We start from the raw sequence: 144,179 nt of genomic DNA on the forward strand, positions 1-144,179 counted from the left end.
GAGGTGATCTGCTGTATTTTTAAATTTGTTTGTTTACAGTTTGATTTTAATACAGGCACACTATTACATACGATGTAAACAGGCAGGTGGTCACTAATAGCATAATTAATAACCCCGGTTGAGAGCACATTTGTCGCGTTATTTGTAATCAGCAAATCAAGAAGTGTTGCTGTAGTGGGTGTTATGCGTGTAGGCAATGCCACAACGTTTACAAGACAATATGATTCCATTAGTAATGATAGTCGTGACCTTCTGGGTGTATTTTCATGCATATCGACATTGAAATCACCGCCTATATATACAGTGTAATTATATTCAGTGGCAAATTGAAAAACATGCTCCATATAGTGAAAAAAGTTCTCAACACAACCATTCGGGGGGCGATACACAACAGTGAAGAGGTTCTTATTGCTACAAACTGAGAGCACCTCATAATCAGGTGTAACCGAAGTAATCTCATCAACCCTTTCACACTGAACACTATCAAGCACAAACAAAGAAACGCCTCCGCCTCTTCTGCTTGTTCTGTTTAGGAAGTAAGACTGATAGTTGAGCAGCTCAGGACAATCAACTTTGTCTTTGACCCATGTCTCAGTAAGCATTACCACAGAGAACATGAATTTAAACTGTTCAAGGAATGCACGTAAAATGTCATGTTTATCACGAACAGACTGAATATTCAAACATAGCACTGAAAAATGGTTAGTCTGGCCCTGAACCTCATTGTTAATATCATTAGGAGAGTGGTAAGTATCACCCATATAGAAGGAACTAATTGCAACCAAGAGCAGTGACTCACTGCAACAACTTCCTCAAATCGTCATCGCATCGAATCACGTGTGCCAGTTCCCCGTTCGCCTTTCGTACAAGCACTTTGTTGTTCCGGTGCCAGGCATACTTGTAGGCATTCGCATCAGCCCATTTCTTCGCAGAATCGAGAAGCGTTCTGTTCAACCGAGTCAGGTTTTCTACGATTGAGACCTCAGAGTCAGACGTTCTGAGTGATTTGCCTTTCAAAAACCATTGATCTCTGAGCTTCTGGGAAGTGAAACGAACTAGCACACCTGGAACTTTGCCTTGTTTCGCGGGAAGCCTGTGTACGGCATCTACATCGCCTTCGCACAGCTCAGGAAGCTCAATTGAGTGGGCCACATCATTCACTTTTTCAAGCAAATTCTCACCATCTGACTCCGAAATGCCGTGGAATACCAAATTTTGCCGTCTACTCCTCCACTCCAAATCGTTCACAGTGACCTTCAGATGATTCACTTCCTCACTGTTACTACAACTTTCAAGGACAACAACTCGCTTTCGAAGTTCCTTAATCTCTGCCTCTTGTCTAGCCATTGTTTTTAACACTTCATCATATTTCTCTGACATCATATTGATAGACTTGTCAATATTGTCAACTTTTTCTGGAAGATGTTCAAGTTTCTGAAGTCTCGCAAGGATAGCACTGAGAATGACAGGTATATTGACTTCGTCTCCCTCCTTGCCGCCTCCCGCCCCTCTGAGGCGTGACGAATAGCATGTGCCACATTTCCAGACCTCGAAAAAAGCCTCAGCCTTTCCCTTCGCAGCAGCTTCAGACACCCCAGAGCATTTTCCTAGGTGGAACAAGTTGCTACATTCAGAGCATTCCATTACACGGCCTTTGGCTGGAATTGCTTTCGAACATGCCGCACATATTTTATCGCGGCCAGCCATGTCTTATCTAACACGGGCCAACAAGTCAAAGAGGCACAGCACAAATCAAGACACTTTCGGCAGCGGTGGCAGCAGGGTAAGACCAAGACTGAAAATGTAAAGGCGAAAGCACCAACCTGCAACCAGTTGTACGGAGCAATTAGGCTGCGAACCGCTGTCTGCCATCACCGCAGCCGAAGTGACGAGCAGTGGGCGTGACAGGAGCGGCACAAATCATTCCGGTGATAGCAGCCTGGTGACGCTAGCAGCGGTAGTTGCTTCAGGAAACGAAATGCCGTGCATCCACAGCCGGTCAGTTCAAAGAAGGTTACTGCAGGTCCCACAGTCTTGGGAATTCCAGGCGAAGGAGAAATCCGTCGCGCAGTCTGCAACCTGCAACCAGTTGTACGGAGCAATTAGGCTGCGAACCGCTGTCTGCCACCACCGCAGCCGAAGTCGAGCCCTTAGCCCTGCTATTATAATTACAACAGCGATTCAAGTGCCGGAATTGTCATTATTTTTTAGGACGCTCGATACATCATATTGGCAATGAAAATGCTTGTCCTCATTATCATCATGTGTACTCCAGTCATGAGCTTGAAAAGCTAGGCCCGCCTTTACTGTGAGGTGCCGGCTAGACGGCGAGTACCGCTATACTAATCTGCTAAAGTGTTTGCACGTTACCTTCAGAAGAACGGTAAAACGAGCTCTGCCTTTGTTCGCCAGCCTCCTTTTCTCACTCCCTGCCTTCCCTGTTGAGGTGTCCTCATGTGTTCATCTGTAGCTTTTGCCTTGTTGCGTGTTGGCAACCTACTGAACTCAGTTCTATGCGACTAACATGGTGCGCCCCCTTGCCAAGGGTATATAAGCCGCTTACCGCAAATAAACGCCGTCTTTCCTTTTTCGCCGTTACTGGAGGTTGCGCTCAGTGCCCGGTGTGTTCTCTTATTTTCTCGGGCAGCGATACAATATAAATGGCAACAAGGTTGAACTGCCAGTGGTGTACGGCACTCACCTGCCAGCATCGGCCCGAAGCTTCATCAACCTTAAGCATACGAGCTCGAATTGCGTTGGCCGCTCCAGCGGTCTCCGTCGCTCGCCACGGTGCGCCGGCAAGTTAGGCCACGTGCGCAGCCAGTGTCGCCCTCCGCTTCGTTGACACCTGCGCCTCGCTCTGCGCCGGTAAGCCATGGCTGCCATATTCAACTACAACCCGCCGCCGCCTCCGCTTCTTGCTACGCCTAGTCCTGCATCAGTGCCGTGGAAACAGTGGAAGTTTGCGTTCCTCAACTACTTCGATGCAATCGGTGGTGAGGACTGCACGCATCGACGCAGGAAACCTATCCTACTGAATGCACTAGGCTTGGAGGGGCAGCGCATATATTACAGTTTTGCGCCACTTACCGCGTGGGAGCTCATCAACGTAAATGTTAAGACCGAGCCTGACACGGAATTTTCGACGAGGCACTTGCACTTCTTGACAAGCATTTCGCTACAAGAGTCAACGAGCTGATGGAACAACACCGCTTTCGGCAGTGTCGCCAGCTGCCGCGTGAGCCTTTCGAAGCGCATGCCTCTGCACTGCGCGAGCTCGCTACAAGCTGCGACTTCGGTGACCAAATTGAGAAGGCTGTACGAATCCAGCTACTTGAAGGTGCAACATCAAAACAAATACGCGAGCGTGATTTTCGATGGAACAAACCTTACGCTGAGCCGAGCTGTGGAACTTGGCGAACACATCGAACAGACACGATATGAACTCAAGGAGCTCTGAGCTGATTCAGTCGTGCAGAGACTAGTTGACAAGCCCGCACATGGGAGCGCTAGTGGCTTTTCGGCGTGCTACCGTTGCGGGTCTACCGACCACCCTGCCAGTGCAAGAGAATGCCGAGCTAAAAAGGCGACATGTCGAAACTGCGTCAAAGTCGGACACTTTGCATCTGTTTGCCAGTCAAGAGGCAAGTGCGAGTCTCCGGTCAACCAGGAGAGCCAGACCACGTCTGAAGCGCTTCTGGGAGTTGATACCATATAGAATCTACAAGTTTGCATTGAAGGGGGTTCACTTTCTTGTCTGCAAGCAGAGTCACAGTCTTTATCGCTGCCTCCAGCCCACTTGCGCGGTGAATGTTCACACCTGTTTTCCGGTGAACTTGGCCTAACTAAAGGTTTCGTACACCAAGTCAAAGTTCGTTCTTCAGTAAAGCCTGCAGCTGCCAAGCTACGAAGATTGCCGCTTACACTACGTGAACGTGTGTCTGATGAGTTGCGCTGACCGTAACTGTCAGGCATCATAGAAAGAGTGGATGCTGCCGATGGGTGTCTGCGACCGTCGTCGTGCAGAAGCCTAATGGGACTAATGCCTTTGTGTCGACCTACGAGAGGTGAACAAGGCCATAATAGTGAATGGGTTCCCCCTCCCCCACACAGAAGAACTGCTGCATCAGCTGGTAGATGGAACCAGATTTTCGAAACTGGATTAGAAAGCAGCATACCATCAGGTGGAACTGACAACTGAGAGCCATGAGCTCAGAAAACGTTTGGCGCACGAAGGCCTATTCAGGTATAGGATAGCGCGCTTTGTATTTGAGTCTGCTCCTCCAGCATTTCTGAAGTTGATGTCAGCGATACCGAACGGGTGCCAAGGGGTACTTTGTTACATCGATTATGTCATAGTCTGGGGCAAGACTGCTCGCGAGCATGACAAGAGTTTCCGTGTTCTGAGACGGATCTCTAACGCAGACCTCTCATTGAATGAGATATGTGTTTTTGACGTAGACAAAATATCCTTTTTGGGACATGAAGGCAGCAGTAAGGGCACTGCACCTATGCATTCGAAGGTGGAAGCAGTCACTCGAGCAGTGGAGCCCAAAGATGAGCCAGCGTTACGATCGTTCTTGAGGCTCGCCCGCTATCATTCAGTGTGGAGCCAATGAGAAAACTCTTGCGCAGCGAACAAGCATTTTTCTGGGGCGAAGCCGCACCGCAAAGTTTTGATGCAGTCAGAGCAGGGTTTTCATCACGCAGTGTCATCAACATGTTTGATCCAGACTTGCCAGTGGTTGTGTCTACCTACGCATCCGACACAGTACTCGGAGCTGTGCTTCAACAGCAGGGCGGACACGAGCTGCGAACGGTAACCTTTGCATCCCGATCATTAACATCTGCCAAGCGCAAGTATCAAAGAGGCTGTCGGTGATAGGCACCATTGTCTTCAGAGAGGGGAGAATTGTTTTGCCCGTAACCTTGACTTCCCAGTTAGTATTTTTTTGCACATGACACTCAGCACGGCATAAGAAGAGCAAAACAACGGCTTCGAGGGGAATTCTGGTGGCCAAAAATGGACAGGGAGGTGGAACATGCAGTGAGAAGCTGCCATGTTTATCAAGCAGCTGACAAGTCGGCAAAACCAGTTCATGCACCCCCGCAGCCCGTTGCGTTTCCGGAACTTCCAAGGCAAAGGTTGGCTCTTTCATTGCAGGCATCCTGAACTTGAAGCAGGCCAACCCGAATTCGTAATAACTCTCATAGGTTATCATTCCAAGTGGCCAGAAGTTTACTTCACCAATACAGTCACGTCTGAAGTCGTCAGGGACTTTTTGTGTGGTGTCTTCAGCAGTGAGGGCTAACCGAAAGAACGTGTCTTTGACAATAAACCCTAGTTTAGGTCCCAAGTGTTTGAAAATTTCCTGAAGTAGGGGGGCACAAAACACTGCGTCTCTTCAGTGTATTATTCTTAAGCTAATAGATTTGTTGAGAGGTTTTATAGAAACCTGAAGGACTTCATTCAACTTTCTGCCTTGGAAGGTGGATACATCCAGATACCTGTAGTTGAGCATTTGGGCGTGTACCGGCCGACCCCGCTTGCTAATACGAGAGTCTCGCCGGCAATGCTACTTCATCGCCGCCAACCCAGAACCTGTCTCGATATTGTGGGCATACCTTCGAGGGAATTATTTCAACAGCCTGTCTTAGCTATGCGCCGGCTACGTGCCTGTGTTCGGGCAAAGTAGTCATCAATGAAGACTTACACCGACGAGAGGCGAGCGGCGAAGGCACAGATGTTCTGGGTGGGAAATTATATGCGAGTCTGTAACCCAGCGCGTACGGGAAAGGCGGGGCTATCCTATTCTAAGCCCTTGCGAAGAAGAAATGAGCTAGGTCAAAGCTCTTTCCGACTGGAGGTTGGTAGGACATGGAATGCATCCAAGCGGGTGTTTGTTCCAAAGAAATGTCTGGCCGAGAGTAACCAACAGCCGTCATGCCTGCTTCCTGCTGGGGAGGTTGGGCTCAGTACCCGATATCTTCTCTTATTTTCGCGCCCTTCTCCCTCGGGCTGCGATACAACCCCTGTCGAATGAATACTCTGGTTTTCCTGTTCAACTTTGCCTCTTCATTTCTGCCGCACCTGCTGCTCCGGCACCAGTGTCGCAAAGTCGAGTTCAAATAATGAGCCAAGTGCGCGGTGTAATTCGACAGTTTCCGGTACGACGCGGCACCAGTAAGGCCTGAAGCGCAGTCAATGAGCATCGCATACGGAGCCCCCCTACATGCTGCCGATGCCACACGCCGTATCAATGGCTCGGAGGGATGCACTAGCTACAGCCCAACCTAAAGCATGGGCTTCTCCTCCCCCGGAGAAAATTAGTTTTGCGTCGGGCTTTGGCCACGGGCCGCTGAAGCCGCGGGCTGGAGCTAGATTCGGCCCATTGTAGGGATATGTCTACACGTCAATGTTGGCTGATGTACATTTAGGTAATTTCGGTATCAAATCTAGAAATGAGGAGGATAAGCAATGTTCCAGGCAGACAAATAATTTCTTTGCTTGTATTTTATTGCTTATCTAGCTGGGCGTATAAAGTTATCGTGTTAAACGTGCTTGGAGAGTGCGTGAGTTGCTACGGCTTCGATGTTAATGAGTGCCGTGCTACGAAGAAGCCAAGTAAAACTTTCTATCACATACAGTCATCATTCCGTCGCTGTGTTGATTACAGCGAGCTCTCTTTTGTTCAGCGGGGGGAAGGTCTCCCTGGCCTTTCGACTTAACGTTTTGGGTAATAAAATGAAGTCACTGCTGGCTATGATTGCTGGAAGATGCACAGTCCAATGCACATTTGGTTATTAAGAACCGCAGTCCCCCTCTGGCATGAAAAGTAAATCTGAGTTTCTTAGTTTTCCACCAAGCTCCGTTAAATTTATGTCATCACTGAGCGCTGTTTCTTAGGATACTGCGAATTTCCGCACCAGCTGGTCGCTTTAATCTGCCGCATAGTTAAGCATATAGCTGCCACTGAACTAGGCGGCTCATTTTTGAGTCTGTCGCTGACCGCAAATGATATTGCGGACAAGATGGCGCTGATAGTAGAACTGACACCAAACACCTGGCTGGCACCATTGTGGTTCGCTTGTATCTTGTAGCTTATGGCTCCGGCTTCGTGAGTGCACACATCGTTATTTTAGCCCGGTTATGGGATCTCGTCATCGGGAACCCTTGCTTATTAGTGAAGTTCTTGTACGCAATGTTTCGTGCTATCCATGTTTCATATATGATCTCAGAAACTCCAGCAGGCCACTGAGCCAGGCACCGCGGAATGTTAAAATATAAAAGCTCACAACTTCATAGTGCGATATACCGACTGAGCCCCACTACAGGTAACTCTGTTATTATCAAAGCGCTCGATGTTTATGGCAAACTTCCTGGGAGCGTCCGAGCAGGAGGAGGAAAGGTATTCAAGAGAGCAGAAGCCTGTGCTTTGCGTGCGCGTTTCCGTCATCGATGGGTGACAGCCTTTTGTCAAAGATTTTGTTACTCTGAGGTCATATTGCACGCTTTGGTGATCTGTAGTCTATGTCGTACTGTAGTCAGAGTAGTTAGAATGGTTATGCACGATTCAATTTTCTTCCGCAGAAAGCACTTTGCTGGTTCCTGCCGTCATATTTAAACGCACTTGAAAAAGGTAGGTAGGCAGCCATAAACAGGTACGCAGCGGATGTGAAAGGTGACGGATGCATCATGCCCTCGTAGAGTATGGAACGTCCCGTGGTGCTTCATTATGCCTTCGACTCCATTGCAAGCGTTTTTTCCCATATTAATCTGCCGATAACATCCTCACAATAGACGTGCAGTTGTTGACCTGGGGTTGGTAAATTTGACAGCTGCTCTTAAAGTAATTAGATGTGTCGTCGCAGACATAGGACACGTAAATATACAAAGATGCCTAATGTCTATCTACTAGTGCGCCTTAATAAGAGCATAATACGCATGGGCAGAATAGCGGACCGTGTCAGCACTTATGAACGTAAAAACATGGGCTATTTGCCTTTTCGTGACGACCAAGGTTATTGCAGAAACTTGGAATTTTTTTCAATGGTACTCCTGCGTTTCTATAGGCACTTAGTAGACAGGGACACGGACTTGAGAAGTTCGTTGTGCAACACATCTCAAGAAAAAGAAGACTCACCGAAACCAAGGAAAGCATAATTTTGGGATGTTCATGTTGGTAGTGTAATCGTATTTACATGAGAAATGATTAATTAGCAAGTGTAGGAATAACACAGTCTCATTCAGGCAGTGTCATAATACCCACGACATCCGCTTGTCGCGTACGGTCCTCTACACACTCAGCTCTCGGAGTGGCAGTCCAGCCTTCTATTTTTGAGTGCATTCGTTTTGAGTGTAACCCAATATTAAAACATTCCACAGCGCAGCCCTCGTCCGTTTGCAACGAGCGTAGAGCATTCTGTAGTACCGCAAGTGCTATGTGCAACGTGATCGAGCGGTGAGGGCGACGGTTGCGAAAGAACCTTCTTTTGCGATCAATGTGTCAAGAGTGCCAGAACCAAGGCTCTCATCAATGTCAGTTAAGAAGCAAGAAAACGTCATTGTTAAGTTGCATGCTACACGAATACATTCCAAAACAAAACCTTGGACAGCCGCTGCCATAGCTGAGTTGGTTGAACACCGTTCGCAACATAAAAGTGCAGTCTGTTCGGAACCTACTCGCAGCATATGGTCCCTTTTTCTGACGCTTTCTAATAAGTTATATGGAAGGAAGAAACGATTTCACTACTACTTTCGGAATCATCTAACCCTAAATCATAATAAAATTGCCCCTATGCCTTCCTTGGTGTTGGGGAATGTTTGCTTTCTACAAATTTGTTCAGGGTAGACAAGTGAGCAATGTTCTGTTTATTCGAAGTGGACGGCAATTTCCTGACTAATGCCTTTCCACTAAAGGCGCTTAGAATAGTCATCAGTTTTCTACCTTCTGACACACTCTTGAAGGAAATGGAGTAACCAGTTCGGGTTCGTTTCCTTTTTGTTCCGATCACTTCTTCCGCGCGTTGCTTGCTCTTCCTGAAAAAAATAGAACGCTCCCGGCGCTGCCTTCCGCGCCCTCTTCCACATCTTACTAGCCGCGAGTATACTTTAGTTAATCGAGCGCAAATCCCCCTACCATTACAACTCTACCTTCGCCAAATATTGAGGAGCTCTGGACACCGCCGCTGTCAGATATATGTCGCCTACCGTGACAACACACACACGTAGTACCTGCCTACTCGCCGCACTGTCAACAAACTACTTCCAATGCGGATTCCTACCCAGCTAGATACCCTATTCTTAACATAGTTTAGCAACAAAAAGTGTTTTTGTGTTGCAGCTAGTTGCCCCGATGTTATTATGCATACTTGAAAAAATAGGTAGTGAACTACGCAGGCATTTGAGCTGTAAATTTCAGTTATACGTTTGCGAGTTTAAGCCCTTCGCCCTGGCAGCGACGGTAACATTGAAGCAGCCTGAGGGACGCCATGACTCGGTTGCGCCGCCGTCTGCTGCAAAACTGCCGTGAGCACGGTCGCTGCGTTGCAGAGCGCGCGCCTACGAGGCCGGCCGTGGCACACTGTGGTGAAGTCTGCAAGACTGGACATATTGGACTCAAAAAAGGAAAGGACACAGGCCTTTGTCCCCTTCTCGTGACTTCCCTCTTCCTATCACTGCATCCCTGGCGTGAACAACGAACTTCGCACTCCCCTACGCTCCTACTAGTAGTGCGCAATTCAATCGTTCAGTCACGAGCAAGTATTTTACCGTTGGCTTATTTCGTAGTGGATCCCGAGTGCGCCAGTGTTGTGAGACAGCCACATGGTTCAAGAAATCTTTAAATATTTCATTACAAATTACTTGCTGCACAAAATGAGCTCATGTTTCACGCACTTGTTCTGAGATGCATAGCCAACAAAATGCTGCAGCATACAGCTAGAGTTTGAAAAATGGTGGGATGGCCCTTTTACTAGATCTCGACCACTCCTTTCATAACACTCCGCCCAATACTGTGACCACTTCTCGCGGCCCGTATATCCAATGCGTTGGGCGATATGGGCTCCGATTTTCCGACTTGAGCCGTCGACCGCTACCGTGGTTTGGAAGCAATTGTTTTCTTTCTCCATTTAGGTGACGTTGATAACTGACGTGCATTTCACTTCTTCGCCAACCTGCTAGGAGGAAAAAGAAGACCATTCATCCGTTCAGATCGCTTCTTGCCCCTTTCACAGGGCCTCTCTGCCGAAAACGCCATGAACCAGTAAGCCTTTTCAGGTTGCATTATAGGAAATTCTTCCCCTTACCACCGCACGCTTCAATTCTAAGGACGTGCTGTAAAGTGAGCTCCTTCTATTCAATAATTCCTTCGGATGTATCCTTTATTCGAACCCCTAAATTCTTTGTCCAACCTTTTTGTGTTTGTCGAGGTAGCAATAGTTATTTACGTGGATCGCAAAGCTATGAACCGTAGCCTAACGTTTCTTTGATAGGGCGCACAGGCACTGCCATACCTTCACATGCTCTGAAGCCATTCAACCCTCGATGTATTGAAGCACTTAGACGACAAGTCCCCTTGTGAATGACAGTCTAGTCTTGACTAGAGTCGCGGGTGAGTGGATTTGCGCCGCCTAAAACCACCACTCGATGTTTTCGTAACTGCAATTGAAACCAGCATTGCCGGTTTGGAAATCCCAGAAGTGAGTTCGACGACTTCTTGCTCCGGCCCATAGGGTGTCACCGTATGAGCACCGCTGTTCTCATGGCGTTTATGGTGGGCGGCTACTGCCTTGTAAAATTTCACGCTGTGTGCAACTACCAGGTCGTATAGGCCTGGCAGACCCAGAACCAGATCCATATCGCGAGCGATATTATCATCTGTGACGCGACACAGTCATCGTGTTCGGAAGCTTCAATGTGAGCTTACTTTTCGCTGCCTTACTTGCAAAGAATGTAGATAAATCGGTGCCACACTGACTGAAAGATTGTAGCTCCGTTGGTGTCCCTTGTTAATTACATGTGCCCGAAATGTTGCTTTGTCTGAATGCCTAGGTACTTGCCTAAGGCCGCAGACCATGCTTTGTGCTTTTGCTGATCGCTTTTAGCAAATAGTTCTCGGATAGCTGGTGGAGACAGCTCTAACCAGTGGCAGACAGCATGTCCATAAGGCAATGAGAATGGAGAAAACAAGACGTCTCAGTAAAGCTAGTGTGTCGCAGTCAATTACTATATCAAGTAGCAGTCGTAATTGCATGCAGTGTTGTCGATTTGTCGTTTGGCGCGCCGTCACCGTGTGCTCTTTCTAGACCACATTAGCGCCTTCCACGCACACCCCCGTCGTTTAAGCTATGAAAGCCTAAATGTTTCGGAAACAGCTCGCCAATATCATTTGTAAAAAAGTTTCTCGCCTGAGCACAGCTACACATGCATAAACTCAGTGAACGCGCTAAACACGTTCACTGCGTCGTGGGTCACCGGTGGGTAATGTGGTATACGCCTTATGAGTGCCACGCATACTGAGTCGCGCAATGAAGGGGCGGTACAACTCAGATTTTTTACGAACACTGCAAAATGCACACATGCCAGACCGTTACTGTCCTCTACTTACGGTTCCGAGAGGTGGGCTTCACCGGTCAGTCACTTGTGGGTCACGCCGTACCCGAGAAAATTTAACGATGACCAACAGTGGTCCGCGATGTACAGTGATTAGCGCGGCGCAATTTGCTTTCTTTGCACGTTAGATAGCCCTAGGTGGTCGAGATTTCCGGAGCCCTTCACTACGGAGTCTCTCATAGCACGGCCGCTCAATGGAGGCGCACATCCATTGAGCGGCCGTGCTCATAGCCTCAGTCGCTTTGGGCCGTGAAGCCCCAATAAGCTAATAAACCAACCCTAATTGCTTTCACAGCCAACGTGTTATGCAATACAATTTGGTTTTGAATCCCGAAACGACGACACCTAAATTTGTGCACCCATGTTCGAAAGCCCTATCATCACAGTAGCTGGATACTGTAACGAAAGCTCCAGGGGCCGTGAAGTCACTATCTTTTCGGAGATAGACAGGCTGCTATGAACCAAAAATAGAGTTCTGGTATTTCGGGCCGTGAGAAAAATCAGTCTACATGGTTATATCGAAAACGGCAGGGTGTCAAACTCATTACAGATCAAAAAAATGGGAAGGGGGGGGGGGGGCACTTTGCTTTCACTAAAGTGTGATAAGGGGAAAGCCACTTCCACCTCTGTGGCTGCCCCTCTTAAAGTGGCAAGGACGTCAAGGGTGACGTCACGCGCATGCGCCGGCAGCTTCCAGGGTGGAGTCGAGTCAGCGTGAGTGTGTGTGTGAGTGAATGACTATGGTGCGTCATTAGAAGCGCAAAATGGGAAGGCAAGAACTTGTCTACTGGTGGCTAATGACCACGGCCATTGCCGGCGTGGCGATAGAAGCACGGAGGGGAGGGCGATGGAGTCGGAGCGGCAGTCGGCGCACCATATATAGACTGTGATGATCATGTCATAGGTGACGTCACGTGTACGCGTAGTACATTTCCGGTTACGACCTACTACGCCGTTTGATGACGCCCTTAATTTTTGTTAATTGTATTTATTATTGTTTATGAAATTTATTATAATTTTAATTTATTTCTCGTTTCTTTTCTTTTTTCAATTTTTTAATTCTCATGTTTTTCATTTGTAGGTTTTAATATATTTCTCTTATTTTATTTCGTTTTATTTTTATTTTATGTTAATTTTAGTGACTTTTGGCTACGATGTATTACACCAATAATGACGTCTTCAGGATAATTGACAGCAATAGTGTGACAGCTTTCGCGGACGGATGGACAGTGATACGCCATTAAAGGCTTTCGCCTTAATATCATTGACCGCCACTTTCTAGAGAGCATAAGGAAACATCGTAGCTATAAAGGCTGTTTAGCTCGTTTTATCTATAGGAAACACTCAGACATGTAGCTTCCTCTCAGAGAAAGCTGTCAGCTCGCCACAGACGTAGCAATGCAGCAAGTGGGCTAGTTGGTGACTGTTCATGATTGAAAGAAGGTTACTGCGCTACAAGGCGTTTACACAACACGAAAGGAACAGCACACAGGAAGGACATGCGAAGACCAGAACATGCCCTGTTTTTGTTACGCGTTCCGTAACAGTACCGATCTTTCACTAATTTCTGACCCCGTGGTGCGAACTGTGCCATCAATGGTTAAGTGGCACATAGCGCCAAATGTTTTTATACGTTTCCGATAATTTGGCGCGTTTCTAGCTCAGGCCAGTGTGGCACGTAAATGGCCGCAGCAGGCGCCCTTCCTACACAGGCCCAAAGCCGTGCGGGAGGCTTCGGAACACGACACACGTGCTGCCCCTCCTTCACCCGCCATCACCGCTGCTTCGCCTGGCATAATTTCCGAAGCCCAAAACGAGCCGGAACATGCTGCGGCTTCATCGAAACCACCTCCAGCAGACGGCCGCAGACACGGACACAGCCCCCTATTTTGGAGCGGTGCTCTCGTGGCAGCGGCAGGGGTTATCGTCTTCATTGTGAAGCTCCTAAGCCTCGAGTCTCGCATTGACCGCGACCGAAACCTGCCCAATAACAGGCTTCCGCACATCGTATTTATCCTGGCTGACGACTTGGTGAGGGGTTCATTCTTTAATCTTTATTTCTTTCTTTCTTTCTAGGTTTCTTTCTCTACGCGTTGTTGTGCTAGTTCTTCACTTTATTTTCTCTTGCTTGTTGGCTTTCTTTCTTTCTTATCTCTCCTTCTTTCTTTCCTTCTTTATTTCTCTGTCTCTCCCTCTTTCTCTCTTTAATAATGGACAATTAAGGAATGCTTCCCAAAAACTGGGTCTCTTTCCCCTCTTTAACGAATGGGCAAAGACTTTACAGCCTCCGTAATAGAGCCCAGTAATAATATTTCGTTAAGCAGGTCTTCTGAAGCTGTGGGCAATTAACCGCATAAAGAATTTTGCAACATGGTGCTCTATGTCACTAGTCCATTTCTTCCTCGCTGCTCGTTTGCATTTCTGGGTGCAATTTCTTATCAAAGGCGATTTTCACTCGGACCTGGCATTGCTGCTGTCGCTGCTGCTGCTAAAATCTTTCTGTATGACAGAAAACTTCACGTAACAGTAAAGTTTCAAGTTGCTTAAATATATTTCGTTATCGGTATAGCCGCTGTGATACGTCTTAACAATATATTTCAACCTGCTGCTCGCTTAATCATTCGCAAAAATTCGCTCCCTATCCTTCTATTCTTTTTTTAGCATGAAATTAAAACTCTCTTCCGCTGTAAAGGTTTAACCCGTTTTGCTACGCTTCATTGCTACACCAAACAGGAATCAATCAGAACTAGCAGGAATATGGGAACATATTGAGTTTAATATCGCATTATATTTCTTAGACGCCCCTCCCCTAGTTGGATTTAATAGTTTCGCAGAACAATGTGGAGGACAACAAGAACAAAAACTCGGGGGACGCTCAAGCACCGCCTTAAGTGTGCGAGGTAATCGCTTTGAAGCCCATATATGCGGAAATGGTCATTCTCGGGTTTACATTCATAGATCCTTGGGAGCCCTCACACCACTACTGGCGCGGTGGCCCTGCGATGGCAGGTGCTTCCACCGGTGGGGCTTGTGCCACCCATTTTGTTTCCTGAGCAATTTCTCGCGGTTAACCTATTATTTATTTTCCACTTGCGATGGTCGTTAATTTGCTCATAACCCAGTGCGCAGGTTGTGATGGCGCCATGGGGTCACGTGACCTTTGTAGCCAACTAGGTTGCTTCTGCGAGGATTTGTCGCTCACAACGCTGACTACGACGACAACAGATATTCTTCACAACAGCTGCCTTAACGATAACTCGTTGAACGTTCAAGAAACAGGATACCAAATCTGAAACCTAGCTTAAAACCCTGTATTTTGGCGCAATTGGCAAAGGGCAGGGTATAATTGGAGAGAGATGGGAGAGGCATTTGCCGTGCAGTGAACGTAGTCAGGTTGATGATGGTGATGATGATGACGTCCTGGCGTTCGAACAAATTACGTCAGTAATGTTCTCGCAATAACTCGTTCTAATGCGTTTAATGGCTAAAATAGCGTCTGTAAGTGGCTGTTTTGTCTGAAATGACCCAAAACAACCCCGAACAACTTTCGTTCGGCGCAAACTTTGAATAAGAACGGGCGTCCCGCTCGTGACGACCCATATGCAAGGTTATGTTCTATTAAGGCCACAAAAAGAGAGAGAGAAAAGAAAAGGGAAACTTCGTTTACGCCGCACCACCACACAGTTGCGAAATTCGATGCCCAGGGTATCAGAAGGCTCTGGAGATAGTACCGTGTAAGTTATGATGAGCTGCGTACACGTAAAAAAAAACGGTGGGGTCAACGTGGCTTGAACCTATTTATACAAGCGAAAGGTCTGCTAAGCATGGTCTCCACTGTCTGAAATCAAATCACGGTCAAGGTCAAAGGTATAGGCATGGTACCCAAAGGTCATACTCTCATGATCACTAGGTCATACTTGTCCTAGCTAGGGCCATACCGCCGCGTAGTCAAGTTCGGTTTTACTTTGCTAGGCTTTGAAGGCAATTGTCTCATTCTCATCGAAATGGAAAGTTGTATCCCGAGGAATAGAGCTCTTGCTCTAAAAGAGTAAAAAGAAAACCCGAAGTAGCTCTTTTAGGCTCCTGGGATCTCGCTCCGGTTAAGACGTCAGTGCAGTGAACGACTTAAGGCCGTCGTTTGATCTTTTTTTTTTTTGCGGATTCCGCAAGCATGCGGACCGCTCGATTTCAGCCGCCGCCCAGGCGTGGGGCGGAAATGCGTTGCACGATCAATTTGTTGCTTGGGGGCGAGCCGGATTATTCGAGCGTTCTGATTGGCGCTCCCGGCACTGCCTGCCGTCTAATCGCGTGTGGCTGCTCAGGCAGTTGTTTATAGAAAAAGAGGCAGATATCTCACGGTAGAAATTACGCGTAATAATTGCGGCGTATTCGAGACATATCAGTTGCGTCAACGTTTCCTTTCCTGCGAAATTTTCGTCGGAGCTACAATTGTGCACGGCTGTTATGACACGGATCTTAGTCCAGTCAAACATGACGGCCGCGAACCAATTCTCGACAGAACTTTGCAACATAGAAGTCGAGTCTGATAATATGAAGCGATATCGTCGGAAACGATACGTATTTACACCATTGCTACCCAAGAGACAGAAAAATGCGCCACATCGCAATCGAGTACTCCTCCTAATTTCGACGATACGTTCTCACAATGGTCTGTGATTTCTGCCTCAAAACAAAAGAATGCTGCCTGCTCTCAAACTTAAGCTTCCCCGACAGTTGCAGACCGACGATGCGATTCGCCGTAACAACCCTCCGTAACTGCAACCGGCATAATCGCATCAGCACCAGCAGCTTCCAGATCCTGCAGTGCGGTGTCTGTCGAGGTAGCGACGTTTCCACATTGTACTACAGTCATCTAAGACAGTCTAATCTCCGACACTGAAGTGTTTACAGCACTTTTTAAATATTCTAGATACGACAGAAACGTGCATGCAGATAAAATCCTTTCACACTAAGCTATAAGGTAAGGGTCCCTAGTAATCAAGAGCCGGAAAATTGGAGCAAATCAACCCAGAAAAGATGCTATCTCCACTGAAACGCACTAAGCTTGGACAAACACTTAGCAGGACTCGATTCAATTATTCTTGTGACTGAAAACTCATTCCCTCATTTTCTGTCTATGCCGATGTTCATCAGCAAGAAAATCAATTTGTTACTGACAAAAATAGATTGAAAACTATTTCCTCACCAGGTTTCAAATTCGTGTGGTCCTGACTTAAAAAGACATATAGCCACCAATCTAGCCTGATGGCTGTGTAGCTTGCAGCCAGGTACACTCTTCAAAATTCGGTGTCGACACATGCATTTTACTTTTCATATCTGCCAGTGCTGGCGACACTGGTATTTTTCCTCTTTTCGCCATGTCTAGCTGGTTATTCTGTGCCAAACATCCCAAGCTTCGAGATCGAACCTCGCGATTTCTCTCAAAAAATAACAGGCTTTTGATCCTTCTGTCGAAAGCAATTTGATCAAATATTTATGTGGCAAAAACGTCCCGCCATTTCTGGTTCAGTTTTCCACGAGAGTGCAAAGCTAGTTTGCGTTAAAATATGAAGAAAGCTGACTGCTTCTTTATCTGCGCACGAAAGTTTTCATAAACAATGTGAAATCATTGCACTTTGGTATCAGCCACGAATTAACTTCTAGCACAAAATGCTTTTGTTTTTAATATCTTAGGCCTTTATTTTAACCCAAGAAGTAAAATGCTCATCTTTTTTAGAAAACGCATGCTACAGCCTTGAGCAATACGAAGCGCTTAGTGAGCTATATGCGACGTATAAAATTGGTGAAAATGTGTTACCACGAATAGAAGAGAGTAACTTACCAGAAAAAAAGTATCAGGTTTAAACATATGTGATATGCTTCGTAGTCCTTCCTTTTTCTTTCTTTCTTCCTTTCTTCCTTCCTTTCTTTCTTTCCTTCTTTCTTTCTTTTTTTCCTTCTTTCTCTCTTTCTTCCTTTCTTTCTTTCTTCCTTCCTTCCTTCCTTTCTTGATTTCTTTCTTTCTCTCTTCATTTCTTTCTTTCTTTCTTTCTTTCCTTCTTTCTTACTTCCTTTCGTTCTTGTTTCTTACTTCCTTTCGTTCTTTCTTTCTTCCTTTCTCTCTATTTCTTTCTTTCTTTCCTTCCTTCTTTCTCTCTTACTTTCTTTGTTTCTTTCTTTCATCTTTATTTCTTTTCCTCTCGAAAGGTAGGAGCCGAGGCTAAAAGCTGTAAAAACAGCTTGACAAGGGCCCTAGCCCCCTACATAGTGGCACTGCAGCGTGTCAGACAAGCACCACCATAACCAAGAAAAAATAAATACAGATAAAAATTACAGAGGGAATATAATTAAAGCGCAAAAAATAAACACAAGTTCAACATCGCAAGAAAAAAAAACGGCGTAGGTATAACGTGTTCGACGTTCTGGACTCAGTATATGACAAACTGAAGCAACAGTAAATTTCTACAGGCGACATTTGTACAACAATTACAGCACAGGAAACATCTCACATTACACGATCTAAGAAACCCAGCCTGATCCTGAGGAAACCTGATCCTACATTACGATGTTTGCAGTTAAGAACTCAAATTGCGGCTGATTGCATATATGACATGACCGTTACGCTCAACGGTTTCTAGAGAGCCAATCTTCATTCTGGGAAGAAAACAATTGGGAATTTCACCTCTCCCAGTCTTTTTGATTCGGCTGTTCAATGAGCAACTGGCACCGTTCCATATTATAATTATTTTTCTTTTAGCTTCATATTTTATTTTCTTCTTAGTCTTGCTCTTACTTGTGAACGTGCGCAAAAGTTCTTTAAAAAATTGGTGGCAGTTGAAATAATGTTCAATTAATCACATTTTTGGCGTAATTGCTGCCGTTACACCTCCGCTCAAATGAGAGCTATTAACACCAACCTGCTTTCCTCTTCAGGGTTGGGGTGACCTCAGCTACAACGGGAACCCACAAATTCGGACTCCTAATATTGACGCACTTGCATGGAATGGAGTCCGACTCACCAGGCTCTACCACCAGCCGTTGTGCACGCCTTCCAGATCTGCCATCATGACTGGCCGCTACCCTATACACACAGGTGCGCTGCTTTTCTCGCTCTTTCGTCACTTTGCAAGAGCTTAAGCTACCAGCTTCACACGACTGCAGTGTAGCTGCATGATGGAAACTATAAACCGATGATGCTCATTACTTGAATTATCACTGTCGCTGCGCGGTAAAAAAACTGAATGTTAACTGCTTTGATAGGGTGAATTTCCACTGTTTTCTTAACTACGGAAAACAAACACTTTCAAGTGGTATGGCAAAATTGCTATTCAGTCAAAAAAATCAAAAGTTTGCTTTATTGCAGCACAACTTCACCTATCTTATATTTTAGAATGGCGTAAGAAACGAGAAAAGAGGACATTTCGTGCTAACAAGAAAAGAATGTTTGATAAGAAGAATTTGAAGTACTTGCAGGAAAGTCACAGAAATATAAAACATATTTTGTCGGAAAATGGTACAATACAATATCAAGAAAAGTTCTGCAATATGCGTTTTATGGGGTAATATGCCAGAAAAGAGTATTCATAGTTAGTCTCTTTCTGCTAAACTTTCTGATCGATATCAAGAAATGTAAGTTTCTCGAGCGTGGCGCTTTGGGCGACCGCAGTGCAGTTCCCAGGTAACCCCGGCCCGACATGCAGAAAACTCGATCCGCTGCACTGCGGCTGGCACGGAGCCGTTCCGAGCATATCCGATGCCTTGAGAGAGGCTCGCAAATAGAATAGGCCGAGCGGAGCAGTAACGTCTGTCCGAACTGAAATCGGACCAACTTGCGTCATCTTCTCGCACGAAAGAGAAAGAACGCCACCATTAGCGAGCTGCGTCAGTGCGAGATGAGGACGCCACCTTCGTAGACATGCTCGCCGCAATCGCTGTGCGTTGACGTGTTTCGCCAGAAGTTTAATAAAGAACTTTAAGACAGAAAAGGCAATAGCGCTACAGAGAGACGTACTCAAGAAATACTGACGAGGACATGCGCGGAGAACGTGACGGGTAGTCACAAAAAAGGACCCTGGGGTTTCGATAGATGGTTTAAAAGAACGTAAGTTTGGGCTAGGTGGTGCATTATTGGAGACTGAAAAGGCAGTATCGCTACAGCTAACCATGCACAAGAATCCATGGTAGAAAGAGGGTGTGGTTGATGGTCCTTTGCGATCACAAAAATGAACAAGGGAGGGGAAAACCTCAGGTTGCTTGAGCCAACGTTTCGACAAGGGGACTTGTCTTCGTCTGGGCAAAGCGTTCATCATTGGCAGGGATTAAATAGGGCCTTCGCTCCGAGGAGGAAGGCCCCGGGGGTGGGGAAGGAAAGTGGTGTGAGAGGGGATATGTGTCAGGAAGGGGAGGGAGGTGAATCTTGATTCTTTAAGCTGCAATAGTGGAAAAACTTATATCCAGGGGCTGTGTAATGAACAAAGGCTTTGAAGGGGCTGCGACGGGGGGTTGGCGCTGGATGGACCTGAAAAACTCAGATAAGAGGATTAGTGAGCGTGTTACAGGGAAATGAGAACAAGGCCAACAAAATTGGCTGACCCTGGAAGGAGAAAGAAAAGGGGGGGGTGGGCATTTCCAAGGAAGGAAAAGGCAGGGGGGGGGGGAATGGCCCGAGTTCAGAGAAAGCCAAAAGGTGGGGGCGGAGGGGGTAACAGGAATGTCATGGTTTCCGAGAACTGGTAGTAGGGGATTAGAAGAAAAAAAAAAGTGAACAAAGGGGGAGGGTGAGAAGGCCGGAAATGTGGTGGAAGATATGACGTGGGAAGGGTGCAAAGAGCGATAGTATACTCAGAAGTACTTGTATTTGGGCGTGTTGGTTCATAACTTTTCAGGAGGACACAGGGGCGCAACAAAAGACCCGGACATAGAAGCAGACAGGGACAAGCCATTGTCCCTGTCTACTTCCACGCCCGTGACCCCCATCCCGCCCCTATGTCCTCCTGAAAAGATAATATACTGATGCGAGGTTCTAGGAAATGGTCTGAGCACGTGCAAGACATTTGTTAATTTAAAATTATGCTAACCCTGGAATGTACCTGAAAGATTCCTGGTTTCCTCTAGACATGTTAATCCCTGTTGGTTGCAGTGTTTTAAATTTGTGGATTAGGAATGGTTCTCTGTATTTTCTGTCCCTAGTCGATTTGAAGCCTGACTGAAGAATGAACAATTTGAGTTCGTCGAATTTGTGATGGCGTTGATTAAAATGGGTCGACACTGCCTTCTGTTCATTCCGTGTTGTGTCAGCCCGGTGCCCGTTTAATCTGGCACTCATTGTTTGTCCGGTTTCCCCGATATATTGTTTCTGGCAGAAGGAGCACTGGAGCATGTAGATAATATTGGACGATGTGCAGTCAAAACTAGTCTTTATATCGAAACTGAAATCGTTTGCCGTACTTTTAACCGTAGTGTCCCATTGTAAATGTTTGCATGTCTTGCATCTAGGTCGAGAGCATGAAGTTACTGTCGGTGGTGGTTTTTTACCGAGCCTAGCATGCACCAGGATGTCCTTCAGGTTTGTGTTGCGTCTGTATGTTACCCTTGTTGCGTCGGGAAATATTTTCTTGAGACGGTCGTTACCAGTTAAAATGGGGTGGTATTTCCGCAGGATATTGTTTATGTTTGGAAGCGCGTTTGAGTATTTCGTTTTAAGTGCAGGAGGTCGTTGACTGTTAGCTTTTGTTCGTTTTTTAAGAACTACATCTCGTTTCAAAGTGGTTGCTCCTTGGAACGCATTATTGAGGGTTTCCTGTGGATGGTTTCTGGTGATTAGTGTGTTTTTTAGCGAGTGTAGGTGTTTCAGGTAGTCGTGGTCGTCGCGACATATAATTCTTAGTCTCGTTGCCTGTCCTACGAATATACCTTGTTTGCAGTGTCTAGGATGATGGCTAGTGAAATCTAAGTGTTGTTGTCGGTCAGTGGGCTTCCTGTAAAGTGTGGTTTTGAGCTTGCTATTTTCTAAACGGACAGTGGTGTCAAGGAAATTGACTTGCGTTTTCGAGGAGTTGAAGGTGAACTTAATGCTAGAGTGGCATGCATTGAAATGTGTGACGAATGTCTTTAGGGTCTCAGCCCCATGCTCCCATATCATGAAAATGTCGTCTATGTAACGCAGGTATATAAGTGGTTTTTTTAGAAATGAATTTAGAAGTTGAGATTCTAGTAGCCCCATAAAAATGTTCGCGTAAGTGGGTGCGAAGGGAGTGCCCATGTTTGTTCCAAATACTTGAAGGTAGTAAGAAGAATCGAATTCAAAGTAGTTGAGTGTTAGTACCAATTCAAGTAGCGTGAGGTACACTTCAGTTTCGTGCGGGTGAGGACTTTGAGTTAGAATTTTGGAGACTGCGTCGATACCTTCATTTATGGGAATATTTGTGTACAAAGCGGCGACGTCAAGTGTGACAAGTATGTTATCTGCTCGGATAATGGAAGCGTCATTCAGATACTCTATTATGCGGAGAAAGTGCGGTGTATCCTCGACAAAGGAAGGGAGGTGGGTAGGAATATCTGCAAGATAGTTGTTCAGGAAAATTGATAAGTTCTCTGTGGGCATGTTATTGTTTGAAACGATAGGTCTGCCGGGGATATCTGCGGTAAACAAGTCTTCTGCGGAAACCTTATGGATTTTGGGAAGTAGGTAAAAGCGTCCTGCCTGTTTGTTTAGCGGATTTAAGAAGTGGTAGTCGGACTGCGTCATTAGTTCCCGTGATAATAAGTTTCCCAGTTTGTTCAAAATCAATTTGCAGAACTCTGAAGTGGGATCTGAATCTAATTTCCTATAATGACAAGGGTTGTTGAGTTGCCTAAAAGCTTCTTTTTTGTATTTTTCGGCCGGCAGGATAACTATGCTACCTCCTTTGTCTGCAGGCTTAATGACTATGCCGGTTCTAGAAGCTATGTGGTTCAGAGTAGCCTGTCCTGTTGGGGTGACGTTTCTGCGTTTTCGAGCTTGCTTTGTTTGGTCTATAATTTCTTTCGAGACAGATTTAATGTACAAGTCTAATTCGGGACTCTGCTGCGCTTCCGGCGTCCATGTGCTTTCGGCTTTAAGAGGGATGGGATTAAGGCTGGTTACTTCAGTAGGGTGAGCACGTGTTGACCACGTGTTACAGGAAAGAGCTAGGTTAGTAATCGGGGTGTTCGTTTTTTCGGCAAAGAATTCCTTAATTCGCAATCTTCGCGCAAATTCTGTGATATCTCTGTGAAGTTCATACTCGTTAAAATTATTGTTAGTTGGACAAAATGTAAGGCCATGCTTCAGAATCCGTTTGTCGCTATCACTTAAGGATTTGGAAATATCGACAATGTTGCTGTCATTGTCCTGCGGCGGAAAAGGCGTATCTTTTGTCTGTATCGAAATTGGCGGGCGGCTGTTAAACTGTCCAGATGTATTCGTATATAGCGGAAATTTATCTCTAATTTGTTTACGCTGTTGTTTATCGTGCAGCTTTCGTTCCTTTCTGGCTACAAAATCTGCTAGTGCCTGGCTTTCGTCCGAATTTAGTTCTATATTACTAAGTTGATCATCGAGGGAATTTAACTGCTCTTGACAATGTTCTTTTAAAATAGCTATGAATGAAAGGGATGCGTCCTTTGAAACCTTTTCCCATCGAGCGATGAGTTCAGGCCTGAGCGCACCGAGGGAGCACCTAACATTAACTCGAAGTCCTTTGGGTATTGTCCTGTGCTGCGAGTAGGATTTGTAAGTGTGTAGGTGGAATCGGTAGTTAGTTTGTTTAGTGGCTAGTTTTCTGGCGACCAGGAAAATTCGTCTTTTGGGTTCGGGGCGATTGGTGCTGCCAGATGTAAGTCATCTGTGCTTGCGCCGAGTGGACCTCCTGACCGGTGTTGTGTGTTTGGGGGTGGTATCGGTGTCGAGGTCCGCATCGGTGACAATCTGGGTGCTAGTGTGCGTCACTAAACGCGTAGGTGTCTGTGTGAAGTGGTGGCTTTGTTGTTTAGTGGCTACTTTCGGTGGGATTCCTACGTGCTGTTCCGCTGGTGTGGGATCCACGGTTACCGTCTGTGTGCCAGCGTCGCGAGTCTCTGGAGTGAACTGTGTGGAGGTGTCCTGGGTCCTAGCGGGGGTAGGCGGTGTTCGTTCCTGGGTGTTGTCGCTTTTGTGGGTGGTCTGTTGTTGAGTGTTGGCCAGAGTGGGAGAGGGAGCATGAGTGGGCTGTAGCGTCCACTTAAATGTATTTCTCAGCCGGTACTTTATGTTGTCTGCCATTACTTGGACGCCAAAAAAATTAGGGTGAAGTCCATCTCTGGCCAGGAGTGCCTCAGGGTCATGATGGATCTGAGCGTGGTGGATGATTTCAACGTCTTTTTGGTAATGTTCCATGTCCAGCAAAAAATTGTTGAGCTTAAACGAGTCCTGTGCGTGAGCTGCGAGTTGGCGGGATTGTGGCATGTGTCTGTGGTGCAAGTTGACTACCCTAGGAAGCACGGTTGTCAGGTACAGTTTCGTGTTTGGTCTGTTGGCATGGACCTCGTGTACTAGTGTATTCATGGCCTCAATGGTCTGTTCCGCACTGCTGTGTTTCAGGTCATTAGTCCCGCAGTGAATGACGAAGTGCGTGATGTTCTGTGGTGCTGCGGCTATCAGTTTCCTTATGTCATTGGTTTTGGCGCCGCTCTCAAACCTAATGTATGGTGCATGTTCTCCGGGAGGAAAGTGATTGTGGATGTGCTTGTATTGACTATCACCTATCAACGCTACATGTGCCAATGAAAGAAGGGGGAGAGGCTTACCTTGTTCCGTCATCTTCCGTCGACTGGAGTCCATGGTAGAGAGAGGGTGTGGTTGATGGTCCTTTGCGATCACAAAAATGAACAAGGAACTCAAATTGTTCATTCTTCAGTCAGGCTTCAAATCGACTAGGGACAGAAAGTACAGAGAAGCATTCCTAATCCACAAATTTAAAACACTGCAACCAACAGGGATTAACATGTCTAGAGGAAACCTGGAATCTCTCAGGTACATTCCATGGTTAGCATAATTTTAAATTAACAAATGTCTTGCACGTGCTCAGACCATTTCCTAGAACCTCGCAAAAGTATATTATCTTTTCAGGAGGACACAGGGGCGGGATGGGGGGCACGGGCGTGGAAGTAGACAGAGACAAGGGCTTGTCCCTGTCTGCTTCTATATCCGGGTCTTTTGTTGCGCCTCTGTGTCCCCCTGAAAGGTTATGAACCAACACGCCCAAATACAAGTACTTCTGAGTATACTATCGCTCTTTGCACCCTTCCCACGTCATATCTTCCACCACATTTCCGGCCTTCTCACCCTCCCCCTTTCTTCACTTTTTTTTTTCTTCTAATCCCCTACTACCAGTTCTCGGAAACCATGACATTCCTGTTACCCCCTCCGCCCCCCCCCCTTTTGGCCTTCTCTGAACTCGGGCCATTCCCCCCCCCCCCCCCTGCCTTTTCCTTCCTTGGAAATGCTCACCCCCCCTTTTCTTTCTCCTTCCAGGGTCAGCCTATTTTGTTGGCCTTGTTCTCATTTCCCTGTACCACACTGACTAATCCTCTTATCTGAGTTTTTCAGGTCCATCCAGCGCCAACCCCCCGTCGGAGCCCCTTCAAAGCCTTTGTTCATTACACACCCCCTGGATATAAGTTTTTCCACTATTGCAGCTTAAAGAATCAAGATTCACCTCCCTCCCCTTCCTGACACATATCCCCTCTCACACCACTTTCCTTCCCCACCCCCGGGGCCTTCCTCCTCGGAGCGAAGGCCCTATTTAATCCCTGCCAATGATGAACGCTTAGCCCAGACGAAGACAAGTCCCCTTGTCGAAACGTTGGCTCAAGCAGCCTGAGGTTTTCCCCTCCCTTGTTCATTTTTGTGATCATACACAAGAATGACTGACGCAGGCATGCCCTAACTGCACAGGACATGCGCATAATTGGTTAGTGCATGTCTTGCATCAGTCTTTCTTGTGTATGTCTCGCTGTAGCGCTGTTGCCTTTTCAGTCTCAAATAATGCACTATCTAGCCCAAATTGACGATCTTTTAATAAAGAACTCGCTCAAATGGCTGACATAATCCATTGGCGTGCAACTTGAGCTCCGCCTTGAGGGCATGAGGCGATATCTTTAATGGGTCAATGGCCGTATATGCACATTTGGTCGTTCTGTAGTTAACAGTCATAGATCTCTGGGCGTCCTCATATCATTCCTGCCGTAGTGGTCTAACAGTTAAATATTGCGCCAATTCCCTCCGACGGCAAGTGCTGCCGCCGGTGGCAGATATTACTCAGTTTAATATTTAAAGCTAAGTAATGTTTATTTTTACGTGCCAGATATTACACAAAGAAACTGGTTTAGTCCAGGCGTGATTGATGTTACTTCTCGTATTTCGCTCGTAACATTGTTACGGGCTGTTCCTTGCGTAGGCTGCGGTTTTGTTGCCTTCACACTCGACAAGTTTAGGTTTAATTATTGCGTAGCTGTTCTGGCGTTCAAGAAACTTCATTGTTACCGTTTACTATCACAAGCAGCCGGGTGTACGTTTAAAGTAAAGAATGTGTTCTTTACGCGAGGGAAAAAGAAGTGTACTCTTGTGCAGCCAAGGTTATGGATGCGTTCATTATTCGATCGCGTGCATTTTGCGAGTAAATATGATAGTTGGATATATACACAAGATTTGCTTCTATATCACTCGTAATGGTTTATAAGTATAAATTAAGATCACTATTACGGCACGCGTTTTATGCACCAATAAAGCAGAATGTAATTTTTTTATCGCCACTTCGTCACACATCAAAGAACGCTTACGATTGTAAATTTCAACTACAATATTTCTTTTTCTACGGCGTACAATGGTAAAAAAGATGTAATAATTATTCTCATGGAACCTTAGAACACTTTATTATCCCCGTTATAGCATGTCTCGCTGTGTGCCGACTTAGCGTCCCCTCGTAGTGGCAGGTTTTTGCTTACGCTTACACACGTGGTGTTTTTATTATGAGGATCGCTTCCCCCGGCCCTGTCCTCTGCTTTTCTGAGCTGAAATGCTTGGCAAATAGGTATTTAAAATTTTCGTAGACAACACGTGGCCGCGCTGGTTTTTCCTTTTAAAAAAAGCGCTCCTTTTCAACAGCTAGGTGATTGTCGGAAAGACGCTAGGACCAGCAAACACTAGGATTACATCAGAGCCTTGGAAGGAATTTAAGGCCTACAAACAGAAAATGCAGTGCTAGAAAGAGCGATCCCCAAATTTTCACACAACAGCAGAGTCAGCGAGTTTAGCTGAAAACGTCCGACATAAAATTTTAATTACTTAATTGATGGGCGCGGAACGCAACTGATCACGCTTGTTATGCCAGATATTTCACGGAATATTTCAAGAAATTTTCAAAATAAGCTTTATGGGGTAAAAGCATCGCTTTTGCGGCACAAGAAAGCAGCTGAATTCTCTTAAGCTGAGTGACTAATTTCGGATAATTAACTTTTTAACTATAACACTTAGGTAACTGCTTGTGTTTAGAGATTTGCAGCCGGTCATCAGTAATAGCCATATCAGCTTTTAGAATTTTGGAAACACGATTATCCTTAGCGCTGTGGCTCGACAAAATTTGGCTACATCGTTACAAAGTACATGCGTTTTCGAAAAGCATACAGGCAAAGCAACCTTACCACTGCGTGTAAGTAGTCATAGAAGCAAAATTTTGTCGAGCCCCAGTGCCAAAGGTAATCGCGTTTTCGAAATTCTAAAAACTGTATTGGCTATTAGTAATAACTGGCTACAAATCTCTATATGCATCTCAGCGCCCAACTCTACTAGTTACAAAGTTAATTATTAAAGAAAGTGCTAACCGGCTCACTACTTAAGACGATTCACTGGTTTTGCGCCAACACTGGTAACGCTATGATGAAAAAGCTATGTTCTTTTCGTAAAAATCCCGTCTTTCAGAATTATTTCAATCCTTCCCTGAAACACCTCGTATTAAGATTTCGAAATGAAGGATTTTGTTCTGAAACCTGATAGATATAAATGAAATCGAGAGTGGCAACTAACGATTAATTTAGATAAAGCTAGCCTCGTAGTCGTTTTTAGTTTTCCGGTATTTCTGCCAACGTTTGTAGCATTTACGTAAAAATGAAATCACTTTTGCTTAGCATCTTATGTATACCATCCAAATCCGACTCACCAATTCATGTGGGAAATCATGCCATGTTTACGTACTGTCTTCAAGTGTTCTTCGTGGAGCGTAAGAGACGCAATGCCACGTGGTGTAAATTGTGAAGTGAGGTGGAACTACAACGTTCTAATTTCAGAAAGGTTTTGTTCAGAGAATGTTGAAAAATATACACAACTCGCGCATAGAACTGGCTGCTGGATTTGAAACAGATATGCTTACTGAACATTATTTTGTGCGTTTCTGTATTCATTCCGTCGAGCTATGGAAGCAGTGATCCGATAATATCTGCCCTATATTGCGGAAACATGATACGGGGGTTCAGCTCACATACATGGGCCTCAATCAGTCCTCAAATTACCCGTCACTTTGGCGTCGGGCAGCGGCACTGTAACGAAGCGAATCACGGCATCTGCCGCTGCCTTTCTACACAGACGAAATACAGAGCGCCTGTGTGCTGTGGAATGTCAAGGCACGGTAAATAACCCTTGTGGTCGAAATCAGTCGTGCCTCCTCCACCAGAGCGTCTTCGTGTCCCACTAAAACGCCACGCCATACCTGTCGTTCATGGTTTTCTATACAATGGCCCTATATATTTCTTCCTAGGGATGCAGCACTATGTGCTCCTGTTGGAAGAAGCCAGAGGGCTGCCCCTGGACCTGAAGCTTCTTCCTCAGTGGCTCAACGATCTAGGCTATACATCGTACATGGTCGGAAAGGTATGTTTTTGTTTCTAAAGGTTTCTTTCGTGCATGCCTACTCTACGTTCAGTAAGCAGCACTACGGCCACAGGGCGCCATCACATTCTCTTATGAGGCCTATATGAAAAGCACTCTCTTTGGTCATTACACTAACTATTCTCACGTACTGGCGACTGCAGTCCAGCGAGCAGGAAAACAGCGAGAATGGCTTCCAAACGAAACTGTGTATTTGGGCTGACTTGCGCCCGAAAGAACTGAATGACTAGTCGGCGGGGTAGCAACAGGCGTGCTCGGCTGTCCTCGAACAGAATGCCCGCCACTCTCGGCCATGCTCAATGTAAAGTTGATAGCGAACTTTCGAGGTAAAGCGTGGAAAGTTACCAGAACATTCTGGATGCGATCAATCGAGACAAATCTGGTCGCGTTTTGCATCACAAACACAGCGATAAAGCAGCGTGCCGGCAGCTCTGAAGAATGAAGAAACAAGTAGCAGTACTAGTAAAAGACATTTATCCCACCATAATTTATAGGCCGAGCATGTCGACCGCCTGGGCGACCAGAAGTCGCTGTTCTTCTTCCTCTTCAGCGCCAAGCCCATGCTTTTATGGTATGCTTTTATGGCAGCTTCAGACCATGCTTTTATGGTAGTAAATGCGAAAGCAGTGTGCCTCGCGATTAGACAAACTGTAGTTATCACTGCTGGCGTGCGATGTAAAATTAAAAATTTTTTTAAGGTGAAAAACAGGTAATTTTTCATCTGTTTACAGCTTTTTGTGGCATAAACTACTATGTTTCAAGACTGACAACTAGTTTTCTGTTTGTATCGGCACTTAAAATTTTCTTTCCACAGAAGTAACCTTATCCCTTAACTCGATTTGCTATAAAAGGCATTCCATGAACACAGCTCCACGAACGGGACATAGAAGAAGGGAACGAAACACAAGGAATACCGTCCGGGACACAACACAAGGGCCAAATGCCGGGACACAACGCATGAAATACCCCGACCAACTGGTCCAACAACTTACTTATAGATGTGGACGCCAAGGAGGTCACTTTACACTGAGTTAGCGTGATTGTTTCATCATCGGTGCCTTTGGCGCAAGAACACCTTGGAGTTTTGTATGAAATGGCTATGCCTCCGTACTGTGCAAAACAAATTCAAACATACCCTTACTTAAGTACGAACTTTATGCCAAAGTTAAGCAATTCAGCTCACACTCATACATTTCCTTCAACGACTCATATACGACATAATAAAGGATTTTTGGCGCAACAAGGAAACATAACACAAGAAAGACGACAACGCGGGCGCTTACTCCAACTGTTTAATCAGGCGACAGCATACGAAATATATAGCCCTCCCAGCGCATGCGCACGCGTACAAGGCACCCAGCTACACCATGCGTCAATCTTATCACAGTAGGCGCGACCAAAAAAAAAAACGAAAATAGCATAGCCTATATCTTTGTCGGCCGTAACCAAAACCCTGATATGTTTTGCAGGCATGGTGCAGCGCATTCCAAGGTGGCGTATACGCTTCGAGCTGCGCGCGTTTCTCCGCTTGTTGGTGGCGTCGAGCGGAAATGGTTCTGTGTAGACTCTTGTGTGGTAGTGTTTTTTCGAACCCACACAAATACATCTACGCCACGGACTATCAAAGAGGCGAAGTGCTCGTTTATAGACTTGCCGCCTCTCTCGTTATTCAATACCAAGTTGGAGCGTGTTGGATCAATTTATTTATAGAAGGATGTGGTTAAGTGCTACACCACGTTGGCGAAATCCTGGTCTGTTGAGGGAGTACGTTGTAGGTTCTGGTCGCCGAGATCAAGCCGCACCACAGTCCTGGTTATGAAATTTCATCGACACGCGGATTCTTTGTTAAAATCTCGGTGGAGAATTGCGTGGCACCGGGATTCGAATCTCGGTCCTCTTGCAAACGAGGTGGATGCTGTTCGTCTACGCCGTCACTGCACCACTGGAACCTGACAACGTTTAACGCTAGAAACTTATCCAGTGAATCTAGCCTAGCAGTGTTGTTCGAGGAATTAGCGGGCATAAATGGGATGTCATATGGCTTAGTGAGGATAGGAGGGCTGATGAGGCGTACACAGCACTGAGGGGTGGGCACGTGTTGTGCTGTCGTGGATCAGCGGATATACAAGAACTAGGTGTGGGACTATTCATCAATCGAGATATAGCTGGGAACATAGTCGAGTTCTAAAGTAAAGACGAGAGGGTGGCAGCTATCGTAATTAGGTCTAATAAGAGGTACAAGCTGAAGGTGGCGCAGGCCTACGCGCCTGCATCCATGTGTGTAGACCATTCGCTGAGAGCTTCCAAGAAGACGCCGAATCGGCAATGAACAAATTACAAATCACAGCACACTGTACTAAAGGGCGTCTTCAATGCGAAAGTAGGTAAGCAACAGACCGAATACCAGGCCCTTTGCGACTATAGCCTAGGCTCCAGAAATAGCAGGCGAGAATTATTAGTAGAGTTTGCAGGGAGAAATAATTTACAGATACTGAATACCTTGTTTCGGAAACAAAAGAAGAGGAAGCGGATGTAGAAGAGCGCCAATGGTGAGAGTAAAAATAAAATCGACGTCATACTACGCGCTCTAACTGGTATCGTGCAGGATATAGAGGTCCGCGGAAAGGTGCGTTGTAGCGACCACAGAATGGAGAGATCTCGAATCAGCTTACATCTGAAGAAAGAACGGAAGAAATCAGTGAAGCAGAAGCCCACTAACGAGTTGGCGGTAGGAGGGAAAGTAGAGTAGATAGAGGATATCGCAGAAGACCAGATATTTGGCTTTAAATGACGAAGGCCGCATTAAAGCTCAAACAATGAGCGATAATCTCAGCTATAATTACTGAGCGCCCGGTAGAATTAGGTGGCAGGAAGGATCGACAGGATGCAGGCAATCAATCTCGGGAGGCGAAAAATCTGATTAGTATACGCCAAAGCCTGAAAGTGTCTAACCCTACTGAGAGAAGAGGAATGGTAGAGCTATCCATGTTAATAAATATGCTTAAGGCTGCTGATATAAAGATGTTTAGCACAGAGAAAATCTAGCAGGATCAAAAGAAAGGAGGAAGCCTCAAAACAATGAAGAGAAAACTAGGCATAGGCAAAAATCACATGTATGCGCAAAGTGGCAGAGAGGGCATTGTCATTAAGATATGGATAAGATAGAATAGCCGAAGAGTTCTACACAAATCTCTACAGTAGTCACTGTAATCAGATCGTTAATGAGAGGCATTAGCGCACAGCAATGGGCATCTGGCCAGCAATGAAAGAATAGGTAAAGAGGGCGTAGGAGCAATGCGAAGGGGAAAGCACCTGGTGAGGATCAGGTAACAGAGATCTCTTGAAGAACGGAGGAGAGATTATGCTAGAAACGATAGCCACCCTGTATACGCAATGCCTTATCGCGTCGGGCGCACCAGAAGCTTGGAAGAACGCTAATATTACCTTGATTCTTTTGGAAGGACATGTCAAGAAGCTGAACAATTATAGACCGATTCTTACTGCCTGTTGCTTGCAAGGTATTTACTAAAGTAATCGCAAACATAATCAGGACACCCTTGGACTTTAATCAACCAGATCAATAAGGCAGGCTTTCGTTAAGTATATTCAACAACAGGCCGTATTCACACTACCAATCAGGAGATAGAGAAATGCGCAAAAAAGAACCAACCTCTATATATAGCGTTCATTGAGTACCAGAAAGCCTTTCACTTAGTCGAAACCTCACCAGTAATTTAGGCATTGCTGAATGAGGGTGTAGAAGAGCCTTATCTGAAAATACCGGAAGGTATCTATCACTACTGTACAGAAATGTTATCCGCCGCCTGTTTACAGTAGAGTTAATGGAGTTAATGGAGAATACCTAGATACGTTTCTATTCGCAGATGACACTGCCTTGTAAAATCATTCAGCAGGTGAACTGCAAAGCATAATAAATGAGCTGGACAGGCAGAGCAGAAGGGTAGGTCTTAAAATTAACACGCAGAAAAAGAAATCAGTGTTTAGCAGGCTCGCAAGAGAACAGAGTTCACAATTGGTAGCCAGGTGCTTGACGGGGTTAGGGAATACATCTATTTAGGGCAGGTAGTGGGTACTGATCGTGATCATAAGGGGAAATAACTAGAAGAATAAGATTGGGGTGGAGCGCATATGCCAGATTCTCTCAAATAATGAATGGCAGCTTAGCAATATCCTTCACGAGAAAAGTATACAACTGCTGTACCTTACCGGCACTCCCCTACGAGAGAGAAACGTGGAGGCTAACGTGGAGGACAACAGAGCGAGCTATGGACAGAAAAATGTTAGGGGAGGCTTAGCGTTACGAGAGCGGAAGCGGGGCAGAGCAGGTGAGGAAACAAACGCGGTTAATGACATCGTAGTCGCAATCAATAGGAAGAAATGGGCTTGGGCACGTCATGTAATGCGAAGGCAAGCTAACCGGTGGTATATTATGGGTAAAGGAGTGGATTCCACAAGACGGCAAGTGTAGCAGAGGGCGACAGAAAGTTAGGCGGGCGGATGAGATTAGGAAGCTTGTTGGGATACGGTGGTCGCAGGATGTAAAATAACGGGTTAATTGGAGAGACATGGGAGAAGGTTTTGCCCTGCAGTGGGTGTAGTCACGCTTATGACAATGATGACAATGATGACAGCGTATTTCTTCTCGCCGTTCCGTCGTCACGCGCGTATTCATGCATTCGAACGGCGAACCTCAATTCCAAGCTGCGCCAGGGACCTGAGGAATGTCCCGTTCGCCAACTTTCGTGCCCGCATGGCGCGCTTCCAGTGGCGGCATCCCGATTTCTTAGGTCAGGGTGGAAACTGTCCGGAAGGAATGTTTCGTCAAGATAGGATCAGATTGGGCGTTACATTATTCATTCCTCCTGATTGGTATGACGTTCTTCGTCAGGCTCGTAACGATCGCGGATGATATTAACCTGAGTATTCCAAAGAGGCAAGAGAGAAGCGTTTCATGCCTTCAGAATTTTAAAGCGCCGTCAGCTCTACAGAATCACGACAGGGGAATGCAGTAGCTTGCGTGAGTTACACTTTAGACCGCTCGCGTGTCGCAGCAAGGATGACGAAAAATTCTAGCAGATATTTCCACTCATGAAACGCACTCGGTAGCGGTTAAGTTGCTGCACTAGATGGTGCTGACTACCCCGTCAACATCATCATCATCACCACCAGCAGGCGTACTGCTTACACGGCATGCTGATGTAGTGTAAACGCTCCGATGGTGACTGTATGACAGAAAAGGTGGCGATGGTTCCAACCCACAGCGAAAGATGAAGGCGTCACTGTAATCAAGATCGGACACCCTTCATACCCGGGCTACCATATTATAGGTGACGGCTGCAAATTAGGTGGGCGATTGGTTTAAAAGCTTGCGGGGATATGGTGGCCGCAGCTGAAAAAGGACGGTGTTAATTGGCGAGACATGGGAGAGGCCTTTGCCCTGCAGTGGGCGCAGTGACGCTGATGATGATGGTGATCAAGAGATTGCACTAAATGTTTTATGTTCTTGCACAAGTTCTTGCACAAAGCCAACACCGAGGCCTTCGTTAAGCGGTTGAGCCGACAAGGGTTAGGACATGGAGAACTCGTTGTGACATACATGAAGGAAGGCGGCTGTCAATAAAACCAGCAAACGCAGTTTTGCTGCCATTGGCAGCGTAACATGGCTCTGGTACAGCTGTTGCCTTCACCGTTGAATGGCGTCCGATGTGGCACTTCTGGTATGGCAGTTCTCTCGTCGCTCAAGGGCGTGATGGCGCTCGAAAGCTCTGTGAAGGTTAGGTTACAGGTAAGACGAATACACTCGATAGTAGAAGGTTGGACAGCCGTCGTCATAGCTCTGTTAGCCGAGCTACAACCGGACATAGTGGAATCAGACCCCACTGTTAGCATGGAGTTTATTTGCCCCATTTTCAGTTCACTAATCTGTGAGGTAAGAAATGATTGCGCTGCTAAACTCGCGCTAAACAATAAAGCACAGAAATCATTTTCTTATGCGTTTCTTGCTTTCGGTTACGTTTGCCTTCTTTCAAGCATTACGTGAAGGTATATAAAGCAAGCAAAAACGACCCGAACCGGTGCTTGTTCATTGTGAGCCATTACATCTCGTTGTGCAGGCTTGCAAGATAGCGCGAATTAATTAATACAGCAAAGAAATCATCCTAGTACAGATTTTATATAACTTACGTGACCTCGTGTTCTCTTATACTGTCTTTTCCAGAAGTAAGGAGGCAGTTATTTTGATTACTTCTGATATACAGAGTCTTAATCACGCAGAGGGAGAGAGACATGGCGCACGTTGATGTGGCGTAGTTTTTTCCCGTTTCCGCCGAATGCTGGCGAGTCCAGCGTAACCACGCTCCGCATTAGTCACTGCAACCTGGCAACTTTTGGTAATGGGATGTAGGCCACTGTCGCCGTCGGTGTGTTGAAAATGCCTGTCTAAGCAAATTAATAAACGTAGTTTAACTATGATACTTATTGAATACTTATCGGCAGCAGGGGAATAGCACATGGGGATCTGTGTTCATAATTTTTTTAACTCCACCCGGCACCCGTGGATTTCGGCAAGTCGACGCCCAGCTTCCGTATTTTTCGGGCGTTTTACTCCAACCACTTGGCGGAGAGAGCTAGTCCTCACGCCTAGGCCTCGCCCAGTGTTGCGTCCGGGGCTCCGCGCTCGCTCAGCCAAGCCGCCCCCAGACCTGCGCAACCGCGAAGATAGATTACGCCGTCAAAGGGGAGGACATAACTCCAGAAAACGGAGAATGGGAAACCATCCTCCGCCCTCAAGACCGCGCCAGGCGCTCGAAACAGAGCGCAGACAGCCACGTCGATGGAGCTAGGCCTAAGCCGGGTCAGGCCGACGGAAAGTCACACACCAGCCAAGAAGAAGCGAGGACCGCCCGCCACGAAGTGAGCACCGTCCCCGAGACTACCGCAAGACGACTACAAAATCGTCTGCCGGCCGAGAAACTGGGACCTGAGCAGCGTCGCCTCGCGCGTGCTCGAGCTTTCCATATGGGAAGCAGCAAAAGTGTCGCAGTTGGCGGCGCAAGACGGGGACACATCGCGTGTGAACCCCGTGAACAACACGCTAACTGTGAGAACCCCGCACCGACAAATAGCATCGGCGTACGCGGGAATGAAAGTCCTCAAGCTTGGAGGGCAAGACAAGGAGGTGGCGTCGTACGACAGGGCGCCGGACGACTCGGTTAGAGGAGTAATGTACAGGGCATACGATGGATCCTCGCCGGATGAGGTCCGAGAGGGCTTCATGAGGAGAAACAAGGACGACGAAATTGTCGACGCAAGACTACTGGGCAAGTCCAGAACAATCCAGATTACTTTCAAAGGAAACACGATTCTAAGAAACGTTTACAACTGCAGCACAGTCTTCTGCGTCTTCCTGTACAGAGAGCAAGTGGAAGCTTGCTACAATTGTCGCAAGGTCGGGCACAGGGCTGACGTCTGTTACCAACCCAAGACAAACTTAGGCCGCCGCTGCGGTAACGACTACCCGGCCCCTCCAGCAGGGGAACCACTAACATGCATCCCAGACTTCATAATGTGCCACGGGGCGCATCATACTGGGAGCTTCAACTGCAAGCATCGCCTTGTAGTCCGGAAACAAGCGAGCAAGCAGAACGAGAACAAGGGGCAGCGCCACGCGGAACATCAACCAAGGACTCCGCGGCGAGAGGCGAGACGCGGGGCGAGACGCGAGAGCAAACTGCGAGACCGATCCAGTTCCTTTCTGCCATTATCGGGGAAGGAAGGAGGGAGCAGCACAAGCAAAGAAAGAAGCTTGAGCCAGGGAAGAGGCGCAGACATACCGGATAAAAAGGCGAGTTGGCCGGGTGCGGCCTCCCAAGTTAACAGTGATCAAGAGAAGGAACTAAGAAAGCAGAAACAGGCACGCGATGATAAAATTGCGAGGCTAGAAAAGGAGATGGCAGAGCTCCGCCCATTTATTACAAATGCTAAGAGACAAGAACCGAAGTCCCCCGCACCAGCTAAGGAGACGCGAGCCCCGCCACCGGCGTCACATGCAGGGGTGGAACCGATGAAAACGGAGGCTAGGACCCCAATCAAAAGACAACCTTCCCAGAGCGAACAGGAGAACAGTAAACGAGTAGCAGAAGCCTCGAAGTCTGATACGCCGCAGCAGATTAGAGCCCCGAGTAAACTCAGGACTGACCTTAATGCAGTCATAGAAAGGGTGACATCTTGAAGGATAAGGTGGACACCCTAACGAGCAGAATAGAGCACTCACTAATAGGGTGGACGCCTTATTCAACGAATTCAGGGCGTTCCAAAATCAGGTAACCATGTGATTCCAAGGAGTGATGGAAAAACTAAGCGAAATGGAGGCGTGTCTTCCACAGTTGCCTGGTCACCAGCCAGTACAGATAATCGCGGCGCAACATCATGGCCCCTTGCCAACAAATTGAAGTGTGGCAGTGGAACTGCAGAGGCTTCCGCCGTAAGCGGGGGAACTTGCAGCTCCACATACAAAACATAAAGCGTCCGCCAGAAGTTATTGCCCTACAAGAAGCTAGCGGCGCAGTAAAACTTCCGGGCTGTAAAGCGTTCCTACGTTCGGGTTTTTTACGCCAGTACCGTCGCGAGCGCGTTCACCGTCACGCTGGTGCAGCGTAATGCCACGGCAATACAGCACAACATCGACAGCTCCAAGGAGGACTATGTCCTATTGGAGATAGTGCCAAAGCATCGAGATGATGAAAATCTCTTTATTCTAAATCTATACAGCCCGCCGAGAGACAGAGGGACGGGTATTCCGGAACTACTGATTCGAAGGCTAAGGTTGGCAGCCAAAGCGCAGTTACTAGTGGTCGGAGACTTCTATGCCCCGCATCCGGAATGGGGATACGTTTACGCCAGCCCAAAAGGCAACTTAGTATGGCAAGCGACCCAAAACGTGGACGTTTCTGTATTAGACAGCCCGCAGGAATGCACGAGGCTAGGCAATAGTGTCAGTGTAGACACGTCACCAGACCTAAACCTCGCTAGGAACATACTGGGAGCCGAATGGTTCAAACGGGATACACACTAGGTAGTGATCAATACATTTTACCCACAACCTTCAAAACGGCTAAGCACAAAAAAGCAAAGAAGACAAATATCACGGATTGGGATAAATTCAGGAACTTAAAAGAGCAGACAGCCGAAACAGAAATCCCGAATCTCGATGACTGGATAGAATAACTTAGGAAGGACATTACGAAAACCACAGCGGAGGTGCCGAGAGAAGAGCAGGGCCAAATCTCAGACTCGAGGCGGCTCCATATGTGGGAAGCACATCGCAGCCTGCAAAACAGACTGAGGAAACACAAACACCTAAGACCGCTAAGGAAACGTATAGCGAAACTAGAAAGCCATATAGAAGCCTACACCCTGGAGCTTCAGGACAAGCAGTGGGGTCGCATATGTGACCGCATCAATGAACAGCTATGATGCAAAAAGACCTGGCAACTGCTCAGACATCTACTAGATCCGACACAAACAAAAACGACGCAGAGAAGTCAGCTCGCTCGACTGATCCGCAAATACGAAGGCACCACAGAGGATTCTTTGCTAGAACTACAGGACAGATATCTCAGCAAGGCTCCTTGCTCTGAACTTCCAGAACACACAGGGCTCCCGGATCCATATCTAGATGCAGAAATCGCGGAGGCAGAGGTTCGCTTCGCCATGGGAAAACTACGCACCACGTCCACTGCAGGGCCGGACGTGGTCACAAACAAAGCGTTAAGGAACTCAGACGCAAAATCGGTCACGGAAATCACGGGCCTCATGAATAAATACTGGGACGAGGGCGAAATCCCGCCAGCCAGGAGACATGCAAATATTGTCCTTGTCTTCCTTCTCTCTTCTTGTTTCAAGTCGCAGCGCTGGTGAAAGTTTGAAGATGCAAATATTACTTTTATTCCGAAACTAGGGAAGAAACTAGACATAGCCCACCTGCGCCCCATCTCGCTCACCTCCTGCGTAGGCAAGCTCATGGACTGTGTAATCCTAAAAAAAAAGGCTGCAGGAGTGCAAAGATGACAACGAGATCATACCTCCAACCATGCTAGGCTTAAGAGGGAATTTATCCACACAGGATGTCCTGCTGCAGCTGAAGGCAGACGTGATAGACCTAGGGAGGGGCACGGGCACCAAATCAGTACTCGGCCTTGACCTCAACAAAGCCTTCAGCTCATTTTTCAGCCATAGGTCCGCGATAATAACGGTAGGCGAGATAGGGTCATTGCCTTTTCGGCTGGGGGGCAGAGGGACGCCGCAAGGATCGGTACTGTCCCCGTTTCTCTTCATTCTATCTCTCATAAAACTTCCGCCCAGACTAGAAGCCATACACGGGCTGCGACACACATTTTACGCAGATGACATCACCCTCCGGACCACCAGCGGGAGCAACGGTCAGATATAGGGAAACGTTGCAACGCGCGGTAGATACTATCGCGGAGCTGGCAGATCAAGCAGGTCTAACATGCTCACACTCAAAATCGGAGCTACTGGTCACCAGAGACAAACCCAGAGGTCCCGGTGCCAGGCGACAAGCGCTCCCACTCCCGCATAACGTGTGCGGGGGGGGGGGGGACTTCTCATTAAGGCAGTGCAGTCAATAAGGATCTTAGGGCTGTATCTACAATCCAACAGGAAAAACAAAAAACCCGGAAAAGGCTGAAAATATCAGTTAACATGTCAGTTAGGTTAATCAGAAGGATCGCCAACCGCAAAAGGGGAGTCAAAGAAAGAGACCTCAGTAGGATAGTGCAGGCATTTGGTCTGAGCAGGATGGTGTATGCACTACCATACCTTAAGCCAGATGCCGCGGAGAAAGGCAAAGCCGAGGCGATAATTAGGCAAGCGTACAAGGCAGCCTGGGACTGCCGTACTTCACGTCGACAGAACGACTCCTGGGATTAGGAATATATTACATTGGAGGAGCTCAAGGAGGCCCACCTCACGATGCAAACAGAAAGACTTAAGCGCACCAAGGCAGGCAGAACCATACTAGAGCTCCTAGGCATAGGCGTGGAACCTCCACCAGCGGACACGAAAACACAGATACCCAAACTCGTTAGGAAGGGACTGAGCATCAAACCTCTACCAAAGAATATGCACCCTTCCCACGACGAAGGAAGGCGGAAAGCTAGGGCACTCGCTCTGCACAAAAAAATACGATACGGACGCAGGAGCTGTCTACGTAGACGCGGCACAATACACATCAAGCGGAGCGTTCGCACTGGCGCTGGTAGACGCGCGCGCGCGGGCGGGCCCCGGGGTCGGTACTTAAAAAATGTTCGCTAACAGCGGAAGAGGCGGCTGTGGCGCTAGTCATAGCTAGCACTGACGCGGAAACGATCTTCTCGGATTCCAAATTGGCCGTCCGTAGTTTTGCAGGGGGCAGAATCTCGAATGCGGCACAGCGAATACTGAAACTGACCAGGTAACCTTACAAAGAAATTGATGTGATATGAGTGCCGGCTCACTCGGGGAATCCGGGATACGAGGCGGTCCACAGCATGGCTCGAGGTTTCGTCAACCGAGTCGGTGGGTCGTCCGTATCCATAGATTACTCCAAGGAGGCGCTGGCATCTTTTCATGATATTACAACTCATTACAAATTGGAAAGAAACAAATTTCCACCACCTGACAAAACGTTGGATAAGGCACAAGAGACCACCTGGAGGAGGCTCCAAACGAGGTCCTTTCTTAACCCCTATCTATTATCAAAAATGTACCCGGATGGCTATATCCCCGAGTGCAGGTTCTGTGGCGAAACTGCCACGTATGACCACATACTATGGCAATTTAAGGAAGAACCTACACCGGAGGATCTAGTACGAATTCCTTCTGTTGAGCGATTGGAGGCCGTGCTGTTCAGCTAGGACCCGGGCATTCAAGCCCTGGCCACCGAGTGTGCCGCTCAGGTCGCCGCCAGCCATGGTTTGGCGGCCATCTAGCGCGGACCGTTTGCATCAGTATTTTTGACGGAATAAATGTTTTTCCAATCCAACGCGTACCATTGATGGAGCTGAACAACATAACCCATAATTGCAGATAAACGACTAAAACAAGAAAACAAAACAGCAGCTCCGTCTTCGACAAATTAGCAGAAAAGAATAGAAAACAGTCAAGCAGTACACATGTATGTGTAGAAATAATGGTAAATGAAAGCGCAACAGTGCACTTCTCCCTCCAAAAAAAGCACTTTAAAGCAATAACAAAACATCAGAGCAGTGCGCATGTAAAGGCAGAAGTAATGCTACATAAAAATTGAAAATGTGTATTTCGCGCAAATATACGCAAGATAATATCCGCCTGTCGCAACGCTCTGTTGTTACTCCGGTAATAATGGATTATTAACTCTCAGTGTGGTGCGTTATATTCTGTGTTCTTAAGTGATCATCCTTGTATTTCCAGTGGTACCTTGGCTTTTAGAAGTCAGTACACACGCCCACGAAAAGGGGCTTTGTGAGCCATGTCGGCAACTGGGGTGGCGCCATCGATTATTACACTCATGAAAGAGCTCCGGTGAGCGATCTCGTTGTTCCACGTGGCTTTAATGAAGACCGCTTTCATTGCTTCAAAAGCTGCGGTCTACAGACACATAGGATTATAACGTAGACGTGCTTTATTTCGAAGGAAAGGCTGCGAGATTTTTGAATTGTGTGGCTGAAATGAATGCTTGAAGGTATTCTGAAATCAAGGCCCGAGCCATGTGGAAGGCGAGGGGAAGGCATTAGCTGTTTTAGAGAGTAGGTTTTGCTAGTTTATAATATTGGGTCGTTCAGGTAAAAAGGTAGAGCTGCCGCTCAAAGGCGAAGTGCCACAGGGACTTGAAGGTGTTCCCAGGGTGGTTGGTTGGGAGTACGTACTCCTCATTTGATCGAAGGTGTGGTGGATTTGGGTGGTTTCATTACGTGTCGAAGCCCATCACTGCCACACCACATGTGCTATGTTTAGGGGTGTCTTGTAAGTAGCGTGCGCGAGATCGACGTCGAAAAGTCTTCCTGTTTTTCTCTTGAGGTAATGTTGTTGTTGAAATAAGTTGTGTTTCATTAGTTCGCTGTACGCGGTCATGTTTGGCGGGCGTGATGCCACCACGATTGTAATTAGAACAGTTATATTTCTGGACGATGTCCTCACTTAGGGGGTGTTTTTTATCTAGTTTGACTGACAGAACTACATATCTAACTGCAATCTGCAGGCCACAAAAAAAAAAGCGCGTCCTGAGGAAAAAGCTAGGAGATGAGGAAAACTGAAACAGTTGTAAAGCAGCGTTTGAAAATTGAAAGAAAAATGGCGAAAACATGAACAGAAAAGAAATTGGTTTAGGTACTTAAGACACATATTCGTATTAATAAGATGTCTTTCAGATCTCAGAGTAAATTGCGTCGCGTTGTGATTTCTGTTGGAAATAACATTCGACGGTATGACCACAAAATAAGGTAGGAGCGTAATTTGATTTCGCTCAGCTTCTACCTACTGCAGTAACGTTGATGTTTACAGTATCGCGTTCAGGGTAAGTACGAAAAGTGCGTTTGAGAAGTTAGCGGTGGAAACGCGGTATTGACCGGATATCTAATGCATCGTTTTATGTGGCGGCACCCAGAAAAAAACAACTCTTGAGGTATCCACGGTGTTTCGTTTGAATGCAGGTTGTGCTATAGCTCTGCCTTATCAGTACGACGCGATGGTGTAAAAGGGTTAATGCCCATATATGCGGACTCGTTCATTCCCTGCTTTACACTCGTAGATGCATGCCAGTCTTCATATTACTCCTAGTGCTGTAGAGAATACGCCACTGCATTGGCAGGTGTCGGTTTCGAGGACTGTCATCGGTGGTGTTTGTGAGACCAAAGTTTGTGCGCTTGCCGAGGAGCCTCTCACGACCGGCCAATTTATATTCCACTTGCTAGGGTGGGTAGGTTGTGATTATATCACAAGGTAGCTTCACAAAACTCCACGCGTGTCGGTGGTCGATTTTTCCGCTTGGATATACCCTTCAGTTGGTAACACAATAACTGCATCCTACAGCAAAGCTCTTCTGAGCTTTTAATGGCAGCTGGGATGTTGAATAAATGTTTTTTTTTATGTTCAGTGCCTCAAAAACGAAAGCCCAACGGTGTGAGAAAAATTAACATAAAGAAAAGTGAAATTCTCGTCGAACAGTCTGCGAAGAGAAAACCTCACTGAGCATTTTTTTTTTCAAAAATAAGGTCCGTGGTGGGAGGGAATTAACACCAGAAATCGGTACAAACATGCCCAAAACGCAGCTTTAGTTAACGTAAGTCAGCTATAAATCATGTGCTTGAAAATAACTATACATAATTCCATTTGCTCTTTATTTTTGAGCTCAAATACCCCGTTATTAGCGCTATATATTTGACGGACGTTATGCAATATTTTTCATTTGTATTTTCCTGCACAATACACATAGCACAAGTTGCTCTAACAACCTGAGTGCAAACTAAGACATTTCCTTAAAATTCATTTCTAACAGTTATTACGTCGTGTACCTTATCATCAGGTACCAGCCTTTATATCGCCTTGTTTATGTGACGTAGAATCATTTAATCAACATCAAAACTACCATTTGAGGCATAGATTCTTTAATCACAGATTAGCCTTGTAATTGGATGTTATTGGTATCTGTAGCGTTACATAAAACTATGCAGTAGACGTTTGGTCGATAACCGTGTTTTGACCTATGGCTTCGGAAACGTACTTTTCGTACAAATCCTCAAGAAAAAAAAAGGCGCCTCATGAATACCAATGCTTAAGAGATTATAATCTTCACTTTAACGAATATATCTATCTAAAGTAAGCACAAGACATCCGGTATTTTTCTGCCATGTCCATAGCTCTGTGAACTGGAAAACAACGTTATCTAAATAGGCCCATTTTAGAGTAGAAGTCGAGAGCTAAATGATTTTTCGGACATGTACTGGGGCTGGGTGGAGCACGCCAAATATCGGTTAAAACCGGGCCGGCACCAGTAACCTCCAGTTAGCCTTCATCCTTCAGTAGGCCCGCGATGAATGAAATATGCTACCCGGTCATATTTCGTGAGCCGTGATGAACGTTTCATCACTTACTGTGATTAATTGCGTTCGCAATTGATGTTTCTTTTCATTGCCATGATTGCATAATTGCATTTTGTTTCATAAAAAATCCATCATTCTTTGCTATACTTGGGTATGCTTCAGTGCTTGGCTTTTTTTTACTGAAAAAGGCTGCTTCGTTATACTGCTTGGAAATATCGATATCGCCTGGATGGTGAGCTGACGTCTTCTTTTATCTCTTTTCTTTTCCGCAGAAAAACTCCAGCGATTTGGGCTTGGACTTCAGAAGAAACCTGACTGTGGCAAGGAATGATACAGGAAGATATTACACTGATATAATAAATGAAGAAACGTTGTCTATCATTCGGAATCATCCACTTGACAAGGTGGGTCGCGGTGAAGTGTACTGGCTAAAAGATATCTCCGGACGTGCGGTCGTGCCTTTTCGCGGAATAGAATTGTTGTTTAGTATGGAACGACATTGCTGATCAGTGCGGCTCCTCTTCGCTGTGACAGAAATTTTACATTACAAAGCAATACAGTTCGTTATGAGGTGAAAACTACTCGACGTTTTATGATAAATTATGATCGTAATGATCTGCTTGACGATGACACGACGGACAGCTATTTAGCGCCGAGCTTGACACAGAGTTGTTGAAACATGACAACATCAGGCTGCTTTTTACATAGGAGGGTTGGTAGATAAAAAAAAAATGCTACATTTTCTCCCACTTTGTCACAACAAGTCTACAACGACACGAAGCTCTTCCAAACTGTTTTCTCTGCGTCACTGCCAGCTCAATTTTCTTTTCAGCTTCGAGACAGCGCGTCTGCTGTCCTGAATGAATGTCTATTCTGTGTTAGAAAGCTGGAAATGAATTAACTTGCTGATCTAATAGCTTGCCCAGTTCTACACCGCTCCGCGGAACAGGAGACGAACACTTTACGGCTAGGAATTTTGTTTACCCGCCAGGCGATTTCTCTAGTCCCCGTGCACATGTGGCTGCTCGATAATGTGCTGCAAGAACACGCTTGACTTACGCGCTGGGAAAGTTGGTTTACAGTCGTACTATATATTATAGCGAAATATTATCTACTGCCTGTAGTCTGTGGGAATGGGGAGCCACCTTAGAGAAGACTGCTCACCTTGGCCATTGGCTTCAAGTCGTAGCAAAAAAATCTTCAAAAGTAATTTAAAATGGCGAAGCGCTCTTAATCCTCGTATTCGTTATCTCTCATACTCTAGTAGCACGCTCCCAAAAACTCTGCAGTAGCAGTTTGCAGCACTTGCTAACAGCAAAACGGTTGTTTTCATCTTTCAGGGACTTGTCCGATGGACACTGCACTTTCCATGTAGAATAATATATAATCTTGTGCTTTTCCAAAAATATTTCCTAACACACGATGGTGCAAGGTAATTGGTATTTGCGTTGCCGATATTTTCGAATGCTGCAGGAGATTCCCCGTTTTAGGCCGGAGTTGCAGACGGTATTTTTTTTTTTTATGGCGGGTCGATTGTGGGCTCTGTTTTTCTTCATTTGTTTGTGTTTTTCTCACAGTCAGCTCTTATTCCCTAGTGGTTGTTGTTTCACAGTCGCTAAACAATTTTAACATTTCTTAGAAAAAAGTGATAGGGTTATAGAGTAGCTAAACCGAGTAGACTTGCGAAAGCCTGTGTTTACCCTCTTCAGAACGTCTGGCGACGCTATAAGAAAGGTTAAGCTCTGGTCGACGCTAGGCCGACCGGAACTGTTCGCGCCGCAGAAGGGAGGCAATGACGACAACGATGAGCAATTCACAGCGCGAGAGTGTGTTGCAATTTAACACGATGCGTTTTCGGCTGAGGCGATAGCGTAGTTCCCTCCTGCAGTGGCCAGTGAAACTGATTTTTGGGCGCCGCCGCTGGTTCGAAAGGCAGTCGCGGCAATATTTATTTCATTTCCGTATGGGTTGTTGCTACGCTTGGTTTTGACAAGGTTATTTTCCAGGCCAATCTTTACACACTCTATGTTAGCAGGTTAGACCTAAAATAATTCGATATTTTTGGAGAGCTACTGATTATGTGTACATAATGAAACTGTAAACTTACACTTGTATCGGCTTGGGAACGCTGCCGACGTACCCGTTTCAAACTGTCAAGACTATCTTCGGTGGAAACATTGTATTTTCGAAGTTTTCATGCACTTGTAAAGCTAAAAATCTCAGTACCTTCTGTGTACTTCGTCTAATATAACCCTCGAAGAACGCCACCTTTTTAGCAAAAGGATTAGCCCTTATTTCCTTCCGGAGCATCTTGTTCCGAATACGGAAGAGCAAAGTAGCCGGTATAACGCTCGAGAACGCTGAAGCCGTTATAACACTCAGAGCTGAAAGAAATAAGCGTTTAACTGGCGCGTGCCAAGAAACACGCATGAGGCAGCGCTTTCTTTTTTCTCGCAGCCTATGTTCCTGTACCTCGCACACTTCGCACCGCACTACGGCAGCGAGAAAATTCCCTTCCAGCCGCCCTCTCGGCCTGTCGAAGGCTACGATTTCATTGGCAACAAAAATCGCACAATGTATGCAGGTGAGTACTGGCGTTACGACGGAAACTCTGTCATCTGAAGACGTTCAATATAAGACATGTCAGTGGTTTTCATGTGGTTTTCTAAGCATGAATGCCGCGTATGTCAAGGAGTGACTTCGATCACTCCGTGACGAAGCTGCGATAAGGGGCAGTTTTCAGTGACCAGATCGTCCCTGTCAGCTACGAATATAGTAGTTCTCAAGACGTGAGTAACTGATAATCGCGAAGGCTGGATATCGGTGAGCACATGCCCGGTGCGTCAGAGTCAGTCATCTTCGTATCATCAGTCAATTCCTCTTAAGACAAACCCGCTCATCCGGGATCAGAGTATAAACAGCCGATAGTGACAGGCTAGCAGCCACTGTGACTTTAAAGTAAGGGCTTTGATCAGGAACTGGCAACTCGACCAAGCATTCACCGCAGCAACTTCTTTTGGCGCTGGGACTTAAGTAAGGAGCAGTCACCAAACACCAGCGGGTTCACTGACACAGTCACTTTCATAGATTCGGTGAAAATAATGGCTACGTTTACATTCTGTTGCGATTGGTAGTCCCGTTCGAAGAAGCCCCTTATCATAAGCGTCTTTACTGCATTCATGCATACATTTTAATCTTTAAGGCGAAAGTGTCACTAGTCCCATTGCGATGAAAGCAGGCGGCATGTGTTAGTGTGTTAGCTTGTGTTGTCACAGATATCATGGAATCGCAGCGCTTGCAGACGACGACACAGAGTACACAACTGCGCTGTTGTGTGCGTGTCCTGTCTGTGTCCTCGTCTGTAAGCGCTGCGATTCCATGATGTCTGACAAGAACCAACTAGCGCAGCAATTCATACCAGGCATAAATTCTTGCAGATGGTAAAGAAAACCCCAGCGACAGCAGCAAAAACAAAATGATGTAATCAAGCGACCTTAGGACGCAAACAGGAATCCAAGTACCGCACTTTAAATCACCAAGCGGCGCAGAACGCTAGCAGTTGTCCAAGCACCGTCACTGATATATAATGCCACACTTATTTTAGACACCACTCTGCGCGCGCCCCCTGCGGTCTGTCTTCGTCCTTTGTCGCGCGCCGAACTTCGGTCGTCTTCTGCTCGGTTCTAGGGTCGGCCGCTGAGCTCTTTCCAGTGTGCTTGCCAAGTATTGTTCTGCCAGGGAGAACGTTCTACCGGCATCTGGTGACATTTTGGTGGAAGTGCGGGTGATGATCTATGTACGAAGAGGTCCCAGGAACCTCCAGCGCTCAGCCACACCCCCTGGACACGAGACCTGTCCACAAGTCAAGCCGCCGCTTGAGAGGCTTAGCCCCCGAATACAATCCCCTCACCGCGCCACCCCGCACGATGACCTCTACGCTGGCCAGCCAGACCTTCCAGCAATCTGTGAGTTCGCCACCGCTACTTCTTCATACGGCTCGTACGCCCGCGTCGTTTCATGGCGACAAGTTTCACAATGTGGAGGACGGGTTGGACGGCTATGACAGGGTCGCGGAATTTAATCTGTGGGACGAGGACCGCAAGCTTCGGCACGTCTACTTTGCCCTCCAGGACGCCGCCAAGACGTGGTTCGAAAACCACGAGTCCGCCATCCACACCGGCAAGACTTCCGGCGGCAGTTGCTGGATACGTTCAGCAGCAACGAACGGAGGGAGCGTGGTGAATTGGTCCTGCAATCCAGAGCGCAGCAGCCAAACGAGAGCGTGCCGATGTTCGTGGAGGACATGACCCGGCTCTTCAGCCACGCTGATCCTTCGATGTAGGAAGCCAAGAAGGTGCGCCATTTGATGCGGGGAGTGAAGGATCAGTTGTTCGTCGGGCTTGTGCGCGATCCTCCGGCTACAGTCGCCGATTTTGCAAAGGAAGCGGCAGGCATGGAGCGCGCCTTGCAACAGCGGTTTGCGCACTCCAGCCGTCCATCAAACATCACTGCAGTGGAATGCCATATGCCGAAGCCCGGGGATGAGAACACCACCCTCCGAGAGCTCATCAGGAGCACCGTCCGCGAAGAGCTGCAGAACCTTCACTCTGTGGAGCAGCCTCCTAGTGTCACCGCCATCTCGAGTGCTGTCCGTGACGAGAAACGCCGCACGGTGCAGCACATTCCACCACCCCAACCACCAGCACCCTATGTGATGACATAAAGCGAGGCATTGCCCAGCCCTGCGCCACCACCGCCGGCGTTCTACTCTCCTGCCACTACCGCGCCGTCCCATCGATTCCCGTATACGACAGCGCTGCCAGACTACCGCCCACCCGTTATGAAGGCAAACATGTGGCGCGGGCCGAACAACAGGCCCCTGTGCTTTCACCATAGAGTAACATAAAAGTAAAGAGCGGACACCCTGGCCCTTTCGCGGCCGAGTTCGGCGCTTCCCCGTTTCCGCCAGATGGCACTGAACGTGCAAATAAAAAAGAAGAAAAAGAGTATGGTCTTGGCATGTCTTGGCTTCCTTCTGCGGAGTGACTGATGCGCTCATTGTCACCCTGATAGAATGCACGTAGCAGGTTCACTGCCGCTTGCCAAGCGCACGCGATGCGTGGCATAACGCCTTTCCGGCTTGTGGGTGACGTGTTTTGCCGCGGCGTCCAGGCAAGCGATCAAAGCCAAACGCTTTTGACGAGCGTCGAAACCTGGATAATCGTTGCGTGCTCCGTAATCGTCACGCTGGTGGCCGGCTGCTCAGCTGGGCAATGTGACACCGCCTCCTCCGCGCGAGTGGAGAACGCACAAGACGCAATGAAAGTAGAGCCTCGAAGATTACTGTTAAGCCTATCATCTCTGAGGCCAGTGCGTTTCCCCGGGTCCGCTAGGTGCGCTGTGCACAAAAGTTGGCCGCTGGGGCCTACGGGAGTGTCCGCTCTTTACTTCTATATTACTCTATGCTTTCACTGCGCGAAGCAGGCCACATCCGTTGTCACTGCCCGTACCGCCGGATTGGCCTCCGTGGCTTTTCGCCAGACGCACCCCCGCCTCTCTATGGTGAACGACCCCGCGAGATCGATCAGTACCTAGCGGCCAACGTCCCACCTGCACCCACTGCGAGCTACGAATAACATCTCAAACGCTTGAGTGCAGTATTGACGGCGATCCGATCAGCTGGTCTGTCTCTAAAACCCGAAAAATGCCACTTCGCGTACCAACAGCTGAAGTTTATGGGCCATGTTGGGACACCTGAGGGCGTCAGCCATGACCCCTACAAGACGGCCGCTGTAGCTGCGTTCCCGAGCCCCACTCATAAGCAAGCTGTTCGCCGAATTCTTGGCCTCTGCACATATTACAGACCCTTCGTGCAAGACTTCTCCAGGCTGGCTGAGCCTCTCACTCGGCTGACAATAGACGATCAGCCTTTTGTCTGGGCACAGGAACAGCAGGACGCCTTCGAAAAGCTCCGCAAACGCCTACAAACAACGCCCATTCTTGCCCATTTTGAGGATGGTGGTAAAAACGTTTATTTCCTCTGAAAAGATGGAGTTACATGGAGGTTGCTCTGGAGTCAGGCTTAGTGCCCTTCCCCTCACAAGCACTAGGTGGAGTCCCTAGTACGGGACCCCAGTGGCTTCCGCTGCCGCCATAGCTCGTTCGACCATCGCCTTTTGGGCTTTCAGGTCGCAACAGGCGAGTAGGGTCGCCTCCCAGTCCTCCCGGGTGGGGTTTGGGTTTGGAGTAAAAGCAGGGTTGGAGGGGCACGCCCACACCATGTGGTAGAGGTCCGAGGACCTCTCCCCACAGTGCGGGCACTCCCCGGAGAAGGCAGGGTCAAAGTGCTTTAGCGAGGCCGGGCACATCATGGTGTTCGTGACAAGGCGGAGGAAAAGGCGTTCTTCCGCTCTCGTTAATCCTTTACACGGGTGGGAGTACAGTTTGTCTATCTTGGTATAACTGCGTTATTTCCCTGTAAGTGTAGGTCGGCGTGGCTTCCGCTACTTCTTCAGAGGAGGCGGGGGACGAGGTTGCCCGGTTAGAGAGCGCGCGGGCGGCTGCATCTGCTGCCTCGTTTCCTCCTAGCCCCGAGTGGGCCGGAGCCCAGACTATGAAGCGGTGGGATGGACCTCCTACGTACGAGCTGTTTTGCAGTAGCCGGTAGGCCAGGTACGGGACCCAGCCCTGTTGGACGTTCCGACACGCCCCTCGCGAGTCGGTTATGATTGTCTTGGAATCGGAGTGTGTTGCCGCTAATGCGATGGCGACTTCCTCTGCTTGAGTTACGTTTCGGGCTTTGAAGGTGAGCCCGTTCACCGTTTTGGACTCGTGGATCACCGCCGCCGTGTACCACCCGCCTTGGTGCGGGCCGGATGCGTCCACGTAGTATACCCCGGGTTTCCTTCCGTAGTGGTGAGCTAAGGCCTCTGCCCTGGCCCTGAGTCTACCCTCGTGGTCGTCCCTGGACATCTTAATTAGGAGTGGTCTTACGTGCAGGGCGTAACGCTACTCCTGAGGGAGTCGTGCTCTCTCCTCGGTTAGAGTCGTGTGTTCTATGTGCAGACGGGCCAAAAGGCGGCGTCCCGACGGCGTCTGCGATAATCGCGTGTATTGACCTGTGAGGTGGGCTTCTCTAAGTTCATCGAAGGAGTTCGTCATACCCAGACCTTGGAGTCTCAGGTTAGATGTGGTTATCGGGAGGTCGAGGGCCTTCTTCGCCATTTTGCGTATTATCACCTCGATGATGTTCTGGTCGTGTTTGTTGAGGCGGAGATAGGGGGTCGAGTACAGGATTCTGCTTGTTACAAAGGCATTGGCCAGCCGCAAGGCGTCTTTGCTTCGCAATCCCCCTTTCTTGTTCGAGACTCTGCGGACCATTCGGCCCACCTGATCTCCCACCTTCTTTAGTTTGTCGAGCGTGGTCGTCGCCAGCCTACGCTGGTGGATAAAATGACCTAGGACTCTAATTTCTTTTCTTTCGGGTATCGGTTCCGATCCAAGTCTCAATTCTATCTTGTTTGTGCATTTTTTGTTGGGGCGAATGTGCACGAATTCGGATTTTTGAGGGGAGCAATGAAGGCCACATCTTTTCGCGTACTCGTTCACCGCGGTGGCCGCCTCCTGCAGGCTGGCCTCCATTTCTCCGAGAGAGCCCTGCGTGGTCCAAATGGAGATGTCGTCCGCGTAGAGCGCGTGCTGCACACCCGGGACTTTCTCCAGGTGGACCGGCAGGTTCTTCATTGCCAAGTTTAAAAGCAGGGGGGATAGCACCGCTCCCTGTGGCGTCCCTCTCGTGCCTAATAGAAAGGGGCCGTGTTCCGCGTTCTAGATCCTCACGTAGGCCTGTCTGTCCGTGAGGAAGCGTTTTATGTACTCGAAAGCGTTCTTGCCGCATCCCGTCTCTGATAGGTGTGTGAGGATCGCCTCGTGTGTCACATTATCGAAGGCTCCCTTCAGATCTAGGGCCAACACTATCTTATCCCCGTTCGGATGTTCGATCGAGTTTAGTACCTCCCTGCTGAGCTGCAGCAGTATGTCCTGAGCCGATTTATTTGGTCTGAAGCCGTACATCGAGTCGGCGAAGACTCGCTTGTTTTCTAGGTACTCAGATAGTTATCTCTGACCATAGCTTCCATCAGTTTGCCTACGCACGAGGTGAGAGAAATAGGTCTGAGGTTATCCGTATCTATGGCCTTGCCCGCCTTGGGGATGAAAGTTATCAGCGCCGTCTTCCACTCCGTGGGGAGTGGAGCTGCGCCCATCCAAACCGAATTAAAGTGTTCTAGGAGGGATTCGTATGCGCGGTCCGGCAGATTGGCTAGGAGTTTTACCGAGATCCCGTCCCTTCCTGGCGCGGTCCCGCGTTTCATCCTCGCTAGAGCGGCCTTGAGTTCCTATATTTTGAAAGGTTCGTCCAGCTCAGCATTTTGGGCTCCACTGTATCTGTAAGCTTCTCCCCTTGGATCTTGGGTCATGCTCAGGTACTGGTCCCGAAGCTTCAGTGCGAGCTGGGCCGTATTTCCTTGAAATGCATGTACCGCTCTCTGCAGATGCTTCTGCGTCTCGGTGCGCGTCTGGTTTGGATCTATGAGCGCCCGGAAGAGGCGCCACGTGTTTTTGCTAGACATCTGCCTAGCGGCCGCGTTGCAGCTATCTACCCAGTTCGCGTCCGCGAGTTGCGCCGCGTAGTCCGCCGCTTCTTTAGTGATTGCAGCTACCCGAGCTCTTAGCTTTCGGTTATGCTTCTGTCTACGCCATCTTTTGACCATGCTGCGTCTGGCTGCCCAGAGGTGGAGGAGGTGGGTGTCCACGTCCGTCACCGCCTCTGAGAGCTTTACCTGCGTCTGCGTCGAACGCAGGTTGATCAGCAGCTGTTTTGTCCAGGCTTGATATCCCTGCTCCTGGATGGAGCATACCTCGTATTCCTTTCTAAATTTCGTCCAGTCCGGCAGCATAGTGTGCCCCGTAGGCCTGGTAAGGGGTTTCCTACGGATTGTTATGGTGATCAGGCAGTGGTCACTACCGAGAGTTTCCTCCGTATTCGTCCACTCCACTCGCCTCACGTTTTTCGTGAAGGTTAAGTCGGGACACGTGTCCCTCTGCACCGAGTTCCCTATCCGCGTGGGGCACGCCGGGTCAGTGTATAGGGTTAGACCTAACGCGGACGCCGCCTCCGCTAGCTTCCGTCCTCGTATGTCTTCTCGATGATAGCCCCACGAGGGACTCTGCGCGTTGAAATCTCCCATTACTAGTAGCGGGTCTCGTCCCGCTTCCCTGATAGCTCTGCTCAGGAGTGTGGAGAAGGTTACGTTTTTTGCTTTAGGTGGGCAGTACACGTTCAGGATGTGTAGCGGTGAATCCTCCTTCTTCAGTGGCAGAAGAGTCACCATCACGTGCGAAAAGCTGGTTTGTAATTCCAGATCTACCAAATTTGCAGTGAAATTTTTGTGCACAAAGATGCACGTTAGGGGGTCGAGTTGGAACGTTTTGTAGTTTGTGAGGCTCACGTTCCCGCCAGGTTCCTGTACGGCCACTACTGCCGGAGTATGCTCGTACGTAGACAGGTGCATCCTAAGATCCGCTCTCTTAGTCCTCGATTTCAAGCCTCGACTATTCCACTGGGTTAATGTTATGGGACACTCTTTAGTTTGTCTCGCCATGTTGTATCTGGAGATTGTTGTTATTCTGGAGGGGAAATTGCTCCTGGTGGTCTTCCTCCTCGTCCTCGCTCAGCACCCTACGCATCCTGTAGGCTCGGGGATTCTGGAGTCTCCTCGTGTTAGCTTATTTGCGAACCGTCATCGCTTTCGCTATCTGTTGTGAGACTATGGTGGGAATGGATTCCTGGACCCTTCTCATAATAGCTTCTAGTTTATTTTCAAGACTAGGTTCCGCGTCGCTTTCCATCGCCTCCTCTTGCTGAGGTGGCTGGGGTTTAGCTAGCGCACTTTCTAGTTTGCTCGTTAGCACCTCGATCTGCGCTTTTAGGGCTGCTATCTGGTTTCGTAACTCGGTTTCTACTGGGTTGGGTGTGGGTGGAGAGGAAGGTTTGGGAGGAGGAGGAGGACGAGAGGTGGTCCCACTCACCTGCTGCTTCCCGTTCTGGACTATGCTGGCCCAGGTCCCCTTTTGCTTGGGTTGATCAGAAGTCGACTCCCTGTTAGGTGGAGGGGGCGGCAGATTTCCGCTTCCTCCCTTTTTCTTCTTGTTTTTTTTCCTCTTTTCCCTCTTTTTCTCCTGATTGCTGGGTTGTTGCTGCGCGTTCGTGCGGAATTTCGCCGTGCAGTCTCTTGAGTTCGTGGCGTGTTCGCCGCCACACACCGCACATTTTGGTTTGCACACGTGAGGGGACCGCACCCCCTCCACAAACGGGGCTTGCGTTCCGCAGAGTCCGCAGTTTCCTTGTCTCGGTGTCGGACAGGTATCTGGCCTATGTCCCACCGTGCCGCACAGGTTACACGCTTGTATGGTGCGGCGTTACGTTGCTACCGGTATCACTTGCGCATTGTACAGTACAGATCTGGGCTTGTACTTGCCTTCGAAGGTTATTCTGGCTTTGTTCGAAGTTCCGAACTTTCGGATCTCCAGGATGGTGCTCTCTCCGTGAAAGCTTTTCACCTTCCCTCGCAGGGACTCGGTGGTTTCCAGATTGGCCACTGTGATGACTCCGTGAACCACGTTGTCTTCGCTCTGTTTTACGTGCCCGTGCAAACGGAGGTCTGCTCCTTCTTGGAGTTGTATCGCAAAGTCCCCGACCAGTTTGTCTGCCGCGTGGATGCTCGACATGCCCACGATGATCAGGTTTTGGTCCGGGGATATTGTGAAGTAAAAGTTGTCCGCTTGGGCCTCCCCGACTCGCTGTCGTAGGGCTAGGCCTAGCTCACCGTGTTGTAAGTTCTTCAAGCTTGTCGCCGTTAATGGCTTGATGATTAGCACCACATCGTCTGGTCTAAATCTGCAGAGAAACTTCGGTTTCCATGCAGCTTTGACTTGCCTTGGGCCTCCGGCTGCGCGCTCATCGGATGCCTTGTCGGGTTGCGCATGGTGGCCTCCGTGGGCTGACGTGGCCTTCCCTTGCGCGCAGGCTTGGAGTTTCTGGGCTCTTTTTTCAAAAGCCCGGATCACATTAGTGTTGCAGGCTTGGTCCCGACTGGTCTGCGGCACAGTTGACCATGCCATGCCTTCCGGGTCGTAGCCGCGTTGCTGGTTTGCGCTTGCCATGTTGGCTTGGAGCGGCCTCCCCGCCGCCGAACGCCGGCGTTCAGCCGTGAAGCTGCGTCGCGGCGCTATGGAGGATGGGAGGAAAAAGGCTAAAAAAAAGTCAACAAATCGGCCCACCGGGTTGGGAGTGGTCTCCCTGCGTGCCGGCTGACCTGCTAGTCTTGTCAAGTCCAATATTGTCGGGATCCAACGCGTTGGTTGGGATCAAAATGGGGATCCAACGCGTTGGTCCGACCGTGGCGGCGGACCAACGCGTTGGATCCCCATTTTGAGGAGGCGGAGACGGAACTTCACACCGATGCCACCAACATTGGCCTCGGTGCAGTCCTCGTCCAGTGGCAAGATGGTGTTGAGCGCGTGATTGCCTACGGCAGCCGCATGCTGTCACGGTCCGAGGCGAATTACTCAACCACTGAAAAGGAATGCCTAGCTGTTGTGTGGGCGATAATGAAGTTTTGACCCTAATTCTATGGTCGCCCGTTTCGGGTCGTGGGTGACCACCACTCACTGTGTTGGCTCGCAAAACTTAAAGACCCCTCGGGCCGGCTAGCTCGTTGGAGCCTTAGCTTGCAGGAATTTGATGTTACAGTTGTCTACAAGTCGGACAGCAAACGCAGCGATGCAAACTGCTTGTCCCGTGCTCCTATGCCGTCCAGCTCTGATGACCTCGAAGATGACCCTCTATTTATTGGTGTCTGACCACGTCCGCCCTCACCAAACAACACAGGGACGACACGGAATTGCGGCCACTCATCGATTATCTCGAGGGTGCCGCCTCGTTACCACCTCGTCTATTCGCGCATGGCTTGTCGTCGTTTTGCTTGCGGGATGGCGTCCTTTAGAAACGAAATCACGGCCCCACGGACTATGGATATGTGCTCGTGGTTCCAAAGGCGCTCCGCACTGACGTTTTGCAGGCATGCCACGACGAGCTTCCTTCCGGCCACCTCGGATTTTCTCGAACGATGGCACGAGTTCGTCACCGTTATTACTGGTCCAGGCTTTCTGCGGCTGTCAAGCGTTATGTACGCACTTGCCGCGAGTGTCAACGTCGCACGAAACCACCTTTCAAGCCGGCTGGCTTGCTCCAACCCACTGCTCCGCGGAGAATCTCTTTCCACCAAGTCGGCATGGACTTACTTGGCCCATTTCCCACGACATCATTGGGTAACCGGTATATTGTGGTTGCCACCGACTACCTCACCCGGTATTGCGGGATGAAAGCCCTTCCCCGCGGCACTGCTGCTGAAATTGCTTACTTTTTTCATCACCAGCATAGTCCTCCGCCATGGCGCCCCTTATGTTGTTTTAACTGACTGAGGCACAGCATTCACGTCCAGGAAGTTATGCGGCTCAGTGGCACAAGTCATCGTAAGACCACAGCTTACCATCGTCAAACCAACGGCCTAACAGAGCGCCTCAATAAGACTATCGCTGATATGATTTGTATGTAGGTCGACGATGACCATAAGAACTGGAACGAAATACTTCCGTACGTCACGTTTGCCTACAATACTGCCCTTCAAGAGACGGCGGGGTTCACGCCATTTCGTTTGGTACACAGTCGTGAAGTCGCGACTATGTTGGACACGATGTTGTTGCCCCATATTGGGCACCCATCCGTTGCCGACGCTGATGCATTCGTTCGCCATGCAGAGGCTGCCCGCAGGCTGGTTCGGCAACGAACCTGCGTGCGGCAAGAAGTCTATGCTCACCGCTACAACCTTCGTCATCGCGAAGTCATTTTCCACGCTGGCGATCAAGTGTGGGTTTGGAGCCCCACCCGTCTCCGCGGGCGCTCCGAGAAGCTTTTGCGCCGTTACTTCGGTCCCTACAAGGTACCCCGCAAACTCAGCGACGTTACGTACGAAGAGCACCCGCGAGGGAGTAGTGTTCGCTGTTCAAGACACCCGCCGACATCCGAAATTGTGCACGTCGCAAGACTCAAGCCATACCATGCCCGCTAGGAGAACTCTGGCCACGTTCAGTGCCTGGCACTCTGTTCATGCCCACACGTGGCTCCTCCCTCATTTTCAGGCATCGAGTCGATGCCTTTCCAGAGGGGAGCAGTAATAACACGCTTATTTTAGACACCACTCTACCGGCGCCCCCGTGCGGTCTGTCTTCGTCCTTTGGCGCGCGCCAGACTTCGTCCTCTTCAGCTCGGTTCTAAAGTCGGCCGGCTGCGCTCTGCCCAGTGTGCTTGCCAAGTACTGTTCTGTCAGAGAGAACGTCCTACCGGCGTCCGGTGACAATATGTATATATACCGGGCGTCCCACCTAAATGTAACCAAACTTTTTAAAAAGGCGAAGTGTCCTAGTCCAGTGAAACCAACTGAAGGTTGTTGAGAGTCGCGTGGCCTAGTCTTGAGTATTTTTTCGCTCTTCAAAGTTCATTAATTAGTTAAGATTAATTAGTTAACTTTTAATTATTGACTTCAGGAAGAAAGTGTCAATGAAAAAGTTTTAGATCGCCTCGAAAAACCGCTAGTAGTGCCGTTTCTGTCAAGTTACGATTTACGTAGCTTCATTTATTGGCCTTAAAATAAAGTTGTCACGTGACCAGCTGCTCGCTCATTTCTCTGCCCCAATGTGCACCCAAAGTCTCATCGAAGAGAGGACTTGTGACCGATGGTGGCGTTGATATTAGGTGGGCTGGAGATGAAGGAACGGTGCCTTTACGGAAGTCTGTATTCTACTTGAAAGTCGGTACAGATGATGGTGTGGTCTGTGAGCAGGGTGTAGATGAGTGCTATAGGCATAGATATGGCCACGCATTCTGCCTCTGTCATTTTGTGGTTTTAAGGGTTGCTGCTCCTCTGGTATTGCCTGTGTCCAGAAAAGCAACTGTTTGGATGCCTGGAAATTGTGGGCGCCGTGTTTCGTCCGTATATAGGATGCCCTGCCTTGCGTTGTACAGGTCTGTGACGTGCGGAGCTCGTGCTTTCCCACGACTTTGTCGTGGTGTGAGTGCATATTTCGGGGAAGTGGTTTCAGCTTTAGGGGTCCCCATGCGGACACCACCGCCATGCATCTCAAAGCGCGGTTGATGTCAGCCAGTTATGCGCATTGAGTTTCCTCAAATCCAAGAAAGTCTAAATCTTCTGCTGGTTTTCAGAAGCGGAAGGGCGCATGAATGCCTCAACTTATAGGTGGATACCATGGCCACACCATGGCCACCCCGCAGCGCAATTGAGGTGTTCACTGAGCATGTGCGCCCTTCCTTTCGTTGAAACTAATGAAGTGCTTATTCACGAATAAGACAACACTGGGAACTAGACTATTTGGTTCTTGCAAGTGGCTCCTGGAGTCCGTAAAATGTGCCGGGAACGTGATCAAAGTGAGGACCGCAAGCAGAAGAAGGCCGAGTATGCACGTGAGCGTAGAGACTCCAAAATGGGCCTGCGAGACGTCCAACTGGGCAGTCGTCAGTGAAACCTCAAAATGTGCCTGTCACGCAGACCTCTTGGCCGCTAGTGCCACTCAGCGTTCTCTGAATAATGCGCTAAGCCGGTAAGCTTAGGTGTAATAATTTTTTAGACACAACACTTGTTTCACAAAGCTGGGATGTATCCTAAAGGGTGAGATGCTATTTTTCCTCAAAGTAGTTCACCATGCTGAGAATGATATAGAAAATGGCATTTTGTAGCCATACACCGCAGTCAAGACCACTGATTTTAGCTTCTTTTCGCGATGTTTATTCTTGAAGCGAATATGGCTATATTGCGCAGCTAGTCTGAAACGTCTGTGCTCAGTAATGGTTAATGGTTGAGCAGAAGCGGCTCTCGTTGCCCTCATGATTACAGGTATGTTGTCCGCTCTTGACGACGCCATCGGGCAAACTTTTGCCGCCCTTCAAGAAAGAGGCATTCTGGACGACACGTTTCTGATCTTCTGCTCGGACAACGGCGCTGCAGCTGCTTTTTGGGGTATAAATGGTGCTTCGGCGTGGCCGCTGAGAGGTGAAAAGGCTACACTGTGGGAAGGCGGCGTGCGAGTTCCAGGATTCATATGGACCGCCAAGTCCCTCTGGAACGGACCCGGTTCCGACTACGATCGCTTATTCCACGCTACAGACTGGCTGCCTACACTCTACGAGATAGCTGGTGAGCACATGGGAATGACTACAGTTGATCTGCTTGGCAGAGCATGTAATAGTGTTATTCTCTAAGCAGCGAGAACTGCAGCTATATTCTAATTTACTGTGGGTACTTTCGTTAGAGCTTGTAAGAAATCCTAAGACACGGTTTGCAGTGTAAACCGCCTTCTTTGCTCCCCTAGAAAAAGGCTGGTGTGTTTTTAGCGTCGCCGCTAGAATAAGTGGTTGTATGAATGGATGCACTTTACGATTATAAACACAGAAAATAACACTTTTGGAGCTAAAATATGGTTGAGCTAAGCGTAAACTAATATTTTTCTCTTTGGATTTTGGCTTATTTTGGAGCACATATTTACTCATCTTTTCAAGATATAAGAGAGATTACTTCCTCCATAGTGCACTCCTTAATGCTCACGCTTGCAAGTTTTGTGAGGCACAACCAAACGCGTTGGTAATAACAATGTACGTGCTCTATGTGAATGCCCTAATTTCAAAACCACCGATTACAAACCCTGTTTCTCTTAAAATAGCTATTTTTTTCATACTTTTCTTTCAGAGAGCCGTATTGTCGAGAATGCATGAATGCATGTGTTTGTGAGAAATTTTAAAGGCATGAATACTGCGTTTTTTTTTGTGTGGAAATCAAATTTATTTTCTTCATGCACCTAAACTTACTTCTCGCCTCCTTTATGGGGGGCCATCACTTGCGTCAAGAACTAGCTGTCGGAAAACACTTTGGCTTTGAAATAGATAGATGCTGTTCATGGTTGAAAAACAGCGCACAAAAGACTAGACACAAGAGTAAAGGTGACGACAGGACAAGCGCTGAACTCACAACTAAGGCTTTATTGCGAAAACCTGGGTATATAAGGAAGGCATAATCATAAAAACAAAATTGAACAAACATGAACCTATACCAACTCGCCCAACTTAACGTTCTACTAAGTCATAGATGCTGTTGTTTACTGGAGGTAAGAGCTATGAGGCCTCAAACATACTTAAATGGTTTTATTTGTGTACAATTCATGTTTTGCGATACAGAATTCTTATTGCTTCTAAATCCTTAATTATGCCAGCCTGAGATCGAGTGTAAAGCACCATAGTGCTACTAACTGGTTTGGTTTGGTTTATGGGGTTTAACGTCCCAAAGCGACTAAGGCTATGAGAGACGCCGTAGTGGAGGGCTCCGGAAATTTCGACCACCTGGGGTTCTTTAACGTGCACTGACATCGCACAGTACACGGGCCTCTAGAATTTCTCCTCCAAAGAAATTCAACCACCGCGGCTGGGATCGAACCCGCGTCTTTCGGGTCAGCAGCCGAGCACCAGTGCTACTAGCTGTGCGAGGTACTGGAAGAGCGGCCGAGTTTATTTTGGCAGTCATCTTCATGGGCACTATCGCTAAGAAACTTTTCGTTGCGACTATCGCAGTTTTCTGCCAGACATAACGTTGTTTGTTTCCTTCACTAACAACTGCGGTTCCACTTTTTTTTCTGAACCAGGCTTGTTAGAAGCTTCCGAATTAGATAAGCATTTAATAACTGAGCAGTAAAGTTCGTAACTTGATTAGTTTAGCTTAGTTAAGGGGGTTTAACGTCCCAAAGCGACTCAGGCTAAGCGGGACGTTGTAGTGAAGGGCTCCGGAAGATTAGACCACCTGGAGTCCTTTACAGTGCATACATTTCGCACACTGCACCACCCTGTAGAATTCGGCCTTCATCGATATTCGACCGACGCGGCTGGGATTAAACCTGCGGCTTTCGTGGTCACTTGACTATTATCTTTTGCTTTTTTAGCCTTATCATTTAAACGATTTTGAAACAATTTCGTTCTTGAAACGTAGCCACGGCATTTGCTACTCACATTAGAGCTTTCTTGTTTAAATCGGGCTAGAAACGCTTGTTGCGTTACAAGCATATATTTAAGCTCTCTACTCAAGCAAAATTATTTCGGTCACTGCCTTTATCGACTGATACAGCCTGTCTAGAATTTACATTATCTTTTCTCAAAGAGACCGCCTGAATTGGGCGCGTGAATATCAGCAGGACAAGTGTCTGAAGGAGCATGCCAGTTAGTGTTCCGATTATAGCTGTATCTCTAAATCTGGCATGCGGATGAAATGTACAACAGTGCTCAATATGACTCTTAACCTGCGGCCTATGGCCGCGCCGCTTCTCGGAAACACCTTTGCGCCAAGTGGCGTTTTAGAAAACCATTAGAAAGGATGCTGCCACTCCAGCAATGAGGAGTCTCGCTCACGTCTCCAGTTCTTCATGCTCCCAACTGGCTTCTCTTGAGATCTGAGCGACGACCCATGCTTTCTGGCACAAACGTGGCACGTTTTTGGGATATATCTTGTTGCACAGGAAATTTGAAGCTTGCGGCGTCATCGGGCTTCAGTAGGTGCACAAAGGCGCGAGTTACACATCGAAGAACCTGCCTCAGAGAGAATAGAGCTCATTATATGAAGGTAAGGCCTTCGAAGTGCAGACCGCTACTTGTCCAGCTCTTTTGTGGTAGTATGGAACACATCTGGAGCTGACAGAATCTACGTTGAAGCTCTGGACGCATTGTTCGATTTGAGGATACAGGTCTTCGCAGCCCATGGAGGCATGGTGGTGGTGGAAACATTTATTTACAGATAAACTTCGGGAGGTGAAGTATGAGCTGACCCAAAGGGGGCCAGCCCTCACAAGTACTAGGTGGAGGTCCCTAGTTCGGGACCCCAGTGGCGTCGGCCGCTGCCCGGGCTCGCGCGACCAGGGCCCGTTGGGCCTGCAGGTCAGAGCAGCCGAGCAGGGTCGCCTCCCAATCCTCCCGGGTTGGGTTGGGGTGAGGGGGGATAGCAGGGTTGGAGGGGCAGGCCCACACCATGTGGTAGATGTCCGAAGACTTCTCTGCACAGTGCGGACAGCTGCCAGAGAAAGAAGGGTCAAAGTGTTTTAGAGCTGCCGGGCACAGCAAAGTATTTGTATATAGGCGAAGCAGAAGCCGCTCCTCCGCCTTTGAGAGACCTTTACACGGGCGGGGATAAAGACTATGGCCAGATTGATAAAGTAAAGAAATGTCTTTAAACGAGTAAGCTGGAGTGAATTCGAGTTCCTGATCGTCGGGGTCGGAGGGGAATGTCCGGTGAGAGAGCGCGCGGGCGGCGGCGTCAGCTGCCTCATTTCCCTCAAGGCCCATGTGAGCAGGAGCCCAAACGATACGCCGGTGAGCGGGGTCCCCGGTATAGACGCTGTTTTGGAGAATGCGGTAGGCTAGATACGGTACCCAGCCCTGCTCGACGTTCCGACATGCCCCTCGCGAGTCGGAATTAATTGTTTTTGAATTGGAATGCGATGCAGCCAAAGCAATGGCGACCTCCTCCGCGTGTGTTATGTCACGGGCTCGGAAAGTAAGGCCGTTCACTGTTTTGGATTCGTGGACGACTGCGGCAGTGAACCATCCCCCATGGTGGGGGCCGGAGGCATCCACGTAGAATACGCCGGGTTTCGATCCATAGTGGCGGGCCAGGGCTTCCGCCCGCGCCAGGCGCCGGCCATTATGGTCCTCACGGTTCATGTTCGCGGGAAGAGGGCGCACGTCGCGTTATTGAGCGACTCTGGCTTTGCGCTTCTGATTTATTTTTCAAAACAGTGATGTAACATTCGAGCCTATTTCGTAACGTCACCTTGCAAGAAATGAGAGCAGTTCACGACGCACTAGTGTGCGTGGGATGTAGCTAAATTATTGCACCTGCTGCTGAATGGTGCGCATTCCTGTTACGTTTTTTTCTACATTTGTGCTAGCACCTAGGGCCTAAGTCGGAAAGACTGCCTATGACAAAAATAGCGCGTGGGAGCCTTCGAACGATAAGTCTTCCCTTTTGCGCAGAACAGACGACGCTTGGAAGACGGCTGGTTGTATGATTGGCAGGAGAGGCATTTCGCCTTCGTTTTCGTACGTGCCGCTTCTCGGCCCACCGTGCTTCGTGGAAGCGTTGTACACACTTCTACAATTAGTAGTCACATTGAGCGAGCGACTTTACTAAATTTTGCCTCTTAAAAAAACACAGTGCTTACAAAATGAATTTTGAGCTCACTGTGATTGTTGAAAGATAAACACGAAAGGCAAGGGTATAAATAACAGAATAACAAGCGTTTTACGCTCGTTTGCGATGGGCTAGCTGTCATAATTTTTCTTGCTCAGATTGCTGCCCTACAATGCTAGCAATAGCCCACCGCATTTATCACGAACCTTCGTTCATGCAGGAGGAGATGTGTCCCAGCTGGCTGGCATCGACGGTATCAGCCACTTCCAGTCTCTGTACAAGCCTACGGCCGCTGCACCTCGAAGCGAGATTCTTCTGAACATAGATCCCACTGATGGGAATGCGGCGATAATCCAGGATCGATATAAAATGATCGTAGGGCGCTTTCCCAAGGCTACGTCAGAATGGCTTAATGTACCCGGCGCGAGAGAACCGCCGGCGAACGAGACCGAGCTCGCTCGTCAAAGCTGCCAGAATTCACAGGCTTACCAGGTTCGTCGTGGCTGACTATTTCCAATTACGTCTGCGACAAGAAGTGCAAGCGGTTCTAAAGTGTAACTTACGAGCATTTATTTCTGAGTTAGTTAGAGCTGCGTTGCAGCAAGAATTGCGCGAAGAATATAACACGAAGTGTTGGATAGGAAACGCATGACAAAGTTGCTCAGTGAGCCAGAAAGCATAATGTGGCACACTGAGGAGAAACTGAAGTCGACCTGTATCCGTAGAGTACCGCTTCTTAAGGACGCAGGTGGTTGAGATGGTCAGGAAATAAAATAGAGGTACACCAGTTGCAGCCTTTATGATGACAAACATTGATGCGTCCTAGACCTTTGCAATGCGGATACCTCATGCTTGGCTGCATCGCTAGTGACCTTCAAACAGTGATCGCGGAGTCTTGATGTAACGCTTCAGGAAAGGGGCGGGGAATGGTTAAAACTCTATTTTCTGAGCACTAAAGAAGGCTTCTGCGGCAGCACAAACATCTATATAGCCAGAATGCTGCATAAATCACGTTTAAGTAAGTATAAATTTGGAGAAAATGGTCCTTAGTGTCCTCCGGGGAGAAGTAGCCATGGCTGGAGATATGAGAGAGAAGCCTAGTTTTCCCCCCTTTTCGCTAGAGAATAAATTGGGAAGACTTGGGGGTAAAAGGTAGAGGAGAATACCTTAGCAATATTCGATTTGCTGATCACGCTGCCTTGCCAAGTAACTCACGCGACGAATTGCAAAGCATGATGTTGGACGTCGACAGGTAAAGCAGAACTGGGACTGTAAGCAGTATTATGCAGAAAATATAGTAATTCTCAACAGTCTGGAAAGCATCAGCAGTTTACTTAAAACAGCTAAGTGTTGTAAGTGGTAAGGAAATGCGTCTAGTCTGGTCAGGTGCCGAGTGCAGACCCGCACCACGAGAGTGAAGTAACTAGGAGAATGTGGATAGGGTGGAGTGCATTTGGAGGAATTCTAGTATTATGAGTATCAGTTTACCAGTATCCCTCAAGAGAAAAGTATAAAGCTGCTGTACTGTACCGGCACTCAGCTATAGTGCAGAAACGTATGAGCTAACGAATAGGGTTCAATTTAAATTCAGGACGACGAAGGCAGATATGGAAAGTGAAATGACAAGTGTAACTTTAAGAGACATGAAAAGAGCAGAGTTGATCAGGCAAAAAACACTAGTTAATGGCATTGCATTCGAAATCAAGATCAAGAAATGGGCATGGACAGGGCATGCAGTGGGAAGGCAAGGCAACCGGATAGTACATTAAGGTAATGAGATTGATTTGAAGAAAGGGAAAGCGTGGAAGGGAGTAGCAGAAAGTCAGGAGAGCAGTTGAGATGTGAAAGTTAATACCTATAACATGACCTCATCTGGCTTGGGAGAGAATTATACGGAGTGAATTGAAAAATTCTTCTGCCCTGCAGTGGGCGTAGTCATGCTGTTAATGATGATAGTTAGATTGTCGCTTTCCGCAAAAAGACTTTTTTTATATCGCGTTTTAAGCGTGAAGGGCTGTGACAATTTTCTATACCTCAAATCAGCCTGACGTCCCCTGTAAGCGAGGTGGCTGCTGACCCCAGGCAATGTTATACGTATGTTCCGCGTAAATGGTATCGTTTTTCTCGCACCAAAAAGGTTCTCGTCGCCCGTGGCGCCAACCCCAGCTGTGGTTCGGGAGACGACGTGTACTCAGTGCCTGTCGACTGCGGGGAGAGAAAATCCACCATAAAACCCTGCAGCCCTGATCCGGGGCCTTGCCTGTATGACATCATCGCAGACCCGTGCGAGTACCACGACGTAGCAAGTGAAAATCCTCAGGTGACAAATGTGCTATCATATTGGTTCTCTTCATGTAGCTGAGTACTGTACCATGCAAGATTCTTTTTCATATTACGGGAAGAAGTGCAGATTTGTTGATTGCTGGAAAGGAAAGGATTCGAAAGGATTGTTGAAAGGAACAATGTCTCTATCGCGCGAAAAAGTGCTTGAAATCAATGCGTTTGTCGTCTCAACTAAAACAAAATGTTGTCAATAGATACCCCAAGCATAGAGCTTATGTCTGCTCGCTATTTTCTGAATGTTATGCGACACCTGGTGAATATACGGAGCAGACATAATGTTAATGTTGTATTCTCCGCGAGCTTTCAAGACTTTGCGCCATGAACAACGGAGAAAAGCGGCCGGCTTTCACCATAAAACACAAAAAAAGTTCACGCAATGCAGGACACAAGTGGTTTATGAGATACCGCTTAGCTGTGGCTTCGTTTACATCGGGCAAACAGGTCGTTGTTTTAATGAGCGTGCAAGTGAACATTGCCGAAACTTGCGCAACAACGAAAGGAGCTTCCTCATTGACCACTGCAAAAGCTGTTCTAATTGCCGTCCCGAATTCGAGAAAACTAGATTTTGAAGCGTGGAAATGATAAAACTCAGAGAGAGATTGTTGAAGATTTATTTCATCGAGAAAGCTGGAAACAAATGCGTTAGCAGGCCTTCCATTTTTCTTAGCAGCGCCGAGACTTCTTTTATAGAAGGTTTTTTGTAGATCGCAGATTTCCCTAGGTTTTGTGCTCTTATTTCGTCCTTTCTTTCGGTGTTTTACAATTTTTAGATTCTTAGACGCTAAGACGACTGTTCGTCAGGAATAATCTTCAGTTTTTATCACTTGACGCTAAGCGCTGTACCTTCAGACTTCATCCCTCCTTATTGTTATTGTTGGACATGTTTTTCCGGGTTATTTTTTTATTTATTTATTTTTTATTTATTTCATACTGCAGAGTCGCTCGACTCCAAGCAGGCATGAGCACGGGCATGGGCACAGATACAAATAAAAAAACACAAGATATGCACAAACTTCATGCAAGAGCAAACCATAATGCGAAAAAAAGAAACCAAAAAAACATGGGTTTCACATAGAAAAGGCTCTGAAATTATCGACAAAGGTTTCCACATTTGGGCTGTTCACTACACACTTCGGCAATTCATTCCACTCTGCTATTGATTTGAAAAAAAATGAGTGTTTTACTGTGTTAGAGTATGCACGAAATTCTTGCAGCATTTTTCCATGGTTATAACGCGTACTTGCTCGTGAAACAGGAGTAATATAATCATGGGTGTTTATTCTAATCAGATTATTATATATTAGGAACAAAAATTTCAATCTTGCTTCAGTGCGCCTTGTCTGAAGAGATTCTAGGCCAATAGAATTGATCATAGCTGATACACTATCTGTTCGTTTGTATCGATTGCAAATGAAACGGGCCGCTGTCCTCTGCACTCTTTCTAATTTGGAGATATTCTTGGCCGTAAATGGGTTCCATAAGCAACAAGCATATTCCAGACGAGGCCGCACCAAAGCCTTATACGCTGCCAGTTTGACATGTTTTGGGGCCTTTGACAGTTTACGCCTCAAACACCACAGAGTCTTCAGAGCTTTCCCGCATGTAATATTGATGTGAGCATCCCAGTTTAGGCAATTAGTTATCTGAACTCCAAGGTATTTCACAGACGAGGTTTCTGGAAGTGGTACGCCAGCTATACAATATGGATGTATCAGAACAGTTTTCTTTTTACAAATTCTAAGTACGGAACATTTATTAACGTTAAGAAACATACCCCATTGGTTACACCAGTTTGAGATCTTCTGCAGGTTACTGTTAAGCTTAATTTGGTCCGGTGTGGAGTTAACTAAGGAATATAAAACGCAGTCATCTGCAAATAGTTTAACTTTAACTTCGGAATCAACCACGTTAATTATGTCATTTACGTAAACTAAAAACAGGATAGGCCCCAGAACTGATCCTTGCGGAACACCAGATGAAACCGGAAGTTCATCAGAGTACTCATCGTTAACACGAACATATTGAAATCTATCTTCTAAGTAGGCTCTAATAAGGTCAATAATATTAGGATTGATTCCGGCAGTGTAAAGCTTTTGAATGAGTTTAGTGTGCGGAACCTTATCAAAGGCTTTGGCGAAGTCAAGAAAAACAGCGTCTATTTGTTGTTTGTTATTAACTGCAATAAAAAAATCATGGCAAGTGGTTATCAGTTGTGAGACCGTAGATAAACCACGCCTAAATCCATGCTGCTCATCACATAAAAAATGGGTCGATTCCAAAAATTCCGTCAGAGCTCGGCAGATCACATGCTCGAACATTTTGCAGCTGGTCGAGATCAAAGATATTGGGCGATAATTAGATACGCGAGATGGGTCACTGCCTTTAAAAACAGGTACGACACGTGCGGTTTTCCATTCCGATGGGACTGCGCACTGAGACAGACAAGCGTTGAAAATAATATGTAAGTAATGTGATAACCATTCTGCGTAACGGCGGAGAAAAGCTGGAGGGATGTTGTCAGGCCCACTAGACTTTTTTACGTCAAGTTTCAGAAGAAGATTCAAAATACCTTCGCGGGAGATAGTAACATCTGGCATTAAAGAAATGTAGTCGTCTGGCTGAGAAGGAAAACTCGAGGTTTTATCGGTATACACTGATTGGAAGTACTCATTAAACACACCAGCAGTATCTTTTGACCCTGTGACAGGTGAACCATCAACTATTAGTGACACATTGCGTTGTTTGTCGCCATTAATGTATCGCCAGAACTTCTCCGGTGCTTCACTCAGAAAGCGCCCAAGCGTAATATTAAAAAAGGAATCCCTAGCTTGCTTGATCTTGTTTCTTAATAGACTGCCTAGCATGCTCTCATTAGACTCATTTCGATTACGTGAACGCCGCATTCGCTTTAGCCGACGTTTAGTGTGAATAATATCCCGCGTAATCCATGGGTTATGTTTTTTTTTCTTAATAACACTAGGGACATACATTGTCAAGCAGTCGAGGCATATCTTTCTAAACATACACCATAACACATTCACATTCTCCTCAGCTCTAAAGCTGTCAAGGTGGGTCTCTAGAAAATCCAAAATTCCTACATCTTAAACCTGGAAAGCGCATAAAAACAACGGACAACAGAAAGAGACAGACACACGAGCGCTTACTTCCAACTGATTTTTATTTTCATGCGAGAGCAGAATATATGTACACTTCAGATCACCTGCGCATGTGAAGAAAACTCAAACAAGATAAAATATTATCTGGCTGCACATGCAAAAGAAGAAAGATATGCAATCTCTTTCTCAGACAGCAAAATCGACGCACCACTTACACATTCATCCGTTTCTGTTGTCCGTTGTTTTTATGCGCTTTCCAGGTTTAACATGTCTAACCAACTCGCCCAAACGCAGCCATTATTATTCCTACATCATCAGCTCTGTTAAAATTTTTCACAACAATGAGACGCTTTTTGCTGTCAACGTAAACTGATAAGGAAAAAATACAGGAAACAAGATTATGATCAGATACACCCTTCAAAACATCAACAGAAATACACTTAACGGCAGAACTAATGAACACTAAGTCAAGAATGTGGGATGCAGAGGCACAGATCCTGGTTGGTCTGTCAACAATCTGGGTCAGATTACACGTGAAGGCAGTGTCCAAAAGGAGCTCAGAATGACCAGAATTGGAACCCATAGTACACATGTGGATCCAATCTATATCAGGCAAGTTGAAATCGCCACCTAAAATCAACTTCACTCGGTCGCCCCGGAAGCGTTGAACATAGTCACACAGCTCTTCAAGAAAGGCGACATCCGCGTTAGGAGGTCGATATACTACACCTAGTACAATAGTGTGGCCACAGAAATCGATCTTACAGAAAAGACTTTCATGGCTTGGAATACCCGGTAGCATCACAGCAGATATACTTTCCTTAAGTACTATCGCGACTCCTCCGCCACGTGTCGGTCTGTCGCATCGCAATATTCTGTAGGCGGGGGGAACAATTAAGCTATCAGGGATTTCAGAATGAAGCCATGTTTCTGTCAGAAACGTAATGTGCGGGTCCAGGTCGTAAAGAAGTCCTTCGAATTCGGCTGTCTTATTTCCGATGCTTTGAGCGTTGAAGCAAACGAGTCGCAACGGTCTGACATTATCAGCTGGTCATTTATAAGTATTTCGCTTCTGATTCCGTGTGACAACACGAGTCGGTGATGTGGCAGCATTCGCACTGGCAGAATCTTCGCCTTCGGAATCATCTTTGCGCTCATTTAAAACGGCAAGTTTCCGTCTTTCATTCCTTTCTTCGTCCCAGATGTATGTTTCACCGTTGAAAACTAGCTTATCAAACTTTAGGTATACCTTATCCTCAGGTTTGCAATTATCTTTAACAGTGGACCACAGCAGTTTCCGCACTCTTTGAATTCTAAGCGGGTAGTCCTCAGATAATGACATTCCTGAACCTTTCAGCTTCTTCGCATTCCTAAGAAGGTTCATTTTTTCATTACAATCGAAGAACCGCATTATCACTGGTCGATTCTTTTCTTCTACTTGCCTGCCAAAGCGGTGTATGCGTTCAACGCTCCCCACCGTAATACCTAGTTTTTTTTCAAACACTTCTGTTAACACAGCATCCCTCAGGCTCCTCGGAGTTTCCGTGCTATCTTCTTTGACCCCAAAGATAATCAAGTTATTACGCCGAGAGCGGTACTCTAGGTCATCAACCTTGCTACTCAGTGAAGCAATCTGTTCTCGTAGCTCCAGAACTGAACTCTCGCATTCCTCTACCTTCTTTAATGTCTGCGTGATAGATTCTATTTTTCCTTCAATTGAAGCCAGCCTTCGGTTTGATTCTGATATATGACCATCCAACTTCTCCCTGATAGATTTCAGCTCAGTTGCAGACACTTTCTGATTTTCAATGATGGTTTCCAACTGATCAGACATTGACAAGGTGGGGCCTGGATTGGTTTCAACATCGCCACTCAACAAGAGCACCAGTAGACAAAATGAGTCAAAGCAACCCGCAACACACTCACATAGCACTTCTGAGCAAGGGAGCACGACCAAACATAAAGAATCACTTTTAAATTCAGGGTGTTGCTTGTTACTGACCTGCACAAAAAAGACGAGCCAGTTTAGATGCGTCTGCATCTTGCAGCTGCTCCCTTGCTCACTGACGAAGAACGCCTGAGGGGCGTTTCCGGACGCATCCAACGTTGTCGATGTCACTCTGCCTTGTCCATGAGGCGCACGGAAAAGTTCTGATAAGTTCGCATCGCTCGAATTCAACGCTGAACTGTGACGTGTGATGATGGTCAAGACAGGTGCACGCGAACTGGGGGGGCAGGTACACGGTGATTCCGGTGGAGCAACATCTTCGTAGAAGGGACCGCCGCATGTAGCAAAAGCCTGCACAAAAAAAATTAGGAGTCACTTTGGCGACTAAAGTGGTGCAAGGCGAAAGCCTTAGTACAGCATTCTGTCACGAATGTGGTTGTGAATGATGATTCAAGTGCTGCCAGCGAATGACGCGTCCATTGGTTGTCTGCGTGTGTTACTGATGTGTGGTTAACATGTTAAGCTTCGCCTGTAAGAGTGGAACGCGACAGCGTCTTGCAACGCTGCCAGGGAGTCCACAGAACGCCATCGCCAATTCGGCTGTACGCCTTGCTGGACGGTAAATTTATTTTTTGAGGAAAGGAAATGTATCTCTCTCGCATATCTGGGTGGACACCTGCACCTCGCCGTAAGGGAAAGGGGGAAGATGGGAGTGAACGAAGACGCCGTATTAGCTAGACGCGCCTTTGTTCATTCCAAACCATTCAGCTGGCATTACGGAGTGGCTAGCGTGCTCGTATCGCACTCCGGAGACCCTGGTTCGATTCCCCAACTCGAACAATTTCGTTCTCGGTTTTATTGATTTATGCGGTCTAACTAGAAAGGTTAATTAGGCTATTTCATATTTATATTATTGTATTTCTATCCATCGTGTTCTGTCATTCACCTGTCAATTGTTGGAACTGTCTAGGATGTTCGACACAACGTATATGAAACGAGCAACGTCGAACTGAGTGGGGAAGTGCGTGGTGGTGGAGCGAACGCGGCTTCGTACTTATGTTTTTTTTAGCAGCGTCTCCTTCCGCGGACGCTGTTGTCGCTGCGGCGCGCGTCTCTTTTCTTTTCATCTTTCTTTTGACCTCTTCATTCTCCTCTATCTTAATTAGGCTAATTGATTAATTAAGTAATTAACTAAACTCAGTCCAACTTAGTTGGAGCATCACTATACGATCCCTTTGATTGGTTGCATGGTTACTAGCCAAAGTACAATTGGCCCCATTTGAAATTCGCGCACTGTGACGTCACGAGCATTTCGACCAATTGAAAAGCGTGACATTTTCTGTCGACAACTCCTGCTTACAACGATGAGGCATTAAAGGCTTCCGCCTTAAAAGACGAGCCAGTTTAGATGCGTCTGCATCTTGCAGCTGCTCCCTTGCTCACTGACGAAGAACGCCTGAGGGGCGTTTCCGGACGCATCCAACGATGTCGATGTCACTCTGCCTTGTCCATGAGGCGCACGGAAAAGTTCCGATAAGTTCGCATCGCTCGAATTCAACGCTGAACTGTGACGTGTGATGATGGTCAAGACAGGTGCACGCGAACTGGGGGGGCAGGTACACGGTGATTCCGGTGGAGCAACATCTTCGTAGAAGGGACCGCCGCATGTAGCAAAAGCCTGCACAAAAAAGACGAGCCAGTTTAGATGCGTCTGCATCTTGCAGCTGCTCCCTTGCTCACTGATTGTTGCTCATCTTTTTTTCTCAAGTGGTTTTATCTCATAGTCGTTCGATTCTTGCTCTTTTTCGCCTTCATCACGCGTTTCATAATTTGTTAATGTGGACTTGTCATGCCCCAGTGCCTTGTTTCTTTTTTTTTTCTTGTTGCCTTGGTTGATGTCGTTATTGTTTCTGCTGGCCAGAAAACAAGTTGGCTTCCCAAGCTCTGTTTAGATTAGATTCTGTAGTGAGCAGCGATGCTTTGTTACCAGTGTTCGCATGAATTGCCGTTTGATATGTAGAACGTTTACGCATTTGTTGATATGGCTTGGTTGTGGTACAAAAGGCAGGCTTGGTGCAATAAACCCCAGTTGCAAGTTGGCGTCAGTCCTGTCTTTTGTGTGCTTTCTGTGTCCCCGTTTCTTGCGCCATTACCAGTTTTTCTTTCGACACTAAGAAGCAGTCGAAATAAAATATTTTCTAATATATACTTCGACATTCCACTTTGCCCACTTTGTAGGTGGTACAGCGGCTGCAGGAACGTCTCGAAGATTACAAGAAGAGAGCCGTGAAGCCCAGCAACCTCCCGCAAGACGCAGAGTCATTTCCCTCTCGCCATGGAGGCGCATGGGTCACCTGGAAGGACGATGTGCCTTCATGAGCTGGCATATGGAGCGTATAGTCGAGGCGGGCAAGCGATCCCCACCGTGTAACAGCGTCTGTCGCCGTATATGTCTTGCGTACATATGAAAATACTTGTCGCCGCATATGCCGATTCTCGTCTCGTCACTGGTTCGTTCTGCAGGTGGCGATTCTCGTCTTCATTCACGACGTAGAAACTAGAACGAAATCATATCGCCGGAGACTTCAGTGCAATGAAATCGAACATGATGTCGACTAGTGAAGGCGCAATATTAAAAGTGAAATGCTTAAAGGCCCACTGAAACAGGTTTGCTAACCCACTTCATCAGAGCTTCCCGGCGTATTTCGTATTGGTTCTTGCAAACACGGTTCTGTACACGTATTTGCCTTATACATATTGTCTTGCAGATTTTAGCAAGATAGACTTAGAGGTCTCATTCTCCAGAAAATCTGGTGTCGACGTTATCGTTGTCCGCGTTGTGCGCGAAAAATCACGAGAATGGCTCTGGCAGGTGGTTCCATGAGCAACCTAGGAGGCAGGTGGGCCATAAGGTCACGTGACATTGTGGCGTCATTGCGGGCTGCCCATCGGACATGAAAAAATTGCCCACCATGGCAGGTAGAAGTTAAATTAAACATTGGTCGCTTGGGTAGAGCAACTTAGGTCGCACAAGGCCAGCCGCTGGGACCACCTTCGATTGGATTCGTTTTTCCACAGTTTCTCACATTTGGAAACCGTTACTACTGAAGGAGTGTCATGAGTGATTTCAGATAGGCTATAAGCTGAATAAAGATAGAGACAGTGTGTAATATCTATTCAAAAGTTTTTTTTTACTGACTGTCTTCGGGTTAGGGGTCCCTAAGACGTGATTTAAAAGATATTTCGAGCTGCTTGGGAGGCCACGATCAAGGACTAGTGCCATCTGAAACTGTTTGTTTGGAAAGTTTTGCGATTCCATTTGACACTCGGCTGTAAGTAGCCCCCTTTTCCCAAATTTTTCTTTTGCTTAATGTGCACTCAGATCCAATGTTTAGACCTGAAGAAGCACTGAATACAGCACATAGGTGGTGGTCGTGTAAAACATTTATTTGTACTATTTACAAGAGTGGTATTGCTTGGACCGGGTCTGAAGGGCCCGGCCATCACAATCACTAGGAGGGATCCTTAGTCCGGGACCCCTGTGGCCCCAGCGGTGGCCCGGGCTCTTGTCACCAGGGATCGTGTGTCCTGTAGAGTGGAACAGCAGAGCAGGGCAACCTGCCAGTCCTCCCGGGTGGGGTGGGAAAGCACGATTGGCAGTGCATGCCCACACCATGTGATACGTGTCCACAAAGACTTCCCCACAGTGTGGACACTCGCCTGAAGAGGCCGAATTAAAATGTTTAAGCATTGCGGGGCACAGTAACGTGTTGGTGCAGAGGCGAAGAAGCCAACGCTCCTCCGCCTTCTTGAAGCCTTTACAGGAAGGGGGGGGGGGTGGAGTATCGGCCGTGAGCGGTTTGATTTGATACAGGAGAGAGATCTGCCGAAAAGTAATAGCCGGATTGAAATCAGTTGCCGGATCAGGCAGCGAGAGAGGCGATGCCCGGTGGTTAAGCGCGCGGGCGGTAGCGTCCGCTACCTTATTTCCCTCTATCCCCGCATATGCTGGGGCCCAGATGGTGCGCCGGGTTGGGAAACCCCGGTACTCACATCTATGTAATATTTGGAAGGCACGATCTCGAATTTGTCTCTGATCCAAACTGCGGCAAGCTGAGTCGGTAATAATGACTCGGGAGGCTGGGTCCGCGGCTGCAAGTGCGATAACAGCCTCCTCCGCGAATGTAATGTTGGGGGCACGGAAGGTGAGGCCCTGAACTGGGTTGTTTTGGTGGACGACCGCAGCTGCGTACCAACCCCCATGGTGTGGACCGGCCGCGTCCGTGTAAAATACCGCTGGTTGAGCACCATACTGCTCGGAAATGGCCTGCTCTCGCGCGAGGCGCCGGCCATCATGGGCATCCTTTGTCATGTCATTGGGGAGGGAGCGAAACTGCAGGGCGAAGCGCCGGACCTGGGGCAGGGATACAACACTTAGCGCGAGGAAGAAATACACTATAGATCGTTCTGTAGTGCGAGCGGCATACAGCCAGGGAATCTGCACAGCAATGTTCATGGAACGATTGAGGGGCATTTCCGAGACATGAGCAAGACCGTCCTTTATCAACCTTCTGCTCGAACTCGAAACAATGACGAAGAGTACAGAAAATTCTATAAAAAAAAGCTACAAATATGTCAGAAGTCTAGATAAAACCTTCACGGTGTCGTGATGCTCGGCTTTATAAAGGCCGGGCACACAAAACGGTGTTCTGCCTTGCTGAACAGAAATGTGCTACTTTCTTTCCCTGCCCCTTAGTTAAAAAAAGGCTCTCCCGACGGGTCTCGAAAATGAAAGTGCAGTGAAATGAGCACGTCTGGTTCCGCTAAGCAAGTAATTACGCAAAGCCCGCTATACTAAAACTCTCTGTGTCTTGACTTAGCCGTATGCACTAATTTGATGTTTGTAAACAAATTGACTTATGACGATGGTAGTAATGTTGCCGTAGGCTGCAGTGCCCACTGAAGAATTCACGGTCTCTTATGCGGTCTGCCTCAAATTTGGGTCCCTGCAGAGCTCACCAGATTGTACACGTTACTTTTTGCCCAAGGGGTGCCTACTTGCCCAACGGGTTGTGGTCAAGATGCCAGGTGGCTATGTTTATAACATATAAAATAAAGGCTAGTTGGTATTGGATTGCCCTGTTGCTTGAATGGGCTGAATTGTGACAAGAATGTACGGAGGCAACACCCAAACACGCACAAACACTCACACACACACGCACACACACACACACACACGCACACGCACACGCACGCACGCACACACACACACGCACGCACACACGCAGGCGCACACACACGCACGTACACACACACGCACACACACGAACCCACGCACGCACGCACACACGCGCGCGCGCACACACGCACGCACGCACACACACACGCGCATGCACACACACAATCACGCACACACACTCACACACACACGCACGCACACACACACACACACACACACACACGCGCACGCACACACCTTTAAGACAGCGCGATGAAATGCCTCTTGCTCGTTGTTGTATGCAGGAAGTAACACTGTTTTTCGTACTGTGCTTAAAGGTGCACTGAAGAGGAATCTTAACTCGTCTTTTTGCCGCGGGAACTCGATCTACACGTTCCTAGCATTCTTAGCAACTTGGACTTATTGCCCTGTGTGGCCGATTTCCCTAATTAAATCGAATTAATGCCCGGCTCCAGCCTTTTTTTTTAATTCTCCCTCGTACGGTGGGCGGAGTCGACCAACGCGGGGAGTGCCTTTCAGCTAGCTCCGTGGAGGCTTTGCTTTCGCTTCATTTTGTTTTTTAGGTTTCCGCGAATAAATAGTTTCATTTGCAGATAATATAACCCTAAAATAAGCCCGCAGAGACTATTTGCTTCTACGGACTACTACGTATTACTCCGCCGATGGCAGAGCGGCAAGCCGCCACGGGACTGGGTGAAAGGCGTTGGTCGACTCCGCCCACCGTACGAGGCAGAATTAAAAAAAAGGCGGGAGCCGGGCGTTAATTCGATTTAATTAGGGAAATCGGCCACACAGGGCAATAAATCGAAGTTTCTAAGAATGCTCGGAACGTGTAGATTGAGTTCCCGCGGCAAAAAGACGAGTTCAGATTCCTCTTCAGTGCACCTTTAATAGTCGAGATTAACCAACTTCGCAAGGAACGAAGATAGGAGAAATATTCTAACGAAGAAGTTGTGGAACTATTCAATAAAGATCCGATTGAACAGTTTCTAACTTTCATCTATTACGCATTAGTTTTTCACGCTCACTAGAGATGCCCGAGAAATACAAAAAGAAAAAAAACACCACGTGGCAAGCCCGCTTACGTACCGTTATTTCAGTGCTCTCAAACGTTTCTCGTAGGAACGGAGAGATCGTTTAGCCCGGTGTACTGCCGCTTAAAAGGCAACATGGCAGTGACGCAGCTCCCTCGGGCAAGATTTACTCTATCGATACGCTTCCCTCGCTGTATGCTTCCATCGCGCGTGCTGGATGAAATCTCACTGCCCGCGCCTGCGTTGCTGCCCTGCAACTTTTTAAGTGGCTGCACACGCGACGAAATGAGCTCTTGGTTTCCACGGGGAGCGTTTGAGAGCGTACAAGCAGGCATGTCACGTGTAAATTTTTTGTATTTCGCGGGCATCAGCAGTGAGCGCTAGAAAAAGCTAATAAGATTGAAAGACAGAAACTGTTCAAAAAGATGTTTTGTGGATCTTTGTAAAACTTTGTCATTAGGATTTTTAGCCTATCTTTGTTGCTTGCGAAGTTGGTGAAATAATACCGACTTATTATGCAATTAGGCACAGTACAAAAACATTGCATGCCTTGCTCCACATAACAGCCAGCAACATGTATTTGGTCGTGACGTCTTAGAGTGCTGCTTCACACTCAAACCCTGGCGTCAGTCAGCTAGAGCACACCTTATATATAGAGTATATGCACGTGCTGAGGAAGGGCGGGACCAGTGCATGATGTAAAAATAACGTCAGGGAACACAAGGGACGAAAAGGAAACGATCCTGTGCGCTATTTTTACATCATGAACGTTATCCAACTTGCTCAACTTTCGGCTTTGCGAGACCAGTGCCATGGATGTTTTCTTAGCGAGAGTTTTAGAGACTTCACGCATGGAATCTTGCTTCACGCGTAAGCTAACGCGAATGTCGGTTTCTTCAAGCAGCGTCACGCTCGAGTAGAAGAAAAAAAACCGCATTGCCAGTCACTTGGTGCTGAAATCAAAGTTAACAGCACTAAGAATTTCACACTTAAAACCTACCAGTGGCATGAAAATATGCGCGAAAATATTTACAGTGTAGTTTTCAGCCATTACATATTTCCCTCTTGGGGAGGACTGTTAAAATAACTTAAGGGTACCTGCCGCAAAATTTCTATTCTATTGAAGCGAAAAGCTTCACTACGAGGGTCGGAGCCGAGCTTCGCGTACGCCGTGACACGGAATGGCGAGTTGTGCGCATTCGAAACCGAGTGACGTCGCGCGTGGTGCAGGTGGCCGCCAACTCGTCACTACTTAAAAAGAAACTGCGTCGAGGCTGGGAATCATACCAAGGCCTTTGGCATCTGAAGCGGAGACGCTACCACTCCGCCACGAATGCTCAAGGTTTGAGCATGAATGAAGGCGCATCTAGTGAATGCATGGGTTTCATAAATAAAATAAAATAAATAAAAAATAAGAAAAAATAAAAACTATAAAGAAAAAAAAGAAACAGAAACAGAAAGAATGAAAAAATGTAAAAAAAAGCAGTACAACTGTGAAAAGAAAGGAAAACGAAGAAATGAACAAAAAATAGAATACAAAAAAATAAAGATAAAAGAAACAACAAGTAATAAGAAAACAAAAATTAACAAAATAAATACAAGAAAATAAACAAAATTTAAAATGCGATGAAAGAAATAAGATATGAACAATAAAAAGAATAAAACAGAAACAGTGCGCCAGGAAACGCTTTCCCCTTGCAGCACTTTAGAGACCCAAAGTGCCCTCTGAATTTTAACAGCGCCGATTTCCATCTCCTCGTCCGCCTCCGCACAGGCAGTGGGTGGGCGGCCGAACGCCTCCACCGTTATCGGGGTACTCCCAGTGCATTGTGCGCGAACTGTGACCGCCATGACGTCAAACCAAGCCTAACTGAACCTTTTCGCTTGTATATCCAGGCTTAACCAGAGCTAAGCCACTCCCTAATTTTTTCAAGGAATTTTTATTGAATTATCGCGCAGCGGTGCGAATGAGTCAATAACGATAGCTAACTAAGCAGCGCACAGTTTGTCCATACACGAGGTTTCTCGCAGTGGCCACTATTGCATTTCCACAAGCGTAGCGGTCTAATGCGAATTTAGGAATGCCAAAATATATTACCAGGCGTTATTTTGTGCCCCGAAAGCCTCCAGATTTCAGCCGCATGAAAAAAAAACTGTTCATTTTTTCGAACACTCTTATAAGGATATCCTTCTCCTCAGTTTTATTGCCACGGTTGCCTACGCGACCGGAAAGGTAAACACAAGCGCCTTCTTCGTGGCCCGATTTCCAAATGTGCGTTGCGAGGGTCGTGTGAACGCACTTCAAGCGCTGACACGAAATCGACATCGGGTTTCCAAAATCGTTCACGTCGTTCCCCTTGCAGCCTATTGCCGATGTTTTAGGATGTCGCGTCGCCGGATATAAAAAAAGATAGCAAACCAATTTTGTGCCGCGCGTCCTTAGGCAGCAAACAGAAAAACTCCTGATGCGATTTATTGATCAAAATGCCGGGGCTACTGCTTCGGCTGCTGTATTCCGAGCTGTTGCGCCAGGGCCTTTGTGGGCGGACAGCTTCGGTTTCAAGAGCGCACGAAGCCGAACCGGAAAAAAATAGGAAGAAGAAAATACTAGCCGCCAAAAAACGCACTTCTTTCGTTCTCCTCATCCGCTGACCAATGAACGCTTTGTGTACAGTACACGTTGTGCTCTCCTTAATGCGAAGGAGGACATGCAATTACGGAAGCCCCGTGCAAGACCCCTCTCAAGAACGAGAGCGGTAACTTCTGTCGTACAGGTTGAATCGTCGATTTGAGGGCATTTATTTTTCTTCCGCTGTAGAGCATTTCACGGCCCTCGAAAGATCTGGTTTTTCAGGCCGCGGGGAGAGAGCGGGGTATTTTAATACTAAACTCTTTCAGGTCCTACGAGCACAGCCAAATTTCCAATATAGCGGCGCCCTCCGAACTTTATTTTTAAAGGTCAGTAGGTTTTTCTGTGTGAATTAAACCTCATATTCCGCGATCTCCGACCGAGTGGCCACAGAGCTATGAGAGAAACATTTTCTCGCACGGAGCCACTTTCGGTTTTTTTGACGCTGTTTCATACCGTGAAGACAGCCGCAAAAAAAAAATGAAAAGAAGTGAAGTGCTTAGTACAGTTCCCATAAACCTGGCGACAAATGCACTCATTAGAGCATGAATAGCCCGCATAGAGAATTATCCCCGGAAAACAGTATATACCGAGAAAAGTATTTCGTTCCCTAGAGACTACTTTCAAAGCGCATTTTATTCTACGAATTAAAGAGTGTTGACGAGATGTCTTCAGGAAGTTGTCTGTTTCTCCACCTGCCAACTGCAAATCGTCCTCTCTTCATTTGTAAGAGGAGAGGGATGCCAGACTAAGAATGGCTTAGCAAAAACGATAATGTTTAAGAATGACTGCTCAGTATGAATACAAGAATGATGTATGGTTAGAAATGGATTAAGAGTGCATTAGCGAGTGGCAGGAAACTGTTATCGAATTTCCTGCGCATCAATCTGATCGATCACCCCTAATTTTTTTTTTCGTGCCGTATTTGTGCTGTGGGGCTGCTGATGACCTCAGGTTCTAATTGGACACGTGTGGTGGTTCGGGCGGCATCGAGCGCACTCTGCACTGCGGCCCCTTTCAGCGGAACAGAGAAAAACAGCAACTTCTGGGAATATTTCGCGGGCAATGCCATAAGCGATTAAAGGTTTTACAAGAAAGAAAGCTGTGGTGAGGTGGGACTCTTTGTCGCGGTTGTTACTTCTGGTCCCCGCCATAATATGAAATACGATTAATTGAGACACACCCTTTGGCCCCAGGAAATGTAGAATTAACGATGTATTAGTGAATATGTTTAATAACTCTGCCATAGAGATTTGTGGGGCACGCGTCATGTAGCAACTTAGTTCAGAATTTACACATACCGTAGAATCGAAACTCTGCCTTCGACAATAATATATGGATGAAGCGATTATCAGCCAAGCAAAAACCATGCATCGTTCAGGGGGCAGTTCCGCGGATCTACTTCAGCCAAAGCTGAAGAAATACTGCAACATGATTTTCCAGAACTCGAAACACGCGGAGCGAGTATCCACGCCGCTAGAGCGGTTGGGCGAAGATGCCGAGCCGCGGCGCACGTCGGTGAAGCGTCAGATTATGGTAGTAGAGTTGAGATCTGGGTTAGTTGGTACACATTCATAAAAAAACAGCAGTCAAAAGACGGAGCACAGCGAAGAGACGAGGCACACACACGACAATTGATTATGTCTCTGGTGAAGTGAACCAAGCAGCTGCCCACAAGGATAGATATTTAGGCTAGTTGGTTGTACCCAAGGACGCTTGCTTTTCTTTTTCTAAACCGCAATTTCTTAGTATATCACTCGTTCGTTGGGGCTCTAAGGTCTCCTCTCTTCGCTCGTCCGTTGTCGTTTGCCGCGTTGCAAATTTATTTATCCTCCCTAGACTGAGTGGAACGCGGTTGAACACAGTAGCCTTTAGAATAGAGGCGAGCTAGTACTTCAGATAAGCGAACTTGAAACCTTGTCCTAGGGGTAAATATTTTCGAATGTATGGCATATTGCTGCTGCGCACGCACCTCTCTATGACTATTTCGAACGTTCTCTCACTTACTTTATTAATAAGCATATCAAAAACCCTCCTTTGCTAAATAAGAGACTGTTTCCAAAAAATCTGCGCTTAAGGTTGGTTTAATATCCGGAAGCTATGTGGATGAATCCCAGCCAGTTAAGAACGTCAGCAACTGTCGCAAGGCACGGTAATTTGTCTAATCCTACTAGCGTCAATGCATCTTGGTGTCACTTTTAGATACGACAGTTATCACAGCTTGAGCATAGAAAAGCCTTAGAACGGAGGTGCTAGTTGCTGTCTTACCAGTGATTTGAAAATATATCTGATTGTTATTTTTACTCCGCGTCTGTTTTGTACTGTTATGTACGCAAGTTATCGTCCGAGAAACTGAAGGGAGCATCGGGGAACGTCAGCGGTCGTTGGGATTTCTCTCTGACCCAACACAAGCGAATACTTTTCCTCAGCAGCATAAAAAACGTAAAGCGGGCATGTCTTTTGTCAAAGTTTGGTGTAGAGGTCTTCAAACGTATCAAGATAATAGGCGCTGCAACATGCAATCTTCTTTTCCATACCTTGGCGGGATTCCTTTGAGTTTAAGAAGCGGTCGTGCGAGGAGCTGGGCCTACGGAAATGCTATTTTCTTCTAAATCCCAGTGTCGCAACCGTAACATGCCGCTGGAAAAAACTTATTTTGCGGCTGGCCGCTTAATGCTGTTTCCTAAAAGCAGGTACATACGTTACTTTTTTGTATTCCATAGTACAGTAGGCAAATCCAGTCAGACTATCGGCTGTCACGCATGATGACTAAAAGCACTCCCTCGTTTTCCTATCTTGAAGACTGTTGGCTTGTTTTCAAATATTTGTCCTTTTTAGCTGGGATATCTTATATAGACACGCATCCACGTCTGTGTGCTCTTCGGAATGTCATTAAATCTAGGCTTTTAACTAAACCTATATAATATGCCGAACTGCATGCGTTCATATAGTATTCTGGCATGTGAAAAGGATCTGTTTTGCACAGCGGCATAGAATAACGGAGATGTTTTCTTGAAAAGCAGGGAACAGGTTGAAGATAGTGTTCCCAGCTTATCACCACATGATTATCCGTTCTTAAACAAGCGCCGAGGAGAAACTGAACATGTTCTTTATAGGTGGGGTACCGTGTTATAACCCATACCCAACAATTCTGGACAAAACCATTTTTGAGTGGGAAACCGCTTATGAACGCTATTTTTTCAGGTGATGTAAAATTTCATTATAGCAATCAATAACCGTAGGTCGCCTGACGGCAGTCTCGCAGTTTTTTTCTGTTAACGTTTTCGCTATCATCTAAAACATTCCCCATTTGTTTTTTATGGTAGTGTTAACTTTACGATGACATCGATGGAAACACTTTAAAGCAAACATTTTCCTTCATACCAAAAGAATGGACCATTATCCTCCACGATTTCTTAACAGTCTCTTACAATTTTACAATTTTCAAAATTTCTGTCCGAGAATGTTGGACATGAGAAAGGCACCACTGCCACCTTCAACGGAACTTCTGTAGAGCAGGAAAGGTTGGTTGGTTTTATGGGGTTTAACGTCCCAAAGCGACTAAGGCTATGAGAGACGCCGTAGTGAAGTGCTCCGGAAATTTTGACCACCTGGGGTTCTTTAAAGTGCACTGACATCGCACAGTACACGGGCCTCTAGAATTTCTCCTCCAAAGAAATTCAACCGCCGCGGCCGGGATCGAACCCACGTCTTTCGGGTGAGCAGCCGAGCACCATAACCACTGAGCCACCGCTGCGGCAAAAACCAAAAAAAAAATGCAGCCAAAAATATTTCTCGAGGGTGGTTACGTGCTGCCGATTAAAAAAAAAGAGAGCCTACGCCCAATGGAGAATATAAGGTTGGTTTGATTCTATGGGGTTTAACGTCCCAAAGCGACAAAGGCTATGAAAGACGCCGTAGTGGAGGGCTCCGGAAATTTCGACCACCTGGAGTTCTTTAACGTGCACTGACATCGCACACTACACGGGCCTCTAGAATTTCTCCTCCAAAGAAATTCTACCGCCGCGGCCGGGATTGAACCCGCGTCTTTGGGGTCAGCAGCCGAGCACGATAACCACTGAGTAACATTGAATAGCATCATTTCAACGAAGGGATTCGTATTTAAGGCGACAAGCTATTCCTCCATTGAGAAAGGTCCGTTTTCAGATGCCCTATGTGACTTAGGGCCCACAAAAGAAGGAGGCGGCACACGTGTTGACCTAGTGTTCACGAACGCACATGCAGCGCCATTTCATAATTTTTCATGCATTAGTTCGGTTTCCGTGCTCGACCACTATGCTATATTAGTTTGTCTCGAATTAGCTAGCAAAAACTTCTTGCCACTGAAGGCAATATCTTACACTCTCTCAGGGGTACAATACGGCGAAATGAAAACTCCAGACATCCTATCCTCTTCTTACCTGAATTTCTATTTGTAGCAAAAAATTGGGTTCAGGGTTACAACTATTTGTGATCTGCGAAAATGAAAAAAAAATCTCAGGTCATCTGCTGTCGTAGTGTGCTTTACTTATGTCTGTGGTGAACAAGCGACAAGAGGCGTCGAGTGTAAAAAACTTTGTGTTCAGTGACTTTCGCATGCTGCAGTGGTTCCTTTTGGTTGGACAAGATTGGTATCACAATTGTGTGGAAACTTTCGAAGCAGTTATGAATACAAAGATGGCGCTTCATTTTGCACGAAGGGACCCTGGCTGACCTTTGTTTGCATCTACCATTCCTTATTTATGGCTGTCCAGTGGGATACGCTGTGCAGACCTCAGCACTGGAACCCTGGACTAAGGGGCCTATTGGTCTTCGGCAGTTTTTTTCCATCGTTCTCAATAATTCTTTTCACCACCGAAACTTCAGTGAAATTGCATAATAAGCCATCAGTACACCATCTGTCCATGAGTTGCACGTAGTGACAAAGGCTGGCTGAAGCACAACCCCGATTTCCTTTTTCTTCCCTTCATTCCTTTTGCACTTTATTATCTGCACAGCGACATCGCCTGTGATGGCCAGTGTTATTCCTCAGTTGTCATTTCATTTTCCGGCCGTCACATCTACTTCATCAGCAAGGCCTTCTTTCTCTGCGTAACTCGGCCTTCTCTTTTTCCTAGGAGGAATTCGATCTCACGTGCTCCCGATATGAGATTTGCTCTATCAGGGGCAGCCTCTTCCTGATCAGGATTGTGGTCTGCACTGCAGTTTCTAACCATAGGAGAGCTGTTCTCGCTGTCGTCTGCTCCCAGCGCACTTATTCTATAAAAGTCTTCGGGTCCATCTGTAAGCTTTAAGAAGTTACCTTTTAGCTAATAAACGCAGTATCTTGATGTTGAATGGTAAATCAGGTAAGAAACAAACTCCCTCTAAATGATCCCTCATGGCCTGTTGATGCGAAGATGCGCCATACTTTTCCAAAAGTAATTTAGCCCCGAATGTTACTGGAGCGTTCTTTTTTTTAATATAGAATTGTTATATACGGGCGAGTGAAGTGAAATACATTTTTTTTTATCATCAGCATGCCACATTTCTGTAATGACGGTGAAAGTGAAAAAAAAAAACTAGCGGGACGGCAGCGGTCTTTCCTCCGGTGTATAGAACGTTGCATAGAACTTCATTTATAAGGCATGAGATGAATTTTACTGTTATATGGTTCAGGTACACACTAAAATATTGCCCAAAACCATGGTTTGTGCCTTCCAGCTTGATGGAGGAGCGCACAGACACATTGTCACCAATTCGTGACACTCGGCTACTTGAGGATGGAACCTTATCTCTCAACCCGTTAAATACCAGCCACATGACTCACTGTTTTCATGGAAGAAAATGCGATAAACGTGCCTCGGGTCGGCCGCTGCAGTGTCGACAGAGCCAACTTGGGTGGGACCGAAATACATCGCAACCTTAAACATTCACGGCTCTCTCTTCTGCTAAACCGTTTATAAAACGGCAGCAATGAACTCGGAAGTGACAATAAGTTGTCCGGTTAGTGTAAGGGCACCTCCTTTAAGGAAAACTTTATGAATTGTACGAGTTCGCCTGGCGCTATGCGTTGATGACTGGATCATTAAATCTCGAAGTATTTAATGTTTCGAGTGTTTTCACTTATTTTAGGGGTGGGAGGCCAAGGAATCGCTTCGAGCGGCCTGCCAACTGGTGTCTCGTCCCGACGATCGGCGCCTATTCAGCCGCCGCATGCGGCCAGGCAGAAGCAGTCGCATTCTGGAGTAACACACAACTCACACTCTGAGTGGCACACCACTAGGGTAGGCACCGCTGCAAATCAGACCTCCGCCTCTTGTCGTTTTGTACTCTGTACCAACCTTCTGAGGCCGCTGCAACACGGAGTTTCTTGCTTTTTTACAGACAATCCATGGACTTCTATCTACACTTGAGAAGGAGACAGTCCCGGCGCGCAGGTGAAGTAAGCTCAAGTGATCGCTAGGCTGATGCCAGAATGTGCTTCAGGACCATCCTCCGATGACATGAGCCTGAAGGCTTTGAAAATGAAGCGTTATAAAATGGCGGCAAGCCTGTAATATCGAGAAATTATTAAGCAACTTACATATCCATTTGTAATCCTAACATAACCGCCTGTTTACAGAAAGCATTCAGAAGCCTCGACTGGTAATAGAAAAGACTAAGAATGAATGGATAATACCTTAGCAATCTGTGATTCGCTGATGACATTGCCTTGCTAGGTCACTGAGGAGATGAATTGCAAAGCATGATCTATGACTTTGGTAGAGCAGAACGATGGGACTAAAAATTGAAATGCAGAGCACCAAATAATGTCCAACAGCCTCGCAAGGAAACAACTGTTTGCAATTAGTAGCTAAGCTCTGGAAGTGGTAACACAGTACGTGCACATAGAGCGGGTAGTGGTCGCAGATCTGAATCATAAGAGGGAAATAACTAGAATAGTAAGAATGGGGTCGAAAGCATTTGTCAGGTTCTCTCGTACAATAAATTGAAGTTTAACAATATTCGTCAAGAGGAATGCATATAGCAGTTGTACGTTACCGGCACACACCTATGCGGCAGAAACCTGTCGGCTGACAAAATGGATTCAGCTTAATTTGAGAGCAACGCAGCCAGCTATGGAAAGGAAAATGACTAGTGTATTGTCAACGGACAGGAAGACGGCAGAGTGTGCCAGGAAACAAACATGGGTTCCCAACATCCTTTTCGAAATATAGAAGAAGGAATGGGCTTGGGCAGATCATGTAATGCGGATTCGAGATAACCGATGGTCGATAAATGTAAAGGCAGAGAATATAAATACAAGGCAAGCATAGAAGGGGGTGGCCAAATGTGAGGTGCGCGAATGAGTTTATACATGCACTTCGCTGCCCAGCAGGACTAAGGCCTCTCCCATATCTGTATAATTAACACTGTCCTGTGCCAGCTGTGGCCATCCTTTCCTCGGAAACTTCTTGAATTCATCCGCCGTAACGACTCTGCTGTTTTACGGAATTTGTGCCATTACCAGGGAGGCGCCGCTCTCTTTTTGCCACGGTGATGGAAGTGAAAGCTGCTGGGCCTTTAGTAGGGCCCGGTGAATCGGCAGCGGCCGCCCAGAGAAAGCACCTCTACCACCTGAGTGTCTCAACCATCAAGAATACTGTAGTGTACTCGGCGCCAAGTGATGACTCCTCGACCGATGACGGCTTCGTTCTGGTCGTTAGCAAGAGGCCTAAAAAACTGTAAATTGGTTTTACGGAAAGGAAATGACGCAGTGACTGTCTCACATATCTCGGTGGACACCCGAACCATGCCATAAGGGAAGGGATAAAGGAGGGGGTGAAAAAAGAAAGGAAGAAAGTGGGGCCGTAGGGGAGGTCTCAGGAATAATTTGGACCACTTTCTTGACGCGCACTGGCATCGCGCAGCCCACGGGCGCATTTTAAGTTAGGCGAAGCGCAGACTGAGCAAACACGCCGTGTCGTTTTAATTAAGCCCGTTAACGATCATCAGGGTTCGGAGTGGCCTGGCGCACTGTCTTTTTTTGGCCCAGGAACCATCCGACATCCTGAACCTCCTTAACCGGCAAGCCATTTCTATTTATCTGGAAATCCTCGTACCTGGAGGGATTAAAGACGTAATAGTAAACCCCTATAAAAACGTAATTCCCATCGGTGTCAACGAGAGGAGCGCACTGGAAAGTTTGACTGCCATAACCAGACTTGTAAATCTGCGTACATCCACTTTTCCTCAAGGGCAGCTGGTCAACGGCTAGCGTAATTTACAACGTTGACATCGAAATATGTGTCGCCGGTTTAGCCATATTAATCAAGTCCGCGGCCCACATCATTTCAATAATCCCAGTCCAGTGCATCGGAAGGTATAAATGTATCAAGCTGACCTTCAAGGCGGATGGTTACCATCATACGTGAAGTTTGGGAATTTTCAACACCCACTTCGAACTTTCCTTCCTAAGCCACTGGTGCAGGAAGGGCATGAGAATAGGTTACGTGAGCGGCGTCTGGAAAAACTTTGGAATCATTGCGTCGACCCGCATTGGAGAAATTGGAAAGCAAAATGTCCACATACTATATCGGCGTCCGTGGATTTTCTCACGCCCATGTGCTGTATCGACGCCCATCGCAAATTTGATATCTAATTGCATTTTCTTGCGTTTAATAAATGACTAATTACATCTCACCCATCAAATTTTTTCCCGTGGCAGCATTTTATCACACATCATCTGTCACAATCAAACTTTTACACAATATCGAGCCGCCGCGGTTGTTCAGTGACTATGGCACTCGGCTGCTGACCGGAAGACGCGGGTTCGACCTCGGCCACGGCGGTGGAATTTCGATGGAGGCGAAATTCTAAAGGCCCGTGTACTGTGTGATGTCAGCGCAGGTTAAAGAGTCCCAGGTGGTCGAAATTTCAGGAGAGCTTCATTACGGCGTCCCTTATAGCCTGAGTCGCTTTGGGACGTCAAACCCCCATAAACCAAACTTTCACACATTTATCTTAAGAGAACGATGTAATCATGTGGACAAAACTGCAGACTCTTCTCGCTGACGCGACAGAGCCATATAATGCTCACCCATTAAAAACTCCATCGTGTGTCTGACATGCCGCGAGCCACACAGCGGCGACATTTGACTCGCGATTGCTTGAACTGCTCCAACTGTCGAGGCCCTCACGACTCTTCCTCTAAAGACTGCCCCGTCTCAAGACTGAAGGGGCGGGACTAAAGCAAATGGTGCTATCTAATTCTGCGCACAGAGAGGCCGCTGTAAAGGTGCGCAGACGTCGTTCACATTGCCGAAAGCACTCACAGAAGGCGGCGTTCTTTGAAGGGAAGGCACCAGGCTCCAGTGCAGCTTGTCCGGTTCTTCCAACAACAGCACTAAATCAAGGGAGCCCAGAATCTGGTGAAGCTGGGCCCACTGCCTCAGATTTTACTTCGCCACCGCTAACGAAGGCCAGTACGCCTTCTGAGTCATAGACATTGCCGCACTCCGATTGTCCAATCCCTACGACTGCTCCGGACAAAAGCCACGATCAGAACTGCGACCAAGATCTGTAAATGATTAAAAATGCTGATTTCTTTGCTGAATGTCATGCGTGCTTTGTTTTCCAGCTTGCGCACGCCAGCAGCACGCAAAGCACTGCAACTTCTACATCCAGTTACTCCAGCAGAAGTGAACTGTAGCTGAGCTTTGCAGCCAAGAACCTCTGCATGAATGATTGGGATGGCCGACAGCTTTTTTGCTATCGGAAGGCTTACGCTGCATTGCGCTTGGAATACCTCGATACTCGCCTTTGAACAGACGCTAAGATCCTAGGACAGTGGACAAGCAATCATCATCATCATCATCATCAGAGCAATAGGATTAAGTACCCAGCTGTAACTTTCCCTTTTCATTCCCGTGATCCCTCCTCCCCATTGCCAGGTAGCCAACCGGAACCCACTTGTGGTTAAAATTCCTGCCTTCCGTCTTCCCCTTCATCTTTATCTCTCTCTTCTGTCATGAAAAAAGTCCTACTTTGTTAAGGTGATCAGTGCGTGATGAACTTCATGATGGTCGTGTTGGTAGCTGTTCTCTTAGATGTAGATTACGCATAAAGATTGCATGGCATAAAAATAGAAAAAATAATTTTCGACGGTGGGATAAAGGAGGCAAACAAAGACTAACTTTCATCGCTGTTACGCTAGAAGTGCGATGATATTTGAACAAGGTAAAGCGAGATGTACAATTTTTGCCCTTTTTTTTCAATTTGCTCCTTGGTTTTCAATTTGCTCCTAGACGCGGGCCGCAATTTCTAGTTTTGGACGAACAGAGGTTTGTCCAACATACTCTTCATTACAGGCTCGTTGCGCGTGAAATGCAATTTTTCAGAAATTAGGAAGCGGGTCCACTGATAGTAACTAGTTATTGATGCCACTGCAATCCGGTTGCACGTTGGTTTTGACAAGCAGCGCCAGCTTTCTTCTTGAATGAGGTTTGGCTTCTCTCTGGTGATATTATTAAAAAATTGGTATTGACACCGCCTTTTAGGGAAGAAACTTTCTCCAACGGGGGCCTTTAGCCAAGCTGCTGCAATGTCTCTAAAATTAAATAATATTCTGTGGGGAAATGACACTGAAAGTAGATACTGCATTAGATCTATGTGGTCGTAGTCACGTATTGACGTAGTTTTTTTTTTTTTTGGGGGGGGGGTGGAAAAAACAGCGCGAAAGGGACGGAAGACAAAGACGAAGGAAATCACTCGGACGAGCGCTGACTCACAACTATTTTTTATTCAGAAAAACAGACATTTATAGTTAAAAAAGTCGCATGACCTGACGTCCAACCAAAATGAACGTATACCAACTCACCCAACTTTCCATTCTACTACAGTGTTTTCACGTAGTAAGTAAATAACTATAGTGGATGGTCCCTTTTCAGGCATTACGTAAACACCTCAGCGCGTACTAAGCCAACGTTCCCTTCCTAGTTAATTCTTAAGCCTCTTCGGCATTTATCAGCTGCGCATTTCTTACCGCTGCCGGCGTAGAAATTTCTCCTCAGCTTTCAATCCTGTGAGTGCAAGCAGTGGCTGTCAAAAATAATGAAAGAAAACCTAAATAGCATTGTTTCAGAATAAAAGCCTTCGTTTCAGAGTAATACCGATGCCTGCATCCTCAGTTTATTCGTCCTACATGTAATTCAAATGCAATATATTACCCTTCCTCCTAGTCGGCAAAAAGTGCGGCAATAAAACTGACTTATCATTACTTTGATAGAGCAGCACACGTAGTATACCAATATTCAAATATTCAAATATTCAAATATTTATTCCAACATTACACCATACAGATATAATGTCGAGGATGGCAGGCAAAAAGCCTCCTGGAGGCTTGACCGGTCCTGCATCCTGGTGTACACTTGGCAGAGCGGCGGTGGCAGTCAGCTCATCAGAACACAAGAAGTGAATAAAGAAAGCCCAAAACAAAACATAGAAACATTCACAAATATGTATGAAGGAGAGGCAGATGTAATAAAGAAATAATAAAGACAAAATATATTACATTTTATGCAGTATAGGAACGCATGAAGGCTTTAAAGTTTGACGGGTTCATGCTTAGAATGTCGATACCCATTTCAATTAGGGAATTTAACAACCTTGGTAAATTATTCTCAAGCATCTGTTTGCTATAATTAGTTCTGTATCTCGAAACATTCCATATTTCCGTGCGGCGTGTAGTGTAGGCAGGTACATTCTGATGCAGGTTCGCGATTTTCACTAACGTAAAATTATGCTTCCTGCTGCTATAGTAAAAATCCCGCAGAAGTCTGTATGTGTAAATCTCGTGAATCTTTCTTATGTTATACTTCTCGAAGAGTGGTTCAGTGTGTTCCGTAAAGGATACATTGGCAATAATACGTAGAGCCCTTTTCTGCATGATTAATATATTATTAAGATTTGATTGTGTCGTTGTACCCCATACTAAGTGACCATAATTAATGTGCGAGGCAAACAAGGCATTATACAAAAGTATTTTAACAAAAGTAGGAAAAATGTGTCGATTGCGACTTAGCATTCCAACCGTACTGCTTAGCTTCTTGAGGACTGAATCTGCATGCTCGTCCCATTGTAGGCTGCTGGAGAAGGTTACACCAAGAATTTTAATTGAGTTAACAACCTCAATTTGCATGGACTCGAACAGTATATTATGGTACTGTGGGATTTCTTTTCCTTGAGTTCGGAAAATTACTGCTTTTGTTTTACTGCAATTAACCTGTAGGCAATTTTTTTTCGACCAAATCGAAAGTCTCCCGAGAAGTTCATTTGCCATTCTTATTAATTCTGTGTAATTGCGGGACGATAAAAAAATACTCGTGTCATCTGCGTACATTATAAATTTTGCTTCTTGATAAATCGATACTATATCATTAACATAAATGTTAAAAAGTAGCGGCCCGAGAATACTTCCCTGTGGTACACCTGAGATTATGCCCTGGGTTTGCGATTTGAATTCGCTTAATGAGACAAATTGGTGCCTGTTTTTGACGTAGGAAGATAATAAAGCGAGAGGTGTGCCCCTTACGCCGTACCATTCTAGTTTATTGAGGAGAATATTGTGGTTGATATGGTCAAACGCCTGAGTGTAATCAACAAATATACCGAGAGTTAAAAGCTTGTTTTCAAAGTTTCTTAGTATGTGCTCTTTCTGATCTAAAAGCGCTAGTTCTGTGGACTTCTCTTTCTGAAATCCATACTGTGCTTCGGTTATAAGCTGGTGTTTACTGCAAAATGAAGACAGCCTATTGAGGATAATTTTCTCAAAACCTTTAGAAAAAATGGGGAGAATCGATATTGGACGGTAGTTTTTTATATTCTGTTTGTCGCCTTTTTTAAAAATAGGAATTACTCTTGCGGTTTTCATTCTGTCGGGAAAAACCCCGCAAGAGATACACATGTTATAAATGTACACCAGTATAGGGGCGAGTTCATGTATGGCATATTTAACAGGCCGTATCTGTAGGTTGTCCATGTCGCAGCTGCGTGAATTTTTGAGGTGTAGATAAATGGAACACACCTCTTCACTGTCAGTAGGCGCGAAAAAAATGGAATTATTGTTTCTAGGTGCAGTGAGGTCATTGCTAGGACGACCATTCTGGTCAGTATCTTTTGTTACAAAGTACTGATTAAATGCATCAGCAAGCTCCTGGTCCCTCACTAAGCGTCCATTTAACGAAATCTCTTGTGGTTGTTCCCCCTTCTGTTTCCGTCCTGTAAGAGCATTTACCTTGTTCCACAGTTTAGCCGTTTGTCCGGTACAGGATACAAGTTCCTGAATATAATACGCGTCTCTTGCTATTCTTAACTGTTTAGTTAACTTATTTCTGAAGGTCTTAAACAATTTGAGATTTGAGGGTTCTCGAGTTTTTAGAAATTTCGCATACAACCTGTCTCGTTTTCTAATTTTCCTTAAAAGCTCATTGGTTACCCAAGGCTTCCGAATCTTTTTATTTATTTTTTGCTCTTTAGAGACAAAGTGTTTCCTGTATACTGTCACAAAGTGACTTATGAAGGTATCATAAGCCTCCTGTGCTGTATGTTGTAAAAACACGGTATCCCAGCAAGTACCTTGTATGTCGATGCGGAAAGCCTCTAGAGAGTTTTCAGTGATGCTTTGCAAGTTTATACATGCTTTCTTCGTATTCGGTGCTCTTTCGGGTGCTTGATTGATTCCGTAATGCTTTTTGTGAGTGGCACTCTTGCCTTTAGGCAAAGATATACCCATGACCCCAGGGCCTAGCGCATGAGAAACGAAAACGTCGAATCCTATGCAACGCACAAAGAACATTTCAACTGGAGTTTGGATAAGGAAGGGAAAGCGGCGCAGTTCTGTCTGTGATTGGTTTGTAACACAAAACACAAACATTCTCATAATCGCATGCTTTCCGTTCTCTCCAGTTTGTACTTTTCTGTTCTTTAATTCGCAGTCACCGAAACCACACATAAAAAAAATTGCCTACAATTACCTCAAGTGACCTGATAAAAGAAATCAGATTGGAAAAGTGTTCAACAATTTTAGAGAGCGGTAAACTAAGAAAAATAATAATTGCGGGTGTGATAAAAATGGATTACGTGTCCTGTTATGGGAGCTAGGAGCTCCCCCCCCCCCACCCCCAGGCGAAACAGTCGCAGATACGTTGGTCGGCCACACTTTTACCGTCAGCACTGGCTGGTGGGGAGGGCCAGCGCAGCAGTAGCAGCCAATGGACTACGGGACCAGGCGGCCCACCCACATGTTCTGAGAATTCTGAACAAATAAAGATGTTTTAGAGCGCAGCTCTTTGGCGTCCGTTCCTGGGTTTCGCGTCGTCGTCGGCGTCGGCGTTGTCGTCGGCCTCGTAACCAGCTCCGCCCCCCTTTCATCCCCCCAGCGCTATCGGCGTCAGCGGCATCAGTCAGTCGCTGCTATCTCTTCCCTCCTCCCTTTATCGTGTTGTCCGCTTGCTGCGCGCGCTTCTGCCCCCATCGTTTGCCGCTGGGTGTACACGCCGCCCCCCTCCCCCCTCTTCCTGCGAGTCTCCGGTTGTCAAAGCGCCGGCTCGAACTTAATTCCTTTCTTCGCTCCTCCTCCAATGCAACCCCTGTGCGGTGGCAATCAGAGAGCCAGATCAGTGGCGGCGGATATGTATATGTGCACCGCCCGAGCCGAAATTGCGAATACGTGTGAAAAATAAAAGAAAAATTCTGTGATAGCGCATGCATGTGTTGCTCGATTTCTTTGCCTCAATCTATCGAAAAGGTGAAACAGCTTATTTGCTGCGCTCAAATTTCGCATTAGGAAGTAACGTAATCGTCGGTAATTTTTTTAATCAATCAATCATCGATCGACTTCGTGCGCGATAGAAATGCTCGGATTGGAACAACTGGTTCGTGACTATTTGGCAACTCATTACAAGCAAGGAAGTACATTTCTTTGCAGCTATGCTATTATATGTAGCTGATGCCGTCAATATATTAGAGAAAAGCCATAACCACCGCTTGTCTACATGGTAATGTTACATGCAACTTTAGATGCATGCATTGAACATTCAGCTTTACATAATTATTTTAGGCATACTTTAGAAAGCTTACCCTATGGTTCAGCTTATATTTAATGCATTACTCCCAACATCTCAACGGTACATAAGAGACCTGAAGAGAAATACGATTTTTTGTCATTTTTTGATCTCGTGCGTTATGAGAATTATAACACTACCTAAGTAAGTGATTGGAACTGAGTTTATCCTGCCGTGCTTGTTTTCTCCAAAGATATATCAGGCAACAAAGAAATTGATATCTCGCTTCCTTTCGGTTCTATCTGAAAAAAAGAAACAAACAGGTATTCATCCTCTAAATAATATTTTTTTTTCAGAGTGTCTTTTCCTGAAATCGTGATCATGTGCGTTCGTGAATACAGTAGTTCTACTGCGAGATATTTTCAATGTTTTTTTGTCGTCGGATCAGGCTTTCGTATCAAAACACTTGCATTCTTTTCTGCGATCACACGAATTCTTACGAGGAAGGCTTTTTGAAGTTTATTTTCCTTCGAACACAGAACAAAGGTGCTGAGACAAAATGCCAATTGTCCTGACTAGGTTCCGGTACCCATAACAGGGGCAGCGGTTCAAAACAGATGTTAAGGTTTAAAGGGAATGATGAGATTAGTTACACAAAAGCAAGGGAACAAGCACTGCACTATAAACGCTGAGAGCAGACTACAGCAAACGCAATAATATAATGAAGTGATGGCAGCATTTATATAACACTAATGGGCAAATATTCCATTAGAAATAGAAAATGAACATAGGACAATGATTCTGCCTACACAGTTGCAACGCAATAGATGAAAACTAAGGTAAAATTACAATAATGTATAATGATAAATATTCTCAAAAGACGACAAATCGTCAAGAAGTGGTGATGGTAGATGAAGATCAGCATCAATCAAATACCTCTTGATTTTGCCTTACAAGAATCCACCGGGAGGTTGCATCCAGTTTCAAAACTAAATTCATTCCGAATGACTGGTGCGTGATACTTCAAAGTCTGTTTACCGTAGTTCGTATAAATTCTTGGAACTGATTTCTTCTTTTTGTTGAAGAGGCATCTCATTGTCTAAATATTTTTGGGGGTGTCATATAACCGTTTTCCTTTTTGTCATAAGCGAAGTATCATAAATCTGTTTCATTTGCAGCAAACTATGTTTTAGTGAAAACTGGAAAGGTTGGCCAATTTATCGGTACCTCGTGTTGTCCTTCAACTGCCTGCAGAGATCTTTTTTGAACAAAGGGACATTTTTTCAATGTTGCTACTTGTCGTGGTTCCCCATACTACGATGTGGCAGGATAGCATTGAATAGACAAGAGAATGATATATAGGAAATTTACGCCAGAAAAATATTAAGGTGCCATCTTCCAGAGGCATCCAACAGTCCTACTTAAGACTGTAGTTATCTTGGTGACATTAACGCTCCATGAAAGGTTTCGTTAAAGCGGACGCCAAGAAATTTTTGACCACGAACACTACTTATTACTCTATTTGGACACTGTATGCAGAACGACTGAGATATAGATGCATCAGAGGGTTGGAAGATAATATAGTTAGTTTTTTCGAGGCTTTATCTTAAATCAACATTTTACAAGCACATATGATGTTTCGAACCACATATGAGGCCTCTCAGTATTTGGAAAATAAACAGGTGAACGTGTGCGTAGTTCGAGCTCACCTATAAGCTGCTTGCTACTGCGCTGTCATCTCAGCTTAGAAAAGCGGTGTAGGTTACCGCTTGCCTATGAAAGCTTATTTTTCATCGATAGTACTTTCAGGATGAAGACAGAAAAACACTTTCGATGCGCGCAAGCAATCGGAATACATTTACCTAGACGATGACGAAACTACGCTGTGGTCGGAAAAACGTTGCATTATTAATGTGCGCGTTTGAACCAACCACAGCTCAAGCTCCATTTTTCTTGCCATCTAAGATTCGCTACTTCTTAAATTCTGTGTTTTCAATCTTTTTTGTGATGTCACCTGTTTAACCATGCTATGCGAAAAAAAAAATAGCATGCCTAAATTTCAGAGAAATACGTCATTCCGAGCAAGGGCCCGCAATCCACGCCCTGGGGATTCCGTGTCTCGAACGCGCGCTTTGAGACTTGTCTCCGGCTCGTTTTCTGGAAGATGAGGCGGATTGCGCTTCTCCCGGCCGCTTCATTAAACATGAAAATCTCGCTTTGTGGAGTCCACATGAAAACATTTCTTTCCAGCTATTCTTTCTAAGCCCACGAGTCGTAAAATACAACAACCTAAAAACCAACTTCTTTGGCGAAGATGTGCCGGTTTTTCTTTCATCTGTCTCCTTGAGTCTGCTTTCACACTTGTCTGGGTCAACAGAGCATTTTCACGTATAACGGTGATTGCCTTTGTGAAATACGTAAGGAAGATAATAATATTCGTGTTGACGACCCTAAAAGTTTTCACCGGCGCTTCTTTTTGTGCAAGGTATCAATTCCGGATATAGAAGTAATATTAGGTAGGGTATGAAAGTTTCTTAGGGGTTTAGATAGATGAAAATAGCATGCACGGCTAAGAAGCTTGCAGCCGAGGATTTATCATCATAAGCGGGAAAAATAGAGCCGTTTTGATGGCACTATTACTGCTTCCAGATCTTTCCCGAGCTCGTACACTTATGCAGCGGCTTTTCTTCATAGTGCTGTTGCGACCCGGGTAGCATGGCCGGAGACCGGTGATGGGACGAGGAGTATGGGAGACTGGGTTCGGAGGAAAGTAACGAAAAAACTTTATACACTTATTTACATTATTTACATAGAGCGGGACTGAGAATGGCTCTCAGTGGAACGGGAACGTCTTCGTCAACCGTAGTCGACTGGAGCTAGCAGGCTTTTTTCGGCCACACTCACAGCCGAGTTAAATATCGTTCGGATTCCCCAGATCCCTGGCTGGGGAATAATGTTCGACGAGCACTGTCCAATCGGATGGACCGAAGAGGATGTTCGTGTTACCACCCACGGCCGGGCAGGTGCGGGCTTTTCCACTCTCTCGCAGCTGGGTCGATGAGGGGGAGATGCTGACTCATCCAGGAATATCCCGAAGTCTTCCAGCAGGTGAATGACCTTGCTTCCCCGCCGATTCTCCAGAACGTGAGTCGGAGACACAGAAGTCTTCAATTAGCTGCCAGCGTGACTGGCGCCGGCACGTCGCCTCCGCTGTGGTCGCTCGGACAATACCTCCGGCGCATCTCCGGCCTTCGCCGCTATAGTGGTCACCTCCGCTCAAGGAATTTCGCTGGGGTTACTGCTGACAATGGCCCTTGACATTCCTGCTACACTAATCCGCTGAGGCTCGGAGGGGCATTCCAAGCATCCCACTTCCCACCGCCGTCGCGAGGTTGTCGGCCTCGTCGATTATTCACGGTAGCTGCTTGATCGGGCCCACGTGGTCAGAAGTACGGTCACAACAGCTCGTCCGCCGCCAGGTAGAGGCCTCGAAAGGGGCTACAGCTCCTCGCTGTCCTCTGAAGAGGCCGCACCAGCCAGGCAGGTCCTCTGTTTCCTGGGTGATCCAAGGGTCGGTGTCTGCAGGCCAAGGGTCTCAGGTAGAGCATTAGTGGTCAAATCTGCACAATGCCCCCACCCCGGCAAGGCAAGAGCACCACCCTTCTCCCGAGTCGTGCCAGGCAAACAAAGAACAAGGCCTCAAGCTGTGCTGCTCAATTTACTCCCCTTTTTGGCTCCCCCCCCCCTCAGGCGGTCTGGTTGGGTGAGCTGCGGGCGATGAACGTGACCTATGCGGGCGATGTAATGCCACCGCATTTTTTTTTCAATTTTGAAACAGGTTTTGTTCTGGAGAAATTACAGCTGCCGTTGCGATTCACAGACCAACGGCTCCGATAGATCAGACGAGGAGATAGTAGAGCTCCACTACTGCTCACGTAATCTCAAGCGCTAATCTATGCCTAACACACAAAACCCACACACTGCAACTATCCATTACAAAACCTCCAATGCTGTCATACAAAAAAACTATTTTACGCTGAGAATTAACAAGCGTCTTTAAGCTACATCATTACGGCCAGAAAACACGAAGTACAAAATCCCGCACAGGCATAAAAGCTCAACACTTCGTTTCCGTTTTTCTGCCGTACATGAATAAAAAAACATACAGCAAATACAAGACGCATGCATTCCTGGAATACCCTTACTTCAGCCGCGCCCGGCGTGGTCGGGCTGCCGTTCTACCAGCTACGCTTTCCAAAAAGCTGCGGGGCTGATTAGTTCCGTCTCTTTGCGACTGGTATGCAAAGCCTGGGCAGCGCTGAAAAAGCTTTACACGAGAGGCTTTCCCCTCTCGGTTCCCTGCATGTCTCGTCTCGGTCTGACCCGCGCATGCTCTATGGCGTCCTTTTGTCTGGCGGCCGCGCTCTTCTTTCTTCAGCAGGCAGCAGGTGTCACATATCTCATGACAACCCCTGCTGCGGTCCCACAATGGAGCAGGTGGCATACGCCCTGCATGTCGCGGCCCCCTCCGACTCGCGGGTCTTCTGTGGCGCTCTTTTGTGCGGCGACCTTGCACCCTTCTCCCCAGCACGCCACCCGCGTTACAGGCCTTCACGCATAGCCGTTTTCCGGAAATTTCGCCGGTCGACTTTCTTTTTCTGTCAAAATTTCTCGTATTGCAAACAAATGCTAAGCTGCCGGCTCTCGCCTTAGTCGAGCCAGCAATTCTCAAAGGCTCATTGTTTCCGCCATTTTTCTCGCGCAGCAAAGCCACTTGAGCTTTGCCCAGAGTGTCAGGCAACGGCTCATCTGAACAACCGCTCGCTCTCGTGATATCCGCTGAACACGATGGTTCGCTCTCCTGCGGTATGCACCTAGCCGCTGCGATATTGCTTACGCTGAGCTGCTCTTTGTCGGGTGTTCGGTCGCGTGCGGCTGCCGTTCCCTCATCCCTGAGATGGCCTTTGTTTTGATGCAGCGCTGATGCGCATTCCTGGCTTACAATCGATTTTTCAGCCGTCGCTTTCACCGCATGACTGCTTTCTGGTATTGCGGTGCCGTCACGTGTTAAGGTGCCGGCCCTCGCCGCAGCGTCAAAAGCCAACACAGCAATTCCCGGAGGCTCGTCGCGTGCGGAATTTTCCTCGCGTAGGGAAGCTACCTGAGCCCTACTGTCAGTGCTAGCCAACGACCTCTCTGAAAACCCGCACGCCTCAGTTATTTTGTCTGAGCTCGGTGCTTTACTGTCTGGCGTTCTGTCGCTGGCCGCTGCGACTCTGTCGTCCTCTACCTTCAAAGGACCTTTCTCGGGTGTCTCACCAGCTGTACTCAGATGAGATTTTTCGCACCCTATCTGACTCTGAGCTGCCTTTGCCTCGACCTTCCCTTTCAAATCGGCATGGCTCTGAGGGTTCGATATTACACTGTGGCACCTTTCTTTGTTGCCAGTGAGTTCAACCAAATCATCCCTAGTGCATTTGTTATGGCGCAGCGCCGATGCGCATTCCTCGCTTACGATCGATCTTTCACCTGTCGCTTTCAGTGCGCGACTGCTTTCTGGGGGGATACATTTCGGCGCCGCGCCTACACCTATCTGGGTTGCAATAGCGATCTGTGTGGCAACGCACTTTTCCGCTAACGCTGTGCTGTGGCCTGGCGCTTCAGCGCCGCTGTCAGGTGACCCAAGGCAGCCACGCTCTGTGCCGCAGATTATCGCCTCCACTTCCTGACTGCCACTGTTTGCTAACTGCGGGCAGGGCACTTTTTTCTTATTTATTTTTTAAGCCCACACTAATATCTGTTTGCTAACTGCACCGGCGGAGGACCTTCTCTGGTTTTGTCATTTCGTTGACATAAAACCTCCCTGCAGCCTATCTGGCGCGGAATCTCTCCCTTTAAATCATCTGTCGCAGTTTGTGCTGAACTGGCAGTTCTTCCTGGGCTTGAACCTGCCCTGTCACTGCTCTTCTGAGCAACTTTTTTGTGCGTAGCTAACCAAGCGGGGCTCGTTGGCTGGTCGCTGCCGCACTGATGGGAGCGCTGCTCGCTGCCATCACTTCGGCCTTTTGACTTGGTCTCTACACGAATTCTGAAGTATCGGAAGAGGGCACTTTTCGCTTTGTCGTAGTTGTGGGCATCCTCATCAGACAGCCGCGCTAATACGGCGGCGACATCACAAGGGAGGACAGCCAGCAACATAAATGACCATTCGCCCTGATCTAGCTCCTCCTCCGTACATACCTGTTCAAAATTCCCGAGGAAAGTTCTGAAGCTCTCGCCTCTTCGAAAAGTCCTCAACCGATCTCGGGCCCTTCGCCATATGAGAAGCCTTCGCGTTTCACGCTCCGCTTTTGCTGCTTCTGCCTGAATTTCAGCCAGCTTCGCCTCCAGTTGCCTCATTTCTCGCTCCACCTCATTTTTCCTCTTTCGTTCCGCTAATTCCAATTCCCCTTTTCTTTTTCGTTCCGCTAGTTGCTCTTTTCCTTTCTGTTCCTGAAACTCTTCTTTTCGTTTTCGTTCCTCCAATTCCAGTTCCTCCCAGTGCTCCACTATCACCTCATCCTCAAAACCGAGGGCCTCTATCGCACTGACAACCTGCAACTTCTTCATAGTTATCCCACAATGAAGCCCTAATTCCCCAGATAAGGAGATCAGGTCCATCTTCCGCAGCTTTCGCCAATCCATGACTGCCCTTAAATGCTCGGTAACAATGTGATCGCAAGTCTCTCAAGGATGTTGTTGGTGCAGCGCAAGGTTTAGATCCAAACAGGCTACTGCAACCAACTTACTCTACCAGGAAGAGCAGCACAAAAGCTAAGCCTGGCAATACTCAAGGAGAGAAGGCAGTACACTCACCAAAACCGGAGCACGGACACCACGCAGACGATTCCACCGCTGCCAACCAGTTGTTGCGACCCGGGTAGCATGGCCGGAGACCGGTGATGGGACGAGGAGTATGGGAGACTGGGTTCGGAGGAAAGTAACGAAAAAACTTTATACACTTATTTACATTATTTACATAGAGCGGGACTGAGAATGGCTCTCAGTGGAACGGGAACGTCTTCGTCAACCGTAGTCGACTGGAGCTAGCAGGCTTTTTTCGGCCACACTCACAGCCGAGTTAAATATCGTTCGGATTCCCCAGATCCCTGGCTGGGGAATAATGTTCGACGAGCACTGTCCAATCGGATGGACCGAAGAGGATGTTCGTGTTACCACCCACGGCCGGGCAGGTGCGGGCTTTTCCACTCTCTCGCAGCTGGGTCGATGAGGGGGAGATGCTGACTCATCCAGGAATCTCCCGAAGTCTTCCAGCAGGTGAATGAATTGCTTCCCCGCCGATTCTACAGAACGCGAGTCGTGGACACAGCAGTCTTCAATTAACTGCCAGCGTGACTGGCGCCGGCCCGTCGCCTCCGCTGTGGTCGCTCGGACAATACCTCCGGCGCGTCTCCGGCCTTCGCCGCTATAGTGGTCACCTCCGCTCAAGGAATTTCGCTGGGGTTACTGCTGACAATGGCCCTTGACATTCCTGCTACACTAATCCGCTGAGGCTCGGAGGGGCATTCCAAGCATCCCACTTCCCACCGCCGTCGCGAGGTTGTCGGCCTCGTCGATTATTCACGGTAGCTGCTTGATCGGGCCCACGTGGTCAGAAGTACGGTCACAACAGTGCCTAAAGAATTCCGAATCACCAGGGATACAGCTACCGTAAACTACTGGCACATGAAAGAGGCCTTTTCGTTTGGTAGTTTTCGGTGCATTAACATCGAGCCTGTATCAGCACTGTGGTAAACCTACTATGCTTTGCTGCATAGAAACAGCAAAGTTGTTTACATTGACATTTGCCGATGAAATGATCTGGAGTATTTAACGCTTTGTTGTCGTAACCGCGTAATAAATTGGTGCATTTAATTGCTTGTGTTTTGAGAGAATAAATTGAAGTGCGTTCTATATGCCTCTGAAATTCTTGAAGCTGCTTCCCTGGTTTTAACCCGAGCTCAACAAACACCTACCTGTAGTGAAAAGCCGTTTGTGTGCCACGAGAAAAAAATATACACACATACTCCTTGTCAGTACTTTTGTGGGCGTCAGTATTATATCCAATACCTGTGGTTCTAAATTCCGTAAGAATGATAACCTGTTACCGAGCTATGTACATCAGGGTCTAACTGTTCTATACACACATGGAAAGCAAAAGTGTCGATGCAAAATAGCGGACGTTGGTAGACATGGCTAGGTGTGATATAATTGTTGCAGTTCGATTGTGCTTTTTTACCCACACAATAACAGGACATGTTAGGCGTCCGTTGCCTGAGGAAAAGCGGACCACACGCCACAAATTATCCCGGTTTGAGATGCCATCGCATCTTTAAAGTAACATCAGGTCATAACCTGGAAATCTAGCTGACCAGTTTCGCTTAAACGTACCATCAAAATCAAGTAAGTTCATTTCGCACAGGTGACGCATCACCGACAACGCTTTAATTGTTGATAGCACGCGTCAATATTTCTTTCACCGTCGCACGCGTCACAGCGCACATTTTAAAGCCTCCTTTTCAGTACCGCCATCTCACGGTGAAGCGCCGAAGTTGGTACGAGATATTCGAGGGCACGGAGGCGCTGTGACTACACGTGAAATATTTCTTACACCGTGCACGAGAGCGGTGCCTGACGCACTTCGTGTCGGCTCCGACAGGCGGCGCGGTTCGCAGCGTCACCTGAAACTCGCCTGCGCGCCGAAGCAGAACGGTTACCGCGCGCTGCTACAGTGCCCGAAATAAATGCGACAGCAACGATGTGCGGTGCACGATACTTGATTTGGTTCATTTTAGCAGCGTGCACTGATAAAAATTACCACCGCTGTGGCTCATATACGGAGCATTCGCGATGTTGTGAAACCTAGGCGCGCCGCCGCGGTGCCGCAGTGCCGCAGTGGCTGTGGCGCTCAGCTGCTGACCCGCATTTTGAGGGAGGCGAAATGCTAGGGCCCATGCACGATCTCATGTCAGTAGACGTTTATGGTCGAAATTATCCGGAGCCCTCCTCTAGGGCGTCTCGCATAGCCTCAGCCGCTTTGGGACGTTAAACCCCACAAATCAAAACAAAACGCTACGCGCGGATGAACGCGCATCGCTATAAACGCAGTTCTGTGAAAAGACAGTATGCCGTCTGCAGTCTCCAGCAGAGCGCGACGCAAGGGATACCCCTGCGTTTTCTTCTGCTGGTAAAATTTACCGTGTGGTTTCGCTAATGTAGCGGTCATATCGACCGCGTTTCCGCTGCGCGAGCTCCACTGGGCAGAATTTGAATAGTATGTTTACGTAATTCACGACATTGGAACAGCACTTCTTGGCGAGTTAAGCAGATTATATGCATCACGTTTTTATTACATGACCTGAAATGGAAAAGAAATAAAGTCTAAATACATTTATGCAATGACCTTTATTTACAAGGAAATTATGAACATGTGCGCCAGGAAAAACAGGCTCAAGAAGGCTGAGTGTGCACAAATAGAGATGTTTACAAACTGTTGAAACGTGTGTTATGCAGACTCGCCTCACGATGTTTTTGCGATCCACCTGTGCGTTACTGTCTTATTTTTCTCGCACTTTTGAAAGTTAATGCCTTTTGAAAAAAATCTCTGCCAGTGTCCACACTGTGGGGAAGTGTTTGCGGACACGTATCACATGGCGTGGGCATGCCCTGCCAATCCTGCTTTCCCACCCCACCCCCACCCCACCCGAGAGGACTGGGAGGCTGCCCTGCTCGGCTGCTCAACTCTCCAGGACCAACGAGCCCTGGTGACAAGAGCCCGGGCCGCCGCGGAAGCCACAGGGGTCCCGGACTAGGGATCCCTCCTAGTGATTGTGAGGGCCGGGCCCTTCAGGCACGGTCCAAGCAATACCTCTGTATATAGTATAAATGTTTTACACCACCACCATCTCCCGTAACCGAGAGTAGAGTAAGCATGAAATATTTACGGGCCTAATGTCATCTCGGTGGACACCCGAACCGCACCGTACAGGAAGGGAGGAACGTCACCACCCGTTCAGCGCGATGCCTTGCCATTTGAACGCAAGGTTTTTTGAGGAAAGGAAATGGCGCAGTAATTCTCTGCCATCTCGGTGGACACCCGGACCACACCGTAATAGAAGGGAGGAAAGCCACCACCCGTTCGGCGCGATGCCTTGCCCTTTGAACGCAGCGCTTCTCCCCCGGGCCCCTGTGCGCCTGCGCGGCTTTGCTTCGATGCGTGAAGCCCCTAAGAGATCACGTATGACAACGAAGTGTATCGTGGCATTTATGTGCTTTTTGCACGCGTTATTAGAAATCGGAAATTATAATTCCGTGCATTATCAAACGCACACCGACTGATACCTTGATAAATATTGAGAAGGCACTGGCAGCAGTTATTTTTTGTGACTCCTTTGGAGACCAACCGGCGCTTGCATGCCGGTCGCGTAGGAGGGCTTAGAGAGTCTCGTTAATAGGAGGGCTTAGAGAGTCTCGTTAAATCTCGTCAAGTGGAGTATCTACTCCGCCAATCTTCGCGGGCAGCATCCCAGGCCTTAGCTCAGGGTAGGCCCGTGTCGGACCCCACCGTACTACGTCAAGTACGGGCGGGTAGCCTCGACGATACGCGTCAGGTCCGCGTCGACGAGGTTGTTTTGCGGGACGGGACCAGGAGCAGCAGCGCGACAGTCATCCGAGACGCCTTCACGCGTCATTTTTCACTGCTGTTTGCTTCTGGGACCGAACGGCGGGGCAACGGCGCTTTTACGGACGCCCTCCGTAGTTTTTGCGCTACGTTGCCGCAGGTGCCGGACGATCTAGGCGCGCAGCTTAGCGCCCCGGTTAGCCCCGACGAGCTGTTCGCGACCGTTAAGGGCATGAACGCCGCCTCAGCTCCAGGCCCTGACGGCATCCCCACTAGCTTTTATGCTAGGTAGTCTCGACGATACGCGTCAGGTCCGCGTCGACGAGGTTGTTTTGCCGGACGGGACCAGGAGCAGCAGCGCGACAGTCATCCGAGACGCCTTCACGCGTCATATTTCGCTGCTGTTTGCTTCTGGGACCGAACGGCGGGGCAACGGCGCTTTTACGGACGCCCTCCGTAGTTTTTGCGCTACGTTGCCGCAGGTGCCGGACGATCTAGGCGCGCAGCTTAGCGCCCCGGTTAGCCCCGACGAGCTGTTCGCGACCGTTAAGGGCATGAACGCCGCCTCAGCTCCAGGCCCTGACGGCATCCCCACTAGCTTTTATGCTAGGTTTTTCACCGTCCTGGAGCCCCACCTTCTCCGGATGGTGAACGCCTTTGTCAGGGACGGCGAGAGGCCGGAGTCTTTTAGAGAGAGCCGTGTCGTGCTCATCCTGAAGCCCGGCGGGTGCCCATCTGACCCGCAGGCGTGGCGCCCGATCACTCTGCTTAACGCAGACTACAAGATCGTGGCGTCGCTGCTGGCTAAAAGGTTGAGCAAGGTTTTATCGGTGCTTGTAAGCCCTGCGCAGACCTGCAGTGTGCCCGGACGCTCGGTTTTCTCGTCTCTCGCACTAACGCGTGACTTGTTCACGTTAACCTCGAGAACGGGAATTCCGGGTTGTTTCGTCTCGCTCGATCAGGCTAAAGCCTTCGATCGGGTCGAGCGCCGATACCTTTTTGGCGTTCTCGGGGCTTTCGGCTTCCCGCCCGAGTTCGTAGAGCGGTTGGAGCGGCTGTACTCAGACCTCACAGCCCGCTTGCTTTTTAACGGCGCGTTGAGCGACCCGTTCGGCATCCAGCGCGGCATTCGACAGGGCTGTCCCCTATCGCCGTTGCTGTTTGTTTTGTGTATTGATCCTCTCCTGCGCCGCGTAGCAGTGTCTTCCTCTATTCGCGGCTTCCCTTTGCCTGGCCAGGGCCAGGTGAAGGTGTCAGCCTACGCTGACGACGTGTCCCTGTTTTTGCGGGACGAGGACAGCTTCGTAGCGTTTTGTCGGCTGTTTTCTTGTTACAGCGAGCTGTCCGGCGCCCTACTCAACAGGGGCAAGAGCAAGGCTCTCCGCTTCGGGGCCTTCGCGTCCGACCTGCTAGGCGAGGTAGAGTGGGTCCCAGCATGCAAGGTGCTAGGCGTCGTCTTCCTCTCCTCCGGGGAGGTAGCTCGCGAAACGTGGAGCGAGCTACGAGCGACCGCGGAGCGCCGTCTCGCAGTGGCAGCGAACTTCCATCTCTCGCTGTCGGAGCGCGCGTTCGTCAGCCGCTCCTCTGCGTGCGCGTCGCTCTACTACGAAGCTCGCGTCGCTTGCCCGCCGCGCACCTTCGCGCGCCGCCTAGCCACCCTTTGCGGCAGTTTTTTCTGGGCGGGAAAGACGGAGACCGTCGCTCGCGCGCTCCTCCGTCTTCCCACGCGCATGGGCGGGTTTAGCCTGCCCAACCTGCGCACCGTGTGCAGCGTCCTTGCTGTTAGAGGCGTCCGCGACCTAGCCAACTCCACCGACTACCCGGGCAGAGGGTTCCTCGCCTACCTGCTCGGGACTTCGCGGCGCCTATTTTTTAGTAACTGCACAGGTCCTTCAGCTGAACAGCAGCCGGGGTTTTTCCGGTATGTCTGCCGGACGGCTGAGTCCCTCACCGCCACCCTGCCCGAGGTCGACGTCTCTGAGACGCAGGCCTCCCGCGTTTGCGAGCTCCTTGCCATCCAGGAGGCTACACCACACCAGCTACAGCGGAGCAGGCAGGTGCGGTGGCGGGACTTGACGTCACACTCGTTACCATCAGACGTCCGCGACTTCGGCTGGCTGCGAGGCTGGAGTGTCCTACCGACGGGGGTCCGCATCGCCGTGTGGGGAATCGCTCCTTCTTCGCGGTGTCCCCAGTGCGGTGCGACCGAGACCCTCGAGCACGCCATGTTCGAGTGCGTCGTGGCGCGCACTTTTTGGAGACTCATGTCCCGCATGTTTTTTGTGTCTTTAGACGCGCGGACTAGGCCGCGCGATTTTTTTGTGCGCCTCCTGCTTTGCGTGGGCGCCTTTGTTTTGTGGCGCCAGCGTGGCGTCGCGTCCTTACAGGGCCGGCCGCAGCGGGCCATGTTCCCCCTTCTCCAGCGGGTACGGGCGCGCCTCTTCCAACAGGCGTGCCTGGACCGAGTCACGCTCCCTGAAGAAGAGTTCCTCCGGCGGTGGAGCACCCGCTTCATCGCCGTGGACAGGGGTCGCGTGACGGTGCGGCTCCTGCCTTACTAGGAGTATATTGTGCGCGGTGGTAGCTCTAGTGCGTGCTTCCCCCGCGTGTGTCGGACACTTCTGGACAATTTTGGACACTTGTGGTGTGCTTGTACATTGCGAATATTGTCGCTTTTTGTGTTTGCAAAATTGTGTTATAGGGGCGACGTAAGTCGCCGTGTTGCATCTCTGTCTTTATTTGAGGGACCGCGGTCCCTTGTACGCATCTTCGGCTCCAATAAAATTCTCTTTAATCTGTCCCTTGTACGCATCTTTGGCTCCAATAAAATTCTCTTTAATCTGTTCTCGCTTCGGCGAGCGCGGCTTTGGCCGCTTCTTTTTGAGCAGCGTCCGCTCCGGCGGACGCAGTTGTTGCTGCGACGCGCGTCTTTTCTTTCCTTTTTCTCTCTCCTCTGATCTTTTAACTCTCCTCTATCTGCACGTGGCAGCGGTGGTGGCTTGGCTCGAGTTCGTCTAGGTGGTGTTGGCTCGAGCCAGTAGCAGGCCCGTGCAATTTCCTCTTCATCCTTGTCTCAGCCACACCAACAACAACAACGACAAATCTCGTTAAGTCTCGTACGGTGCCCGGATGTTCTCGTTTCAGAGCCCGGATGACTGGAATTCAGTCAGTGCCCGGATGAGTGGATTTCAGTGCCCGGATGATGGCTCTCGGTCTCGGCGTGACGTCACCACATGCCGACAACGGGGGCTAAAAGCATTTCATGCTTAAAAAATGACGCGTTGTAATGTAAAATCGGATTACATTTTTGGGAGCTCAGCTGAGTGTTCACTGCAACCAATTTTGTGGGTAGACTTTGCCTTCACCAGGCTCAGAAGATCCAAAATGCTATCAGCATGAAGTTGTTTCTTGCTAAAGCATTCTGTAAAGATGTCTTGAAGCATTGTTACAAAATAATATAGTGCGCCACGTGGGTAGAGAAGTCCACCTCTGTCCCTGTGTAGTGTCAGTGCAGCAAGCCCAGGATTCTCATCATCAGACGACATAGTCAAGGCATTCATGCAGTCCTGACAATTAGTTTTCATTACACACTTCCGTGCAACATATCCTGAAACATATTAAATTTTGCGAGAGTCACTTCTCTCTATGTGCTTGTCATGGTCTACCGAAGACAAGGCCACTTCGGCGCCAGGTAAATTCCCCGAAGCAATGAGGCCATCTACCCGGTCCCACAAGTCTTTACTCGGAAGGCAACTTGCACTGCTTTTCTGTGCATCAAGTAAGGAACTTACTGCACATGGATCCGTGTTACCGTATCTCATGGTTTTCACCAAACTGTAAAAAGACATGCAGTTCATTGTAAACAGAAATTGCGTAGGCGTCGGGTGGTCGTTACAGCCTGAGGCTTGTCTGACAATCCCCCTAAACATTTTTGATAGGGTCCTGACTAAGCCGGGAGGTCATAATATACATATACCCTAAACTTGTGAGGTAAGACGGATGTTCGAGAGTGCTTGAGGTGGTGACACGAAGACCAGTCGCTGTTGACTCGCTCAAAAACCCCCCAGCTCCTCCTGCATGTATCTCCCAAGAATCAAGATACTCCAGGAAACCCGAAAGAGCTTTGGTCGAAGAAGAGTTGGGTCGCAGGGATTCTTTCGGGAACCGAGACGTCATAACACCGATAAGGCGGCTGATCCTCCTGTAAACAATCATGCGAATAATTATGAGTTTAAGTTCCTTCAAATACAAGCGTTATCATTTAACTTTCATAAGAGCTGAAATCTAACTATTTATTATAAAAAAAGCACATTCACCTACCATGTACAGCCTTTCTCAAAAGCAGAGACCCAGATGGTAGGTTTTCTAAGCCATGCAGTGGGGCTTCTGCAGATATATGGAGGTCCTCCTCATTGGAAGAGACAGGATCAGATACCTTCTAGCGTTCAGGAGAATAAAAATGTTGGGAATGCATTACAAGCCACACGGTGTATCTCAGAAGCAGACACTCTGGGCTCCAAACTTTTGACAAAGGCTGTACATACAGGATAAGCACACATACTAACTCACCGACTACCACATTCACTTAATTGACAGCATCATGACAGTCTCCAAATTTCTTACCTGAAAAACACTTGGGTGCCACTGATAGGTCCAGTCTTTGCCTCAATTTCAGCCTTCTAAAGGTGGAGGCCTTGAAGAACTTTCTCACCGAAGATTTGGAATGCATATGAAACTCTTTGCTGCTCGAATGAATTTGGCTGCAGGTGGCACTTTGTAATGCCCGGCATTGCTTTTAAAGTAAGGCTGCTGAAGTCAATCTTGTGGGCTTGCCTGACATGCCACATTGTTACCTGAAGAAAAAAATATACTAAAGCTGGGGAACAAAGCAAATATAACACTAGATAAGTTTTTTTCAAAAATTTAGAGATATTTATAAGCACGTCCCCTTTTCTCCCTAAATGGCTAAAGAAACAACTTACGTGTCCGTCTGGTGTGTTGAATGGGCACTTCAGGAGCCCATTCCTCAAGCACTTGATAAGGTGCGGAAAGTCTGATATGAAGTGCAAATAACGGCTGTCGTCAACTGGGTGTTCAACTTCGCACTTTACGTTGCCTGTTGTTCCCCTGACGCCTAGCACTTTCCACATCCTACGATTCCATGTTGTGCCATCACATCTTATAAAGTGAACAAAAATCCCCCTTTTTTCAGGGAGTACTGTTGCCTCTATCATTATTTGAGCCAGCAAATAGCCTTTGATGTTGCCTCTTGTTGCAAATGTTCCAATCACTTGCATCCATCTACCAACGAATGGCACGAACAGGACACCATGCCGTGATCCGAGTGCATTGCCTTATCAGCTGCAGAGGTAAACTCCCCTAAATATACAAACCTTTCGATTCGGCCCGACTGTTTCAGAGATAAATGCTCTGAGAGCTTGAGCTCATCTACAAGAAGCCCACCGTGCTTCTTGAATGGATCCATGTCTTGAGTCTTGTGCTTTAGCTCCTCCAACACTTTTATGCTGAAGCCAAATGCTGACTGGTACAGAGCCATTTATCGTTTGAGCGTTGACTTACTTGGTAAGGCAAGTAACTCATTGTCCCTGATGTGGTCATGAAGACGGGAACTTTTCATCTTCATAATAATACATTCAAGGATCCACATTTTGGTGCAGAGGAAATCTTCATTTTCACTGCTGCTGCTGCTGCAAAGTATTGCTTCACGCATTCTTGTTCATTGTGTGGAAGCTGTGAAATGTGTTCGCTTAGACCCTCCTCCGTTACTGCTGCATTGTATGCCCGCATCTTCTCAACATCTTACCTCATTGTGGCAATCCGTGTATCTAAACGCTTGCTTCTACGTACCACGGATCTCACTCTTTGGGCGACGGTTTTAAAAGTCTTGGAAGATGCTTGTCGGACTCTGGAGCTCCGTGTCAAAAGGGCCTTTCTAAAGTATTCGCAGTCCATGCACTGTCCACCTGAAAAGAGAAGTGCAGAGAAAACTGTTAAACGTTTTTATAAAGGACTCAAAGTATATGGTTCCATGTAAGTGGCAAAGCCAAGATCAGGTGACTATATGTTACCCACCTTTGGTTGTTACTGTGCCGTAGCAGTTGACGTTGAAGTATGTCGCATGACTGATTTTGAGCTGCTTCTTGAGTCCTGCTGTTAAAAACCAGGCATCATAATCTTTGGCATTCACGGCACCAACACAAAGTTCTGTAGTGTCCACGCTTTCATGCAAGTTCTCTGCTTCTTCCTGAGATTTCAGGGCGCGTTCCTCGATCAGTCGCCCCCTCATGTACACCTTGCTGTAGGCATCGTGTTGTTGATCGCAGAGGAACATCACAGCTTTTTCCGACGTGACAACTCTTTCTTCAAGGTAAGTCGACGTGCAATAAAGCACTCGTTTAAGGTCAGGAACGTGATGGATGTTCCAGTAGTTGGAAGGGGTCTTTAAACAAAAACAAAACAACACACTGTTTTGAAGCTCTGCTGGAACGTCTTCCTCTTGCGCCGGGCCGTGGTCCGCCCCAGAACCGCCGTCAGCAGCCCGAACAGTCACCGTCGAGTGTGCTTCAGCTCTTTTTCTTCGCGACTGCATCGTCATTTTCGCACCTCTTCCTTTTGCTTCTAGGTGTCGGTGTCTTCGTAAGGTAATGCGGCAGATTAAGAAGAATCGTGGGGACGGCATCTTCCGCCAACAGCGGCTTGTCGCGAGGAATGCGCACCTCTTTGCCATCTGTTAGGTGCACGAAATCCCTTATTATAAACCGCGGTTCAAAATGCACTTCGCAGACGGCACCGGACTCATCTAATTTTTTATCTGCATGGTGGAGATTCCTCTCCCACTGCTTACGTCGTTCTTCATCACGTGGGACGCTGAACAAAGACGCTTTCGGTGCATCCTTCACGCGACTGTATCCAGTTCGGCACCCGGGTGCAAAACAATAATTTTGGCGGCGACTAGGCATTCTTAGTCGCACATACTGCACATTGAGCAAATCATCAACCACAGAGCAGGCACAGAAAGATACCGCTACGCATACAGCAACTGCGAAATTAGCTTTCGTGCGCCGACAACGCCGAAACTACACAGCTGTTCCGAGCGCACCACTGCTGCCGCTGCCGACCGATACCACGGCGCAAGGGAACCATGGAGGAAGAAAAAACTAGGAGGGAGCATGACGTCACAATCGTGAAGCCTAGTCATAAAAAATATAATGAAAAGCATCATGGGAAAAAGGCCCTCACGTGACACGGCAGCGGTAGCTCTTAGTCGGATTTCGGTTTCGGTTTCGCTCTCTCGCTCTACGAGCAACTGCGCGACCACGTGCTTGTGTTCACTGACGGCTCCGTGGTGAGCACGAACTGCTCGCTCACCGCAGCGGCCACAATTCCCGAGCGACGGGTGCGCTGACTGCGGCGCAGTGGAGATATTGGAGCACATGCTCCTTCGCTGTGACGCTTCTGCAGTGCCGCGTCGCGAGATGCTCGCGGCCTACAGGGCGCTGGGAATCATCCCGGACAGAATCGAAGCGCTCCTGTGGCCGTGGTGGTGGTGGTGAAAAACTTTAATCAAAGAGAGCTTGAGGGTTAAAAAAAAAAAATAACCCTGCTGCATGGTCGGTATCCTTAGTCCGGGACACCGCATCACGAGGCCCCGTCTCGCGCCCGCTTGACCAGAGCCCTTTGGGACTCCAGTGTGGAGCAGTTGAGAAGGGCAGTCTCCCATGCCTCTCGGGTGTTGGTGGGGGACGGGGGAAGGTGAGGATTCTGGGTACATGCCCACACCATGTGAAAGATATCGCAGATCTCTCCACAGTGCGGGCAGCGCCCATCTGTGTTCGGATCGAAGTGTTTTGCTATTGCAGGACAGAGAAGGGTTCCTGTCTGCAGGCGCCGCAGAGTTCGCTCCTCCGCCTTACTCAGCCCCTTGGCAGGTGCCGGGTAGAGACGGTGGCTGTCGCAATAATAAATTAGGATTTCGCGGAACCGCAGAAGCGGTTTATGAGCTTCTGAGCCATGAGAGCTAGGATGAGGAGCCCGGTGTGTGAGCGCTCGGGCGGCCGCATCAGCGGCCTCATTGCCTCGTAGACCCTGGTGGCCAGGAGCCCAGATCACTTTTGTGCGAGTTGGATCGGCGAGAGCGCGTCTTAGAATTTGCGAGGCCAGAGGTGATATTTCGCCTGCAAGATAATGTTCACAGGCCCGGCGAGAGTCTGTGATAACCGTTTTCGATTTTGGATCGGCGGCAGCGAGAGCTATTGCGACTTCCTCCGCTCGTGTTGAATTTGGGGCCCGAAAAGATAGCCCATCGACATTCATCCCCCGGTGGACTGCGGCAGCCGTGAAGAATCCCGCGGGCGACGGCCCTGTGATGTCCACATAATAGACGCCCTCTTTATAACCATATTGCCTCTCAAGCGTGCGAACCCGCGCTTGTCGTCTGCCTTCATGTGAAGCCATGTCCATGTTACGCGGGAGCGGAGCGACCAAGAGCATGTGGCGCCACAGCACCGGGATTTTCTCCGTCCCCTCTGGTATGCATGTGTGTTAAATGTGTAAGCGGTTTAGTAGGCGGCGCCCAGGCACCGTCTGCGACAGCCGCGTATATTGGTTCACGAGGTGGGCCTCCCGCAACTCCTGATAGGAGTTTACCACTCCCAACGCCTTCACTTTGGCGTTGGAGGTAGCCACCGGAAGGTCCAGTGCTCGCTTTGTTGCCTTCCTGATGATGGCGTCAATGCGCTCGTCTTGTTGTTTGGCGGTGCGTAGGTACGGCACGGCGTAGAGGATCCGGCTGGTCACGAAGGCATAGGCGAGCCGTAGCGCGTCCCTGCCCCGCAGACCACCCCGCTTGTTGGAAACACGGCGGATCATGCGCCCTACCTGTTCACCTATGCTCTTTAGTTTCGCTATAGTAGAGTCCGGCCTAAGTTTGTTATTGATGAACAGACCCAGGATCCGGAGCTCCGCCACTTCTCTGATGGTACCGCCTGACAGAGATATGTGTAGAGACGTGTTGTCCTTGTGGTTTGTCCTGACGTGTAGAAGCTCTGATTTGGCGGGAGCACATTGGAGACCACAGTCGGCAGCATATGCTTCGACTATGGTGGAGGCCTGCTGAAGGCGGTCCTCTATCTCCCCAAGGCTCCCCTCGGTGGTCCAGATTGTAATGTCGTCTGCGTAGAGTGCGTGTTTTATGCCATCTACCTGAGCCAGTCGGCCGGGCAGGTGCATCATGGCGATGTTGAAAAGGAGCGGTGATAACACCGCCCCCTGTGGTGTACCTCGTGTACCCATAGAGTACGGGCCGTACTCCTCGTCCTCGATCCGGTGGCCGTGCGGCAGTGCGCGCACCCGTGACAGAAGAATGGTGAGCCTCTGTGAGTTCATCGAGCAGGAGGGCTTGACTTCCCGCTTGCTTTTCGCCAGGTAGTGCATGCGTGACACGAACGCTCCGCGGGTGCTACCTTGGACGGTATACGCGGCCGGGCGCCCACCCCGGGCGCTAGTGCAGTGTGCCGCGCTCGCGATTAGTCCGAGACAGGACGCTACGTGCGCGCGGCTATGTACATACAGTTTACTTCTTTTTGTAAGTGATTGTGCGTAGTGGCCGGGAGACCCCGCGCAGGGACAGACGTAAAGCCGCCGGCACTCTCTCTCGACAGCGCGAGAGAGAAATACTTCACTGCTGCACCGAGAAATAGAATCTTGCGCAGCGCGCCGGAGCGCTCGTTAAACACGTCCGTGCGCCGTGAGCGCTCTGGAAGCCACTGCGCCCTTTTTTAGAGCCTCGTTTTCTTCGTCTACTGTCGAGTTCTCCGCTTATAGGATGTGCTGAAATAAACGCTCCGTATGTGTTTATAACGACGAAAGGAATTCCTCTCTATTCTCTTTATGAACCACAGCTGAACAGTGACGACGTCGCGGCCGCACCCTTTGATGAAAAGTTTACCTGCAGTTTTCTACAGTGCACCCAAAAACTCGAGAGTGTAATCAACAGAAGTGTTGAGACGCGGAGCCTTCAGACAACCTCGAGCTCGGTACGCATTCCGCCAAATCTGCAACACAGGCGCTGCGCTTCTGCGCTACATCGGAGCACGGACGTTCACTAAAAAGCACCGCTGGTTGGCAGTCTGGTAACTGTGGAGGAGGGCCTATTTCCCAAGAGTCATTGCGCAAAAGGGCCCTCGGCAACGGCGCCAGATGAGGATGGCTTGCAGAGGCTGAGCGCACTCTCTCCTAGTTTTTTTTCCTCCATGAAGGGAACTACTTCAGGTGAAACAGGCGGCAGCGCCCCTGGCGGGCATCAGGGAAGTCGAAGCTGAGTGCGCCGAGGAGGAGCGGCGCAGGGATACGGCAGCGAGCCCACTTCCCCCTTCTAGAACACTGTAACCATGCTGATGGCTCGAAATGCTAGCGTAATGTAGGCGTGCTGCGCGCACACCAGCTACGGGCTATGACGTCACTCCACGCATGCGCAAAGCAGGCGGAGCGGTGGTGGCACGGTGTGGGCACGCTGACCTCGCGAAGCGGCTGTGTAATGCCGCTATCGGTACAATAAAACCAAGAACAGGCTCAAAATTGTGCTTTGCACTAATAAAAACGCTGTACCGGAACGCGTAACTAGCAATTCTAAATTTCTCTAAACATGCCAACTAGGGTGTAAAACAGTACAAGTTGCCGCCTCTATTATATTCTAACGCGACAGCTTTAAAGGCCCCTTTACCCAGAAAATCTGTCGTCAACATTGTCGGAGTTGTGAGCGAAAATCGCGCGCATACGTCTCGCAGGTGGTGCCCAGAGAGCAACCTAGGAGGCAGGTGGGCCACCTAGGTCACGTGACCGTGCGTTTTTATCACAACCTGCCCAAGGGATAGTGATCAAACTGGCCATCGTAGCAGGTGGGAATTAATTAATGATTTCTTGCTCTGGAAGAGCAATCTGGGCCGTACACGCCCCACCGCTGGGACCACCTGCCATTCCATGGTCGTGGCGCATCACGTAACCGCTGCACCACTGCGCCAGGTGAGGTATGAGGTTCTACCAGGGCTCTATAAACGAAAATAAATAATGTCCGCCTGAATATATGTGAATTGACCCATTACGCTATCGCGTCATACACTTAAGACAGAGCTTAAGTGTCCCCTCGAAATTTTGCTTTTGACTTCATGTTCTAAGTGGTGTGCTCATATTTTTCGCTTATTTTCTTTTTCATACTCTGCTTCGTCCAGGCTGAGGCGGATAATTAAATGCGTTATAGTAACCGAATCTTCACTTCTTTACATGATGCACTTGAGTTTCTGCTAGAAAGCAAGAATATTTGTTTTACGTTTTTCAAAAATCACGCGGTCCTATTAAGTGGCGGTTAATGCGCCTGGTACCTAACACGCGTATTAGAGCTACCTGCTCAAGTATCGCAACGTCCCATCCTCTGTCTGCCTATCTGCGCCCCGCTCTCCTCTCCATTTCTCTCAAAGTGTCAGCTGCTATTGCAGTAGGCAAAAGTAGGCACCACACTTGTGGCAGATCTTGCAAGATACAAGTGAGAGACAAAACTGTAAAGCTGCAGTTGCAGAGAAGAGATTTTCGCCAGTATTTAAATACTGCCGACATGCTACCTGATTTGGCGTAGGGATTTGAAAAAAAGTTCCTCAGTGATTCGATGGACACAAAAAATACGGAAAGAATAAAACTGCAGATTTCATATTAGATTGGTCCAAATTTTAGGGGAATCCCCCAAGGTGGAGTAGACATGTAATAAGGAAGTAATTACTCAATGACGTCCACCCGAGCGCAGCCATACGGCTACAAAGGAAAGCTATGCAGCTTTCTCAGAAACTTTGTAGTTAAAGAAAAATTCGGTCCCCGGGGTTCGAACCATATTAGATCATATTAGATTGTGAAATACTTCGTGTCAAATTAAACGGCATCATAAATGCCCAATGTTAGGGCATAAAAAAAATAGAGTGAAGCGTGGCGTTGATTCGCCGTTCAGACTTGTCTTCTGTCCTAGCCACAGTTACAGCTCTCGGCCAGTCCATAAAGTTGCCGGCAAGGAGGCTGCTATATGATACGTTCTTTAAAGATGGCATGCGTAAAAAGGAGCGAAGAGAATGAACAGAGTGCCCGAGGCAGATTATCATGGATCCTGCGCCGACACATCATGGCATGTCTGAAAGGGCTGGTGTCTTTCCCGTCGCTGGTGTCGTAAAGAGCTTCGTTTCAGCGAAGATTCGTGGGCGTCTCATGGAAGTGCTTTTAGAAGGATGGCAAAGCTCCGATGAAGCAAAAACATCTTCACGCACGCGTCCTGGAAGCGAACAACCCCGAGAAAATGTACTCCACTTTGACATCTTTTGTTTCTTTGTTCCTAGCGTTGGGTGAGTGCGGAACAGCGCTGAGTGCATGACAGCCTGAGCGAGCTGACGACTATATGCTTTGAGGATGGGATAGTGCACTCGCTGTCATGTGAAGGTCGCGGGAACGCCGTGGTAGATTCAGGTTTCTTTTTTGCTGTTTTGGGGTTTCGTAACGCTGCGTTTTATGCTGCATGGAATTCGGGTGTTTTCATTCCTCCATATCGCTAGTGCAAAACGTGTAGGAACATAAAATGCGTGGCTGGCGAAATACTGCCCAATGAAGGTGCTGCATAGAGTTCGGACGTCGCTCGAGGCACACGCGTGCTCCTACACCATAATGCCTTTAGCTGTATGCTGCTACTGTGTACCTATGGGCAGAAAGAACCCTCCAAGTTGTTAAAACGGTAAAGGGAATCGTTTGGAAAACAATGCAAATAGGCTGATGTTCCTGCGCGGGCCGATTCTTTGCTTAATGAATTTTTTTTTAGTGGCCAGGAGCTTCGGATTATTGCAGAAAAGTAAGCAACTCTTTTTTCTGGCTGGAAGAATTTATATTCATGCTGAAAACCACAAAGGTAAAAAAAAAGACGTCCCCTATGGTTTTTGGTTTCTGTGGCTGTTGGCTGTTGGCTTCTTTCATACGTATAACGCGCATTCATTTCCCTTCCCTTCTCTGCATTTTACGCTGTTTGACCTGACGCATACGCCTCATTGATATAATAAGCATAGATCAAACCTGTGCTGCTTTGTCTAGCCACTGCGATTGCTCAATAACATTTTCATTTCTGATAAAATGCTTGAAGTGGGAATTCACGTTCCGCTTCTCTGGACTCAGCAGGCGTATTTTCGCCTTGATATGAACGGTTTGGTTTGGCTTGTTTTATGGGGTTTAACGTTCCAAAGCGACTCAGAGCGAGAGACGCCGTAGTGAAGGGCTCCGGAAATTTTGAGCACCTGAGGTTCTTTAACATGCACTGACATCGCACAGTACACGGGCCTCTAGAATTTCTCCTCCAAAGAAATTCAACGGCCGCGGCCGGGATCGAACCCGCGTCTTTCGGGTCAGCAGCCGAGCACCATAACCACTGAGCCACCGCGGCGGCGCTTGATATGAACGTTACTGATTGTTATTTGCTGCATTCATCAAAATAGGTACGGATATAATGATTATAAAGCTATCGTAATGTGGCGCTTTTCGACAACAAAACATTTTTGTCATCGGCATTGAGTTGCTTAAGGCGTCCGTGAAAATTACACCAGAGGTCCGTATGGGGGCATATATGTAGGACACTCTTAGACATATATACGTGCGGATACACGTGCAATACGCATTTTTAAACCCTTTCTTCGCAGAAACAAATGGGATCAGTCTGTTCGTTCAGTACAAAATTTATTTTTTAAGAAGAGTGGTATCCCCCTTCCCTTCATTTATCATATCTGAAGGCAAACAAAGATAACGTATATGCATCTTTATTAAATAGGTGCCATAAGGGTAACGGACAGGATACCAAGAGAAGGCAAGCGTGTCAGGGGGCGGCAGGACGTTAGATGGGCGGATGGCACGAACAGGGTTCATTGGAGAGGTATAGGAGAGGCCTTTGCTCTGCACTGGATGCAGTTAGGCTGCTGCTGATGATGATGATTACGATGATGAATGTTGGCAAAAGCTATTTTTTCTTGACGGCTTCATACTGGTCCCGCATTGTCTAAATTGAAGCAACCTAAATGTTTCAAGAGAGGATTTTTAGGTTAATGGGAGCGTAAAATAAATTTACCCGTAAGTAGCCTAGCGCACTGTAATCACTGCTTGTTTCGTAGTTAGCGTAGTTAGAGTTATTAAGAAAGCATTTTGATAAAACATCAAAAGAGGTGTTAATTGTACATACCTTTCTCTTTAACAGTACAGCCTACTAATCCTGCACACAGTATATGACGAGAAGTGCGTTGGAGAAATCTCATGGTGTTACATTTAGTAGCGTTATGCTCCATTGGCCGGTTATAACTCTAGGAAGAAGTGCTATCTTGGTAGGACTGAGCGCAATATTTTGAACAGGAGATTTAATCTTGTTGCATTGAATGCATTTTTCTGAGAGCTTCATGGGGTATGCGATATCACACCTGTTTGATCGCCATGAAAGCGTAATTTAAAATGTTGTCGCTCAGAGTAACATGAGGGAGTCGGTAAAGGTCCTATAAAACTTTAAGTGCGACAGCAAGAGGGGCAAGCACTCCGCTAATGGAGACTAGCGCAAGAACGAGAGCAGATTTTCTCCAGCAAAAATAATCTATGCATGCTGCATTTCCGAGGAAAGCTGTTTCTACTGGTGAAAAATGCAGCTGAACCCGGAAAGGGTAGCAACAAGCCTCCTTTCAAGAAGGCTGGAGAGAGCGCCGCCCTAGCAACGAACTGCGCGGGCGGTTCATAATGCATTCCATAATCCGTCTGCAAGGACGGTACGGGGAAAAGTATAAACCCGCATAGAGCAGAAAGCGAACGAGCTAAGCAAACAGAAGCCTGGTTTCCATGGCTACTGGCTGTACTTGCATGGCGCAATACCTGCAGGCGTGCGCCCATCGGGCGCTTGTATTTGCGCTCGGGGCCCTCTGCAGCCACGAGCCCGATATGTGTTCCCTGCTATTTAGAGCGGAGGCCTGGAGGCACAGCCTCCATGGAGATAGATGTGCGTCGAGCGACTCGCGTCTCATAAAGGCACCTTTCTTTCAGGTCCGGTAGGGGATAAAACTGATTCCTCGTATTTCCTCTTTTCACATGCTTTCAATCGCACCTGCCATCCTTCCACGCGCTCTCAGTATCATCGGCTTAGTATCTATTTCTCTTCTCGTCGATTCTTGCGTTATGTTCCAATAGTAAAGCCAATAAGTAAGGTCAATGTCCCACTATGTAATTGGCCTCCGGCAGCGTCTCGTACATTCAGTACCGCGAGTTGGTCTAGTTGCTGAAGCTTCGTGTTTCGCACGAAAAGCCCTGCTAAGACGAGGAATCATGAAAAGAGGTGACAATTACACGTTCTACGAGTAACTGAAGGTATTTATAGTTGTGAAAACTTGTTTACTTTAGCCGCAAGTCCATGCTGGGCGGAGGCGTCCCTCGTCTCGGTGCTGGCTGTCTTGCCAAACAACAGTCTTGTGTTAATAATGGACTGCTGATCAACAGATCTGTCTGCTTGTATCCTTTGATTTGGCATTGGAATGTCATCGCCCGATTCGTGAAGTATTTTTTATTTCTAGAGAAGGAAAGCAAAACACACGCGCACACGCGCACGAACACAGTTAGTAGCGAATTTGGGAAAAGCTTCATTTAGGTAAGCATTTATTTTCATTTAATGTTTATTTGCAGTTACCTCTCGCGAAGAATCATTAATTTAACTGCCATTTGCCACGGTGGTCAGTGTTCTCACAATCAGGTGGGGAAGTTGTGATGTCGCCACAAAGTCAAAAGACAAGACAAAATTCTTGCTCGGGATCGGTACATTTGGAGAAGTGCTTTGCACTAAAATTATCCGATGAATAATCTTTATAAAGGCTGCGATGGTAGCGGCAGCTCAGCCTATAGAAATTCAATGCACAATAGAGCTGCAACGCACGCACGTTTGTGAGACTAAGTGCACAGGACCGGCGGTAATTTTAATCGCAGCGTGCCACTTTTATTCCATGATTTATGATATAAGCTGAGCTTAGCTGCGTAGACGTCCCCACAGATGGGTTTTACGTTAACACAAATTGAAGGAACAGAGGAGACACACGGTTGCTATAAACATTTTTGTGAGCTCAAAATAAGCTGTTCTGAAATATACTGCGCGGCCCACTGTCGCACTCTTATGCTAAAGCACCGCGCATTTAGCACATTCCGACGACCCTGCAAAGCAGCCTTCAATGAAAGGGAGAGGGCGCTTGAACGTTAATTAGTAGCGTCTTCAGAGGCTGCAATATATACTGCAATACAGCAGATGCCTGCTATGATCTTCGGAATATTACAGCATGCATATTTCAACTCCCAGCAAGCGCCCATTTGCTCCTTTCATCCAGCTGAAAGCAGCAGTTGGAGTGAAGAGAACAGCGCAATTTATGGTGGTAGTTCGTGGTATAAAAAGATCATCTCAAAGAATCGCATTCTTTAGAATACAACGTCGTGTGCCTTGGACGCAAGAAAACTACAGCAGGTACGGAAAACACTGACGCCCTTCAGATAAAAGACGAAAAAACATAAATCATTTGATGTTTTAGACAGGCTGGCGTAGCAAACTGTTTTTTCCTTGGTTATTTTCTACTCAGCTATCTGTAGTTTTTTAAATGCGCCTTTCCAGGAACGAAACGAAGCAATGTGTTTAGATAAATATGAAACATTCATTCCGTTGTCCTATTTTTCTGCCGCCTGTTCAGTGCGATAAATGCACGCCAAGACACCTGCTTTTGAGTGTTATTTCCGTCTTCGAGCTGTCAGCTTGAGAATAGGGATCTAGCTAGCTGAGTTGCCAAATTTTTGTTTTCCTACGAGTTGCCGCCTGATGAGGACGAGTACTTTCAGCAGTGATGTCAGTTAAACTTTAATGATTCTTTATCCAGCGTCGGTGGCGTAGTCATAGACGTGTTGAATATGATGTCATGATGTCACATTTTTGTCTTCATTCGTTCGCCGGGCACGAAAGTCGTCTTGTAGGAAAAATTGGCAGTCTTTTAGCCCTGGTTAAATGTGGTGGATTGCGAAAGCAAAGAGGAGAGAGAGAGAGAGGCGATGGAGACCGCGCAGCAGCGGTGGCGTCCCCGGCATGGTAGCTATGCGCCGCTACTGCGCATGCGCAACTGCCGAGCGCGGTGGCGGGACCTTTGAGTCACCCGCGCAGCGACGGCTTGCCAGCTGTGCGCCGTATGACGTCACGGCTCATCGCGCATGCGCAGTATGGCCCTTCGTCAGCTCCGCGAAATGGCTTGGCGACTTGCGTAGTGTTGCTTTCGCAATAATACAAATATCATCAGCATTTACGACTTCAAAATAACATTCAACAAGCAATACCTGTCCAATCATTTCTAGGTACCCCTTGCTCCCCTCAAGCGCATTTAGCTCCCATGTATGCTGTGTGCGCTGTTCGCCCGGTGTTGGCTTGTGAAGGCTGTCGGCGTTTTTTAAGACATGGTTCCCCTTCGTTGTTATCCCGATGCTGTGTCTTGCGTACGTCGAAGTGCTGTCGCGAAAATATAATCTGAGAGACCAAGAATATTTTATTGATTCATTCATTTCCAACACTACCAGTCTCATCCGAAACCACAGCAGGTGGGCTAATAAAATGAATAAAAAAATTAGTTCAAGCACTGTGCTCATGGATTGCATGTCAAAAAGCAAAACGAAGGTGACCACACAAGAACTAGGTAAGCTAGAAGTATCAGAAATACTAATAAAAAACACAACATATCTAGCAGTCTGGTGCAGCATCAGAATACAAACATCAACAAAACCAGCAGATGGGAACGCGATTCAATAACCGTTGAAACATCAAAGAATATTACAACTTCAGAGTAGCGTCTGTCGCTCCTGCTGAAAAAGGTACATGCGTCACTAACGGTCCTATTTCTTGCTAGATATTTTAACCTGTCTCAAATATGCTGTCATAATGAGTTGTGCAGCTTCACAATCGGCCGATGCGGCAGAGATAAACATAGTTGCCTAGAAACGAATTATGTAGGGAATGTAAAGACAATTCGACGATGCAACATGATGAAAAGAAACAAAACGCGAAAGAAAAAATGAAGGGGACACTTTTGCTCCGCCTTAAGGAAATGACGCAATAGAGTTAATCTGTTAATGCCCATATATGTGGAATTGGTTATTCTCAGCTTTACATTCATAGGCTCTGGCAGTCCTCACACCAATCCTTCCGCAAAGATGCAGCAGTTAAGGGATGCATCACTGCCTTGCGATGGCAGGCGCAGCAACCGGTGGGGCTTGTGTGACCTAAGTTCGTCTTCCCGAGCAACGTCTCGTGATCATTAATTCATTTTACAGCCACCTACCACTGTGATCAGTTCCCTCAAAATCCAGTGGGCAGGCTGTGATGAGGCCACAAGGTAACGAGACCTAGATGGCCCACCCGAGTTAATCCTCCGGCGGGTGGCCAAATAGGCCACCCTACGCAACCCTAATTTTGTTACAACATCGAGACCGCCGCTGCCGGATCATCTCCGTAACGAGACCTTTAACGCTAAAATAAAGTAAACTCCCTTCATTATAGTTTAACGACGCACTGAAGTAATAGATGTGTAAGAATATAGGAACAGGATGGCGTTATTTATTACCTGATATGAATTGCATGAAATGATACAGGTTTATATTGATATCGAACTTTTTTTTTTACGTCGAAAACACTATAATGACTCATTTTGTTACTGCAGCGCCGTTCATTTATCTCTGTCACATACACATACAGCAAATACTTCCTATTTACTATGCGCTCGGCATATACGTATTCGCTGTGGTGACTCTTTCGGGGCCTGTTTGTATGCGTCTTTCAGGAGTTGAAACGAGAGAGGATAAGGTAGTATTGTCCTTCGAGCCTCTTTCGAAGACTGGCCGGAAGCTTTGGTAATGCGGTGTTCCTCAGGATTTGTCTGTCGGGAATGAAAGCGCACCAAAAGCTCTCTAATGCTGTCGCAGCTGTCAGCTACTGGGCGGACTTAAGCAGAGCTACGAGAGAGCGACCGCCTCTGGTCAGGACGCTTTCTGTTGATTTGACTGCAGCGATTGACAGCCTAGAAATTGTTAAGATGGCTAGAATGTGTTGTAGCCAAAGGAGCTGGCGACCTCGCGTTTTCGAAGTTCTAAAATTGTGTCTGTATGATTAACGGAGAGCTAGAAACGTCTTATTACAAGAAGGCGCCTAAATGAAATCGTCAAGAACCATACCATTAGAGAGAGAAAGAGAGAGAAATGGACGGAAAGGCAAGGAGGTTAACCAGGCGATACGACATCGCCAACATCGTCTAGGCCTTACTTCTTTCTTTTCTTCGCAGATGGTCGTACTTGTCTGGGAAGAATCAAAAAGCACAAACTTTGCTACTTAACAAGAAGCAGGTAATGAACTGCTACCCAGACACCGACCGACTTACACAGCCACACAAACCATTAGAGGTGTCCAAATCGAGCTAGGCACTTCCGAATTCTCGCAGAACACCCATCCGAATGGCATGCGGATGACTGAAAAAGTGAGCATGAAATGGTCGAATAGGTCCCTTTAGTACAAGCCACTGAAAATGATGTTCATTGCTCCATCAGCCACTAAGTGCGGCAGCGGTTGGCATGATCTATGGTATCTGAAGGCTACTAAGCCGTTGTACTGTTTTGCTAGTGCTGCTTCGTATGTTCCTGTTAAGGGGACGTTGTGGCTTGAATAAAATTTGAGGTTCATATTGAGCGCTGTTGTTGCGTACTCATCCTTCAGGTCTCCTTTTTTATTTATAATTGCCAGCTTGCTATCAGGAAATGAAGCGGCGGTTTTACCTGTGGAGTGGTTTTACCTACCGCCGACCGACAGGCCAACAAAATAACCATTCATCAGTGACAAAAAGAGTCGTGAGAGCATCGGGACTCTCTCAAAGCAACTGTAACATAGCAAAGTTAATTTGAGTTCGATTAATTCTATAATTCTCTAAGCAAACCAAATCTGGATATTAGACTAAGCATATCAGAGCTGAGCGAAAACATCTAATAAAACTAGCGTACCATTATTCCGAGAGTGCATGTTATCGAGTTGCGTAAAGCAACACCACATGTTTGTGTTTGTTTTCCTTTGTGTAGAAATGGCGGAAATGTACTGCGTTAACGTCTGCATTTACAGAGCAAGCGCTTTAAGAGATCTGGGTGGCGTTAGAATTTCGAAAGCAAAGTTAACATGGTCAAGGAGCGTAAAGCTAGGTCCTGTGATTTTTTTCCATCCCTTCTTGCTTTCCTTCCGTTTTTAACCTCTTCTCTCCTTGTTGAACGGAGGAGCTTTACAGGAACTCCCAGGCAGGTAACGCCACGAAAACGCCCAGAAGAAAAGAGCGCGGCTTGCCCACAAGCAGATGATTTCCTTCCGTACTGCGTCCCTGTCCCCCACCATTTCAATAGCCAGTTACTCTCTCTTTACACACTGTGAAGTGAGAGAGGGTGTGCGGGGATAAGACTGTCCCGTTTTCGAGAGCAGGAATATAAAGAAGTCAGCTGAGTGGTCTGGACGAAACATGCCTCCGCGCTGCAGCACTGTGAACAAAGAGCTGGGATACTCCGCAGCGCGTACTAGCCCACAAAAAGAGAAGCACTAAAGACAATAGTAAGATCGATATTTTGCGCTCTTCTTTAATAGACATTGCATTTAGATTAGAGAGATTGAGCTGACAGGAGACGTGTCTTCAACGAAAAAGGACGAGCAGGTGCACAATAGAGGTTGAAGATCCCTTATAGGGCTTAACACGGGTTCCACGTACCAGGCTTAGGAAACTTTCGGCAGGATGTTTTTTCCCCCCACAAGAGTAACGAACTTTTGTTTCACGGTGCCTCTCGGACATTGGAGCGTCAGATGACATTCTTCAGCATGCTGTAGTGGAAGGTCCGTTTTCTTTTCTCCTAGGTTCGATTGTTCACGTTTTGCATATCTTTCTTGCTGCCATGCCAAACGCACCAGTGTTTGCGCTCGATATTCTCCGGTTTGGTTCAAAACATATGTGGCTTTTTATTAAACCATCAAAAGCAATTTCCCTTATTATCTTGCGAGAACAAATTTTTTCATCGTGTGAAAGCCCTTTGATTTTTCCAGAAGAGTGCAATACTAGGCTTCCGTAAAAAAATTCATAATATGATGTAAATTTGTTTTGGCCCGACAAATTTTTGTTTTTTGAATCACGTATATGAGTTTTACATTTTGTCATCTGGGAAGTCCTCACCGGCACAACGTTTTTGTATTTTCTAGTTTGTTTTTTTTTAGCTGAACACGCTCTATTGGAACTTTTTTAAGAAGTAAACGCAACATTCGTGAGCAATATAAAATTTTCACTGGATCACTCTAACGTGTACTACATGGACTAGAAATTTTACACTAAGATTAAACTGAATATTGTTCAGCAGAAAAAATGACCAAATTCAGGCTACTTCTTGCCAGAATACACGCGCTTTCGAGATGCTTTTAGGCAAAGCGACCTCTCCAGTATACGTAACTCGTCTAAAAAGCCAAAATGTGTTGGGCCACCGCGCCGAGGTTAACCGGGATTTCGAAATTCTAAAACTGATATGGATATTACTTACGGTGTGCTGTGCGCCCCTCAGTAATTAAGGAGAATAAAAGAGTTAAAAAGCTAAGTGCTCGATATTAGTTAACCAGCTTCCTAGTTTACACGTCTTAGCTATATTCATGTTCTATACCGCTCACAATGCTGTGTCAAAGAAAGCGGGACCTTTTAACTGGAAACGCCTATTTTTAAAAATCTTATAAAGTATCAGGTGAAGCACCGTGTGTACACTCTATCCAGAAGCAAACTTACCCTCGTAGCGCAAAAATTACAAATTAGAGAAAGTTGTTTCATTTTCAATAGCACAGAGAACATATTAAAGAGATCAGTTGTTTTCAAAGCATACAGCAGTAATGCCTTATGGGCAACTAGCTGGTGAACCCAGAATTACATATGAGTGCACTAACTTCAGTACAAGACTGGTCACCGTAGAAAAAGCACACAAGCGACATTGGACTTGGTGCCTTGCAATATCTGATTTCTTTTTTTACCGCGGCGTCTAGTTTGTACTTAAGCGAGAGCATGCATATGCTAATAAAGCTAATATTGTGTGGCTCGTGTCGTCGGCTGCGTGATTATTCTTATTCTGACTTTCCTGAATAAACGAAGTGTTCGATGTGGAAGCCTCTAAGTGAACTGTACACGTATAGGTACCTTCGTGTGGCTTCTTTAACCTTGCACTCAACACTCTTTTTCTTTTTCATGAGGCTGCAGAACGTGCAATGTCCTGTTAGAGGGAGAGGTTTCACCTTTCTACACGCGTTCTCCGACCACGATCACCTTATCTGCTTATGGTCCCATTTCGATAGGCACAGGGTAATTTTTCCCGAGATCTGTTTCCTTCTTTCTTACACTGTTATATCGTTTCGTATTCCGCTTAAGTAGCACCTGTTCTCCACTGACCGTGTTCTGGTATGGTGAATAAATAAAATAAACAAGAAAAAGTCCAGCACCGGGTTTACAGAAGTCGGTGTCACACACTAGAAAAGCCTTGTAGTTACATCGCGCTGGTCTTATCTGTAGTCACAAGGCCTACGCTTGGATTTCTGGTTTAGGTCTAAAGTGTTTTAACTTCCCAAAGCGACTCAGGCTTCGACTCCTCTATCACATTTAACATGCACGCGATACTGTATTTCGTCTCCACAGAACCATCATATTCAGATAAACCAGTCGAAAGGGAAGGCCGGTAAAGGTAGACGCGCACAAGCAGCTGCATTATTAATAGAACAAAGAGCATGTCTTTTTCGGGATCTCTTCGGCTGGCGGCACAGCTATTCTAGGGTTAGAAGCCAGCGTGCATAGCAAATCTAAGGTGAGCGACGAGCAAGCGTATTCTCACCGCACAGACTTTTTATATCTTGCCTTGGTCATCCTACTCGTGCTAACGCACCGTAAATAGCTTGAAAAAGAAGCCCGTCGGCTCACCCAAGCTAAATGACCATATAAGGTCATGCACTGCGCAACTGGATAATTTCATAGAGCCCTCGGGCAGTTCAGCAAATACTTTCGTGGGTGGCTGGAAGACGACCCTCCCTACATTCGCAGCTGACATGGAGTCGTTGAGCCTGTGTAGACTGCGTGCGATTTCCGTCGCCGAAAATTGCCTACTGTATAAAGTATCCTACGCAAACGGTTCTCGTTCGCGCCTTGTAGTCTTGGGCTTCAAATGTTATTTTTAACGTCCCACATTCCGCCTTTAAAAAAAAGCGCACTAAACGCTAGAAGTCGTAGACACTGCCATTGTCTCTGGGCTCGAAAATCTCTGATTGTTCCGTCCTGGGTAAAATGGGGAACACACGGCTCAACTTGCAACAACCACCAATGCAGGGCGAAAGCTCGAGGGGTAGGCGAGAGGCACTTTGAGATGCCTTGAGTACCGCCATTACCGTTCGAGTACACCGCGCCTTTCTTGAGAGCATGAGGATCCATAGCACTCAATATTGAAGGGACACAACAGGAGCGCTAACCCTGACCTTTCTTGAGAGAACTTGCTCGTAGTATCTGGAACCGCATTCAACAAAGACTTGAATTTCGCAGTATGTACGTTGCAAACAGTACACTTTCGGGAGCCTTACTATAGGCAGGGATTCATCACGGCACTGCTTTCTTTTACCTATTTATACTGCATTTTTCTGCCTCGGTATACGCTGCCTTACCATAGGTAGTCAGGGCATCACATGTTAAATGTGAGCACACAGCCACATTATTGTGCCTTAGTGACATCCTCAACATATTTCAGTTAAAACAATGAGCTTAACATAAGTTAGTGAACTTGGAACAGGAATGGTTAGGCAGAGCAATCTGCCGCCGTCCTGATTAAATTTCCAGAAGTTGACATAAAAACAATTTTGTATTCATTATTTTCTTTCCTCTACGAAGTTAAAATATTCTTCATATCTGGCTGCTTCACAGGTCAACACTTAGGTGTGTTTCTGTGCGAAAGAAACCGGCGGATTTCATATCTTCGCAAGCCGTACAATCGATTTTCTGCTTCCATTTGTTTTGTTATTTTGGTCCGGATCGGGAATGACGGCGAGTTCCAAAGATCGCACCAAAAGGAAGCAGTTCTTGCGACGACGGCTGTTGTATTTTCCGGCTACATTTGCAAACATAAATGGAAATTTAAAGATATCGGCTACGTCGCAAGGTACCGCTACTGGGCACACACTAAACACTTCGACCCCGAAGCGTATGTACATGAATGTGGGTCAGCCGCGTGCGACCCCCTATGTTGAGTAAGCGGAGTCCTCGAGCAACCGCTGGTTCCTGGCAAAGTGCCATTGCGCACTGCTCTGTTCGAACTCATACCCAAAATATCTGGACAAAAGCATTTTTGAACGGAAAAGAGTTGAGACATTCGCTGCCGCAACTCGGCTGCACAAGTCCGCGGCAAGCACTCGCCGTCTTTAGGCCACAAACTGCATGTATTGATTTATGCGGCCGGTGAGCGAGGCACCCGCCTGGCTCCGCCGGCGCGTATCACGCCCAAGCCGTGTTTGTGTCTACCGCCTAGACAGCGTGATTAATGGACAGAAGTGGAGGTATGTGAAAGCAAAGGGCAATCATGTCAAGGAGCTGCTACTGGAGCCACTCACGGGTTTATGCTGCGAAAACGGCACGCCAACGTCCGTCCAACGCAAGGAAATTCTCCTACCCCAGCGCCGAAATCCCTACATTAGGTTTGATCTGCATGTCCTCTTTTCCGCTACATCAAAGCATTACTGACGGCAATGAAAAACTAAAGCCTACATATGTCAGTCTCTTTCTAGTACTCTAGTCCTAAACGTCAGTCTATCATGAGACAAGAAAAATTCTTGCCGTGTATGCTTTTTCATTGGAGAAGCACAACTATGTGCCATGTACGTGTCCCAACTGTGGCGACAAAATTGCAGCCGAGTGTCTAGAATAAAAAAAAACGAACGAAGAGCTTAGGACGACAAATGCTGCGCTTCGTCATGGTATTGTTATGGTGTATTAACTCGCCCAAACAGCGGCACTAAAAAGCTCATCTCCGCAAAAAACATTGAGAGGCGGTCTTGTAAATCTTAGTTATAAGTTCGCTTTTGCCTCTTGATCTCGGAATTTCGGTGTTGCACCTTTTCCCTTGGCATGAAATAATTAGTTGCTGTGGCTCCGCTCGGTGGTGCTGTCGGGCGACGGCGTTCTAGATTAGGTGCACTATCGCGCTTAATATGACTTGCGACGCCCGGCAGCGTGGCCGCAGCGGTTACCCGAACCTTGGTTGGCCTTGCAAGCGGCGCGCTTGAAAACGAAAGGGAAAGTATTTTGCGGTTCCAGCAGTGACCTTTCTACCCTGTGTCGTCTGGTCTTGAAAGAAGCATAGCGGTATCGCATCGCATAGCCAAAGCTAGCGCGGCGACATCTGTGTTACAATGCAAGGCTCATATCGCAATTGTTCTTGTTTCGTTAATTTCTTATCAGCTGATTTTGCTGATATAATCTGCGGCCAAAATCCCGCATCGATCACAGTATGCGTGAAGTGGTCTTGAATACTGGCGCTTTTCTCGGAACTGACTGTATGGCTCCTGCAATTATGCCTCTGGTTGCGGAAAGTGAACGCGTACGGATCATGGAACTTTTCCTGAAGTCGTATTCTCAGCGCAAATTTGCAGAGATGACCGGCCGCTCAATATACACAGCCAACCGCATCATGCAAGCATACCGAGAAGGACACATTTCAGATGCTCCCCATGACCGGCGTCCGCGGACAACTGCCGAGGCGGAAGGCGAAGTTTCGATCGCGGCAGCGTGTGCTAACCCCTTCGGGACCGCGCAAGGACTCTCTGATTCTGCAGGTGTCTCTGTCTCTTGCAACCGTAATACGACGTCTAGTAGGAACTAGTCTAAGGAGCCGGGTAGCAGTGCGGAAGCCAGGATTGAATGCGGCAAACAAAGCGACCGTCTCCAGTTCGCCAATGAGCTCAGCGGCTGGGGCGGTGACCAGTGGAGGACATCTGTCTTCTCAGACGAGACTACATTCACCACCGTCTGGGACCAAACACGCTAAGTGCGGCGTCCTGACAACGCTCGCTACGAAGCCGAATATATTCAGGTTGTGGCTTCAAGCGGTATGACAGCTGTGAACGTATGGGGAACCACTGCACTGAACTGAGGGCAACCTGACATATGAAAAGTTTTGCGAGATTCTAGACTACACATTGCTCCCATATGTCTTCGATGGCCCTGTTCCAGAAGGAAACTTCCTCTTCCAACAAGATCTATCGCCCACTCACTAAGCTAGACGGGTAAAAATATTCTAGAGGAGTGTGGAATGTCCCAGCTTGAATGGGCCCGAAAGGGTGCCGATGTGAATATTATAGACCATATCTGGGGACGAATGTTAAGCACCCTCGCCAAGCAAGGCCTCCAGATTGCATCCCGCGACGACTTGTAGATGGCCGTTCAAGCAGCCTAGAACGCCATTCGAGCGGACACGAGCTACTTGGCAGCTCTATACGCGCCCCGTACTTTTAAGATGCGAGAAGTCATCACACCCCATGGAGGAATGACACGCTACTGAGCAATTCCAGTTGTCGCCTTACTTCCTGTGTTCAAAGCGAGGGCGCTGTATCTCTTCCTGTGGGCTGCTCTCTCCAGTAGAGCACTTTGGTAACCTGTAGTTAAGTCATCGGCCACAGCATAAAACATCGCTTTGGAAAAGCAAATACGTCGGCGCTTGTGAGCAATGACGATCTAAGATTGCGTAGAGCATACACCGCGGGGGATTCGGATAACTGGTAGCAGAGCAGAACCCTTTCCACTTTGTTTTCAAGCACGCCGCTTGTTAGCACCACAGTGGGTCTGGAAAGCGCCGCGCCCACATGCTCGTGTTTCAAGTTTTAATGAATACGATCGGACACTTCCTACTGATACAGTTCATACGCTATTTGTCTCTGCATATCAATTTTTTCTCTTAACGGGCTTAGCAAACATACAAGGCGCCGCACGAACAGATTAAAGATGAAGAACACGATGATATCCATCGCGCAGTGCGAAAGGATAGAAGTTTAACACGTAGCGTAAGAGGCAGAGGCAATGACAGAGTGATTTAAGAAGCGTCAGTAATATTTTTGCGCCGCCACTGATTCTATGAAATGACAAGCTTATTCTGCTCCCTCCCTTTTGGGAGGCCACGTTTCGAATGTTTCGCACTGAGATCGAGCTTTCCTGATATTTTCGCGAGTGCCTCAACTTCAGCTTCTGACAACGCACGACGCCTTTTTGGGAAATGGTGCTTCTACAGCTAACGCAGTAAAACAAATTGTTCTGTGCAAGCCAGCAGCAAGCTATCCACTCAGCGCTGTACTATTCATCAGATGGAAAATTTCAAACGCGAACACGGGCTTTCAATATATTTCATGATTTTGTAACGAAATACCGCGGTTTCTCCATGCTTGTTTTTCGCGCTATCTTTTCATACGATAAAGTGCAAGCCTGCTTGAACATTGCGTCTTCATTTTTGCGCACGTTTAAAGATTTTCGCATCTACACATATCCGAAAACAAGAAGGATTAATTTACGGTCTCAGTCTGCGAGTCAGAATAGCGATTTTTTCCCGCACTCTACTTGGTAATAATGCATTTTGCGTAGCATAATTCCTGTTTGGCTAAACTCTTGGCGAGCAACACTGCGTTCACAAGACAAAGCAGTTATTAAGATAGATGACATCAGTCTCCGCTATCGAATTTGGTAGTGCCAGTTTGAGTGCACTGAAACTGCTATTAAGCATTTGCAATCATATTTCACTGCTGTCAAGCTTCGCTTTTACTTCGCGTTTACGGCAAGAACTCGAGTTATGAATCCAAACATTGCCGAATACTCGCTTGGGTTGCAGTCATCATCATTATCAGCCTTACTACGCCCACTACACGATAAAATCCTCCTCTCTTTCTCTCCAGTCAATCCTGTTCTGTGCCTGCTGCCCCCACCCTATCCCCGCAAATTTCTTGATCTCATCCGCCCACCTAACTTTCTGCCGCCCAATGCTACGCTTCCTTTCCCTGGGAATCCAGTCTGTTACCCTCAAGGACCATCGCTTACTTTGCCTTGCTCAAGCCCATTTCTTCCTCTTGATTTCGACTAGGATGTCATAAACCGGTGTTTGATTCCTGACCCGCACTGGCCTTTTCCCTTTGTATTAATGTTACACCTATCATTGCCCTTTCCATAGCTCGCTCGCTGTTATTAACTTAAACCAAACCCTTTTCATTAGCCTCCACGCTTGTGCAATAGGTGAGTAGCGGTAAGATACAGTGTTTATATACATTTCTATTGAAGGATATTGGTTGACGGCGTTCATGATATGAGAGAACCTGCAAAATTCGCTCCACCCCACTTTTAATGTTCGGTTTTTTAAATCGAAAGCCTTTAATGCCTCATCGTTGTCGACAGAAGATTGTCAGCAGAGGGTTGTCAGCAGAGGTGTCACGCTTTTCTAGTCAGACCAGAAAAAATAAACAAAACCTAGTAGGAAATTGGTCATGTTGGGGAATCGAACCAGGGCCTACGTAGTGCGAGATGAGCACGCTAACCACAACGTCATACCAGCTTTTTTTTCTTCATTGCTTGGCTTTGACACATAACATTCAACAAAACAAACAATCAACAAAGCACGATAAACGCTATGTACAGCCCCCGTCAAAAGTATACAGCCCAAGGGGTTTGCTTCTAAGCTGTTTAGCGGGGCCCTCTAGCATGTCTAACAATCCAAAGCTTGGGAAAATTAAGGACGAATAGCCATTCCTCTTTCGAGATGTTGCAGTCGCTGAGGATGCATAACGAGGCTGACTGCAGGCCTCACAAGCAAACCCCTTGGGCTGTATACTTTTGACGGGGGGTGTACATACACACGGCACTGTCGTGGTCAGCCAACATGAATCTGGCTTCGTCAGATTAAAATTCACGCAAATTGTGCAGTGGCTCTAGTCTCGAGACCCATTCCGGAGGCTCCGCAGCGGCTTTCTGGATGGACAGAAACCAGTCCATGCATTACCGAAACTAAGTTTTGGCAGGTCTTGCGTCTTTGGCACAACGGTAGCCTGCCATTCTGGAGCACCATATACAGCGGAGGCCTATCAGCATTATTAAGTGAAACGATACCCCATCCCGATTTTCTACAGATAAGTACCGGATGCCATACGGGTCTAGTGGTAATTCTTTCTTTAGGTTTCGCTGCAATACATCCCAAAAATGAACCCCTCCCCAATAGTGTAAATGTCTATTTTTTCCGGCTCTCTTCAAATTAAACAGTGAAATCCTCAGAGTAAAAAAAATTCCTTTCCTTCTAAAAATTTTTTTAACCGGTAAGGTGCCAGTGTGCCGCTTAAAAAAGAAGGTTTCTGTTTCAAAGAGGGTAAAAAAATGCAGTTGCCGCCAGGAACGAAAACCTACGCCAGGCGAGATCGATGGTCTGGAATGAACAAATGCGCATGCAGTAAAAACGACGTCTTCGTTCACTCCCATCTTCCTCCCTTCCCGTTACGGCGAGGTACAGTTGTCCAACGATATATGCGATACAGATACACTTTGTTCCCTCAAAAACCAATCAATTTACAGACGAGCAAGGCGTAGAGCCGAACGGGCGATGACATTCTGTGGACTCCCTGGCAACGTTGCAAGACGCTGTTGCGTTTCACTCTTAGAGGCGAAGCTTAACATCTTAAACACACATCAGTGGCACAAGTAGCAGCACCGCGCTTAAGGCTTTCCCCTCACTGCACTTTAGGTCAACAAAATGCCCCCCTGAATTTTTCACTCTCGTGATCCGGATCTGCGGTCACAACCCACCCTAAGTAGACGTATTCAATTCCCACATCCAGCTTCTCGCTTCCAATAGGAGACTGCTGTTCCCTGTGGAGGCTGTTGAACATTTTTCTCGTTTTCTGCATGTTTATGTTTAGACCCACAGTACTGCGCTGCCTGTCTAACTCATTGTGTGTGTGTTGGCCGTAACGTTCCGCAAAATGTTAGATGCTGTGTTTAGTAACTTTCGAAGCCGGGATTTTTCTTGATTTTTTTGCGGGGTTTGCTACATGTGCATTTTTTCAAATACCTCATCCTAGCCTTTCTTTTCCCCTTTCTTTTAACTTGTTCCTACCTTCTTTATTTATTTATTGGAAATACCTGCAGCGCCCGTAGGCATTATTCCAGGGGGGATGAGGATACATAACAGAAGAATAGGCCAGAAAAAAAAGAGAAAGAAAAAAAGCAATACAACAAGGCATGACACAGCAAGTACAAACGAATGAAATATGAAACAACAACAAGACATGACAAAAAAATAAAGCAAGCCAACTGCGCACTCATGCATCCGACAGCAACGCGCGGAACATAGCTTCGGAACGGCACTCAACAATTTCATGGGACAATCAATTCCAGTCATGAATGGTAGATGGGAAAAATGAGTTTTGATAAGTGTTAGTTTTGCATTTCATTTCTCTAATCTTCCATCCGTGGTCAAGTCTGTTTGACCTCAAATGCGGTGGAAGCAAATAAATTTCTTTATTAATTTTTATTTTTCGGTGAAAGATTTTATACAGCATTTCAAACCGGAAGTTGGTACGGCGTTTCCGTAACAGCTACCATCCCAGCGTTAGTTTAATGTTAGTAAAACTGCTGTTAAAATCATAATTACTTGAGACAAACCGAGCGGCAAAGTTCTGAATACGCTCAAGCATATATGTTAAACTTAAAGTAGGGGGGTGCCAAACCACACAAGCATACTCCAATATTGGCCGAATATAGGTGAAATATAGCAGGTCTAACTTTTAGTGGTGCCATTTTAAAATTTTTTCTTACAAAATTTAGCATGCCATAAGCTTTAGCAGAAACGTGCTCGACGTGCTGATTCCAGGTGAGATTGGACGAAAAGTAAACGCCGAGGTATTTATAGTGAGAAACTCTAGAAAGTCGGGCAGAATCTAGTTTGTATTCAGCCAAGAAAGAGTGATGCTTGCGTGTGAAACAAATAAACTGACATTTATTGGGTTCAGAAACATCTGCCACATCAAACACCATTGTTGTATGCGGTTCAAGTTGCACTGCAAATGACAAGAATCTGAAGAACTGTTAATGACATGGTAGATAACACAATCGTCAGCATGTAAACGTATGTTACAAGTCATATATTTAGAAATGTCATTAATATAAACTAGAAACAGCAGAGGTCCTAAATAGCCCTGCGGTACCCCCGAAGATACAGGAACATAATCAGACTGGAACCCATTAATCAATAAGCCGCCGCGGTGGCTCAGTGGCTACGGTGCTCGGCTGCTGACCCAAAAGACGTGGGTTCGATCCCGGCCGCGGCGGCTAGAATTTCTTTGGAGGAGAAATTCTAGAGGCCCGTGTACTGTGCGATGTCAGTGCACGTTAAAGAACCCCAGGTGGTCGAAATTTCCGGAGCCCTTCACTACGGCGTCTCTCATAGCCTTAGTCGCTTTGGGACGTTAAACCCCACAAAAACCAAAAACCAAAACCATTAATCAATACTCGTTGTTTGCGTCCCTGCAGGTAACATTGAAGCCAGTTTAGAAGGGAAGTTGGAATCTTGATCAATGATAATATATACAGTAGCAAGTCATGAGGTACCAAATCAAACGCTTTCTTGAAATCTAAAAAAATGCAATCCGTTTGTAGACCCCTGTCAAATGATGAAAAAATATCATGGCTAAATTCTAAGAGCTGCGTCGTACACGAGTAACCTGATCTGAAACCATGTTGAGCTTGAGTGAAAAATTCATTTTGTTCCAAATGCTTCATCAGTGCGCTATATATTATGTGCTCAAGCGTTTTGCAACTAATACTTGTAAGCGAAATCGGCCTGTAATTAGCAACTATGTTTTTTGGACCACCCTTATGAATGGGCACCACGTTAGCGTTTTTCCATTGTTGGGGTATTACTCCTGTATCTAACGATTTGGAGTATAGAATAACTAAGTAATGAGCAATGATTTCAGCACAGACCTTCGAGTCATGACCGGGAACATCTTCGGGCCCGCTTGCCGAAGACACCTTTATGTTATTCAGCAGGTTTAACACACCGTTGTATGTAATTGTTAGCTCAGGCATTGTCTCTTTCACATGGGCATCCAGGACTGGCATTTCATGATGCGAGTTCGCTGCGGAAACAGACTTAAAATAATCATTGAAACAGCATGCCTTATCAGAATCATCAGTTATAGGTTCAGCGCCGTTATTCAGTGCCGGAATACCGACTGATTCACGGCCATTAACTTTAAGAAATTTGCACCGTTCTTTTGGATTGCTCTGAATTTTAGCACCTAACTCATTCATGTACCTTCTTTTCGCAGCTTTATTTTTAACTTTTATGTCTGTTCCAAGAGCACGTACCTTTTAAAGTACTTTCGCGTCCCGGTATTTTTTGTACGTGTTTAGGAGACGACGCTTTTTCTTAATCAGCAGCTTAGTTTCCTGAGTTACCCACGGCTTGTCCTTGCGCCGCTTAGCAGATATGTTTTCGAAAGGAACATATTTGTCAATGAGCACATCAAGCTTCTGCTTAAATATGTCCCACAGCGCAGTAGCATCGAAACGCTGGCTCATGAATATGAAGTCTTGTAAATAGTTGGCAAGCTCGCTAGATAGTGATGAGTAATCGCCTCTATCATAGAAGAAAATTTTTCTGGGGTGCCTGTGTGGCACTGAAGGCTGGGTCATTGGCACGTGTGCAACGACACAGTCATGGTCATTGATACCTGGGATAATATAACTATTGCGCACAAGTGAATCTCGGTTAGAAAAAACCAAATCTAGAACAGACGAGGAACCATGGCGTGACCTGGTTGGTTCCTTAACAAATTGATACAGGTAGTTTGCAATAATGAGGTCGCGGAAATCAACGTACAGCTTTGACAGGTTGGTAAGGACTGGTTTATTGTCAACCCATGTAACTTCAGGCATGTTGAAATCACCTCCTATGATGTAATCGTTGTGTATCTTACTTATGAATTCAGAAAGGGATACAAATATATCTGGACTAGCCCGCATAGGAGAACGATAGAAACAGCCAAGTGTAAGCAGCTGCCCGTTCTCTAAATGTAGATTCCGCCAAACAGATTATTCGCAGCCATTAAGTTCCGGCAGAGCAGAACAGCGAAGACTCGAGTGAATGAGCAGGAAAACGCCACCTCCACGTGAGTGTCTATCGCAACGGTAAGCTTCAAAATCTGCTGGAAAGACTTCGGAGCTGTGAATCGAATCGTCCAGCCAGGATTCAGTACCCATGACTACATGCGGTTGGACTGAGGAAATAAGCGTGGCAGAATCATCAGTTTTATTCTTTATGCTACGGCAGTTCACCACAAGTACAGTAAGATCAGATATGGACTGAATACTGGCAAGACCGCAGTGGAAGGGGCGCTGGAACCCATTGCACAGCTGCCTGGCCTTTTGTTAAGGTTTATGCTCAATAACCTGGTCTTGAAGTGGGTTATAAACGAACCACTTTTTGTTGATAAGCATTTTGTCATAACGAAGTTTGAAAGTAACTTTCTTGGCACGAGCAAAGCTTACAAGCTTAGCTCGAGCTACCCGCATAGCCCGGGTGAAATCTTCGCGGATCGCGAAGTCTGTGTCTTTCAATTTATTTACGCAAGACAAAATGCGTTCCTTGTCTTTAAAGTTGCAGAACCGAATGACTATCGGGCGGTTTTTATCGTCTTGGAACTGCCCAGTACGATGTGCACGTTCAATACTTTCCGAATGAACGGGCTCACCCAAGTGGTTTGGACAGAAGGCACGAGCCTTCTCTTCGGATTCACTCCATGTCTCTGTAGCCGAGTCAGCCAAACCCAGAAGAACAAGAACCAGGTTATTTCTTCTCGATCTGTTGTTCACATCATCAAGCGATGTCTTAAGCTCGGCCAAATTCCGCGCTATATCATCAACGGCCTGTGGTTGAGCACATACACAAGCAGCCTCATTACGTTTGATCACTTCCATATCATTTTCGAGAGCTGCAACTCTACCCAGAAGACCATCCAGAGATGTATTCATGGCATTTTGGTTCTCTCTTATTGCCTGTAGTTCTTAAAGGAAATTAGTTTGGCCCTGTTCTAAGCGTTTAAAAACCTCAAAGATCCCAGCGATAGTGGCAGTATCGGTGGTTACACTCAGTGTACTCGATGTACTGTTTGCGGAATCAGGGCCAGGATTGCTTTCAACGTCCCCGGAGATCATCAGTAAAACTGACTCAAACCGAGCAATACACAATCTATAAAGGCATGGCACACTCGCACGAGACGAAACAGGTCGCTGGGGCACGACACCGCAATAACACAGCGATTCGATCTCCGGTAACAAGAGGCAGGGTACAAATAACTAACCTGGGCGAAAAAAAAGCGTAAACGCATGGCCGTAACGATGTCGTGCCCCGGGAGCCTCGCACTGAGTGGCCGCTTAAGTAGCCGCTCCACCAAAGTACCGCCCCTTGGTTGTTGCCAGATGAGCTGCTGCGTCGGAGTCAAGCCTGGATGCATACACGGATGAGCTTCAGAGCCACGATGCGGTCGCTCCAGAGCACTGCTGTCCGCCTTGTTGAGTGGCACAGAAGTAGATTCATGCCTTGCGGCATTCCACGGTAGGTCAGGATCCTCTGATGTAGCACCCAGCAGTGACAGAGTCAGAACCTGGTCGAAAAAGACGCGTAAACGCATGGCCGCAACGATGTCGTGCCCCCTTGTTTACTTCTGTTTTCAGCTGTTTGTATTCTGTGTTGTATATCTGTTGTTTTCTTTGATAAATCCCCCGCTATCACCCTAAATTCAATACCCTAAAGGCCCGCATTGGGCCTTTAGGGTATTTAATAAAAATAAAATGGTTTGCAGTTCATCTTTTGAGGTGCTTAGCAAGGCAGTGTCATCAGCGAATCCCAGATTACTGAGGGATTCTCCATCAATTCTTACCCCCAATTGTTTTCAATCGAGGGCGCTGAGTACCTCGTGTTAAGAGCTGGGAATAGCATTGGCGCGGTCGTGTCTCCCTGCCTGATACCCTTTTCTATAAGAAATTTGTCGCTGATTTTTGTGGACTATGGCATTCGCGCATCCGCAATACATATATTCCAGTATTTGTACATAACACTTTCCTACATCCTGATTCAGTAATGCCTGCATGACTGCGAAAATTTCGACTGAGTCAAATGCTTTCTCGCACTCTATGAACGCTATACATATAGGGGTTCGTTATAGTCTGTACATTTCTCCGTTAGTTCTTATTCCCTAACGTTTTCCAATCCAGAGCTTTGAATACCTCCTGTAAAGAGGCGGTGAACAGCGTTGGCGAGATCGCGTCTCCCTGCCTGGCACCCTTCTTTATAGGAAAATTATCGCTGACTTTTGTGGAGGACCATGGTATCCATGCGCCCGCTATACACATATTCCAAAGTCTGTATATTAGAATTTTCTGCACCGTGATTCAGTAATGCCTGCATGACTGCTGAAATTTTGACATAGTGAAATGCTTTCTCGCAATCTATAGAGGCTATATGTAGGGGTTGGTTACAATCTGTTCATTTTTATCACCTGATTGATAAAGTTAATATGGTGTATTGTTGACTTCCCTTCACGAAAGCCTGCCTGATCATTCGGTTGAGTGAAGTCTAAGGTTGTCCTGACTCTATCAGAGATTACCTCAGTAAGTACCTTATGGGCAATGGAGACTGAGCTCATCATTCTGCAATTTTTCAAGTTCTTCACGTCTTTTTTATGAATTAATAAAAGCTGAAGCTTTTTTACTTAAGCTGAAGCTAGCGCTCTTCCAATTTCTCGTACGCTCCAGGTCATAAGGCATTGCGTATAGAGGGTGGCTAGCTTTTCCCGCAAAATCGCCCCGCCGTTCTTCAACAGGTATGCTGCTACGTCATCCTCAAGAGCTACCTTTCATTGCCCCTGAAGTCTTATTTACTTCCTCTTTCGTTACTGGTTCGATGTCCCAGGGCTGTGCACTACTACCACCGTCATTCACGCCCTGATTACAATGGGTACTCTATACATTTGTGTAGAACTCATCTGCTACTTAACTATCTTATGTATGTAGTTAATGATGTTGCCCTCTTTGCCTCTTAACGAGCACATCTGCTTTTTACCTATGCCTAGTTTCCTCTTCGTCGATTTTAGGCTACCTCCATTATTTAGAGCATCCGCGATTGTCTCCATATTGGACTTTCATATGTCGGCTACCTTGCGCTTATTGATTAACTTTGATAGCTAGGCCAGTTCTATTTTTTCTGTGGGGTTTGATGTTTCCATGTTTTGGTGTTTCTTAAACAGATATTTCGTCTCCTGAGATATATTACCGGAATTCAGTCAAACCATCCTACCACCTACTTCCACTGCGCACTTCGTAATGATAGGTGTGAGGTTATCGTTCATTGTTTGAACATTAAGATCGTCTTCCCCAGTTAAACCACAATATCTGTTCTGCAGCGATACGCTGGGTTCCTCAGCTTTCCATATAATCGCTAGCTCGTTAATGCGCTTTCGCTTCACTAATTTATTACATTACTGTTGTAGCGGCGGGTGCCGCCCAAGTACACGAACTGCTAGCAACCAAACAATCCCCCTTTATTGCCACATACAGTCATATATATGCACATAGCGACACTGGTGCCTCTGGCGGCAGGTGATCCCCAAACCGGAACCGAAACCACATATACAACATATTCCCTTCCTTATAAAAAAAAAAACAGCTACATGGGTTAGTGATTGAGTAGTGGTAATACGTTAGTGCTCCTTTACAGAATTATATTTACAGTAACAACAATGTGTTTGTCTTATGCACTTAATACAAAAAATATAAAACAAAAAGAGGGAAAACAAGATACAACTCCATTTATGTCCATATTTCACAACGTCAGCAAACTCAACAATCGTGCAGATTGTGACAGGTTCATGTTCACTGTAAAACGTGTCTTTCTGTACTTAGTGTCCATAGCGGTCTGGAGGTCGTCTATTCCTTGATGGCTGTACCCTACGCTGAGGTCCCGATGCTTCTGAGAAACCACTGGCGGCAGGCGAAGTCTCTTCCGGCTCACAGCCGGTCACTTGTGGCATAGGCGGCTGCTTCGCAGCAGCCACAGCTGAAGTTCCGATTGGCGCTTCTGAAACGGGTCTCTCCAAGGTAGGCGGTGAGCTGCTTTCCCTAGCGGTGTCATTTGTATCACTCCTTTCCCCTCACCCACAGAGATGCAGAAGCTCGTGGAATCCTTTACAACTTTGAAGCCTTCCATGTTTTTGCATCATCAAGTTGGAAATACGATTGCCCCTGCTTTATTATCACTTTTCTTGGCGGCTAAAAGCCAGGTCACCTTTAAAAGCAGTTGTCTGTCTGCGTACTCGTGCAAGGTGACTAACATCCACTTTGGTTTCCCTTGCGGCCCTGCGAGAGTCTGTGTATAGTTTACTGGATTGCTGCTTTTGCTTCACCCGCTCGCGTAGGCGGTGGAGCTCTGAATTAGGGTCGGTTGCAAATATTGCTGACGGATACCCAACGAGATCGAGCCGAGTCCTTGGCAGACGTCCATGCAGGAGAAGTGCCGGGGCAACTGCAGTTGTGGCATGCGGCGTACAACGGTAAATGCCCAAGTATTCTGTTACCGTTTGGCGTAAGGGACGCTGCTCGAGTGTAGCCACTTGAACACAGCTTTTAAAAACTCTGTTTAACCGTTCTACCTGTCCGTTTGCTTGCGGGTAGTATACGGACGAATGCCGCAAGCGGATGCCGCGATCCTGCAGAAAAGCTTGGAACTCTAGAGATGAAAACTGTGGCCCGTTATCGCAAACAATTTCCTCTGGGCAGGCACAAATAAAGTTTACTCCAATCCAATCCTCTGGGCTAACCTTCACGTGCGAACACTGACACCAAGAAGCCTGTTAGTGTGCGTGTTGTGGCTTGGTTGCAAAAGTATACTTCTGGCCACTTAGAAAAGTAGTCGACCAGCGTGATCGCATATCGACAATCGTGTGGTGCTCTCTCAAATGGGCCGACAATGTCATTGCCCAGCTTTAGCCACGGTTCCTTTGGTAAGGGGACCGGGTTCAATGGTGCAGCCATAACCTTCGTGCTCTTGTCCGCTGCCTGGCATATACTACACGTTTGAATAGCTAGCTCGAATTGCCTGTCCATTCTGGCCACCAAAATTTTTCCCGCAGACGTGCTTTCGTTCGTACAATTCCAGGGTGAGCCTCATGAGCAGCGGTAATTATCCGCGCTGTAAGTGATGCGAGAACCACAAGGCGTTCGCCACGCAAAATCAAATTGTCCACCACTGACAGTTCATCGCGAAGTTTGAAGAAAGGTTGAAGCTCACCCGGCAGAGATTTTTGCGCAGGCCAGGACGATTCAATGTAGGCCTTGATTCGTTGCAGTCTGCTGTCTTCCGACTGGGCCTGTTCAAACTCTTCCCTGGTAATGCAAGAAGATATAAGGGCAACTGATACAGTTTCATCTGGTTAAGTCTCTTCTTCCTGAGGAGGTGACGCAGGGAGACGAGAGAGCGCATCTGCTACTCGATTTTGCGAACCCTTCCGCTACTTTACTGTATAGTTACTGCAGCAGGCGCTCCGCCCACCGTGCTATATGCAAAGGACGCCTTACTGGCCCTTGAGTAGACAGCAATGCGACCAGGGCTTGATGGTCAGTAAGCAACGTGATATGGCGTCCCCACAAGTAAACATGCCACTTCTCGCACGCCCAAACACACGCAAGCGCTTCGCGTTCTCCTACTGAGTATCTCCTCTCTGCAGATGAAAGCGCTCGAAAAGCAAAGGCGACAGTGTGCAGTTTCTCTCCCCCCACCTGTTGGAGAATCGCTCCAAGCCCACAGTCTGAAGCGTCAGTGGAAACAACAACTGGAAGAGATGCATCGAACATCCGCAGGACCATGTTGGACGCAAGTGCCTCTTTGATCTTTCGAAAACCGGAGTCTACCTCGCCAGACCAAACAAATGGTTGCCCCTTTCGAAGCAGAACGCGCATCAGTTCAACCATATCGG

The 144,179-nt window shown here is 47.3% G+C and overlaps 2 pseudogenes; one reads left to right on the plus strand and one right to left on the minus strand.

Annotated features, from left to right (window-relative positions):
* Positions 1-2,875: 2,875 nt before the first annotated feature.
* On the plus strand, positions 2,876-72,807 carry LOC149343946 (arylsulfatase B-like; annotated as a pseudogene).
* Positions 49,718-51,789, minus strand: LOC149343947 (uncharacterized; annotated as a pseudogene).
* Positions 72,808-144,179: the final 71,372 nt, after the last annotated feature.

Source organism: Amblyomma mixtum, chromosome 5, assembly GCF_055824585.1.
Source record: "Amblyomma mixtum isolate Tamu chromosome 5, ASM5582458v1, whole genome shotgun sequence".
Taxonomy (NCBI): domain Eukaryota; kingdom Metazoa; phylum Arthropoda; class Arachnida; order Ixodida; family Ixodidae; genus Amblyomma; species Amblyomma mixtum.